Source organism: Benincasa hispida, chromosome 10 (genome assembly GCF_009727055.1).
Source record: "Benincasa hispida cultivar B227 chromosome 10, ASM972705v1, whole genome shotgun sequence".
Lineage (NCBI taxonomy): Eukaryota > Viridiplantae > Streptophyta > Magnoliopsida > Cucurbitales > Cucurbitaceae > Benincasa > Benincasa hispida.
Genome location: NC_052358.1, coordinates 47,052,663 through 47,196,841, shown reverse-complemented (window position 1 = coordinate 47,196,841; position 144,179 = coordinate 47,052,663). Strand labels below are relative to the sequence as shown.

The following is a 144,179-nucleotide window of genomic DNA, read 5'->3' as shown; positions in this document are numbered from 1 at the left end:
GAATAGCCTCTGAAAGTTTATTGGAAAATATACTTGATACGGGCATATTTTGATATTTATATATTGAGAGAGAGACTGGTCTAAGTTCTAATCGGAGAAGATCTAGGAAGATTTAAGAGACAAGGCCGAGAGGTGAGTCTCAGAGTAAATCCTTTCAATCCCCACCGTGAAGCTTTGTAGCAAGGTCACTCCTACCGGACGAGCAAGACTGAGAGGGAAGCTCTTCCTTCCATTCACTTCATTTTCCGGCAAGCAAATCCACTATCCAGATCTGTGTCAAGATGTTGGCACTTTTCCGTATTTGTTTCTATCTCTTATCATCAATTGTATTCATCTTCTTAATCTCTATCATTCCCATCATGTATCAGACGCTAAATATTAGTATTGAATGTCATGATCATTTTCATCTCCATCTTTCTGTCTATTTCCGTTCCTCCACTAATCGCTTTCTCCATGATGTTTTCTTAATCCCTTGGTAATTAGAATGAATTAAACAAGTAAATTAATATGTGTTAAAGAAATAAAAATGTTTAGCTAAAGCATGCTAGACGGCATCTTCACCTGTGAGAATAGAAGTGAAGATGTCATTCTACCTGTCGAGAGAAGGTTAGAAGAATGCGTTGACTAAAGCGAGAAGTACTTCCAGAGATGAAAGCAACCTTGCGTTCATTACGTTCATCCCTGTTTCACCATAGAGATGTGGGAACATGCCAATCACCGAGAGGTGTACGCCAAGGGAAAGCAAAACCGTAGTTATATCTTTAACGTAATTAATGAACTTGCGATGTTTATAGTAATTACCCTTTCTATTTCTGTCGCATTCATAAAGACTTGCCACCGCATAACACGACCCTTTGTATAATCTTCACAGTCAGTCTCAATCTCGGTATTATGTATCAGTACCTTGTATCTTGTATCATATTAACTTAGGTTTACTTTTATGCACTTTTATTTAGTCATCGCAACTTTACTTTACCGCATATTTTACTTTACTGCAATTTTAAATATCTGTATAAACCAATCTTTTATTAATTGAAAAACCCACGGTCGCATATATCACAAATGTAACACATTAACTACGCAATCCCTGTGTTTGACCTTGGATCACTTCGAGAAATTTGTGGTGAAATTATACTTGGTTTCAACGTAAGGAAACTTGTGACAACGCATAGCATACTACAAGCATTTCATTAATAACGCATACATCTAGAAGTAGTATCGCATATCATCATCAACACATTCATTCTTCTACGTTACAAGTTTATGGCGCCGTTGCTGGGGACATGGACTTGTTCATTCATTCACATTCATATTTGCCCACATGCTTAAAGATATAAATTTGCGTTACAAGTTTATGGCACCGTTGCCAGGGATTGGTAACGGTTATTGTTGAGTATGTTTGTAATATTTTGCAGGACAGATCTCTTTGTATTGGCTATTCGACGCGGAGAGTAGTCTGACAGTTTATGAGTACTGGGACTGAACCAGAATTTGAAGCTGACCCAGAGATTGAGCGTACATTTCGCGCTAGGGCACGCTAGAACCGAGCGAGGCGAAAGAAAGCAGCCAACATGACAGATAATAATAATGACAATGTGGCTCCCGCAAGAAATCAAGGGGCAGTACGGCCAGCACAAGATCCAGTTTTCCTTGCTGCTGGCCACAACATTCCCATGAGGAACTATGCGGCACTCAATTTGTACGATTTCTTGCCTGGGATTTCAAGGCCGATGGTCGAGGAGAACGCGAGATTCGAGATCAAGCCGGTCATGCTCCAAATGATCCAGAATGCAGTGCAATTTAAGGGTCTGCAAGGTGAAGACCCACATGCCCACCTGACCAGCTTTGTCAAGATACGGCAACTTCTTGGAATTACCCCTAAGGATATTAAAGTATATCTCTTCCCTTACACCTTGAGGGATGAAGCCAAGAGGTGGGCTCACTCACTGGAGCCAAATGAGATTACTTCATGGAATCAGGTGGTTCAACGGTTCATGAAAAAGTTCTTCCCTCTGGCAACGCAAGGCGACGGAAGGATGTGCTGAACTTTGAACAAATGGACAATGAGACCTTGAGCATTGCCTGGGTGCGATTTAGGAGACTAGTGAAGAACTGCCCGTATATCGGGATACCCAATTGCATCCTGATGGAGACATTCTATAATGGCCTAAACAGATCAACGCAGGCTATTGCTGACACCTCCGCAGCAGGAGGTTTTATGGATAAGACGTATACTGAGGCCAAGGTCATCCTTGACCGCATCTCGCAGAACATAAATGACTAGGTCGATGATGGATACGAAGGAAGAGGCTTTGCAGAAAGAAGAAATGAAACTGCCATTGTCCCTGCAGAGACAATGAACACACTGGCCGCTCAGATGGCCACAGTAACCTCAATCCTCCAATTGATGGCAATCAATCAAGAAGCCATCTCCCAACAAACAGCGCAACCCACTGCGTCAACTCAAGTGGTCGCAATTAGTTGCGTTAATTGTAGAGAGGCCCATGCGGCAGACATGTGCCCATCGAACGTCCAGCAAGTATGCGACATCCAGAATAACCCCTTCAGTAACACATATAATCCTGGTTGGAGGAACCATCCTAACTTCGGTTGGGGAGGGAATCAAAACCAAGGTGGGCCAAGCAACCATCAGGGTGGCAATTCAGGGAATCGGGGAAACCCTCCTCCTTTTCACCATAATTCTAATCACGGTCAAGAAAGGCAATCGCAAAACCAACAACCCTCAACTTCAAACACCTCTGGAAGATCATTGGATGCCCTACTCAAGCAGTACATGGATAAAAATGATGCAATGATGCAGACGCAGGCGTCTTCAATAAGAAATTTGGAGATTCAAGTGAGGCAGCTGGCTTCTGAACTTAGAAATAAAGACCCTAGAACGTTGCCCAGCAACTCTGAAGCCCCCGGATCTCATGAAAACGAGCAATTTCCCTGAAGATATTGGGTAGGCAAGCTGGACTTCCTGCAGAGATGTGGATTGCGCTAATCAGAGAACACTATTTTCCGGTTCATATCTCAAATCTATGTTTAAACGCTTTCTAAATTCCTGTCTTTATTGTTTTTGAACTTTGTCATTTATTGCGTCTTTAAATCTGCTTTTATGACTTTATGAATTTATTCTTCAATTAACTCTCTTGCATTTATTTCTATGCTTTCTTTAATTCTTTTAACTTTTCTGTATTTAATGCGTTATTCTTTAACTTGGTGAATGATTGTTGAATAAGAGGAAAATGACTACCGCAAGGCCTTTATGGCTTGCATTGATGAAATAATAATAATAATAATAATAATAATAATAATAATAATAATATAAAAATAAAAATAAAAACAAATAAAAATAATAATAAAACTGTGAACCCCGAATCCTAATTTCTCTACTTGAGTATGTTCCCTACTAAGACTAGTGTGGTGAGTAGGTTGATGTGGAAACTAGTGTGTAATGGTAGAGAAAAGAGTGGAGATTTGAAGAAAATAGGAAATTTGGAAGTTTAACTCTTGGGGAAATTTTGGAAAATTTGGCTAAGTATAGAATTTTGTGTGGGATGCGTTGGAAGGGACCAATGCGTTGGAAGGGTGTGTTGATGATGGCATGCGGCTGAAGAAGGAAAAATGGAGATGACGCGTTGGAAGGCAAAAGGGTAGACAAGGCATACGTTGGAAGGCAGCCCATGCGTCGAGCAGCCTCGGCCAGTGCCTTTGCCCAATGCGTCGAGCGTACAGCTACTGTCTCTTATACACATCTAGATGTGTATAAGAGACAGGGGTAGACAAGGCATACGTTGGAAGGCAGCCCATGCGTCGAGCAGCCTCGGCCAGTGCCTTTGCCCAATGCGTCGAGCGGCCAGCCATGCGTCGAGCAGCCTCGATCAGATGCCCTATCCATGCATCGAGCAACCTCGGCCAGACGCCCTACCAATGCATCGAGCTGCCACACACATGCGTTGAGCACCTTGCTGAGCGGCCATACCCGTGCGTCGAGGTGCCCTGCCATGCAACCAAGCGCGCAGCCCATGCGGCCAAGCGAGCGAGCGATGACCAGCCTATGTCGCACACCCATGCATCGAGCAACCAGCCTATGCAGCGCGCTCATGCGTCGAGTGGCCAGCCTATGCAGTACGCCTATGCGTTGGTGGCCAGCACCATGCGCCCATGCCAAGCAAGTCGTGCAATGCTACCTAGTGAGCCATGCGTTGAGGGTGGACGGTCACCCTATGCATTGGTGATGGTTAGCTCGTGGCGATGGCTAAGTTGTATTGTAATGATAATGAATTGGCTTGCTATGCGTTGGTGATGGCTATGCATTGAGTATGGACTATGCGTTGAACATCCAAGAGTTGGACGCATACAAAGGATGAGTTCATCAGGAGAACATCATAAAAAACATGTGTCTTCTTGGGAGGAAAGCCTTAAGCCATAAGAATGTGAGGTGGTGGCATCAAATTGGAGGCTCATGCGTTGGCAACATGGGATGAAGAAACTTAGCTTGCGTGGATCACAGAATTGCGTTGATGGGGTGAAAATGAGACACTTGGCCATGCAGCCAAGTAGGTGGTGTCAAATCTGGAGAAGGTTTGGATGCCTATAAATAGAGCCAAGAGACTTCATTTTTAGATCAAAATTCAAAAATACCATAAAAAGAGTGGTAAAGTTGAGAAAACCTTGCGTTGGAGCCAAAATCCATGTGTTGGTCATAGTATTTCAAAGAGGATGCATTGGACAGTGAAGTCTGGAAAGTAGCATATTTTGGACGAGGAGTTCTCCCAATTTACTCGCACGTTTGGAGTGATTCAAAAGCCACCTAAAATCTCTGAGAGTCTAGATTTCAAGATAAGGCTGTCGGAGGAAAAGCTCGAAGGGATCGGGCTGGAAACTGAGAAGAAGACAGAAAGGTCAGGCTATCGGATCAGTTTGGGCCAGTCTTGAAGATTCTATGATTCTGGCTAAACCACGAGGAGTTCCAAATTTTAGGGAAAGCTTCCTAAGACATTTTATAATATGTTTGTAGAAGGAAGTATTTCAAAATAAGGTCCAGAACTATGAGTAATCTAAGCTGTAAGTTGAATCTGGATTCTAGGGGTGAAAAAGGAGCCCGAGGAAGAAAAGGGAGCTACTAAAGTGAAAAGCTCCTAAGCAATCAAGGTGAGTGGCTAAAACATTTTGACCAATACATTTTCTTACAATGTTTGATTACAACGTGTTATAGAAAGCATGTTTTAAAGAAAATTATTCTCATGCCAGCTAGTTTTACAAAGTGATTTCCAAGCAAACCATGAGTTATGTTTTAAACGCATGCATGTATGAGAAATTGTTGAAAAGCGATTTATATGTGTTTAATATACTCAGCATGCATTAGTACCTTTAAAGCAATGTTTTTATATGTGTTATACTTTACATGCTTTAAAGAGAGAAAGTCATTTATGACTAGTTTTACTTAAAACGCGATACCTAAGGACATTTGAGAAGGTATCCGCCCAACTAGATACCGAACGACTTTGAGAAGATATCTATTGGTACTGAAAGATGTTTGAGAAGGTACCAAACCAACCAGATACTGAAGGACGTTTGAGAAGGTATCTGAATAGAAGTACCTAAGGTATGACGGTACTTAGTATGGCCACGTGCACGTAGGTAGAGTCAGAGATTAAGCAAAAGGGTTCTCTCTTGACAAGTAGTTGGTGTTGGGATTGTTTTTATCCATAGTAGGGTTATCCTCAACTGAGAAACAGTTTTACTGTTTTTGTTTAAAATAGCTTTATATGTTTCATGCTTGGAAAATGTTTATACTATAGTACAAGTACTATAGAAGCTTATATTTCAGTTAAACTCTTTATTGAGATTTTGCGTGAGAATCAATTATCTTTCTTAAGTCACTCACTGGGCGCAAGCGCACCCCGTTTTCAAATGTTTTCTTCCCCCCCCCCTACAGGTAGCAGTCAAATCCTCTGAAGATAGCTCTGCATCTGCTCTGCCACTAAAGGACAAAGAGATTTGTAAACCGTCTGTTTAGGTGGTTTCTGTTAATATTGTACACATGTTACTGTTGTTCATATAGAGACTAAAGTTTTTGAGTTTTGGGACTTGTAAATCTAGTGTTGTAATGACTCTAAATTTGTTATGTTTCTAAATTAATAAATTTTTGGCCTAAAGACATTCCGCTGTATATAAATTATATTTTGGTATCAGAGTTATTCTGCAAGAGTTATAACGCAATAAGTGTCAGCCAAAGGATTGATAACTGCTACAGTCACACCCTTCTTTAGGCTAAGAGGGTGGTCTAGGGCGAGGTGTGACAAAAATAATCAACATCCGATATGCATTGCATTAATGGGTGCATCTTGTATCGCAAGATACACTTTGCGTTCATCCAATTCAAATGCATTGCGTTGAGGGGTGTATTGCGCTCGTATGTGTTCTTTGCCCGTCCTTAGCAAAAATGCACAATGTTGAGGTAGTGTTGTGCTGGTAGAAATACCGTGCGCCTGATCCTACACAAATGCATTTAGTTAAAGGGTGTGTTGCGGGGATACATGTGTTGTTGCCCGTCCTCTGCAAAAATGCATTTGCGTTGATGAATTCATTGCGTAATTCCTTACCTTGCGCCCATTCGAATAAAACTCCAAAGAAAATTCTTTTTGCAAGCTGATAAGTCTAATCGCTTCAGCTTCCAAGGCCTGTCTCTTATACACATCTAGATGTGTATAAGAGACAGGTCTTAGGTTGTCTACTTGCTTCATTTTGCAAAAAAAAACCCTAAAATCGCCTTTGCATACCGAGCTTTCTTCTTTCTATAACCTTACCAATTTTCCAGTTTCTTTTCACTCAAGAATCAATGGCAGACCAAACTTCCCAGCCTTTCGCTTCACCTCCAACACCTTCATCAGCCCAAATTTCCATGCGAGAGACAGCATTTCTTGCTACCAGTCGCCGTCTCGCTGCCTAACCATACACCATTCCTCAAATTGTCGGAAGACCCCGATGAAACCCTCTAGCAGTCAGGCCAGTCGTATTCAAAATGGGGAAAAGTTCTGAGAGCACCCCACTCCCAACACCAGCAGTCTCCACTGAAAGTGAGAAGAAGAGGCAAGATGACAAGGAGGTGTTTGGGAGCATTCTGAGTAACCTAGAGAAAGAAGGAGGTTTACCCGAGGCTGGGGTTATGTACCAACCACTGCTTACGGAGGAGGTGATGGTGGAGGAGACAGAGAAAGTGGTGGAAGAGGAGACAAGGAGAAGCACTCTGGTCATAATGGATCCTAAGGAAACTACGCAAGTAGAATCCTATGAAGGACCCATCAGAGTCGCATTGGAGGAAGTCGCGGCAGAGAAGCAACTTGAAGAGGCTGAAGAGAAGAAGAAGAAGAAGAAGAAGAGCAAAGGAAAGAAGATTGGAAAAGGTGAGCCATCCCATCATCGCAAAGCAGAGAAGAAAATCAAAGAGAAGGAGGATGAAGAAGATGAAGAGGCCAAGTTAAAGAAGAAGCAAGAAAAAAGTGAGAGAAAAGAGCGCAGGCGTGAGGAAAGGCGCCTGAAGAAAGAAGAGGGTTATAAGCCTAGAAAAGGATGGAAAATCGACCTCCATAAGGGAGGACAAGGGTGAATCAGTGCAACTTAGACAAATAACGCAATCTGAAATAACGCAAACGGTTGCAACTGAAGAAGAAGAAGAAGGAGAAGATGTTACCTCCTTATGCGGCGTTGCAAGGAGAATGCGCCGCAAGGGTCACCAGTGGCCCGCCAATTTTGATTGACGCATTAGAAAAGGAGGAGAGGAAGAGAAAAAGGAAAAAATGGCGCGAGCACAACTCATCATCGCAGAGGTTAATCGAAAGAGAAGACTACAAGATGAGTAGGTGCGCCGCAATAATGAAATATCGAGAATCGAGGAGATAAAAAGGCTCGAAGAGGAACAACACCTTTTACTGGCCTTCGAGCAGTTTGAGAGAGAGTTTGAAACAGAAGAGAGGGAAGAGGAAGAAGAAGAAAAGAAAAAGAAGGCAGAAGAAGAGGAAAAGCAGAAAGAAGAGAAGGAGAAGAAGCACCAAGCAAACAGGCAACGCTTAAGAAAGAAGAAAGGAAAAACACTTGCAGAGCGAGAAAAGGAGGAACAACGCAAGGCGCGAGAAAAGAAACAAAGGCAACAATCTCGCCTTGCATTGGCCAAAGGAAAGGGCAAAGCAGTTGCAGAGAACAGCAAGCCCGCGTTGGCAAAGGTGCGTCCATCAAGAAAGAAAGAGAACGATGACTTGTTGATGGAGATGGGCTTTTTCCCTGTGCCAATGCCACTACCAGACCTGATCACGAGTGTGATCGTAGAGCATGAATAGGACACGTTTTGCTAGTGCCACATTTTCATTCCAAAGGTAGTGAGGGACTTCTACCACAGACGGCTATATGGCACCAAGGATGTGGTGACCATAAAAGGGCAAATGGTGTCTTTCAGCGCAAGGGACATCAATGAATTGTACCAGATGAAGGATAACTCGGATGCACTGGGCAACAAAATCATTGATGATCCCACTGAAGAGCACATGGAAAATGCACTGCGAGTATTAACGCAACCAAGCACTAAGTGGTCGGTTTCTTTAAAAGGCATCAAGACCCAAGCGTCCAAGACTCTGCTTCTTGAGGCACGGCTTTAGGTTTATTTGGTCAAACGGCGGCTGATCCCAACTTCCCATGACAAAAAAATTTCGAGGGATCAAGTCATGGCTGCATATTGCATTACGCGCGACATTCCGAGTTTGAAACAAAAGAGAGGGAAGAGGTATAAGAAGAGGAAAAGCAGAAAGAAGGGAAGGAGAAAAAGCGCCAAGCAAACAGGTAATGCTTAACAAAGAAGAAAGGAAAAGAACTTGTAGAATGGGAAAAGGAGAAACAACGCAAAGCGCGAGAAAAGAAACAAAGGCAGCAACCTCGCCTTGCGTTGGCAAAAAGAAAGGGCAAGGCAGTCGTAGAGAGCAGCAAGCCTGCGTTGGCAAAGGTGCGTCCATCAAGAAAGAAGGAGAACGATGACTTGTTGATGGAGATGGGCTTTTTCCCATACTAACGCCACTACCAGACCTGATCACGAGTGTGATCGTAGAGCATGGATGGGACACGTTTTACCAGTGCCCAGCCATTATCATTCCAAAGGTAGTGAGGGACTTCTACCACGAAGGCTATATGGCACCAAGGATGTGGTGACCATAAAAGGGCAAATGGTGTCTTTCAGCGCAAGGGACATCAATGAACTGTACCAGATGAAGGATAACCCGGATGCACCGGGCAACAAAATAATTGATGATCCCACTGAAGAGCAGATGGAAGATGCGCTGCGACTATTAACGCAACCGGGCACTAAGTGGTCGGTTTCTTTAAAAGGCATCAAGACCCTGGCGTCCAAGACTCTACTTCCTGAGGCACGGCTTTGGGTTTATTTGGTCAAATGGCGGTTGATCCCAACTTCCCATGACAAAACAATTTCGAGGGATCGAGTCATAGCCACATATTGCATTGCGTGCGACATTCCAATTGATGTGGGCCAGTTGATCGCAAGGAAAATTTGAGGTTTTATGGGGCACATAAGAGGGCAGTACTTCTTCCCATGGACAGTTTCAAGTTTATGCCTATCACTAGGTGTGGGCATAGATGAAGAGCCAATGGTAGAAGTTCAGAACCTAATAAATGTCAAGATTTTGAGGTTGCTCTTCAAAGATTCCCCACACTACCCTGAGCTCCCTTTGAAGAGGCTTAACATTGATTTAAATGCGCCGCAAGAGCCTAAGCCGAAGAAACAGTGTAGAGACGACAAGGGAAAGGGGAAAATCCAAGAAGAAACAACACAAGAACCAGAACCCTTGGACCCTTTACCCTTGATAATTCGCCCTCCAAGCCCTCCCGCACAACCCTCTTCCTCCCTTCCCGAGCACTTTACTAATCTTCTTCTTCCCCCAGATTCTCCAACCACATATCCAGCAGCCCCATCATCACCTTCAGCATCATCACCGCAACTTCCCCTTCCACCATCGCATGTTGATGACCTACACGATTTGGGTGAAGGCACTTCTGCCCAACCCTAAAACATCGATGGCGAGGCATCGTAGGCACAATCGACCATTGCTTCCTTAGCTGCTGAGTTAGCAGATATGCGATTCCTTCTTGCCCAACAACAATAACTCTTCTCCCAACAGCAAGAACTCTTTTCTCAACAACAAGCCTTCTTCGGCCTGAAAATTGATGCGATAATTGAGCGAGTCAACGATTTACAACGCAGTGCTACCATGACAAGGCAGGTGTTGATCAATATTCAGCGCAACATTCTTACGATGCACCTGCATCAAAGACAGCTAGCAGAGCGGAACCATGAGTACTTTAATTTTCTAACAGCATATCTTCATGGACCCGTGGTACCTCCGCACCTCAGGCAACATCTGATTTTCGAAGATGCTCCTCAAGTACCACATCCGAACCCTCCTTCAGAACCTCCTGCTCCTCAATAATTTTTACAATTTAATTTTTATTGTGGCCATTCTGTTATCATTCTTTCATTCATTGTTAGGTAAATTATTTGATTCTTTGTACAAGCAACAATTTTTGTATTGCGTTATTTGCAATTACTTGTATACTTAGTTAATTTTCAATACAATTAAGTAGCAATTCTCTCTATATGTCTGTGCCTCTTCTTTATCATCCTTTGTCAACTTTGCGATATTCTTAATCTTTCTTTTTATGTTATTCATTGCGTTGCCATGATGTATAATATGCATACATTTAGTAACATTTCCCACACTCTGTATTTTCTAACTAACACTTAGTTAATTCGTAGCTTAGTAGTACTTTACCTTTTATCCTTCAAAATTCTGCTCAAACCTTCTTTTTGAAATTTTGTCTAAGTGTTTGTCTATTCTGTCCAAACAATGCAATGAGAACCTTGCGCATCTCTAAATTTGGGGGTGGGGACGGTCTGAGCATATGAGATCAAGAGTATGAGGTCATTAAGAAAAATGCGTTCATTTTTCATCGTAAAAAAAACTTAATGGAGAAAACCCGAGCTGATGACATGGAAGAATTTTCTCATCAAAGTGGAGCAATTGAAATGTGCCACTCGGAGCAATGGAGAAGTGACACATTGTGGACTTTTGATTTTTTGATTGTTTTTAAACAGAAAATGAATTTAATATTATTTTATGTTTGTGTCTAACGGCTAGTTTTAGACACATGGTAGACATTTGCTTTTTGTATTATTATATTATTTTTTGTTTGTGTCTAACAGCTAGTTGAGTTTAAAATCTCTACCATTGATATTTCTTTTCTAAGATCCAATGACCCAAATTAAATGTAGTTTTCAATAATTTTCCTCTCTATTTAAACTCGTATTATTTTCTGAACCATGACAACAACTTTAATTATTTTCAATCCTCCATAACTCATTAACCCACCATTGTTGTTCTCTTTCCAAGCGTCAATTTTCTGCTTTTTATCATCTTCTTGAGAGAGATATTCTATGTTATGAAAATTGATTCATTGAGTGCTAAATTTTTAAATCCACTCTATTTATAGAGTTTGTCAAGTATGCTCTTCATTTTTTCAAACTATTGTAAGGATTGCTATTGATTCCGAAAAAAGAGTCGTTGTAACGGCTTGATCCTCAACCGTGGAAAGGACTGGATTTGTTCTTGCGCCCGAAAAAAGAATATTGTATGGTTCGACTCTAAGTCATGGAAAGAGTCAAGTTCTTAGTGCCATACCCAAGAGGAGCTTGAGAAGTTGATGTAGGCCGGTTGTGCCGGACCACTATAAAATTCTCGATGTCAATTTCTCTATCCCTTTTCTATTTAATTTTGCAATTAATTTGTTAATATTTTTAATTGCATAAAATTAATTGCTACATTTTGTTCTTGAATTTGTTTATGTAAAACTCTTAATTATTTTGGGTCGATATTATATGCTTGAAATTCTTGTTTGAATTAATTTGAAAACGAGCATTGACTTGGTAGTTATGCAAGGTGTGTAGTGGAAGTTATGTTGATAGCTGAAGAACTTTCAGATGAGCCAAGTAGGTGGAAGTTGCATAAAAAATATCAGCAAGATTTATTGACATGTGATGAAAAAGGAAAATCTTAGGAGGTAGTATTCTAGGTGGTCTACTTTTTATGATGATGTAGGTTATGGTTTTATGAGATGAGAATTATGATTATCGGTGAATATAATTGATGTTACAGAAGCTGTGGATTCTTTAAATACCTTGCCAAGGTGGAATTTGTTAGGGTCTTGGCAAAAAATTAGAAGTGCAGTTTGTTTCCCATTGGTTAAATTGAATAATGTGGATGGGCTTCAAGCCTATAAAAGGAAACTATGTATCTAGTTTCAAGTTATCTCAGATAGAAACACTTTAAGTTTGGTGTGCTAACTCTAATTAAATTCCTTTTGTATTCTTTAGTTTAAGAGTGAAAAAAAATGTGCGAGTAGTCAAAAGTTTTAAGAGAATGCTATTGTAATCGGAGTCGGGAGAAAGATAGTAGGGTCAAGTTTATCATTGCTGTAAACCTTTGCTACACAAATAATATTTATAAATCCTCGAACTAACTATTTATACTAACTAGTAGTACAAGGACCATAATAGCCCTCCTCGACGAATCCATATGGTGTTGGCATCCATTGCAACCTTAGGCATGCTTGTGTGGGATGTCCCTCGAGTAGGCAACTTCTGCACACCTCCACTTGTTGGGATCTTCTTTTCATCAAGTGGCAACCTAAGGAAGTCAACTTGGCAAGCTCGTGGCGAAGGCCACTTACCTCATCATCAAAATTTGTAACTTGGCTTTCGAACATCCAAGACTGATTCAAAAATCTTGTCATGCTTAACTAACACAAAAAGAAAAAAAAATTAAAGCAAAAGAAATTTTAACAAAAAAAACTAACTAAAAATAACTAATTGGCTTCCTCGGCAACGACGCCAATTTGTGGGGTCGAGTTTACTGTCGCTTGTAAACCCTCGCTACACAAATGATATTTATAAACCAGCGAACTAACTACTTATACTAACTAGTAGTGCAAGCGGCAAGTCTGGGGTCGAACCTCAGGGAAGCGCGGAAGATTAGTTCATCAAAGCTCGTTTTCAGTTAAGGAGATAAAATGGGGGGGGGGGGGTTGGTGTTGATTGATAAATGAAATTGCATAAAATAAAGTGCAAGAAAAATAAAGGTAGAAGTGATATTAATCGAGATATCTTAGCTTAGAGAAATGGATTCACCCAATATAATTTAGATCATTGAACCAATTTATGACTTTTCTTGTTTACGCCTAACCCATTTGATTGGAATCCCAACCAATGGTCCTAATTATCTAATTAATCAAAATGCACAGAAAATGAATATGCTCCATACAAATTGATAAATCGCATTAAGTTCGAGGGATTACGCTAAGATGAGTGTTTAACTTCCAACGTCTAATTAAACAATCAATATGGTTTTTCTCTAAGTTGCTAGGAGTAGTCCTTTTTGCCTAACTAACCTATTGCTTCCATTGGGATTAACCTATAATTATATGTCACATATTACAAGCTAATCACAAAGCATTAGAATTACACAACAAAATCATTGGGCGTCAATCAACAATTAAAATCATGCAATTCATAAATGTAAATTTGGATTAAAACCCATAGTCAAGTTTGTATACATCAATAAATCAAAATCTCACAAAATTACATCGAGTTCCTCCAAATCCCTAAGCTAAGAAACCAAAACCTTAACTTCCTATGGAGATGGAGAAGCTACAATTCGACATCTACCCGATAAATTACTAAAGAAACACCCAAAATACAAAGTGGAAGAGAGAAGAGAGGGGAAATTCAGCTGGAGGCCGAAGGTGGGTGAATGAATCTGACCTAAAGCAAAAAAATGTATATATCGGGTAGCATCACAGCATTTCAACGCTGCACAGATAAGCGTTGCAATGCTACAAGTAGCGTTGAACGCTATTCTGCCTTGCAGTGCACTTTCGTCTTCAATTCGTGGCATTGCAACACTACCTTGTTTTGCCCAAAATAGGTAGCTACTGCCTTATAGCGTTGCAACACTCCATCCAGGGGTGTTTTCGTCCGTTCACATCATTTTGAAGCCCGATTGCTCAAATTAGCTTCTAATTGCTCCAAATTAACCTCGAATAGCTTGTAACGACTGATTCTACCTCCAAGATGCTCAAACCCTACAAATTCATCAAATAAACACATGAAACATAGTAACAACCTAGAATTAAGAAGAGGAAAATAACACATTTTCGGTGCTATCAAACACCCCAACTTAATTCTTGATTGTCCTCGAGCAAGGTAGAATCCCACATTCACACAAAAAAAGATATTATGCTTGCTCAATCACATAGGTCGTTACTTTAGTCCCAACAGTCTATAAGGATGAGATTTTCAATAAAAAAAATGCAATTAAATTACAATCAATCAATGAAGCACATTTAAAAAAGATTCTAAACTTTTCATGCATGAGTGAGTCAAAAGCCCTATTAATTAAGCTCGCAAAACCCAAAATGGTTTTATAGGGCCCTTAATTCGTTTTCCCCCTACACTATCTCGAAGGTTCAAAAGCCAAGCTTTCTAGACTCAACTTTGTAATAATGCACTTAAGGAAACAAAAAATTTATTTTAGCACTTTTTTTCCCTTTTTTTTTATTTTTACTTTACACAAAAGAGGAAGCCTTATCTCGACAAAACATCTTTGTTTTGGCTTGCCCACACTGGTGTCATGTAGGTCATCCAACTACAAGCAATGTCTCCTAACAAGGTGTCGAAGCTTACTCATTCCTCGAGATACATTAGCTTAGGGGGAAACTACGGGTGTCATAGCCGCCCCAGGTAATTATAATCCAAGAAAGAGGAGTAATCCCCTTCAAAAATAACATACAAACTTGCTTTTACTTTACAACACACTCTACCTTTTACAAACTATTTTTTACATACTCTACACTTTGCTTTTACAATACAAAACAAGATTTTCGCAAAAACTTAGACATGCAATTCTAGGTTGGGCTTTCAGTCAATTAACACATATCACCTAGGTCTTTCGAGGTGACAACAAAAATATAAGCCCAATAATACAACTCTAAGCACGCAAGACCTAACTTCGTTGGACATGGAACTTAAAGATGCATGAGAGATAGGAAAATTTTTTAAAACGAGCTAAAAATCATGATCATGCTCTTTAAACAGAGTTTCATGCAAAAATTACAAAAATGGTGTGTCATCAACTACTCATCATAACAAACCAAGCAAAAGAGCAAGCAAGCAACTCAAGCACATAAACATCGTCCGAGCACAGCGCTCAAGGACCCCAACAGTTACACATACCCCACCTCAACTTAAAATGATACATTACCCCCAATGTATCCCCAATTTAAGCCCAATAAAATAAAATAGTCAAGGGAACAGAAAACCTCCCTTGATGATGTTTTCGCACACGGGATGGTGGTAAGAGGATTGCGTTAAGTTGATCTTCTTCTTCTTTAGGGCAAAGGGAAAGATCCTACAAAAGAGAAAAAAGAAATTAAACTAGAAAGCAGTAAAGGAAAGCAATAAAATTTTCACTTGGCTCCCTCCAAGAAGGGCAAATTTTTAAAGTCGATTGCTCGACGTGACCTGTCCCCTGTCAAGGTACAAAGAAATTCTCATATTTCTCTGGTCCTTTCTTAGATGAATCAACATAGCTCGGTAAGGCTATAAGGCTTCTCATCTTCTGAAGAGAACCAGACAGGTCCAATTTGGGTTTTTTGGAATATGGAAAAAAAGGTAAAAATAAAGACTCAAATGACTCAAATGACCCAAAAGAGTACAAATAAAAGACTCAACAGACTCATGAGGACTAGGGGAACAAAACTCGAATATATACAAAATACCAGGAGTCAGAATAGGGCGAGGTCTTTTGACCTCTAACTCTATCACTTGGATCTCATCAGATTTAGGCTCTAAATTCTCCTTAACCTCACAAACTGGCAAGCATGAAGTGACATCTTCATCATCATCATGGAAGTAGTAGCACTCCATAAGGAACTCGGCCTCCAAGGTACAGACAATGGACTGCTCTCATCTACTTAATTCAAAATTTTAGACGAGTTGGGAGATAGAAGACAATCCTCTGTTAAAACTCTTTTGGTGTAATCAACCGCTAGTAACTTGTTTGTTGATTTGATTTTACTATTATTTAAATCGGAAGAAAGTATTCTAGAAGAATTTGACATGCTGATAAAATTGAAAAAAAATCTAATTAGCAAATTGTAACTAAATCCAAAATCAAGTTTTAGCAAAAGTAATAATGTACCCATAACCATTATTTATTTGCAACGATACTGTAGTGAGTCAGAATATGAGCTACCGAGGGGAAGTCAGATACTCCTTCACTAAAGCAAACAATTTTGACCAAACACTATCTCTGGAATAACTCTTATTTCTATAGTCGTTTAGTTATCGTTTTCGGTCAAGATCTTTACTAACAATTTAGTAATTCTTGTAAGTGTGACCCGCCATTTTCAGATCTTATAGGACGGTATGAATTGGCCTTCGAAATAAAAGACAATATCCAAGACGGAACTATAAAACCCTATTCATTTTACTGAAGCCTGGGTTGTTCTGTATCCTATGTTACAACCCTCTGTGTGGTTAACCGTCTTTAAACGACTAGCAAAGGGCCACTTAAAGCTAACCAGTAGGCGCAACATAGGAATCTCACGGTTTAGACTAATGGAAGAGACCGTAGGATATATTGACACATATCCTTCACCCATTTACTATGAACTACTTCCTCCATTTACCTTGTTATTGACCCATACAAAACACTATTCCATATGGCGGCCACTTCCAGGGTGACACGAAGCGTCATATGAATCTCATAGTGTGAACTATGTAGAGACGTGGCAGTTGAAATTTATATATCGAATAATAGACTTATGTTTGAACAACTTCCCCTTATTCACCGTAATCTAGATTTAAGCGAAAAAAATACTTCTCGTATGGAGGTCACTTCCAGGGTGACACGAAGTACCGCTTAAATCCATACTGTGAACTCTTAGGGATGCGGGAGCTGAGAATAACATATCCTATATGTTATTAATCTCCCACTGAAATTTTCTAATAACTTTACATATATAAGTTATTAAACTGGCACTAAAGTGTTCAATTGGGTAGATTTATACTTAGGTTCTTTTTGGCTAATTAAAACAACCCTACGTCTATGTGGTTTATCTAAGTATAACTCTTATAATTGGATTTTAACCTACGATGTCTAGGTGATAAACAATTTTATTACCTCACATCACTCACATGTGCTTATAAAATCAGTTACCAACGCTCAATAATTCGGCCATAATCCCCAAGTAGGAGGTGTTCCATAAACCGTCAACTTAAGTACCCCTAGCCTTAGACAAGATTATATACCAATTGAGTTTGTAACCTGAGTTTTATAAGTTTTAACTATTAAAACACGTGGTCAACCTACGTGAGCATGCAGCTGTTGTTTATGGATTTTAAACGTTTAACCCAATTTTATAACAACTTATAAAACTTTAGACATGCTAAACATCCATAACATACATAAAGGCATTCAATATTTAATATAACACTTAAATTAAATACAAGAAACCTTAACATGCATACTATATATTATAATAGATTATAACATACTTTCAATGCATGTAACATGCTTCCTATGGTGGGATTTTAAATCTAAATGACATACTGTATACACATACAAGATTAATTAATTATAACATACATCAAATGCATAAATAATTAAACATAGACTGATATGGTTTTAGCTTTGGTATAAACAAGCAAACAAAAGCCTAACTATTACAAACAACTTCAAAATCGTCTTTGAATCGCTCGAATCGCTCCAAATCGAACCCAAGCATCTTGAACCAGACTGGATGAGTCTGAACTGGGCCAACAAATTCTGAACCAGACCAGCCAAAAACCCTTTGAGGCTGAACTGGATTGGACCTTGAGAAAATCGGTCGAACCGGCTGCTCTCGATCTAACCTCAAAGTCTTGCCAAGGAAAATCATGTAGCGCTAAAGGCAATCATCTAACACCATCGCCTTGTGTTGAGAAGACGTACATGATCGCTTATTGTTGTATGTCTATCGCATAGAGAAACCGCTTAGCTTTCGGGTAGAACTATACGATCGCTTAACACCATCGTCTAGCGCTTCATGTCATTGTTTAGTGTCTGCCGCAGCTAAACGATCGCTTAGCTCTATCGTATAGAACATCATCATGTCATTCAGCATTATAGCTAAATGATCGTTTAGTTACATCGCATAGAAACTTCAATGCATCGCTTAGCAATGCATCTACACGATCGCTCAGCACCGTATCTAAACGATCGCTCAGCGCTATTGCAAAGCACTTCATCACATCGCTTAGTGCGTGCCACAGCTACACGATCATGTAGTGCCATCGTATAGCAAATCCAACGTATCGTTTAGTTCCCACGCAAAAGCTAAACGATCGCGTAGTGTTATCGTATAGCATTTGAACACATCGTTTAGCTCCTATAGGTACACGATCGCTTAGCGTCCATCATCACAACGGCCAGCGTCCATTGCTATACGATCGTCTAGCTTTTCTTCACATCGTGTAACATCTGGAACTAGACAATCGCTTAGCAACTAAACCTCAACAACGATTTTGAGCAGAAGTTGAAAAACTGGAACAGTAGCTCGGCCTCCTCGCTTATTTCTTCAATTATATCTTAATCTCAACTCTAATGACTCTAGATAAATTACAAACTCTTTCTAACACATAAAAGCTCATCAAACAAGAGCCAATTACATATTTAAATGAGAAATTAAAGAGAATTAAATTACTTAATCTCAGAAAACCATATCAGTGCATCAGTTTCATATATCTTATATAAAACACCTACCAAACCAAAATTAAACCGAATTGAATGCTTATATGATGCTCTGATACTAATTGTACGAATGTATCAGCAACAACAGAAGCAACAAGGATCATTTAAGAACTCTAATTCATTAATTTTGGCAAAATATGAAACATGCTCTTGCAGAAAACAAGTGAGTTTCATGACATACCTTTGTAAAACCTCTTCAAAGCACGATTTCCAGCTGCAATCTTCTCCAAATCTTATTGCAGACCACCTCAAGATCTTCCCCACTATTCTAGATTGAGTTGTGGGACTCAAAACAAGCTTGAATCAATGGATGAAGGAGAATTTCTCATAGCAGCAATCTTGTTGAAGAACACTTTCTACAGCACGAATTTTCTCTAAAATTCTTTCTTGATTGCATCTCTCAAATTCACTTCAATCTCTTTAATATATTACAGATCATCATGCAAGGAAGAGAGTTTCATGAGTTGCAACTCATGCTTGGAGTTAATGAAGAAGAGAAAAGGAAAGTGTGTGAGCATGAAGAAGATGGATAATGGAAAAACATGTTTTTCCATTTTGTGCATTGCTTTTCCAATTTTCCAATTTTATATCAAAATCAAAAACTTGATTTTTTAAATCCATTTTTTATTTTTAAAACTGAAAATTTTAATTTTATAAAATTAATTTCATAAATTAATTTTTAAATAAAACTAATTAATTTAATATCAAATATAAAATTAATTTTTACACACATCCATCTTTATATTTTAAATCATATTTAAATATAAATTCCCCTATTCCATTTAATTCTCAAATTAAACATGTAATTATATCTCATATAATTTCTAATTCCCTTAATTCTAATTTGAACGTTTCAAATTAACTTATCACACTATTCTAGAGTTAGTCCATTACGAGCTAGTAGGGGGACCTCGTGGACCTATAGATCATAGGCTCCAACGATCCAAGATTAATTGGTTAAACTCATTAGACCAGATTAATCCCCATTCGTTAACTAATGGGTCACTCCACTAAAGCTCATAGTTGCACTCCCTTCACTGTAGATATATTATGTCCACATGATTTAACCATAATCAGCAAGTCAACCCTTCACAGGTTGTTCATAATAACGGTTGGGTCAAATATCTGTTTTACCCCCAGGTTACGTCTTATTCCTCAAGTTCCTACTGATCCTCTGATGAACAACTAGTTTGTGATCTAATCATTAAACCAAACTCTATTTAGCCACAAGATCCACCATCTGTTAACTGCCAGGCATTCCAGTAAAGACCAATAGTTGAACTCTTCTTACCACAGATATATTTTTGTGTCCATCGGATATAACCAATCATGAGTACGATGACCCTTCACAGATGCTCGTAAGTACAGTTGGGCCAATTTACATTTTTGCCCCTGTAGTTATATCTCACTTCTTAAGTACCACTGATTCCTCTAATGAACAATACAACATAGTTCAACTATGTGTTCACCTCTCGGGCCAAGAGAAGGTGTATGGCGCCACGTCGTTCAAGCCCTGGAATCAGCCCTTAAGGGAGGTATCTATCTATTTCCCCCTCCCTCGTGGAACGAGTGAATTACATCTTGTGTAGCTGAGTTCCAAGCTCCCACATCAGAGCAATCCCCAAAATGGTAGGTTTGAATAGGCGACCTGGCCACTCGCTCCCATACAAATCAAAGAACCGCCCTCAATGGCAGGAGTTCCCAACTCACTTAGGATTGAGGTCATGTTATCTATGGTCATCCTAATGAAGTGAAGTCTCTGTCATGAACGATGTTATATAACAAGACGTTAACACTTCGTGGTTAGGTCTTATACAAACTCTTTGTATAGGATGCCCCCACTCAAATGTCCCCTACACGAATGATCGGGATCAGACCATCTATGACAAGTCACAACACTTGTGACCATTCCACAAAGCAGGTCACATCCATAGCATTACCAGGATAAGGTTTCCCTCCTATATCCATATACTACAGACCATTTTGGTTATTACTCAAGACATGATCCACTTGTATGTCACCACATACATGCTTAAGTTACATACAGATAACCAGAGATTTTATGTTTATTGGTTTATGGTAAAACAAATAAAACAAACAACTGAGCAAAAACAAGATGTGAAATAAAATATCATATAGTATACAACACAAGCGTTCCTACAAACTGTTTACAAACTACAGGACACGATACTTTAGGGCATCAACCCCAACAATGACCTCGAAGTTGATTTCCTTGAATCAATACCCACCTCCTTCAAGCTTCAATTACTCCAAGCATGAGATAAATCTCATGCAACTATTCTCATTGCATGATAGTCTACAATATAGTGAAGAGATTGGAGTGATTTTGAGGCAATGCAACCATAGAATTTTAGTTAAAAAAATTCGTGTGAAAAAGGTGTTCTTAATTTGCTTTGCTGCTGTGAACATTCTCCAAGTTCCCGATTCCAGCTTATTTTGAGTCTCACAACTCAATCTAGAGCACCAAGAGGATAGTAGGGACGATCTTATAGTGGTCTGCATAAAGATTTGGAGAGATTTGCAGCTAGAAATCGAGATTTCAAAGTTATGTCATGAAACCCATTAATTTATGCAATAACATGTTTTCGTTTCTGCCAAAATTAATCAATTAAAGTGCTTATTAATCCTCGTCGCTTCCGCTGCATGCTAGTACGTTCCAACAATTGGTAACAGAGCATCATATAAGTATTCAATTCGGTTTAATTTGGTTTGGTGAGTGTTTTATATGACTAGTATGAAACTGTTGTACTCATATGGTTTCCTGAGTTTTGGCTTTTAATTTCTCTTTGATTTCTCATTTAAATTTGTAATTGGCTCTTGCTTGATGTGTTTATATGTGATCCCAAGAGTCTGTAATTTATTTGGAGTCATTAGAGTTGAAATTAATCTGTAAATTGAAGAAACAAGCGAAGAGGTCGAGTTGTAAATTCTAAACATTCAACCCTGTTCGTATCATCGTTGAGCTTCAGTAGCTAGACGATCGTTTAGCTTCATGCGTTAGACGATGTGAAGAAAAACTAAACGATTGTGTAGCTTCGGGCGTTAAGCATTGAAGTGTTATGCACTAGACGATTGTGTACCAACGGGAGCTAAACGGTTCATTGTATTGCTATACGATGGCATTATACAATCGTGTAGCTTCGCATGGGAGCTAAATGATGCATTGTATTACTATATGATGGCATTATAGAATTGTGTAGCTTCGCGTGGGAGCTAAACGATGTGTTGAAGAGCTATGTGATGATCGTTTACCTTCGAGCAATAGCTAAGCGATGCATTGAGATGCTATGTGATAGCACTACGCGTTCGTTTACCTATATGCGGAAGTTAAGCAATATGTCGAGAGTTATGCGATAGCACTACACGATCACTTATCTTTGTGCGCGAGCTAAACGATTAAGATGAGGCGTTAGACGATAGCGCTCAATGATCGTGTAGTATTTGTCTGCTAAACGATGGAGCTGCACGATAGTGTTGGACACTAAGAGATCGTGTAGCGTCCTCCGGCACTAGACGATGACACTATGCAATAGAAGGCAGAAACTACACGATCACGCAAATACTAAACGATTAGGCAAACACATGACGATGGTCGTCATTGCTAAACAGCCTTAGCAAGATTTTGAACATGGCGAGAGTAGCTAGTTCGACCAGTTCTCTTGAGGTATGGTCCGGTTCAACCTCAAATGGTTTTTGGTTAGTTCGGTTCAAACTCTGCTGGTCCGGTTCAGCCGATTCGGGTCCGGTTCAAGAGGTTTGGAGTGGTTCTAGTGGTTTTGAAGCTGTTTTTATAATAGTTAGGCTTTTGTTTGTTTATTTTTGCCAAAACTAAAACCATATCGTTCTGTGTTTAATTATTTATGCATTGGATGTATGTTATAATTAAATAAATCTTGTATGTGCATACAATATGCCATTTAGATTTAAAATCCCACCATAGGAAGCATGCTACATGCATTGAAAGTGTGTTATAAATTGTTATAATATATAGTAAGTATGTTAGGGTTTCTTGTATTTAATATAATGGTTATATTAAATATTGAATGCCTTTATGTATGTTGTGGATGTTTAGCATGTCTAAAGTTTTATAAGTTGTTATAAAATTGGGCTAGACATTTAAAATCCATAACAAAGAACAGATGCATGCTCACGTAGGTTAACCACTTGTTTTAATAGTTAAAATAGGTCGTTAAACTTGTAAAACTAGGGTTACAAACTCAACCGGTATATAATCCTGTCGAAGGCTGGGGGTATTTAAGTTGACGATCTATGGAACATCTCCTACCTGGGGATTATGGCCAAATTATTGAGCGTTCGTAATCGGTTTTATGAGCATACGTGAGCGATGTGAGGTAATAAAATGGTTTTTCACCTAGACATCGTAGGTTTAAATCTATTTATAAGTGTTATATTTGGATAAACCACATAGACTTAGGGTTGTTTTATTAGTCGAAAAAGAACCTAAGTATAAATTTTACCCAAAAAAGAATAGAACATTTCAGTGGTAATCCAATAACTTCTATATGATAGAGTTATTAGACAACTTCAGTGGGAGATTAATAACATATTTGATACGTTATTTTTAGCTTTCACGTCTCTAAGAGTTCACAGTCTGGATTTAAGTGGTACTTCCTGTCACCCGAGGAGTGACCTCCATACGGAACGTATTTTTTAGCTTAAATCTAGATTTTGGTGAATAAGGGGAAGTTGTTCGAATAGAAATCAAGTATACGATTTCAACTACCACGTCTCCACATAGTTTACACCGAAAGATTCATATGATGCTTCGTATCACCTTGGGTGTGACCTCCATACGGAAAGTGGATGTATGCGCCAATAACAAGGTAAATGGGGGAAGTAGTTCATAGTAAGTGGGTAAAGGAAATGTGTCAACATATCCTGCAATCTCTTCCATTAGTTAGGACCATGAGATTCCTATGTTGCCCCTGCTGGTTAGCTTTAAGCGACCCTTTGCTAGTCGTTTAAGGACGGCTATCCCCATGGAGGTTGTAACATAGGATTCGGAACAACTCAAGCTCCAGAGATGGATAAGATTTCTTATGTCCATTCCCAACCTTGACTCTCCACTATGGTAGCATAGTTGGGGCCGACCTCTGACATCTGAAAACAGAGGGTTACACTTATAGAATTATTAAGTGTTAATAATTTCTGACCAAAAGTGGTACCTAAATGACTATTGGAATATGAGTTATTCTGGAGATAGTATTTAGTCAAGAATGTCTTGATTTAGTATCGTTGAAAAAAAAATAATCTTGGGTACATTATTAAAATTGTTAAAACTTGATTGGATTTAAAAGCAATTCACTTATAGAATTTGTTTATAATTTCAGAATGACGAGTTCAATAATATAATTGTTGGCATCGGATAAACTCATCGAGGACAATTACGTGACTTGGAAATCAAATTTGAACACGATACTTGTGATAGAAGATGTACGATTTGTCTTAATATAGGATTGCCCTCCCATTCCTAGCTCTAACACAAACCGAACTGTTCAGGATGGATATGACAGATGGGTCAGGGCAAATGATAAATCTCGTGCTTATATCCTCGCCAGCCTATTTGATGTCTTGGTGAAGAAGCATGAGGATATGAGTACTGTTAAAGAGATTTGGAATTCTCTGCAAGGGATGTTTGGACAACCGTCCTTCACCCCTAAGGCATGATGCCATCAAGTATGTTTACAATAGCCACATGAGAGAGGGGACCAATGTTCGTGAACATGTCCTGGACATGATGGTCCACTTTAATGTGGTAGAAGTAAATGGTGTCGTCATGGACGAGAGAAGTCAAGTTGGTTTTAGTCTGGAATCTCTTCCGAAGAGTTTTCTTCAATTATATACGAATGCATTGATGAATAAAATTGAATACAGCTTGACTACTCTGTTGAATGAGCTATAGGCTTACCAGACTATGATGAGAACAAAGGTTCTTGAATCAGAAGTAAATGTTACCACTATTGAAAAGAGAGGCATGTCCTCAAGGCCTGATGTTGCCTTCTCTTCAAAGAATCAGAGGATTCCTGTGAAGAAGGGCAAAGGGAAAGGGAAGAAGAAACCTACTGGAAAGAAAGGCAAGGAAAACGCTGTAGATAAAGGAAAGTGTTTCCACTGTAACGAAGAAGGGCACGAGAAGAGAAACTACCCTCAGTATCTTGCCAAGAAGAGAGCAGAGAAAGGTAAACAGGCTAACTAGTTCCTTGGGACCGTTTGCTCAGCTCAACCAGTGGGAGAAGTTGTTGCTTTTATGATCCTGTAAAGAACAAATTGTATATATTTTTGTGATAAATGAAATGTTCGTTTTCAGAAATTATGTACGTTCTAGCAACTTCTGTTAAGAATAAAACTGTTAAAAGCCATTTGCAAATATTCAGATATTCAAATGGCTAGATCAAAGTATAAAAAGTTTAAAGATTTCTAGATCTGACTGTTAACAAAGTTGTTGAGACAAGTCATATGCGTCTTACTCAAAGAGTTGAGAATACTTCAAAGTAGTAGGAGGAAAGTGTGCTTCCATGCCATTATTGAGAATAAGATGCATTCCTCATATAGTTAAATTTAAAGCCTATTGTATACTGACATGTTTATAATGGTTCTCTCGGCTAAAGTGTTTGAGAATCACCTAGTAGGACTAGGAATACCAGATTAATAACCTAGGGCAAGTGGGAGAAATATCGGGTATGGGATACCAAATGGTAAACCATGGGTATGAGATGCCCTAGTTTATTGTATTTCTCTATAAAACTCAGAAACTCAACCTTATATATTAGATATATAAGTTACCATTGGAGTTTTAGTCCAAGTGGGAGTTTGTTGGGTTTTATGTCCTAAAATTCATGGTATATAAACAATAGAACTTATTTTGAAAATTCAATAAGGTGTTATTGAATAGATTTTTTGCTTAATAGAAATCCAATAAACTTGAAAGTCCCTTGACTATTAGATGAGTACTTGAACTTTATGTGGAGATATCAAGGTGGATCAGGTTCGAGTAAATAGTCAAAATGATCTATAGTATATGAATAAGGTTGGGTGTCTTATTCTGGTAACACTATTGGATGCGGCCTGCTCTTTAGTTGTTACAAAGAGTTGTGAAATGCTACAAACGAAGTGATCCTAATTCGTTCATGTTGAGACATGGGGAGTGGGGGTGTCCTTGTACAAAAAGGTTTGTGCAAGATTGGACCACAAAATTAGTCACTCTTACTTTATAAAGTTATTTACTGTTTAAGACTGACTATTTAAAAGCGATGACCTAGGTAACTTGACCTTAATCCTAAGCTAACTATGAGCTTCTGTTTATTTAGAATTATCCTTAGATTTGCATAGGTGAGGGATAGCTCAACAGCATCGGCTCAATAACCTCCTGTTTCAGGGGTAAGACAGGATAGATAGCTGGGAACATAGGGTGCAAGACGGAACTTACTCCTACCCGCTTTTATGGATAGTAGAGAGGTTGTTCCCTTAAGTGTTGATTCTGGGTCTTGAACAAGGGGTCCTGCCCTCTCATTGGCCCAAGAGGGACTTGGTTTTACTGATTGGATCACAAAACAATTGTTCATTAGGGGATCAGTGGGGACTTAAGGAACAAGAGGTAATTTCGGGGGTAAAACAAAGATTCGACCCAGCCGTTATTACGTACAACCTGTGAAGACCTTACTAATCATGGTTATATCGAGTGGACATAATATATCTACAGTGAGGGGAGTTCAACTATGGGCTTTAGTGGAGTGACCCATTAGTTAACGAATGGAGGTTAGTTCGGTCTAATGAGTTTCGCCGAATAATCTCGGATCGTTGGAGCCCATGATCTGTAGGTCCACGAGGTCCCCCTACTAGCTTGGAAATGGACTAGCTCTAAAGTAGCGTGGTAAGTTAATTTGAAACGTTCAAATTAGAATCAAACGGAATTAGAGAATATATATTTGAATATATGAAGATGGATTTGTGTAAAATTAATTTAATATTGGATATTAAATTAATTAGAATTATTTAAATTGTTTAAATAATTATTTATTAATTTTATTAGAAAATTAATTTGTAAAATTAATAAATTTTGATTTTTAAAATCAAAAGTAATTTAAAATTCAAAAATTTTGGATTTTTTGAAAATAGAAATAACAACAATCTGCAAACAATTATTTTGATTCAAATTCCATCTCAAGTAGCTTACTACAAACCCACCACCTTCAAGCTTCATTACTCCAGAGCATGAGCTGCATCTCATGCAGCTATTCTTATTGCATGAATAGTCTACAATTATAATGAAGAGATTAGAGTGATTTTGAGGCAATGCAAACCGATAGAAGTTTTAGTTAAAAAATTCGTGTCAAAAAGGTGTTCTTAATTTGGGGTTTCTTTGTGAACATTCTCTAACTTCCCCTTGATTTCAGTTTATTTATTGAGTCCCACAATCCAATCTAGAGCACCAAGAGAAATAGTAAGGAAAGATTTTTGTGGTAGTTTGCATAAAGATTTGGAGAGATTTGCAACTGGGAATAATCGAGAATTTCAAAGTTTTCAAATGTAGTCATGAAAACCATTAATTTCTGCAATAGCAATGTTTTCGTTATGCCAAAATTAATCAAATTTAGAATGCTTATCGATTCCTTGTTCCTTCCACTAGCGTACTTGTACGTTCCTACATAACCATGGTCAAAGGACTCCCCCCACTAAGAATGGTGAGGCTTGCTAGTCCCAAGGACCATAATACCCCTCATCCGCGAATCCATATGGTGCTGGCATCCACTGCAACCTCGGGCATGCTTGCGTGGGATGCCCCTCGAGTAGGCAACTTCTGCACACCTCTACTTGCTGTGATGTCCTTTTCACCAAGTGGCCAACCAAGGAAGTCAACTCGCCAAGCTCGTGGCGAAGGCCACTTACCTCGTCATCAAAATTTGTAACTTGGCTTTCGGACATCCAATATTGATTCAGAAATCCTGTCATGCTTAACTGACAAAAAAAGAAAACAAATTAAAGCAAAAGAAACTTTAACAAAAAACTAACTAAAAAGAACTAATTGGCTTCTGATAACGGGCAGAAATGCACGTTATCATAGTACTAAGTTCTTAAACAATGTTGGATTGCGTTGATGAAATATGTTAAATTGCGTCTATTAAGCATAAATTCTATAATATTGCGGTTGCATGCGTCCAACACATTAGAGCAGTTGATCTTTACATTTTTGTGCAAAATATGCGTTAACGCAATGCAGAGATTGCGATCATAGGAGTACATTGGTCGAGCGCAACTTCACCGCAAGACTTTGCGTTGATCGTGCTCGTAAACAATCGCCCAAGAAGAATCACCGCAACTTGGTCAGTGCAACATGGTGGGCGCATCCAAGTGAAAGGATAATTAAGAGCGATGGGACAGAAAGCTGATGACATTCAAATCCAAATTAAGTTGATAGTCGATAACGGTCACAAAGTACATTCAGCTTTATCAGTAACAATCATCCGGCGCGTCAATCAGAAATAAAAGTTGTCCCATCTGTACAACCGGGAGAGAGAAGTCGCCTTTCACCATTGATGCCCTATAAATACCAAGAGCAATCTTCAAAAAAGGGGTTGATTAGTTAACGAGTTCACAAGTGCTTCTGTTCATAGTTTTCTTTTTCATTTTACGGCGGAGCAACAGAAGAGTGGTGGTGCCGGAGATCGCCCAGGGCAGCTCGAGAGAGAACCTTGAGGCATAAGAGCAGAGAGCGGGGCCACTCTCGCGAGAGCGAGAATATCTTTAGAGCACGAGTAGAAACAGTGTAAACGCTTGGTAGCAAGAAATTGCTACCAGGCTTTTTGCTATACTTGCATTGTTATTTTGTACTTCATCTCATATATATTCAATGGAAGTTCTATTTCTACATCTGCTCGCTCTCTTAATACGCATGAGTAGCTAAACTAGTTGAATAGGTTGAGAAGAACTAAGCTAACATGACCTTGGATGCTACCGTAGCTTGAGGGGATGAGACGTTACTGGATTATGTCATGGGTAAATTTGATGTTAAGTGGTCAGATGTGGACTTCGTATACACGGCAAAAAACATTGATCAACATTGGATGTTGATAGCATTCGATCTAAATAGAGGCCGGTTGTTCATATTTGATTCACTACCGTCCATGACATCGAAGAAGAGGCTGGAGTCTTTCCTTGAATCATTGATTTACACCTTACCATCGCTTCTTCACTATTGTGACTTGAAATGTTGGAAGCCGGACATCAAAATGTCTCGTTGGAAGATATCCCGACCTACCTCTACGAATGCATAGCATGGATCGTTAGATTGTGGAATATTTGTTGTAAAATTCTTAGAACATTTAGTGACTGGTAGTGCCCCATCTTTAATAACTCAGGATAAGATGACTGACTATAGGATGCAATTGGCATGTCAATTGTGGACGAACACTCCATATTATTGACGTACATGTATACTATGGATATTATGTATATTATTGATGTAATTTTACTAATATGTTATTTAAATTGTTAGTGTAGAACTACCATGAATATAGAAGATTCATTCATGAATAGCCAACAAGTTAAATTAAACTTATAAAAGGGAGAGCGAGATAAACGAGACATCTGAAGGGATTCATGAATAGACAAACTTTAATAATCGAACTTATAAGAGAGACAAGGGATTATCAGTGATAGCGAGATTAGCGAGAGTGAGATTCACGAGAGCAAGACGTTTCCAGAATGGTTCACAAATAGCCAACAAGTTAAATTAAACTTATAAAAGGGAGAGCGAGATAAGCGAGACATCTGAAGGGATTCATGAATAGACAAACTTTAGTAATCAAACTTATAAGCAAGACATTTTAAAAGGGATTCCAAGTGATATCGAGATTGGCGAGAGTGAGATTCACGAGAGCAAGACGTTTCCAGAATGGCTTACGAATAGCCAACAAGTTAAGTTACACTTATAAAAGGGAGAGCGAGATAAGCGAGACATCTGAAGGGATTCATAAATAGACAAACTTTAGTAATCAAACTTATAAGCGAGACATTTTAAAAGATTACAAATGATAGTGAGATTGACAAGAGTGAGACGTTTCCAAAATGGTTCACGAATAGCCAACAAGTTAACTTACACTTATAAAAGGGAGAGTGAGATAAACGTAACATCTGAAGGGATTCATGAATAGACAAACTTTAGTAATCAAACTTATAAGCGAGACATTTTAAAAGGGATTAGAACTCTATATGATCGTTTACAGTCTCTACACGTTCGCTCAGTAACATTAGACGATCGCCCACAAACATCCCACGATCGCTTACTAACTACTACATGATCGCTTACCGGATTCTATACGATCGCCTACCAAATGCTACACAATCGCTTAACTCTACTACACGATCGCTTAGTAGAAGTAGACGATGAGCGGCACAGTACACGATTGCTTAACTCTCCTTCCTCACTTCTGATATTCAAACTTCACTGCCCTTTCTTCCGGTTTCTTCCCTCTTTTTAAACCTCAGCTTCTCCCAACAACATTGACAATATTCTTTTTTTTGATATTGCAACATAATTGGAGACCCATCAATAGCAAACAATTTAGGAAACTGATTCTTAATAAGATTTTGATTAACGTAATCGATCAGCACACCAACTAAACGAAAACTGAGTTCTTTATTAAACGATAAGCGTCAAGCAGAACTAAACGATCACTTACAGTTGTTACTCGATCGTTTATCAAATGCTAAACGATCGTTTATAAGTTCGACACGATTACTAAGAAATACTAGACGATCGCTTACAAAATACTCCGCAATCGCTTACAAACTCCTACAAGATCGCTTACCAACTACTACGATAATTAGCACACGATGACAGAGACTACACGATGGAACTGAAAGTTATTTCAGTTGCAGTTCTTAAACCTTCATAACAGACTCAACCGTCGACGCTCTTTCCAACCTTTTACTCTTCCTTCTTTGAGTAAGATGCTTATCATTAATTATACTTATAAAAGGGAGAGCGAGACGTTTCCAGAATGGTTCACGAATAGTCAACAATTTAATTACACTTATAAAAAGAAGAGCGAGATAGGCGAGACATCTGAAGAGATTCATGAATAGACAAACTCTAGTAATCAAACTTATAAGCGAGACATTTTAAAAGGGATTACAAGTGATAGAGAGATTAGCGATGGCAAGATTAGCGAGAGCGAGATTCGCGAGAGTGAGACGTTTCCAAAATGTTTCATGAATAGCCAACGATTTCATTAACATTTGAAGAGATTTGTGAATAGACAAGTGCAACATAGAAAATTACAGTTTTGAGGATTAAAGTGGCACATAGAATGTTATAGTTTTGAGGATTCGTGGATAGACAAATGGCACATAGACAATTACATAGACAAATGGCACATAGACAATTACAAATACAAGTGGCACATAAACAATTACAATCGACCGTCATTTGAATCATTTGGATTAGAATCAATAGGTCACCCGGACGTCAACGGTTCACTGTAGTTTTGCCAATTATGCCTGTAGTTCCCGCACCTACCACATTTTATTTCTCTGCGTTGTTCTCCTCTTGATGGTATTCTTTGTACTCTTCGTCGTCCGACCTGTACCACTATTCTAGAAGGTGCAATATGCTTTTCCACATGTCCCGGAGGTCTCTTCCATTCAGATATGTGACCAAGTGGATTTACAGGCTCTGCATCAGCAGTCATGAGCGAGTCAACACTATAGAATGGACTGCACAAACCATGGATGAGGATGTTTCGTTCTCGCGCAGTCACAATCGCATGCGAACATGGGATACCGAGTGAGTCAAATTCCTTGCATGTGCATTCCTTCGTATGAAGGTTCACAATACCGTCCAATCGATTGTCCCGCAGATGGATCCTATAACAATCAATCNCCGTCCAATCGATTGTCCCGCAGATGGATCCTATAACAATCAATCAGCTCAACTCGATATCGTTTGCCTTTGTCACACTCAGTTGCTAATCGATTTTCACAGTAGTCCCAGTGTGACGTCGATCGAGATGCTCAATAATTTATCCGTTCATAAAACCATGACTAGATGAGGCCTCGAACATGTTCCAACAAGCACATTATGGGCAGTTGTCGATATTCTTTGGTCAATGAATTGAAACACTTTGCACTATTGGACGTCATGTTATCATATCTTCGTTCTGTTTGATAAACACGTGCCTACCTTTCAAGACCAATATCCTCCAAATATTTCGATACTGCACCCTTTCGAAAAGTACGTAGTTGGTCCCAGTTTGCTTGGAACTCTGACATGCGAAATGCCCTGGTTGCATCCTTGAACATCCCAATAATCATGTTGTCCTTAAAGTTGGAAAGAATATTATTTTCTAGGTGGTAGGTGCACAATCCATGAAATGTTGGGGAAAAACTACACAAATGGCATTGCCAATAGATACCGCTCGATCGGGCACGAACACCAAGTTAGGGGGTTCTTCAATGGCACACTTCAAGTTCAACATAAACCACTTCCAAGCTCGATCAGTTTCATTGTCCACTATGGCATATGCTAGTGGGTAAACTTGGTTGTTGCCATCCATGGAGACGTCAACCAACATGGACCCTTTATATTTTCCTTTCAGATGCGATCCATCAACAATTATCACAGGCTAACAACTTGAAAAACCTCTAATACAAGGTCTTAATGCCATAAACATGTACTTCAAATGGACATCATTTTCAAATTCGATTTCAAACCTTGTACCTGGATTCTCCATCTTTAATGCTTCATCATATGCATGTAAAATAGCGTACGACTCTTCTGAAGTACCCCTGGCGAGAGCATAAGCGGTTTCCCTTGCACGCCACGCCTTATTGTAACTTATGTTTACGTCGTACTCTTTCCTCATATCCTTGACAATGTGACGAGGTTTATAAATACGTCTTATGCCTGTAAACTTGTCTTTGATTAGTTCATCAACTACCGCAATCGTTGCTTGCCTATGGTCATGATTTAAAATTTCAATAGAACATGTGTGCGATCTCATATACTTCGTGATCTTAAATATGTCACACCCTGGAATTTTAACTGCACGAAGGCTCCATTTACAATTATCCTCTATACATTTAACAGTAAACAAAGACTTAGTTGACTTCCTTACCTTATTTTCAAAATTATTGTTTATGCACAGAATAGACAATCTCATTTTTAAATCACTCTTATTCAACAAAATTTGACCAACTTCAACATCTGTCTCGGATGAAGAGGTGTCAGGTATAATCAATTCCCCTCTACGACATGAAGACATGGAATTCAATCCTGCTGATCTCTCAGTAATAGCCACTGTAGGTCTATGCACCTCTGAAGGACCACAGTCTATAGAATTTAATCCTACTGATCTTTCATTATCAACCACGAAAGGATCATGCTTTTCTGAAGGATCACAATCCATAAAATTCAAGCCTGCTGATCTCTCATTACCAAGCACAGGTCTGTTACATTGAGTTTCTCTTCCCAAGTCCACTGCACGAATGTTGTCATTGTCTATTGATAATGTTGATGGTTGAATGTTCATAGACAATGGAATATCACCATCTTCTCGATTAAGTTCATATGATGTCTCGTATTGTCTGTTTACACCTATACCATCATCACTCATATTCACATTTTCGTCATGATATGATTTTAGTGTTACATATAGCTGAACTCTAGAAAGATTGTCCCGAAAAAGAAGGAAGTAAACATCATCGTCATTCCGTATGTACTGTGGAGGGGATTCAAAGTCAAGCTTATATTTAACTCTCATAACAACATCAAACTCTGAGCAACTTTGCAACCCTGTAAATGTGAGCTTTAAGTTCTTCATACTTCAAGGTAATAGGCACAACGATTCCTGTTAGTTTGCCTCCAACATACAAATTTTGGTTCTCATCCCAATGACCTCCGTATCGAATTAGTATACACTTTTTTGTCAACCTACAAAGCAAAAGAATATTTTTTATTAAGCAGATAGTAATACACATGGATCTCTCTCGCTCTCGCGACTCTTGCTCCCAATTTCTCTCGCTCTCGCGCCTCTTGCTCTCAAACCTCTCGCTCTCACGCCTCTCGTTGTCGCTCAATATCGCTTTCTCCACCTTTCTCGTTGTCGCTCAATGTCGCTCTCTCCACCTTTCTCTCTGTCGCTCTTTCTCATACCCCCTTTTGTTATGCTATTTTACAATGTCTATTTACATACCTTTTTTGAGACCACGTTTCTACAAACACTAATGAAACCAAGTTCAAGAAAAGTCTGTTCCGTTCTGAAAACTCCATTTGGTTCCAAAAAACTTCGCTCTGGAAAACCTCATTCAATAAATTTTCATTTAACAAAATGACAGTTCAAATGAAGTTTATATTTTAAAGAATTCACCATTTTGCTATGTGTTAACGATTTTAAGTTGTACACAGATTTCGTGAAAATTGTCAAATCAATCGTACAATGACAAACAATCACATCACGATGGAAGATGAACAGATAGCGAGAGCGAGATTAGCGAAGTGAGAGTGAGACGGTTATCAGGGGTAATTCATGTAATCTCATACTGTGATGACGTAAGCAAAGGGTCAATTGACATTATTTTTTAAAAATGGGTCATTTGACATTTTGGACCCAAAAATTGGGTCATCCGTACAAATTTCCCATTGATAAATCGTATTAAGTTCAAGGGATTATGCTAAGATGAGTGTTTAACTTCCAACATCTAATTAAACAATCAATATGGTTGTTCTCTAGGTTACTAGAAACAGTCATTTTTGCCTAACTAATCTATTGCTTTCATTGGGATTAACCTATAATTATATGTCACATATTACAAGCTAATCACAAAACATTAGAATTACACAACAAAATCATTGGGCGTCAATCAACAATTAAAATCATGAAATTCATAAATGTAAATTCGGATTAAAACCTATAGACAAGTTTGTATACATCAATAAATCAAAATCTCACAAAATTACATCGAGTTCCTCCAAATCCCTAAGCTAAGAAATCAAAACATTACCTTCCCATGGAGATGGAAAAGCTATAATCCGACATCTACTCGATAAATTACTAAAGAAACACCCAAAATACAAAGTGGAAGAGAGAAGAGAGGGGAAATTCGGTTGGAGGCCGAATGTGGGTGAATGAATCTGACCTAAAGCAAAGAAACGTATATATAGGCCAGCGTCGCAGCGTTGCAACGCTACATAGATGAGCATTGTAGTGCTACAAGTAGCGTTGCAACGCTACTCTACTTTACCGCGCGTTTCTGCCTTCAATTCGTAGCGTTGCAATACTGGCCTGTTTTGCCCAAAATAGATAACTATTGCCTTATAGTGTTGCGCAACGCTCGTTTGAGCATTGCAACACTCCGTCCAATGGTATTTTCGTCCGTTCACATCCTTTTGAAGTCTGGTTGCTCAAATTAACTCCTAATTGCTCTAAATTAACCCCAAATAACTCGTAACAACTTATTCTACCTTCAAGATGCTCAATACCTACAAAATCATCAAATAAACACATGAAACATAGTAACAACCTAGAATTAGGAATAGAAAAATAGCACATTTTCAGTGCTATCAAAAGAAAATTATTCTATGCGAGTGTGTAGCAAATTTTCACATAGTAGATTTTTTGTGTCCATGGTTTTTTTTCTCCAGTTTGGAGTTTTTCCACGTAATACCTGAGTTCTCGGATTTTATTGTTGCGGTTGAAGTGGGAGGGTTTTTTTTCCCAAACCATTGTTCGTAATTCTAATGGTGAACATGTGATTTCAATGCAGAAATCTATAAAGTTCGTCAGTACTATTGAGCTCGTTTGGGTTGTTGCTCTCCTACATATAGTTATTACATTTGAGGAATCATAAATTTGTCTTTTGTGGGTTGAAATAGATTTGACGATTATCTGAAACTCAAATGAAAATCATAACTATTTCAACAATGAAGTCCAAGTCTTTGTTGATGACATTTGAGTCTTTCTTTAACAAGATATCGTTGTATGCTTCTCTTTTTCTCCACATAATTGTAATTTCATTGCTCGTATTTTGGCATGTAATGCATGGCGAACCAATGTCTCTAATGTTTGGCTTTGAGATCACCTCCATGAATTGATGTTGTTGTTTCTTGTTATTTTATATCTCTTTAGTTCCTTATTCTTCTTTGCATTACTAAAAAAAAAAAAAAAAAAAAAAATAAAGGTTATATCAATCATAACTTTAACTAGATAAGTGTAGGATGTTTGAGAAAAGGTAAGTGTAGGTTTGGTTTGTTTATTAGAATTTAATTTCAATTAAGTCTATCCAAATTCAGTCATTAAAATTAACTTAGTCCTTTGTATTTTATTTATATCAAAATTGTTTCAACACAACAATTATTTTCATGTGAAGAACGACACCGCGTGGATATATGTCCAAAATATATCGAGAAAATGTTGACATAGACCACCTAAAAAATCAACGATAAACTAACCTAATTTACTAATTTAAAATTTATTGAAAATATAAAAACTAAACTTAAACATTTGGCAGAAAATGAAAATAAATCCAAGTCAACATGCCAAAGCGATATTTTTAACCACAATTGAATCAACTTAAACTATAAAATTTTAATTTAGACTATTTGATACAATCGTATCATTTGATTTTATTTAAAACCAACACCAAATCATACATATAAATTGATTATTCTCTCACCAAAATGAGTATAGTTCAACTGACATAGTACATAGTACATGTACTGTCAACCTCGAATTTAGATATTCGATTCCCTCACCATCACTTATTGTAAATTAAAAGAATATATTGTTTTCTCACGCTTCTATCAAAGTATTATGAACTAAACACTTTGTCTACTAATTTGAGCAAACAAACTCCTCTTATTAGACGAGCTCAACCTGGAGATTGAGGATGTGGACGAGATCTGCATGTGAATGATATATTAGATATTTTTGTAGAACATAATATATTATATGTGCGTAAATCTTATGCATGAACTTTTAATGAACATCAGGTAAAAGAAACAGTGTTGTAGTTCATATTTTCAAATATGTATTTAGTAAATGACTAAAAACAATTAGAATATAATTAACATTTTTAAAATTTCGAATATAATTATATATTTTAAAATTTTAATATACTAAAAACATAAAAATATCGGTAAATATCAATTAATATCCTTGAACTTTTGGTGTTTATCAATTTATAGCCTAATATTAATTTAAACTTTGAACTTTGAGGGTTGTATCAATTTAAACCCAAACTAATTATCGTATCAATTTAAACCTTGAACTTTTATAAGTGTATCAATTAAACCCTAAATTTTCAAATTGTATCAACTTAAACCCTTGATTATGTTTTATTTGGATACATTTACGAATATTCATGGCTTAAATTGATATATTTATGAAAGTTAGAGTTTAAATTGATATAATTATTAGTTGTGGTTCAAATTGATATAAATATCAAAGTTTAGAGTTTAAGTTGATATAACCTCGATATTTAAGGTTTATTATACAATTTTTAATTTAGGATTTAAATTGATAAAATTTCCAAAATTTAGGGGTATACATTGATATTTGCCCTAGAAATATTATTGGGTTTGGAACATAAAGTCTACAGACAATTTTTAGAAAACATAATACAAATTGTCTATCAACTTTTAAATTTTTTATATAACAAAGGTTTGTCAAGGAAATCTAAACATAGAGATCCAGTGAGTGGAAGCGGATCGTTCCGTTCCAAATCTCATTGAGAAAGAACACTAACAATTACAGTCCAACGGAAACGATCATGTATATACTATAAATTACAATATCCTTCTTATAAATGAACAGATAAGGGACAAAGTATGCAAACCTTTGAAGAACCTTTCTTCACGTATCCCTCAATCGTTCAACAACTCGTTCAACAACACGAACACGAACGCAATGATTAGAACACGATCTTAACGAACCTCTGGATGAATCTCGATCACAATCGAGTTAAACTTAACCCTCGACCCTCGAACGGAACAAAAATATCATCACAAGAGTTACTTTGGTATTCTCGGTGTGAGAATCTAGGAGTTTTGGGCTCTGTATGATTTTGGATAGAGGAATGAAGGAGGTAGACGATCAAGTAAGTGAGAGATGGAAGAAGTCTATCGTATAGATCATATACTCGATCGTTTAGTAAAAAGAAGCCTATTGTATAGACTTACTACTCGATTGTGTAGCAACGAGTAAATGAGTAACTATCGTATAGTAAACTCGAAACTCGATCATGTAGTCTCTCTATGCTATCGCTTAGTAAAACACTTTTAATTGATAACATTTATGTGAAATCAATCCGAATGAACCATCAACCGATTTTGGAAAACCATTTTCCTTTTATCTCACAGTTACCATAAAACTTCCAAGAACCTCCCACTCAAATCAATTATTAAAGAAAAAGAATAATTAATTATCATATAATTAATATGTTATAAGTAAATATAATAACCAACTTATCATATTATATTTATAATCTATAGTTTTAATATTTCATCATATGAAACATATAAACCAAAATTCTTTTTCTATTTTATGGTATTTAATATAAATCATATTTATATTAATTCCTCCAATTAATGTATCTAATACATCAAATCAATTATATCACACATAATTGAATTTCCTCTTGTTAATTTGAACATTTCAAACTAACCCAAAATATGATTCTCAACTAGAACCTATCGAGCTACTAAATGGACCTTATGGACCTGTAACTTGAAGCTCCAACGGTATGTGAATAACTGATTAAACTTTTTAATCACGAGATCCACCATCCGTTAACTGTTGGTCACTCCACCAAAGACTGATAACTGCACTCTTTGCACTATAGATATATTTCTGTATCCATATGACCAATCAATGGTACTATGACCATTCACAAATCGCTCGTAAATACAGTTGGGTCAATTTACCGTTTTGCCACTTTAATTACATTTAACTCCTTAAGTACCACTGATTCCTTTAATGAACAATAAGTCATAGTCTTACTATGACTAAGTCCTCTCGGGCCAAGAGAGGGTGTGACCACTATGTTCAAGACCCGAAATCAGCCCTTAAGGGAGCAATTTATCTACTTATCCCTGCTTCGGGGAAGGAATGAATTCCGTCTTGTGTAGCTGAGTTCCCAGCTCCCCAATCAGACGAATCCCCAAAATGGTAGGCTTATTGAATTGACAATCTGACCACTCTCATCCATACAAATCAAAGGATTGTCCTCGGAGTTCCCAACTCACTCAGGATTAAGGTCATGTTATCTATGGTCATTTTAGTGAAATGTAAGTCAATTATCAACGACGTTATATAAAGAGACTAATCATTTCGTGGTCCGGTCTTATACAAACTCTTTGTATAGGTTACCTCGCTCGCATTTCTCTACATGAATGGAGAGGATCAGACCATTTGTAGTACTTTACAACACTTGTAACATCTATAAAGCGGACCGTATCTGTAGTGTTACTAGGATAAAGTATCCCTATTTTATTCTTATAATACAGACTATTTAGGTCATTATTTAAGGCATGATCCACTTGTATATCTCCACATATATACTTAAGTTACATAAAATAACATCGGATCTTAGTTTATTAGATTGAGTAAATGCTTATAAAACAATACTTATTTTATTAATAACAATATGTTCACAAAGTGTTTACAAACTACGAGACTACCAGGAGAATTAAGACACCAATCCCAACCATTTGTACTCAGAGGTGTTTTCAAACATAAGAAATAGTAAAATATCATAATCTATTTGTGGATAGACGGCGATAAATTAATATTTATATCTATCTTTAAATATTTTTTAGCAATTTCATTTAAAAAAGTTTTCCTTCTGCACCAGAAAATTAACATATTTTGAAAAAACCTAAGCCCACACATTTTCAATGCACTGCAATAGGTAGCGGGAAAGCAAATGCACTAAAAATTCATCTTCTGAAGCGCTCTATGGCAATTGCTGAAGCCCTCTGAAACTCAAGAGGCGCGAAAGAAGAAGAGATAATCACAGACATTTTCTGTTTTTCCTTGTTAGGGTTCAGTTCCCAAGCTCTTACCTTGGACTTTTCTCGTTTCTCGCTTCTGGCATGGCTACCTCCACTTCTGTCGATTCGTCTCTTTGGTGGGATCCTTTCCGTCCACTTCTTACTGAGCTCGAAAATGTATCCCTCTCTTCTGCGGAACTTCCCCCGAAACTGGTAAAATTCCCCCCTTCCATATCTTGCACACTAGTGTTTCAGTGCACGTGTAACTGTGGCAGTGTCTTTTCAGATGAAAAAGATGGACGACAACCATGCTTGGTTCGTGGATACCGTTTCACTCTTTAAGAAACCGAACGAGAAATCAAGGGTGGCTTTAGATTCTCAGGAAGTCAAAATAGGATCCCACACGCTATCTATACAACCTGAACTTAAAACTAAAGCTCTTAAATTGAGCTCTTATCTGGTATGCCTGCACGCTTTGTATGCTTTAGTTGTTATATTCGAAAAGTTGAATGTTTTCCATTTTAGTGTTTATGTAACAATACTATATTTGTTAAGCTACTAATTCATTTTCTTTTGTTACTCCGCTTGTAAGCACGACAATATGAGAATTCTCTTACTATTATTTAGACAATATACGAATTTCCATTTGAAAGTAGATGAAATTGTTCACAAGGAAATGAAATAGTGAAAGGATACTCCTATCAGTGCTTTAAAAAGCTCTCAGGGGTGCGCTACTAGACGCACATTAGACATGCACCTTTTGTGCTTTGGGCCTTGGGGCTTTATTTAAAGAAAAACCAGTAATAATTAGGGTTTCCTTCTTTATGAACTAAAAATATCAAATTTACTAAGCCTATATACAAAATTCCTCGTGTTTAGGGTGATATTTTTTTCCTTCGTATTTCGATGTCAACTATGTTTTCTCTTTTTTATGTAGTACTTTTATATATGGTGCGCCTCACAAAAGAAATCGACATCTTTTTTGGTGTATTGTGCTCAAGCACCAGAAGACTATTGTGCTTTATTGTGCCTTGTGCTTTAACAATATTGACTCATATAGGGAGTGAGAAAGAACAAAGTAAAGCAAAGGAAAAGGGAAAATAAAGAAAGCACAGAGGAAATATCACCCCAATGAAAACAAGAAACACAAAAGACTAATAAGAAAAGAACACGAGAGTTTATAATTGTTTGACAAAATTGGGTTTTCACTTTTCATTTATGAGGTATAGTATGAATGAAAAGGGCGAGCTTCCAAAATATTTATTGGACATGTTACTTTCTTTTCTCTTTGTTAAAAATATAATATTACCATTTTATTTATTGACGATTTATGTTCATCTGCTGGTTTCAGTGTTTGGATGAGGTCCAATCATACATTCTGGCTGCAAGAACCATTGCGCATGACAATGTAGCTGAAAACTCCTCATTTCAAGAACTTTTTCACATGGTCAGTAGCTTATTCTAATGATTTTTATATGTATCCTTAGTTGACACCTTTTGAGAGAGGTATTACATTTTGTTCTATGGTGAAGATTCAATATTTGATCATATGTTAAGTCGACGACGATAGGAAGTAGCAGGATGAACAATCTGGCGGTAAAGATATATTTTTGAAGTTATATGCTTAAGTACTTTTTGATTAATATTCTATGAGGTTAAATCACTAGAGCTCGTATGGTTTTTTATACAACAGAGGTAATGAACCACCATAGGTTTACCTAATGGTGATTGAGATAGGCAACAAAATATGGTTGAGAGCAAACGAGTTCGAAGAGTGGCATCTAGCCACCGAAGATTTAAAATTTTTCAATCTTTCTTGGCAACCGAATGTAGTAGGGACAATAGTTGTTCTTTGAGATCAATTGAGTTGTCAAGTGTGTGCAAGTTTGCTTAGACACTCCTGATATTAGAAAAAGCAATTTGTCAGAATGTCTCATTCACCAAAGAAGAAATTTCTTCGATTAGCAGTTACTGAGCTGGGGACCAATAAACCTCCCCCGACCTAATGGAGTTCTTAAAGAGGCTTGGAACATTCTAAACGATGATATTCTAGGAGCATTCCTACAAGCTTGATCTCATGTATGCAATAGATTATTTATTTATTGTTTGAACAAGGGTCACATTTTTTATTGAGAAATGAAAAAGACTCTAGTAGTCTCAAAAAGTTTGGAAAGAGAGCGTCATGAGGAAGCTTTGACTTGAGCAGTCTCAAAGCGATCTAACCAATGAAGTGATTAGTGACTTGTCTTGAAAAATGTGTTGATTCCTTTCAAACCATATTTCTAAAAGAATGACTTTGACAACATTAATCTACAATTGATGTGAACGTGCTTTGCAGGACGGACCAACTAAAAGTCGAGTCACGTTCTTCTTAAAATCACTACATAAAACCCAATGAAGGTTAAACAATGCAAATAGCTTTCTCCACAATTCTTTAGAGAAAATACAATCAAAGAAGGTACGCTGACAATCTTCATCATCCTTCATGCGGAGAAGGCAAATTGAGGGCAACAACGAGTGATTTGGCAGTTTCCTTTGGAGAGTCTTTGAACAATTAAGAGACCCGGAAATCATCTTCCAAATAATGATGTTCTCTCTCCTTGGGCAGCTTGATTTCCATAAAGATTTGTACAATTTGTTATCTATTGGAGAAGATGAAGCCAAAACAAAGACATAACAGAGAACACACCTGAAACTTCCAAGTACCATCTTCTGGAATCATTCCTTTCAACTACTCTTTTACCATCTAAAACTGTCAAAAGATTTTGAAAATCTAGCATATTTTCATCTTTTAAAAGTCTTCTAAAATTGATATCCCATTAGAGTGTAGCCGAATCCCAATGATCTGAAATCGATCCATTGGAGAACAAAGTAATTCTGAGTAATCTTGGGAACAACGTAGCCAAGGAAGAAGAATCCAACCAATTATCATGCCAGAAAGAAATTGTAGTACCTCGGCCGAGAATAAAGAAGCCAAATTTTCAACTTGTAACCAAGCTCGAGAGATATTTATCCAAGGACTTCTGAGGCTTCTTCCCACTTTTCCGGAAGTACGCCAATCATAAGAGCCACTCCCATGAATATTCTTCACTACTTTGCACCAAAGAGCTTCCTCTTCATGAATTAATCTCTATCCCCATTTTGCCAATAAAGCCATAAGTTTGTTGCTGTTTTAAGATCAAATCCCACTTGACTAGATGATTAATCTTATTATCGTTGGTCCCTTCCCAAAAGAAGTTCCTCATTATGTTTTGGCTAGGTTATTAACGTTGGTCCCTTCCCAAAAGAAGTTCCATCGTACTACCGTTGGTCCCTTCCCAAAAGAAGTTCCTCATCGTTGTGAATTTCCTCCCTTGGCTGCAAAATATTGTTTTGACTTCTCTGATATATTTATTTTGACTTGCATGGAGATTTTTATTTCTTTACGGGTATTGGTTTTGGTTCTTCGACAACTTTTTTCAATGGGTTATTTTTTTTCTAAGTTGTAGAGGGTTTCTCTTCTTCTTCTTTTTTTTTAATAAAAAAAATTTGATTTGAGGTGTCATGTGTAGAAGTTGCTTGAACTTTGGGAATTTGATTGCATCATTCTTTTTGGTTTTAGGTAGCTTTCTGTTTGTGTTGCTGTTAGACCTCCAATTATTCACACATATAGGAGGGGTAAAAAGGGAAAACCATTGAAAATTACTGATGTGGAAGGAGAAGATTCGGGTAGTGGGAAATAAATGGAAAGGATGATTTTGGGACCACCATCCAGTTATTTTGGGGAGGAAGGAGGGACCACCGGGCTGTTATATAAGAAAGGCAGGGGAGAGGCTTTTAGGCAAGGAATGTTTTAGCTGAGGGAGAGGAAACCAACCCTCTCGAATTGGCTGGAAAGTCAGGGCAGTGTCTCTTAGTTACTGTTTCTTTTCTATTTCTGTTATTTGTTCTTTCCAAGCTGTTTTTCTGTAATATTTTCCAAGAAAGTTTATTGTTAAAAATAAAAAATAGAGAAGAGAATAACAATAAAGTTACGTGGAAACTCTAGTATAAGGAGAAAAACCACGATATAAAGACTTTTTCTTATTCTTTTTAATCTGATATACTGAATACACAGGGACACACTGTATAAATAGATAGTAGAAAACCCTAGGGGTCTACACAATTACATAAATGTCTCTAGGTTAATAATTCTATTTTCAACACCCCCTCAAGTTGGAACATAAATATCGACAAGGCCCAACTTGCTTACACAATAATCAAAGCTTTGTCTCAGTAACCCTTTTGTAAGTACATCAACAACTTGTTGATTTGAAGGAATATAAGGGATGCATATGTTTCCACTGTCCAACCTCTCCTTAATGAAATGTCTGTCTATCTCTACGTGTTTAGTTCTGTCGTGTTGAACTGGGTTATTTGCAATACTGATGGCAGCTTTATTATCACAAAACAATTTCATTGGAAGCTTATTATCTTGATGGAGATCTGATAATACTTTCTTCAACCAAATTTCTTCACAAATCCCTAGACTCATGGCCCGATACTCAGCCTCAACACTACTTTTAGCAACAACTCATTGTTTCTTACTTCTCCAGGTGACTAGATTACCCCAGACAAACGTACAATACCCAGACGTCGATTTTCTATCAACAGACTCTGCCCAGTCAGAACCAGTGTAGGCTTCAACAGGTCGTTTATCGGTTTTTCTGAACATTAGGCCTTTACCAGGAGTTCCTTTCAAATATCGAAAGATACGTTCAACTGCTGTCATATGATCCTCACAAGGAGCTTGCATAAACTAACTCACAGCACTTACTGCATAAGAAATATCAGGTCTTGTGTGAGACAAGTATATCAACTTCCCGACTAACCGCTGATACATTTCTTTATTAACAGGAACTCTATCATTCTTATCACTGAGCTTCGCATTGTACTCTACTGGTGTGTCAACAGGTTTACACCCAGTCATACTTGTTTCTTTTAGCAAGTCCAGAGTATATTTTCGTTGAGAGATTGATATACCTTCTTTTGAGCGAGCCACTTCCATTCCTAGAAAGTATCTTAGCTTTCCGAGGTATTTAATTTCAAACTCTCGGGCCATCTTTGTTTTGAGCCTCATAATCTTTGCATCATCATCCCCAGATAAAACAATGTCATCTACGTAGACAATAAGAACAACTATCTTCCCTGATGTCGATCTTTTTATAAAAAGAGTGTGATCAGAATGCCCCTGAACATACCCCTGTGCTTTCACAAAAGTTGTGAACCTGTCAAACCAGGCCCTTGGAGACTATTTTAATCTATATAGTGACTTCCTCAATCTACACACCTTGTTTTTGAATTGACTCTCGAACCCAGGAGGGGGACTCATATAGACTTATTCCTCAAGTTCCCCATTCAAAAAATCATTTTTAACATCAAGTTGGTGTAGAGGCCAATCTTTATTCATAGCGACTGACAAGAGCACTCGGATAGTGTTAAGTTTAGCCACAGGTGAAAAAGTTTTAGAATAATCTATTCCATAGGTTTGAGTAAAGCCTCTTGCAACGAGTCTAGCCTTGTATCGGTCAATCGTCTCATCTGACTTGTATTTTATTGTAAACACCCATTTACATCTAACTGTTTTGTGCCCTTCAGGTAAAGCCACCTGTTCCCAAGTTCTATTCTTTTCGAGAGCTCTTATTTCTTACATAACACCAGACCGCCATTCTGGTTTTGTCATTGCAACACTTATGTCATTTGGAACCACCTCAGTATCCAAACTAGTAGTGAATACTTTGAACTCGGATGCCAGATTACTATACGTCATGTAACTATGCATAGGGTATTTAGTACATGAACGAGTGCCTTTCCTTAGAGCTATAGGAAGATCAAGCGATGCATCACGTTCTTTCACCTCTCTAGGCTCCTCACCATGATCGACTATCTGTGTATCAGAAACTTCAGTAGTATCCTCCACTTCATCATTAGCAAGAATCATTTCATTCTTTGCAGTTTCCCCTTCTGTCACTCTTTCAGTATTATTGCTTCCTTCTCCCTTGTCTTGCCTGCCTTCATCAGTCTCCATACATATATCAACATCATTAATTTCATGAATATACGTACCTGGACTTGATGGCAGGTTTGACTCCTGCACTAGAGCCGGCAGTTCTGGTTCGACAGGTGACACTGCTTCCTTCCTGAGATTTTTCCTATAGTAAGTTTTCCAAGGGACTTGGTTGGTAGTAAGGACCAGACTATCATGCTCAGAACTAGGGTTAGACAAGGTTTGAATGGAAGCTGACTTTAAAGGAATATCATAAGATGACCAGTTAGTCTCTTCATTTATGTTCTCCCCCTGAAGATGACTAACAGGGAAAAACGACTGATCCTCGAGAAAGGTGACATCCATGGAAACATAGTACTTACGAGATGACGGGTGATAGCACTTATATCCACATTGATGGAGTGGATATCCAACAAAGACACACTTCTAAGCACGAGGAGTAAATTTTGTGCGGTTTGGACCATGGGAGTGAACAAAAGCAACACAACCAAAAACCCGAAGAGGAAACACAAGACATATCGAGCTTATTTGGAAAGGACTCTTTAAACAATTCTAAAGGAGTATGAAGATTAAGAATACGAGAGGGCATCCGATTAATGAGGTGGGCAGCAGTGAGAACTGCATCTCTCCATAGGTATGATGGAAGAGTGGTAGATAACATAAGGGACCGGGCTACTTCAACCAGATGCCGATTTTTACGCTCAACTACTCCATTTTGTTGCGGAGTGTAAGCACACGAGTTCTGGTGGACAATACCCTTAAAAACAAGAAAATCCCTGAAGGAGGCATTGACAAATTCTCGCCCATTATCACTTAATAAAATCTCAATCTTTGTTTTAAACTGAGTTTCGATAGTTGTATAAAATTGTTGGAAAACAGAGGACACTTCAGATTTGTTAGTAAGGAGGAAAACCCAGGTAAGGCGGGTGTGATCATCTATAAATGTGACAAACCACTGTTTTCCAGTGAAAGTAGTAACTGGTGAGGGACCCCATACATCATTGTGAACAAGGGAAAACGGACTCGAGGGTTTGTAAGGCTGAGATCGGAAAGAAACACGATGTTGCTTGGCACGAATACACACATCATAATTTAAAGAAGTATTAACATTGCGAAACAAATGTGGAAATAAACACTTCATATATTGAAAATTCGGATGTCCTAAACGGAAATGCCACAACATAACATCATGTTCAGAAACAGAGAAATTTAAAGACATAAACCCAGTTTGATGATCATTTCTAGAGGAAGCTTCGTCAGAAAGGAAGTATAGTCCCCTATCGTGCGGGGCAGTGCCAATCGTCATCCCCGATTTCAGATCCTGAAACAAAATGGAATCAGGTGAGAAAATTGCCTTACACTTCAAATCTCTTGTTATTTTACTGACAGATAACAAATTATACGATATTTTAGGTACATGTAAGGTATTGCGCAGAATTAAACCGTTAAACGAAGAGATATTGCCTTTCCCCGCAACAGGGGCAAAAGACCCGTCTGCAATGCGAATACGCTCATTACCAACACTTGGGATATATGACATAAACAATTCTGAAGAACTCGTAAGATGATCTGTGGCCCCTGAGTCCATAATCCATGGCTTTTTACCATTTATACTAATCAGGCCAAAAGAAGGGAAATTACTTGACTGTGCAATTGCACTCACCCCAACCGTACTCAAATTGTGCTTACTGTCAACGAAAGATTGCTTCTGAGTCTGTTCATCTACTGAGTCATTTACTAGGGCATGACTAGTATTAGATTTGTCATGAGACTGTCGTCGCCTGCTGTTTAGAGACTTCCTGTGCAATTTCCAACACTGGTCCTTTGTATGCCAAAGCTTCTTACAATGTTCACGAACAGGTGGGGTTTTTTTATCACCATCAGCACTGGATGACTTTGCGACGAAAGCAGCTGCATCAGTAGTAGGAATGGGATTATTCATGGCGCACGACCGATCCTCTTCCAGCCATATTTCAGAGCAGACTTCTCTGAGTGAAGGAGTCGGGCGCTGGCCCAATATCCGACTACGGACACCATCAAATTTAGGGTTTAATCCAGCCAAGAACATGTAAACACGGTCTGTCTCCTCAATCTTCAAGTATTGGGCCCCATCTTATGGACAGTTCCAGACAATCTCTCGACACAGGTCCATCTCTTGCCACAGCATTGATAGTTTGTTAAAATAAGAAGTAACATCCATGGACCTTTGTTTGCATTCAGTTTGTGGAGCGTATATAGCCGAGAGACATTCTGTCTTTTTTGAGTATAGATCTTGCGTTGCCTCCCAGATATCCTTGGCGGTTGCAGCATATAGTAGTGGTCTTCCTATTTGGGGTTCAATACTATTCACCAAAACAGAACATAACAGCGAGTCTTCTCCTTTCCAGATTCGTTCTTGTGGATCACCTGGAGCTGGCTTTGGAATTTCCCCTGTCAAGTACCCAAACTTGTGACGCCCTTCCAAGGCCATTTGGATTGATTGGGACTAGGAGAAATAATTCTGGCCATTTAATTTTTCCCTTACAATAAATCCTGCAGAATTACCCATCAAACCAGATAAGTAGGAAACATTTGGCAAAACAGGGAATGAGTTTACCGGATTCTCTGAATAAACTGGTTGAACTGGATGGGGATTTGCACCGAACATTGTATCCAAATCTGAAATCTGTTGTTGCAGGTAAGCCAATCATTGTCTCACATTGTCTGGGTAATGGGTTGAACTACAAGCGGCAGGGAACGGGGCCGCCACTGACGGTTGGAAGGATGCCGTCGGCTGGAAGGAGGTCGCCGGTCGGCTGGGCTGTTCGACATAGCCGGCTCGTTACTGGAGCGGAAGTCTACGAAGATTTGGAGTGGAAGTCGACGGGTTCTGTCTGTCCTTCGAAGATCTGCCCGGGTTCAGCACGGAATGACCCGAATCCGACTAGATCGGTGCCAATTCTGCCCAGATCGGAGCGCCTCTCCTGTTCTTCACGATTCGTCTGTTCTTCGCGGCCAAACCCGATCGCGACTGGACGGTTCGTCTGTTCTTCGCGGCCGAACCCGATCGCGACCGGACCTCCTTTGCGGGTTCGGCTGGTTTCTGTGTGGAGAAGTCTGATTGGCGCAGTCTGGTGCGGTGGCTCCCACTGACGGCGACTCTCCGATGACTGCAACTGGACGGCAGAAAGTAACTCCGGTAGGGCTACTTGAAAACACTCCTTTACAGCTGCTCGAATAGCCGTTTTCATGTCAAAACTTGAAGATCCATCAGCAGAAAAAGATTGGGGTTGATTCTCTTCCATAATGGCTAGGGTTTCGTCACCTAGCTCTGATACCATGTTAAAAATAAAAAATAGAGAAGAGAATAACAACAAGGTTACGTGGAAACCCTAGTACAGGGAGAAAAACCACAATATAAAGACTTTTTCTTATTCTTTTTAACCTGATACACTGAATACACAGGGACACACTGTATAAATAGACAGTAGAAAACCCTATGGGTCTACACAATTACATAAACGCCCCTAGATTAATAACCCTATTTTCAACATTTATAAATAAAATAATCACAGAGTATACTCTGTTTTCTAGGAAGGTTGCCATTGTTGGGTATTAGTTTTCAGGGTTGGATACCTAACAGTTGCATCAGATTGTTTTCTGGTGGGTTTTAAATGCTTTTAATGATTGGTTGGTGGTCGGTTCTTGGTTTTATTATGGAGTTTTGAAGAAGCTATTGGTTTTCAGTGTTTGATGGAGGTCTTATTCATAGTTACTTCATTCTTTTGCAAGCGCTCTAAGTATTTCAGTTGATTTTGGAAATGTTTTTGGCTCTTTATTTGTTTATTTTTCTTGGGTAATCTTTTTATGGTTGTGTTTGTTATTTGTATTTTTTCTTTCGTTTTCACTCCCTTTGGGAGTTTGCATTCCTTGAACATTTATTCCTTTTCATTATATTAATGAAACAGTTGTTTCGTGTTCATAAAAAACCGAGGCCTCAGATTAATGTCAGGTATGTGTTTGATCAGATTTTCTAAGTTATTGTCCTTGTCTTATTTGGTTTTCTTATTTTAATGAAGGTTCTACTTGAATATTACATTGAACGGCAGTGCTTGCTGAAATGTACAAGGCGCATACTCTTGCATGCTTGTAAGTTCATTTTGATGAGTGATTACTATCTCTGATTTTGATTTGTTTGCTCATTTCTCCTCTCTTAACTGGTTTTTGCATACACGAGTTTTCTTATTTAGGACCACTTTTTTCTATAGATGTTAATTTTTACTTAATTCCTAATTGATTTTATTGATGCTCACAATGTAGTGTTTATTGGAAATGGTTCCAAAAAAGGTGATGCTTGTGACAAGGCACTAAGACTGATCACTGATGGATTAGAAAACAAACTTATATCGGTTTTGCAGAGTCTTATGTCCTCCTCTCACCCTGAGCAGATGGTATGGTTAGAATGGTTATTGCAATCTACTTTTCTTCTTTACCGTTGCTTTACAGTTGTAAAATTTGGAGCTGGATGACACATATATTCTGATTGGGCCACTTCAATGAGTTAATTTCTTTGCTGGCACCGTTTTTTTTTTTTAAAACCATGTGATGAACTAAACTCCAGTAATCCTCTAGGATGTTTTTTCTTGGTGGCACACCATAGAAAAATGTTATTTAATTCTCAAAAGAATATAGTATTATGAATAAGAAGATATTTCTTTTTGAAATGGAAACAAGCCTCTTCATTGAAATAATGAAATGAGACTATTGCTCAAAGTATAATAAGAGAGACAAAGAGTGAAAGAAACCTAAGGATCGGGAGATGCATTCGGGAATCTCAACTAGGTTGACACTCCCTTAGCATCCTCATCATATCCGTAAATAATGTAACAAAAGTATTTCGAAGAACAAAAGAAGCATAAACACAATAATTAAACTAGAACAATACATCATGATAGAAGAACTTAAGCTGGAAAAATAAAGGCACGCCAATATAAACATGTCTTGAATGGAGAAGTCTTCAAAAAGCTTGGATAAAGTGCACCAAAATGAAGCAGTTAACTGAGTTACTTCAAAATGATCCATCCACCCAAGTTGCTTGGCTTGAAACACCCTCTGATTTCTTTCCCACCAAAATTCAGCAATCAACGCCTTAACCGCAGTAGCCCAAATGAACCAAGGGCCTACTTTCAAAGCTGGATAAAAGAAGTTAAAGGTTTTGTAAGAGGTATTTTAGAATTTGAAACATTAGGCTATTGGGAGGTATTGGAGTGCTATTCACAACTTTTTTGGGCTCTCTCTCTTACTATCAACTTAATTTGGTTTTGAGGTCTTTTGTCTCTTAATCTTTCCTCCAATTTGGCTCTAGGATTCCTCTTCCCTAAGGCCTTTGTTTTTTTTTTTTTTTTTTTTTTTTTTTTTTTTTTTTTTTTTTTTTTTTTTTTTTTTTTAAGGGAAACATAAAAAGCCTTTATTATTCATAAAAAAGATAGTACTGGAGTTGTGTACTTGAAGCATAAAGGCAAAAAACTAAGAACTAAGGATCAGGAGGCACACCCGGACACCTCAACTAGGTTGACACCCTCTTAGCGCCCTCATCATATCCAAACCAACAACCTCAAAGAACAAAGATAAAAGGAAACCTTACAAAGCAACAATAGAGAAACTAAGTACAAACAACAAACAAGACTTCTTTGACAGCAATTACAATACAAAGGAAACCAAAAACAAAAAGCCAGGAGACAAGACTACCCTATGCTGAAAAAACAGTCCACCAACTTTGATACTATCTGTCCATATGAATGAAGGCCTGCCAATTTAAACTTATATCTTGTAAGGAGTAGGCTTCAAATGCTTTAGAGAGGGAGTACCATAGTGAAGCATTAAGCTTTGCAGCCTCAAACCGAGCAAACCAAGGGGTTTCCTTATCTTGAAACACTCTTTAATTTCTTTCAAACTAAAGCTCAACAAGCGAAGCTTTTACAACATTAGACCACAACAAATTTGAAGTTTTCTGGAAGAAAGGCCTAGTAAGGATCTGCTGAACATTGTTTCAGAAAGCATTATCAAAGACCCAACAAATGGTGAAGCATTCAAAAAGAGCTCTCCAGCAATTAATGGCATATGCACAGTCAAAGAAAATATATCGGAGATCTTCCCCTTCTGATTTGCATAAAGCACACCAATTGGAAGAAAAAAAATGGGAAGGCAACTTCTGTTGTAAAACTGAGGAGCAATTAAGAGCTCCAAAAAGCATGATCCACACTGTAACACTATAATGTTTACTCTCTGAGGGCTGTTGGACTTCCGTAGAGCTTTTTGAAGGCAAGTTGTGAGTGGTGAAGCCAAAGAAAGGTGTTTGACCAGTGATTTTACTGAGAAGGAGCCATTAGCTTCTAGGAACCACGTGCGAATATCTTGGCAGTTTTTTAATTCTTTCTTGGACACCAGGAGTAGCAAATTTTGGAACTCTTGAGATCTCTTCTTCCTTTAATAGCCTTCTAAAGTTGATGGACCACGAAGAAGTTTGAGTATCCCAATTATTTGAAACTGAACCATTTGGGTTGCTGGCTATTCCAAACAAGGACGGGAAGCTATTTTTAAGAGGAATAATATCTAGCCAGGGGTCATGCCAAAACGATATTCTACTGCCATTTCCTAACTTAAAAGCTGCCAAAACTTCCACTTTCAGCCACAATCTTGAGATACTAATCCAAGGGCTACGAAGGCTACACTTTACCTTTCCAGAAATGTGCCAATAAAAAAAACTGCTTCCATGGATACTATTAACAACTTGTCTCCAAAAAGAAGTGCTTTCATGCATAAAACGCCAGCCCCACTTAGCTAAAAATGCCAAGTTTCTAGCCTTCAAGCCTCCTAACCCAAGTCCACCATCTTCTTGCTTTCTAGAGACAAGCTCCCATTTCATCAAGTGATTTATCTTACCACCTCTGTGGCCCTCCCAAAAGAAGCTCCTTATGATTCTTTCTAAAGCTGAAACCACCTAGTTGAGATGTCCTGGTGCACCTACTGATCCCTTTGGTTTCCTTGTATTTTGAGCATTAGTCTCATTTCATTTTCTTAATGAATAAAGAGACTTGTTTCCTTTTCAAAAAAAAAAAAAAAAAAAAAAACCACCTTTTCTGGCATAAAAAAGGAAGACATATAGTAAGTTGGTAAATTAGAGAGGACTAATTTGCAAAGAGTTGCTTTTCCTCCTCTTGATAGATTATATCTTCTCCATTTGTCCAATTTGTTCCTTAATTTATCAATTACGGGCTGCCAAAACTCCATTTTTTTTTGGGTATCCACCCCAGGGGAGGCCAAGGTATAAGAAAGGAAGGTGCACTAATTGGCAATTCAGCCTCGATGTAACTGTCCTCAACTTGTTTTCTTCTATGTTAATTCCACAAAGGGCAGATTTTTCCCAATTAATCTTCTATCCGGAACACCATTCAAAAAGTGCAAGAGTTTTTCGAAGATTATCTAGCATGTCATCATCATATTTGTAAAATAACAAAGTGTCATATGCGAATTGAAGGATGGAGATCTGATGTTTATCTTTTCCTACCACGAAGCCTTCATAGAAACCTCTTTCTTGGATCCTGTCAACCAAAATGCTTAAGACATCACTAACTAAAAGGAATAGGAAAAGAGAGAGGGGTCCCCTTGCCTAATCCCTCTTGTAGCCTTTACTCTTCCTCTTGGTCTTCCATTAATGAAAATGGAGAATTTTGGATTAGAAATACAACCCATAATCCAAAAAATCCATCTGGGGTGAAAGTTTATTCCATGAAGAACTTTTTCGAGAAACTCCCAATCTACTCTATCGAAGGCTTTTTCTAAATCAAGTTTTAGGATCCAACTTTTTTTCTTCTTGGCTCTATACTCCTCCACCGCCTCATTTGCTATTAGAATCGGGTGAAGAATTTGCCTATCTTCAACGAATGCATTTTGTGTTGGGCCTATTAAGCTTGGCATGATCTTTTTAAGCCTTTTCACAAGGACTTTGGCTATTATCTTATAGACAAGGGTGGATAAATTGATGGGTCTGAAGTCTTTCACTAAGACTCCTTCCTCCTTCTTTTGGATTAAGCAAATAAAGTTTTCTATGACACGAGTTAAGCTTCCCATTATGATAAAACTCCTAAAAAATGTCCTTAAGGCTGTCCTTTAGTAAATTCCACAATTTAAAGATGAATTCTATGGTAAAGCCATCCGGTCCTGATGCTTTGTTCCTTCCCAATGCCTTGATTGCATTTTTAATTTCTGAAGGGCTAAAACTGGTCACCAACTGACCATTTTGCTCAGTAGAAACTCTTGGCCATGCTAGATTCAGACGAATTGAACGAGAACCCAAATATTTTGAGTATAGATTGGAATAAAACCCCAAAATAATTACATCTATTTCTCTGAAGGACTTAGTTGGAACTCCTTGTTCATTGATTAATTTAGCAATTGAGCTTTTTCTCTTTTTGGCTGCAAGGAATCGGTGAAAGAAGGCTGTATTCTCATCTACCAATTGTAGCCACTTCAACTTGTATTTTTGCATGAGATCTCTTTCCTCTGTTCGATAAAGGGACATCAAATCAGCCTTCAAAGAGATTCTTACATCTTCTTCCACTGAGAAAACCTCATAGCTTTCTTCTTGCAAATCTCTTCTTTTTATTTCTTCCAACAGTGAGTCTTCCTTAATTTTCTGCCTTTTCTCATGATCTGCTAACCATCTTTTTAGGGACTGTTTAAAGCTTCTTAGTCTGGCTGAGAAAATAAACCCGGCTCACCCTTGCTGTTCCACTAATATGTCTTTGATTTGCTAGCATATTCGTATAGTTTAGTGGTGAAGACATCTCTATAATTTATTTTTTTTGAAAAAGGAAATATTTTCATTTGATTTGTTTTTTTTTTTGGGTAAGAAACAATTTCATTGATGAGTGAAATTATGAAATTTGGGGGAAGAGAATGTAAGACCCTTAGTTGGGGAAATATTAAGATTATTAGTATGTTTATTAGTATATATTTTTTTAATAGGAAACAAGACCTTTCATTGCTAAAATGAAGAGTCTAATGCTCAAAGTATATGAAACAAGTCCTTTTATTAGTAAGGGCATATTTTAAATAGTTAGTTAAGAGTTTGTTAAGATTTTTAGTTATGAATAAAGGGAGTAGGTTAGGCGTAAGGTGTAAAAATTTTAGTAGGAATTTCCGTTGTAGGAATTCGGGAATATAGCCCTCTCGAAAGTTATGATATTGTAGTTTCTTCATCGATATTGCAATATATGTTTTCTGTCCTTTATTGTTCTTGTTAGGTGATGACCTAATACATTGGTATCAAGCTCGTTTGTTTTGGGAGGAGGGAAGAAAAATGGTTCAGAAAACATTAGAAGAGAGGATGATGGTATCAATAGAGGCAAGGTTAAGATCAAAGAAATGTTGTAGCATTGAAACGAAGTATTGAGCAATTGTCAGCAGAAATTATTAAGTATTGACGGGTAGGAAGAACTTCCAATGGTGAGATCACAAGCACATTCTCATTTATGAAAAGGTTTTCACATACATTGAACAACATTGAGGAAAGAGGGAGAGGGAGTGTTGCAAAAATTTCTGATGAAGGTAAGTCACGACAAAAAAAGGAAGAAATGGCAACAGTAAGGGAATTATAGGAAACATGAAATTATTAGTTTGAAGAAATAGTGAGAGGGATCAAATTGGACCAACAAGGAAGGACAATTGTGTCTCGAAGAGTTTAAAGCTTTGCAAGGGAGGAAACAACAAATGTAGACTATTATGAGGTTGGAGGAAAGGCAGGGATGATGTGAAGAAAGGAAATGGTTATGGAAAAAAAAGGAAAAACTAGGGGCCAAGAGAGAGTGACGAGAAATCGTCAAGCATCTGAAACAGAAGCAAGATGCGAGGAATTGAAGAAGTAACAACTGGAAGAAGAATAATATCGATAAGAAGGCGAGTTGATTGATGGACAAGGAAACGTTGGAGAGAGAACTATCTGATGGTCAAATGGTTTGAAAATCAAGATGTTGGATGGAAGAAACGACAAACGTTGTTATGATATTGCCATGGTGAGTCGATGCAAATGTTGTAAAGGGAAGGTGATACAGAGATTGAAGAGGGTCAGCTAGGATCGTTATGAACGACAAGTTTTGAAGTGGCCAAAGAAGAAGTTCAAGAGAAGACGGTGAGGCCAGAGTTGACTAGGTAACTCCGGTAGTGGGTCCATTACGGAAGAAAGGAAAGATTAGGAGGTCGATGATGGGATGAAGAACCCTAATTCCATCAAAGGACTACTGCTTGTGGTGTAACAAGGTGAGAGTAAAACTCAATTCTAAATAATGCTTCAAAGATGTATTAATTGTGAGGAGAGTTTAGTTTAAATTCTAAACTCTTGTGAGGAGAGTTTAGTTTAAATTCTAAACTCTTTAACAACCTAAAACTATTTTGGTTACCAACAGTAACTTTTGTCCAGTAAAGATTACAACATTAAGAAATTAAAGAACCAACTAGTTAAGTTTAAAAACATAAAAAACATTTAAAACATTAAAGAACCAGCATTTATCAAAAGCCTATGGAGTTCGGAAGATGTAGGGTGGTCCTCTGTGGAAGCCAAAGGAAGATCAGGAGGATTGCTCACAATGTGGGATGAAAGCAATATTTCAGTATTTGACACAATCAAAGCTGAATTCTCCTTAACAGTCAAGTGTCAGACAATAAACAAGAAACAATGCCAGATTACGAATGTATATGGCCCCACAGACTATAGAGAAAGGAGAAGATTGTGGGCAGAATTATCTTCCCTTACTGAAGAGCTTGCAGAACCTTGGTGTATTGGTGGAGATTTTAACAACATTCAAAGAAGTTGTGAAAGGTTCCCAATAGGAAGAGCAACAAGAGACATGCTTCAATAATTTCATTAGAATAAACAACCTATTGGGAATTCCTCTCTCTAACGGCCGTTTCACTTGGTCTAGAGAAGGAGAAGCTGTCTCGAAATCACTCATTGATAGATTTCTAGTATCAAACAATTGGGAAGAAGCTTTTGAAAACGAGGGTTGTCAGGCAAGCAAAAACCATGTCAGACCATTTTCCCCTCCTCTTAGAAGCAGAAGCTTTTGATTGGATCCTTCCCCCTTTCGCTTTTGCAACAGCTGGTTGAATATCAAGGAGTGTTGTAGATTGATTGAAAGATCCTTGAGCATGGAGGAACAACATCACTGGACAGGTTTTGTACTATCCTTGAAACTGAGAAAGACTAAAACAGCCTTAAAAAAATGACTTATTAACCATGATAAAGAGATGAAGAAGAAGGAGGAAAGTTTTATTAAAGAAATTCAGAGAAGGGATCAATTGACAGATAAAGAGGATCCTCATACTAGGGAAGAAGATGTAAGAATAGCATTGAAAGTAGATTTAATGGCCTTATATCAGCAGGAAGAAAGAAACCTCATTAAAAAAAGTAAATTAAATTGGCTAAAGATGGGTGATGAAAACACTTCCTTCTTTCATAGATTTCTAGCTGCAAGAAAGAGGAAAAATTTGATAGCATAACTGATTAATGACCAAGGTTTACCAACCAGATCGTACCGTGACATTGAAGATCTCATTCTGGGGTTTTGCTCCCCTCTTTACTCAAAATGTGAAGGATCTCGAGCAGTACCACTTAATATTGACTGATCTAGAGTATCAAGAAACCAAAATGAGCAGCTTGTAGCAAGATTCACTACCCTAACAATCAGAAAGGTAGTGAAAGGGTTGGGAAAAAACAAGGCACCAGGCCCAAATGGTTTTACACCAGAATTCATCCTCAAATTTTGGAATCAACTAAAGGATAACTTCACAAAACCGTTTGATGAATTTTACAGCAATGGGAAGCTCAACTCTTGTGTTAAGAAGAACTTCATTTGCTTAATTTAAAAAAAAAGGTAGATGTGGTGAAAATAAAAGATTTCAGGCCGATCAGTCTCACAACCCTTACGTATAAAATAATTGCAAAAGTATTAGCTGAAAGACTCAAAGGGATCATGCCAAGTATAATAGCTCCTACTCAAAGTGCTTTCATTGAGGGGAGACAGATCCTTGACCCCATTCTCATAGCCAAAGAAGCCGAAGAAGATTATAGATCCAAAAAGAAGAAAGGTTGGATCCTTAAGTTGGACTTAGAAAAAGCTTTTGATAGAGTGGATTGGACCTTCCTAGAAAAGGTGCTTTATGGAAAGTTTTTTGATCCAAAATGGATCGCATGGGTAATGGGCTGCATTGCCAACCCAAAATTCTCCATCTTCATTAATGGCTGGCCACGAGGAAGAATCAATGCAACAAGAGGTATTAGGCAAGGAGACCCCCTTTCTCCTTTCTTATTCTTCAATTTGCGGATGACACTCTAATTTTTTGCAAGTATGAAGATGCCATGCTAGATACTCTTCGAACTACCCTTGATCTTTTTGAGTGGTGTTCAGACCAAAAAATTAATTGGGAAAAATCAGCACTTTGTGGCATAAACGTAGATTTAGACAAGTTGGTTGCAGTGGCTGCTAAATTCAATTGTAAAGCTGAGCCACTCCCTTTCATTTACCTCAGACTTCTTTTGGGTGGATACCCAAAAAAGGTGGAGTTCTGGCAGCCAGTTATTGATAAATTTCAAGGCAAACTAAACAAACGGAGAAGATACAACCTATCTCGAGGAGAAAGGGCGACCCTTTGTAAGTCGGTACTCTCAAATCTTCCTACTTACTATATGTCCTCCTTCTTGGTGCCAGGGAAGGTGTTATCCAGATTAGAAATTTTTTTGAGAAACTTTTTTTGGGAAGGACATAAAGAGGGGAAAATAAACCACTTAACCAAGTGGGAGCAGGTGTCTAAAGTCCAAGAGGAAGGAGGTTTGGGGCTGGGTGGTTTAAAAGAAAAAAATTTGGCTCTCTTAGCAAAATGGGGATGGAGATTTATGAATGAGAACTCCTCTCTATGGTGTAAAGTGGTCAAAAGTATACGTGGCAGCAGCTTGTTTGGTTGGCACACTTCAGGTAGGGCAGGTTGTAGTCTTAGAAGCCCTTGGATCAACATATCAAGGTCGTGGCTGAAAGTGGAAAAATTAGCAGCCTTCAAAATAGGTAACGACTGCAGAATAGCTTTCTGTTGGATGCTTGGATGAAAAATACTCCATTCAATCTTAGATTCCCTAGTTTGTTCTGAATAGCTCTTTAACCAAATGGCTCAGTGTCGGATCATTGGGATAAAAACATTTTCTCTTGGTGCATTTCATTTAGAAGACTACTGAAATAGGAAGAAATTTCAGATTTTCAAGTTTTGTTAAGCTTAGTTGCAATAGTAGAAGTGAAGGATTGCTTCGACAATCGCTCATGGTCATTGGAGTCCAATGGCCTTTTCACGATTAAATCACTAGTCACTCACCTTCACAAAGCCCCTCCAATCGATCAATCTTTAAGACAAGCACTTCGGAAGTCTAAAAGCTCGAGGCGAATAAATATAGTCTTATGGATAATGATATTTGGAACTCTAAACTGTCCAAGTGTGCTGCAAAAGAAGCTGTCCTCCGATTATCTTTCTCCTAATAGATGTGCTTTGTGTAAAAGGAATTGGGAAGACCTTCAACACCTTCTTTTTGATTGCGTTTATGCTCAAAATTGCTGGTTCTCACTATTCAAGGCTTTCAACTTAAGCTGGCTTTTGGGGAAGCATTCAGAGATAATGTCCAGCAGTTGCTAGTAGGTCCAAACCTTAAAAAAAACAACAAATTTTGTGGGTCAATGTTGATAAGGCAGTGCTAGCAGATTTGTGGTTTGAACGGAACCAAAGAGTTCCAAGATAAGGAAACTCCTTGGTTCACAAGATTTGAAGCAGCCAAGCTTAATGCCTCTTTGTGGAGTTCTCTCACTAGCACCTTTGCAGCTTACCCATGCCAAGAAATCAGTTTGAATTGGCATGCCTTCCTTTCTCTGGAACTTTGAAGCTATCTTCCCAAAGGAATTTTGGCTAGCCGTGTTTTATTATTATTCTTAGGCTGTCTTGCTTTTAATTTGTTCCCTAATTACTGAAAGTTTATCTTTGTACTGTTATGAAACCTTTTATTTAATCTTATATTTTGTCTTCGGAAATGATGAGGGTTCTAGGGGGGTGTCAACCTAGTTGAGATGTCCTGGTGCACCTCTTGATCCATTTCGTATCCTTGTATTCTGAGCATTAGTCTCACTTCATTTTCTTAATGAATAAAGAGACTCGTTTCCTAAAAAAAAAAAAAAAAGTTAAAAAACATTAAGATTCAATGGTTACACTTAACTAAAGGACAAAATATAAGGATTACTACTTCAAAATACATCAAATTCCCTCCGTGCAAATGAAATACAACTCGTCCTTGAGTTTAAGCTGAAAGAGATAGTTGGTCTGGTGGGAAGTATTCTGTCAAGTCGGCTACATTGAAAATAGGGCTAATGTGTAAATCCTTCGGTAGTTCAATTTTATAGGCATTATCTCCATATTTCTTTAGTACTTGAAAGGGACTTAGCTTCCTTGGTTAAAGCTTGTTGTAAGTGCCTACGGGTAATTGATTTTTGCAGAGGTGGATCATTACTAAGTCTCCTTTGAATTCCGTGAATCTTCTATGCTTCTCCGCTTCTGTCTTGTACTTGTTGTTCATCTTCTCTAAATGTTTTTTCACTTCTTCGTGTAATTTAGCTATTCGGCCATAGATTCCGCTTCTAAGCTAAGATCAATAGAGGAAGGTAAATTAGTAATGTTAATCTAGGAAGTTTTGTGTATACTATTTTAAATGGTGAATTTCCTGTAGATCTATTCTTCATATGGTTGTAAGCGAACTCCGTTTGAGTTAAGACAAGGTCCCATTGCTCGGGTTTGTCTCCTCCAATGTAACGAATAAGATTTCGAAGGATCCGGTTAGTGGCTTCTATTTGCCCATTGGTTTGGGGATGACTTGTTGTGCTAAATTTCAGGTTTACTATATTAAATTCAATTCAATTTTGAGGATCGATTTCGAGGTTCTTCGATTTATTTGAGTTAGTCGTATTGATTTTTTTCTCTCTGATACTCACATTTTCTATCTTCTTTGTTCGATTTGTCTTCAACTAATTCTTCTTTGCAATGATTTCCTTTTCTATTTGTTTCTTGCACAGTTTTACAGCTCCTTTAGATGGATTCTTGATTTTCTTGCATTATTTCTTTCTTAAGCACTTGCCATTGTTCTGAAAGTTGCTCCACGTTTTGAGTCATCTTTCCCAAGAAACGTTGGATTTTCTTTACTTCTTCATTTCTTCCAATACTTCAGGCTTGATGTGCAAATTGGGTGTTCTTAAATAGGCTTCCACATCATAATTGTTATAGGACCAATTCTTGAATTATCTCGAACATGTCTCAATCTTTCTTGGTCGTTCTCCATAACAAAAATAATAATTTCTGTCCCAAAATGTATTAGGTCTTCTATAAATTCCACTCATGAATGATTCTTCAAATTCCTTCTCGACCTTGAATCTAATAGGTCTCTTTAGTTAGGTATGTGTTGTTCGGTAATGAAGCTCCCTCTTGTGATTGATGTTGCCAAGAGTTTCTCAGACTTCCAGCGACGGCAGCGACAATCAACGTTGACCCAAACGGTTGCTCTGGTACCAAATTGATGTAGCCTAAATGATTGAGAAAAATCTCCAAGAAACCAAACAAAGTCTCTTTTATTAATGAGAAGATATCTAATACAAGGGGGGACATTCTATTTATAGAGAATTATAAGAATCATAAAAGGATAACTTAAAGAGGTTAAAACTAATTTGGTAATTAAAATGTAATTAATCAAGGATGAACCAAGATTAACTTAAATTTACCGAATTATCCCAATCCTGTTCCATCATAAATCAATCTTCATTTTATAGTCTTGCTGTCTATCCTATCGTTCTTGGTCATATTGCCTCTGAAAATTTCATCTTCTCGGTTGAATTGGTCTATAAACTTCACTTACGGATGATGTAGACTCAGTTTCTTGAGCTTCCTGATTAACTTCTTGAAATCTTGGAGCTACCCGACTTCTTGTTGAAGATTTGGATTCACTCTCAGTTTCCTGCCTTTACTGCCTGCCATTTACTTCTTGTACATGCCTTCTCCATCCTCCATCTCTTCTGTTGCCATTTCGACGTGGAGGAAGGGTAGGCAACACCTCTTCCATTTATCTCGACAGCCTATCAATTGCTTGATTCATTTCTGCCAAGCCGATCTTCATGTCCCCTAGCAATTCCTCTACAACCAAAAATCGGGCAGTGGATGATTTGGGAGTGAGAGGTTCGACTTGCATGGGTTGGATGACATTGTCCTGTTTTTTGTTGATGAGTGCTGCGCTTTTACCAGCCAAGGACATCCCACAATCGTAGGTCTCTGATACCAATTTTGGTGTAACAAGGTGAGAGTAAAACTCAGTTCTAAAAAATGCTTCAAAGATGTATTATTTGTGAGGAGAGTTTAGTTTAAATACTAAACTCTTTAATGTATTATTTGTGAGGAGAGTTTAGTTTAAATACTAAACTCTTTAACAACCCAAAACTAATTTGGTGACCAACGGTAACTTTTGTCCAATAAAGATTACAATATCAAAAACTTAAAGAACCAGCTAGTTAAGTTAAAAAACATCAAGATTCAGCTGTTACACTTAACTAAGGGATAAAATATAAGAATGGCTACTTCGAAATACATCAGATTGTGTGGGAGAGGAATGGAACTGTGGGCCTCTCGATGAGCCAAAGTCAAATATGAGTAAGGTCCCGTCCTCTTACTATTAGATATGGAAAATTGTGGACTACACAATCACATTGGGCTTCTATATTTTAATGGGGAGAAAAAATTCAACCTAATTCACGGGAATCAAAATATTTCGGAGAAGGAAATGACCATGGGCTTGTAGAGGTTTCTGTTTGTAAACAGATTGGAGGGGCCCATTACATTGATAAGTCAGAAAAGATGGTAATACTCGAATATGGGGTGTCATTTTGTTTTAAACCCAAAACCTGACTTGCCATGACAATATCATAAACATGTGGAGAAACTAGCCTTAGCCGTAATACAATGTGCTCTCCACACATGTTGCCGGTTGTCGTCATTGTTGAAGCATTCGTCGTTGACGATTGCCACTAGGCAAACACAAGAAAGAAAACAGAAGGGGAGAGAAGATGATGAGCAAGAGGGCTGGTGTTGGAAAATCGGTGGGCAACGATGGAAGTTCCACAAGGGAAGTGGAGAGAAGGTCGAGCAAGAATGGGCAAAAGGGAAAAAAGTTAATAGAAAAGTAGGGTTGCAGGCAAAAGAAGATTTGGCGATTGAACTACTTACTAGCAACCGGTGGTGATGGAAAGTTGTTTGTGTACTTTGGTCGAGCATTTCTAAAGGCAAGCATCGTGATTCTTTATTTTATATTGGTGTTTGATCTTTGGCAAGCTATGATAATGACGGTAGAGATGTGTGTCGGAATGGAATGCTAGATGACCGGATGGATGTTGTTAGACTGTGGACACCGAAGAAGACGCAACCAAGGCTGAAGGTGACCATACTGAAGGAGTTGCTACAGAACAAATGCAGAGGAAGATGGTGTTGGTGATGGATGGAGACGAAGGCTTAGAGAAAGTGCTATTTTCCTTTTCTGCGAAGTGGTGGGAACACAAGTCCCACATGATGTGTTAGGAGGTGTGGTCAACAAGTTATAGAAGCATATTGGGTTGAGTTATGGCAGCTTAGTGGGCTTATTGAAGAAGGCTCGATGAAAATTTTGTTTGTCGATAGAGATTCCTTCTTTTGTACCTAGAGCTTGGTAGAAAGCTTAATTATTCTTTTCTGTTTTTTATATTCCATTGTAGAAAATGTCCTGGCATACAAGAAGATTGGGTTGATTCAAAAGTTTAGTTTTAATGGATTGAGTTCTATTGTTGTGGACGTTTTCAGAGATTTTCTTTGGCTTCTTCTGTCGGTGTTAACCATGTTTGGCAGTTGTGGTGTTGTTGATTGACGTTTGAGGTGAGTTAGTGATTTCTAGCTTGATTTTGTCCCACTTGTTGCTTTGAGGGTGATTAAAGTCATTGTTTTGGTTTAGCTTTTGATTTGAAGTCTGTGAAGGATTCGGATAGCATATGTTTTGGTTTCTTTAGCTTCTGCAAAGGCTTGGGTCGTTGGGATTCGTTTGCAATTCCTCATTTGTTGGGGGTTTATGCTGGACACACATCTTTTCAATCTCAAGGCTTTACGAGTGATTGATTTGTACCGGTTTATCTTCTAAAAAGTTCAGGTTTGATTCAACTTGCCTTAAGGCTTCATCCTAATGCTTTCTTCCCAAATCTTTCTTTGGTCTCTCTTTAGAGTATTTTTAGGATATATGTGTTATTTACAACCTTACTTGAACAAGATTTATTGGTTGTACAATTGTGTCCTTGAGTTCTAAATGTGTAAGACAATCGGTTGCCTCTTAAGATATATGTTTTCCCTTATTTTTTTTAATAGAAATCTAGCTTGCATTTGAATATAAAAGGGGCTTACACAAATTGTAACTATAACCCCAAAAAAAGGAGGCAAAGCAACAATTAAGGACCTAACAAGATAAAAAAGTTCTCCAAATTTGGTTTGAGCGGAAAAGTAAACTTATGATCTCAAAACTTTGCTCTTCAGATGGTACTTCACTTGTACCTTTTACGAAATCTGAAGCTGAAATTTTGGGTTTCTTTGTATAGCTATACCAAAAGCTTCCGGTCAAAGCTCTCCTTTCTGAGTTATGGTGAGAATGGAATCGAATATTATTTTAAGATAAGTTTCGTGCATGGCCAAACTGCATCGATTTGGCTAGTCTCCAGGCTTCTTCTTCATGGTCTCTTTTTAAATGTTATTTTGACTTGTTATAGAATTTGTGTCTAAATTGGAATGCTTTTATCTTTCCTTTTGTAATTTGTGTTCTTTTGTAATGTTTTGTACTTTTTTGAGCTCCATCTCTTTTCATTATATCGATGACAAGTTTTGTTTCCTGTTTCAAAAAAACAAAAGAATAGATACATTAAACTTAGCAAGAGCTCATGCCTTTTCCCATGACCAGAACCTGTCAACGTCTTGTGAGATCATTTGACAGGCATGGACACTTACAAATGTTTTAAGAAAAGTTGCATGTTACTTTGAGATCAGAGCCTATAATCTATTTCTTGTTTCTGCTGAAATGGTTGCTTTGAATGTCATTTAGATGTTTACTTCTGCCCCCACAATATTTGGCCGCTTGAGTGAGAAAAATGATAAAGGCTATTTTCCCCATTTGTCTATGCTTGTATGTTTTAACTTGATAATATATATTAACCATGGGAAATGCTGTGTAGGATGTTGACCTTTTCACATTTTGGGCTGAAGAGACCTTGACAGAAGATAATCTAATTTTGGACATTCTTTTTATTGCATATTATGAGTCATTTGTTAGATGTAATGCTGATCGATGGAGAACATTGTGTCTGCTTTATAAGGTACATTGTTTTTCTTCTATTATTGTGTCCTTTTCTTTTGTAGTTTTAAAAGTATTCTACGATTCTGTTAATGATGCAAGTGGTCCAGGGAATCATATCTGGATCTTATAACATGGAAATGCTTGCAATATCAAGTTCGGCAATACATTCTTCTTGTCAAGTTAAAGTTCGATTATTATTTATCCTTATGGAAACATTGGACCTAGAGAGTCTTCTCCAGATGGTTCATGATCAAACTTTCAGGTTATAATCTTGTTTATTAAAGCTTATATATTTTGAATTTATAGGTGGGCAATTATATAAGGATGTCTTACCTTTTATGAACCATATAGTTTCTATCACCGTTGGAATGTTAAAAGTGTTAAAAGTATAATGATTTGTGAAAAGTGTAAAACTGATAGAATATTTTATTGGACTTTTTTGTCTAGAACTTTTGATTTGTCTTAATTTCCTAAATAGGGGCCAACACTTGTGGATATGTTATTCTATTTTTATATATGTGGGTGTATGAGTTTTAAGGCTACCTAGTAGGCACTTCTTGCGACGTGTCCTTGAATACTTAACACCTTTAGTATTCACAGACGTTGCTCGGCCTGAACATTCAATCGTTCAACCATAAAGCTTACCAAATTTCGAGGGCTCACGTTTTAAAATTTTATATAATTAATTGATCTTTTTCCTACCTTTCACTGAGGCTTATGCTTCTCATGCCTTAGAGGCGTAAGTCAATTTGTTGGCTTTGGGTTTGAATTTTTGTTTTAAACATTGCTCTGTTTTTTATGTTTTTACCTTGGCTAAAAGTTAAGTTTCTGTTTAGTTTAGTTATTGTTAGTTACTATTAGTTTTTCTTCTTCCCTTTATTATTATTTTTTTTTTTGGAAATTGTTATTTACTATTAGTTAAGGAACAAAGGCTGGTTTGTAGCCTTTAAATAGGGGTTCCTAGGTTGTAGGAGCCATTAGTTCTAGGAATAAAAACAAGATTTCTCCAAGATTGTGTCCAAGAAAATTAGTTTACACTACTTGGTTGTTTGAAATTACCTCTACCTTGCTGTTGTTGAGGTAAGGCTGCACGTTCTTGACCACGAGCTGGATTGATGTTCAGTTCTTGATTGCATCTTGAACGTGGGCCGTGGTGGAAATTTTATCGATCTCTTGAGTGAGGTGTTCTACAGCTTGTTGAATGCCTGAAACCGTGGCCATAATTCCGACCATATTGGTTTAAACTTCTTGCAAACTTCCATTTAATTCACCAAGAGAGGTTTTACATGTGACAGCTGCTGATTTAAGGTTTGGGGAGATGGGGATGATGCTTCTGCATCTTGGGTAGGGGGTCTAGATTCTTGATGGTATTCTTGCCAATCATCAAGCCCTTTCACAAAGGTGCTTTGATACCAATTGATGTATTGATTCTTGGAGAGTTGTTGAAGAAGAAGTATTTTATTAATGAGATAACAAAAGGGATGGGCAACCATATATATAGGCTGCCTCAACTGTATACAAGGCTGGAAAGTAATAACCAGCAGGTAAATAACCTAAGACAGAAGCTAAGCTAGAGAAGACTGAAAATAAAGAAACTTAAAACAAATTAAACTGTTGGGAATCCCGATAAGCCCTTGCATCACAAAAAGCTTAAGTTAAAGGGTGAAGGTAAATTTAATATTATAACACTTCCACTCACTTTTGGTCTTGGAATTTGTAGACAATTGTTAAACCCCCAATTATTCACACCTATAAGAGAAAGGGTAGAAGGGGAATTACACCAAAGATTATAAGTGATGCGGTAAATAACCATGGGGCTAGAGATTGGAGAGGCACGAAGCTCAACCAGCCTAACCCGCCACACACAAAAGCCACTCCGGATGATCCAACTTATTTGAAGGTAGCCCCCTTCTCTTTCAGTAGATGCATGCAACAATATTGGCCTACTAGGTGATCGAAATTGCTCAGGTCAGTGAGGACTCACATCCACATAGAAAGCTTACCCTCTTCCACACATTATCGGTGGATGCTACAGCTGATTACCAATCATGGACGAGCCTCCTCTACGAATGCAAAGAACTTTGACCTTACCTTTAAATAATGTGTTCTCTTATTCACCAGGAGACGGAAACGAAATCTTCCCAATCCGGTCAGAAGAAACATGTCAAATTGACAACCTCAGGGTACAAGTGTGGGGGGCGAGCGACAGAGGAAAAGAGGGCACTGACAAAAAAAAAATCTTGGATCTGTCGATTACATTATGGACGAAGTCTTACTCATGGGACCTGGTCGAATTTAGAAGTCAAAGACCTCCCTAACAATTAAAAACGTAGTTTTGTAGCTAAGTCCCTATACGTACATGAATTAGGCTCTTGCTCGGGGTTGGGCAAGATTCTCGGTCCCTAACCATAGCCGTGACAACCAATGTTGTTGAGGTGCAGCCAGGCGCTTGCTTAGGCGAGAGGCGAGGCGATGGGAGGCCATACCGCCTTGCAAGTACCTGGGGCGAGCACCTTCAATGGGGCCCTCTTCTTTTGTGCCTTTTTGTCGCCTTGAACATATGTTCAAGGCGACATAGGCACTTGCCTTTTTTTCTTTTAATGATTCTTCAAGTTTTTTAGTTTTCTGCCCAAACTTTCTTCTTTAATATCAAGAATCAAGATTTAAACAAGAAGTCAAGAAACACCAAAGAAAAGAAGAAGAAATGAAGAGAAAGAATAGCACAAATAGTAGAAAAAAGTTGAAGAAGTCATCCTTTTTGTTTAGCCATCCATCGGTTGCTTTTCAAAAATGAATAAAAGGAAGAAGGAATATTAATTTTGGTCTACGATTGATCTGATCCAATGGATCGGACACCCTAGGATGCTGGACGGTAGGTATGTGCTTTATAACGCTCCAAAGACCAATGTTGAATCTTGCCAATCCACTTTAAACCCACTACGGCTTTTGAAAACCTTACTAATAATAAGAAAATGGAACCAGGATTGGTTGGATCTGCTGCTTCAACTCGATCAAATGCAATTGTTGGTCTTGACATCCAATCGTCAAAATCAATAAAAAGGCCATCGTGGACCTGAAGCTAGCAACTCCCCTAGGCCCATAGTAGTACATTTTCTTCTTGGGTTTCGGGGGTTCATTGATTAGTAAACCTTTGATAAAAAAGGTCTGATTGAACTGTACCAAAGACCTTTGAAATGTCTCCGAAATGAGCCAACCACATCCTCCACGGAAGATCATCGAAAAGAGTGAAGTCAGGCATGATCAGTCCACGTCACAACCCATTCTTAGACGGTTCCTGCTAGCATCGATCCATGGCTTTGGAGTTTCCTTAGGTAGCCACCGACCTATAGTTATCCTTAAAACCAGAGCCAATCATCTTGCCGTTACTTAAATAAATAGGATAAGTTTTATCAAGAGTCATTTGGTCCTCCTAAAAAGATCTAGGTTTTGCCATATTTTATCATCTCGCATACCAATTGGCAACTGCTCTTTTTTGTATCATCCCACCCAGACCTATACCAATTTGTTATGTACGGATGATGAAATTCCATTGACATAGACCTCATTTCCTTGTTCATCAAATCATGAAAGAGCACAGTCATGATGACGATCATGAAGGATATGATCTTGGGTCTCTGTACAAGTATAAAGAAATTATCATGATATGGTTGGTGGTTCCCGACTCAAGATGAAAGGGAAAATGCATGAGGCGGATTTAGCACAAAGGCAAGGGATCGGAAGGGCTAATAAAAGTAAATATAAATGGCTGGAGATGGCGATCTCCGTGGGAGAGAATCCAGAGTCTTGGGTTTAATAGGGTAGAGCATTATTTCGAATACATGAATTAAGCAATGCAGAGAAAGTGAAAGTGGCAGTGGTGAGCTTCGCTCCAGATGAAGTCGATTGGTTTAGATAGAGTCATAATTGGAAGGCGTTCCATACTTGGGAAGAGTTGAAGGAATGGTTGTTTGAACATTATCAGCCTACCGGCAAAGGAAGTCTCGGAGCGAGATTATTACAAATCAAACAATACGGAAGCTATGTCGATTATGTGAAGAAGTTTGTGATCTATTCGGTGCCGTTATCGAAAATGGCGGAGAGTGTACTCACGGATGCATTTTTGAACAGACTTAAGTTGTCTTTACAAGCCGAGGTCATCAGTCGGCACCCTGTGGGCTTGGATGAATGTATGAAAAAGGCCTAACTCGTCAATGACCGTAACTTAGCTCTTAAGTTGGCCTGAATGAATTAGAAATTATTGGGTCGAGCAAGTGTGAAGCCCAAGTTGGAAATAAAACGAATTATGTATTTGCAAAAGGGAACTCAAAAAGGCACCGAGAGTGGTGCGACATGTCAGGTTTCGATTCCAGTCAAGGGAAATTCCATGAAGAAGGATATGTCGGTGAAGCGTCTGTCCGATAGCGAATATAGGGAATAGTTGGAGAAGGGACTGTGTTTTCATTGCAACGAAAAATATTCGCATGACCATTGCTGCAAGGTAAGAGAGAATCGGGAACTGATGTTGTTCATTGCGAATGAGGATGAAAAGAACGAAGAGACGGACGATGTAGAAACAGAAGAAGTCCTAGTGTTAAAATCAATTGAGGTAATAGAGGACGCGGAAATTTCTCTTCAATCTAAGATGAGGTTTTCAAAGCGGGGTACAATGAAATTGAGGGGAACAATAGAGGAAAAGGAGGTTGTTGTGTTGATCAATTGTGAGGCAACTCACAATTTTATCCATCAGAAATTGATTGATGAGCTGAAACTACCATTAATTGACAAAGTGAAGTATGGGGTAGTAATCGGCAATGGAGAGGCAACGAAGTTTGCAAGTTTGCGGTAGTCAAATTACAGGAATTGGTTGTAAGAGCCATTTTCTCCCGATCGATTTGGGACAGATGGATGTAGTGCTGGTTATGCAATGGCTATTCACCACAGGATTTATGGGAGTTCACTGGCCTTTGTTGACAATGTGTTTCATTGAGGGAGAAAGAGTAGTTACGTTGAAAGGAGACCTGTCGTTGACTAGATTTGAAATTTCTCCGAAGGCTTTAGCTAAAGTGTGGGAAGAAGATGATCAGGGATGCCTGATTGAATTCTAGAATGTGGATATAGCGCATAATCGAGACTTGCTTCTTGATGAGCAAAGTAAGGAGGAAAAAGTGCTACCGGTCATGATTCAAACACTGCTAAGCAAGAATGAGGATATTTTCGAAATCCCAACCGAACGTCCTCCAAAATGCAAGATTGACCATCAAATTACAACGCAAGGATGGTAGTTGCTAGTCAATGTAAGACCATATAAATACGGACATCATCAGACAGAGGAAATTGAGAGGCTCATGGGGGAGATGTTGCAAGCTAGAATAATCAAACCTAGTCGAAGCCCGTATTTGACCCCTGTTTTGTTGGGTAAAAAAAAGATGGGGTTGGAGATTTTGTGTTGACTATAGAAAGCTGAACCAAATTACAGTGGCGGATAAGTTCCGATTCCGGTCATCGAAGAATTGTTAGATGAGCTCCACGGATCGGCGATATACTCGAAATTGGTTTTACGATTAGGTTATCATCAGATTCGAATGAAAGAGGGGGATGTTGAAAAGATGGCTTTCTAGACCTATGAAGGACATTATGAGTTTTTGGTGATGTCCTCCAGTTTGACCAATGCTCCAACCACTTCCCAATGATTGATGAATCCGATATTTCGGCCGTTCTTACGAAGGTTTATATTGGTATTTTTCGACGACATTCTTATCTGTAGTCCTGATATTACTACTCATGAGATGCATTTGGCTATGGTTTTTAACACTTTACAGGATTATAAGTTGTACACGAACAAGAAGAAGTGCTCGTTTTGTCAAACTCGAATCCAATATTTAGGTCATTGGGTCTCGCAGGAAAGGGGTGGAAGCCGATGAAGTAAAAGTGAAAGCAATTCACTAGCCTCAACCAAAGAATGTGATAGAACATAGAGGGTTCCTTGGCCTTATCGGGTATTATAGAAGGTTGTGCAAGGTATGGGTAGATTGCAACACCATTAACTCAGGTACTCTAGAAAAAATGCTTTCAATTGGAATGAGCAGGCTAAACAAGCGAAGAACTTAAACAAGCCATGATGACGATCCTTGTTTTAGCTCTACTTGATTTTTCACTCCCTTTTGTGATTGAAACGGATGCATCTGGTTTTGGATTAGAGGCTGTCCTAACTAAGAATTCTAAACCGATTGCATATTTTTGTAAGAAATTATCTCCTTGAGCTCAAGAAAAATTGATCTATAAGAGAAAATTGTTGGCTGTTGTCTAAGTAGTGTAAAAATGGTGACATTACCTATTAGGCAAAATAAGTTCACGGTTATTTCAGATTAAGAGGGCTTGAAATTTTTGAGCGAATAGAGGGAGGTACAACCCCAATTTCAGAGATGGTTGACGAAGCTGATAGGATACGACTTTGAGATTTTATACCAACTCGGACTTCAAAATGGAGTAGCTGATGCTTTATCCCAGTTACCTCTAATAGTAGAAATATTTATGTTTACCACGCCAGCACTGTCGGATGTGGAGTTAGTGCTTAAGAAAGTAAGCGAAGATGAAGAATTACAGAAAATCATTGCCTTGTCGAAAGTGAACCAAGAGGGAAAACCAAAGTACCAATAGAAGCATGGAAGATTTTTATACAAAGGACAGTTAGTACTTTCGAAAACATCTTCCTTAATCCCTTCACTTTTTCATACTTCCCATGATTCGGTTTTAGGGGGACATTCAGGCTTCCTTCATACTTAGAAAAGGATGTCAAGAGAACTATTTTGGCAAGGGATGAAATCTAATGTGAAGAGACATGTAGAGCAATGTGAGATTTATCAACGCAATAAAACAGAATCACAGAAACCTGCAGGGCTGCTTCAACCTCTGGCAATTCAGGAGCAGATTTGGGATGACCTGACCATGGACTTTGTAGAAGGGCTGTCAAAATCTGAAGGTTATGATTCAATCATGGTGGTAGTGGATAGATTGAGCAAATATGCTCATTTTATTCGTCCGTGACATCCTTTTTCAGCTAAACAAGTAACAGAATTGTTTATCCAAGAAGTTATACGAAATCATGGGGTTCCAAAATCGATTGTGACGGGCTGGGATAAAATCTTTCTCAGCCATTTTTTGAAGGAGTTATTCTCAATGATGAGAACAATGTTAAAAAAAGCACATCATTTCACCCTCAAATTGATGGCCAAATGGAGAGGGTAAATTGTTGTCTTGAAACCTACTTGAGGTGTTTTTGCAACGAGCAGCCTTCTAAATGAAGTATGTGGATACCTTGGGCCAAGATTTCGTACAATACACATGCCATATGTCGATTAAGACAACACCTTATCAAGCAGTTTTTGGTAGAAACCCTCTGTCTTTAGTATCGTATGGGGTAAAGAAAACAACGAATGATTTAGTGGAACAACAATTGATGGTCAGGGATGCTGCCTTGAATGCTTTAAAAGAACATTTGGTGATTGCTCAAAATCGTATGAAGAAAGAAGCTGATTTAAGCCAGAGGGACTTACAATTTGAGGTGGGGGGTGGGGTATTTTTTAAACTCTGTCTGTACGAACAGAGGTCTATAGCTAGAAAAGGTTGTCAAAAGCTAGCTCCTAAATACTACGGTCCATATAAAATTAGGGAGTGAATCGGGGAAGTAGCATATAAGTTGGACCTTCCTCCTGAAGCAATTATACACAGCGTATTCCACATTTCACAGCTGAAGAAGGAATTGGAATAGTCGGCTCAAGTTCAACAACATCCACCAGCATTGTCAGAGGAGTTTGAATTACCGGTGGTGCTTTATATCATTTTAAGGGTGCGTTGGAATGGGGAGTTAGCTACAAATGAGTGGTTGGTGAAATGGAAGGGCTTGTCGGAGAGTGAGGCTACATGGGTGTTGGTTTATTTGATGAATGAACAGTTTCCCCAATTCCACATTGAGGATAAGGTAAAATTTGAGGCGAGCGGTATTGTCACATCCCTAATTATTCACACCTATAAGTGAAAGGGTAGAAGGGGAATTACACCAAAGATTATAAGTGATGGGGGAAATAGCCGTGAGGCTAGAAATTGATGGGGGGGGTGGGTGGGGAAGGGAGAAGAGGGAGTGTATAAAACGGAATGGATGGGAATCAGTGAAGGGTGTGGACTTTTTGGGTAAAGGCTAAAGTAGCTTTTGAGGAGAGAATCACCAACTCTCTCGAATGTGCTGGTCTTGTTTGCGTTTCTTTACTTATCATTTCCTTTTGATCAATCTGTCACTTAGCACATAGTTCTTTTTAACATTGTAATAGCAGCGTTGTAGGGATTTACTGAGTTTAGGGAAGTAGATACCTAACAACCCAATAAGTGGAAATTAATATTAACTAGAGAGTAAATGCGGCATTATAGGGGTTCAACAGAAGATCTCTTGCTTTTGTGGAGAAGGGTCGTTCCTTATGGCTTGTGGGGGTGTGTGCGATTATTCGGGTGTTGTGGGATGAGAGGAATAGAGGGGTGTTTAGGGGTTTGGAGAGGGATCCTTTGGAGATGATGTAATTGGACTGGGATAATTTGGTAAATTCAAGTTAATCTTAGTTAATCCTTGATTAATTATATTTTTAGTTACCAAATCATCCCAATCCTATTACATCATATTCTATCTCAATCATATTACATCAGGAGATTTGGCCCCTCATTCATTTTCATTTCTCTTTGTGAGTTTCAATTTTGAAGATCTTTTGTAACTATTCTATAGGCACTATTTTGCATAGTTGGAGTTCTTTTCTTTAGATGATGTTTCCTTTTTTTATGGGTTTGGTTTTTTTATATGCCTGTGTATTCTTTCATTTTTTTTTTTTTTGAATGAAATTTGTTTTCATCAAAAAGAAAAACACATACGATCTCTTGCTCTGATATCATGTTAAATCACCAATTGACCCAAAAGCTTAAACTAATGTATGAAGGTAAAGTTAATATTATAACACTCAGATTGCTGTGAAAGGAAAGGGGGTTTGTAAGGGGGTTAATCTAAAGGTGGGCAACTTAACAATTCTAGAGAATTTCCTTTCGCTTCCACTAAGAGGGGTAAAAGTCATGGTCAGAATGCAATGTCACTTTCCATTGGGAATTATTGAGGTCAATTGGCGAGCTTTGTCTTTGAAAGTTCGAACTAGAGATGAGTTCTTGGAGTTAAAGCGTGATCTAGTTTGAACCTTGTAGGAATTCAGCCAAGTCTTTTAGTGGCCGAATGAGCTACCATTTAAATGGGAGATTGATCATCGAATTCATATTAATAGAGGGGTGCCTTTGGTAAATGTATGATCCTATTATTATGCTCACGCATAGAAAACATAAATCAAGAAATTGGTGGATGAAATGATGGAAGCAGGATTATATGTCCCAACTCGAGTCCTTGTTCGGTTCCTATCCGTTGGTTAAGAAGAAGAATGGAGGGTGGCAGTTTTGTGTTGATTATAGGGCCTTGAAATGTAACAATTCTTGACAAGTTTCGTATCCCTCTCAATGGTCCCCACACCTAACATTCTCATTTCACTCCATCACTCCCATGTAACTAACTACTTGCTTCCTTGTCATGGCCTTTTAACCCCTCTTCTAAGTTTCCCTGGTTTTCCATGATTGATTGTTTCAGATAGAGATAAGATTATCTTGAGTCATTTCTAGAATGAACTCATTCGATTGGCGGGTGCTAAACTAAAGAAGAGTTCAACTTGTCATCCACAGACGAATGGGCAGATGAAAGTGGTGAACAAATGTGTAGAAACTTATTTGAATTTTGAGATGCTTTTGTTGTGAAAAGCCAAAAAAGTGGCTCATGTGGTTGCATTGGGCCAAGTATTGGTACAATACGATGTATCAACTTTCGATTGGAGTAACTCCATTTCAAGCAGTGATTGCCAACCTTCCTTTGTTTTCATTTGGAGAGTATAAGACGATAATGCTAGTTTGGATGATAGGGATGTAGCTTTTAGGGGATTTGAAGGAACACTTGCTGGTTGCTAAAGAACGAATTGAGAAATTTGCTGATAAGAAATGGAAAAAAAGGAATTTGAAGGAGATTGGGTGTTTTTGTAGCTTTGCTCGTACTGTCAAGTTTCTCTTATTAAATGGAGAGACGAGATGTTGACGCCTAATTACTTTGGGCTGTACCAGATTGTAGAACGAAATGGGCCTATGGTCAAGTGAGGCGACCATTCACCCGGTATTTCACATCTCCTGACTGAAGCGGGCCTTGGGTAGTCTTCAGGAAGCTCAGGATGGGCCACTAGTCTTATTAGATAAATTTGAATGGATAGCTGATCACAAGGAGGTGTTTGGATACCGATCAAATTCAACACAAATGCTTGTTAGTTAGGCAGGATCACCCGAAGATGAGGCAACTTGGGGATGTGATGTAGCCTAAAGAGATAAAAGGAGAGCTTTCTCTAAGAATCAAATCAAAGTCTTTATCATGAATAAAAAATTATGATTACATGAAGACAATTCTTCTCTTTATAGAGAATTGTAATTTAAACTAATCCTAATCCTAATTCATCAAACAAATTAATAATAATCCTAATAAACCAAGGGAACTAATCATAATCCTAATCAATACATTCTCCATTACTATGTTCTCATACGTAGGAATACCCCTGTTAGCCGATTTTTGTAGCAAATTCTATTTGTTTTTCGTCGCTTTGGGTTGTGGGGCTAAGAAAACTAATCATAATCCTAATCAATCAAGGATTTAACCAAGTTTTTTTAATTTACTCTAATCCTACCACATCAAGATGGATGACTTTAAGTGTTAGTTTCCATCATTCAACCTTGATGACAAGGTTAATCTTGATTTGGAGGGTAATGTTGGGCCTCTTCCCCAATTGTATTCAATATAAGAGGAGGGGTAAAAGGGTCATGTCAAGGAAACAAGTAGTTAGTTACGTGGGAGTGAGGCAGTGGAATAAGAATGTTAGGTGTGGGGACCATTGGAAGGGATCAATCTATGGTAGCCTTCTATTTAGGATTTAATATCCTACGAGTTTCTTTAACACCTAAATATTGTAGGGTCAGGTAGGTTGTCTTGTGAGATTATCGAGGTGTTTGTTAGTTGGCATGGACACTCATGGATATCAGGGAAAAAAAAGAGTAGGGTTGTTCTCTCTTTCATATTTTTCATTTTTGGTTGAGTCTAGTATTTCTCGAGAGTGGGAGTAAGGGAATTGAACTGCCTTAGGGCAAACTATTTTCATATCAGGACACGGTGAGGAAGTATCCTTTCAAGTGCATCATTGGAAATTTCTATTAATGGCTTTACTTGTTTGGCAAAAGGGCTGCAAATCGGAGATTTCTGCCCATGTGTCGTTGTTACCGTTTCCACCATAAGAGGCTTCTGACACTTTAGGTTGATTTTTGATTGTGTTATTCATTGCTTTGTTTGTTCTATATTGTTTTATCTTGAATTTGTGGGCATATTTCTTTGTTACTGTATTGCCTTTTGTTTTTGTTCCTATTGGAAACTTGTGACCTTGAACATTTTCCTACCTTTCCATATATCAATGCAAAATGGAAAGTTGTTTCTTTTTTCTTTTTTCTTTTTTTTTTTTTTAAAAAAAAACTCTTTACCAATTGAGAAGAATTAGAGGCACTGACTTGTGGCAATTGGTTATTTGATTGTTTTGTGTAGCTGTTTATCCTTTTTTTTTTTTTTGTCATTGCTCGCTCTCCTGTTTTTATTTTTTATTTTTTTAATTTTTTGATTTATTCTTTTCTTTGACAAGAAACTCAACTTTTCATGGAATTATTCAAGTCTCGCTCTCCATCTTATCTTCCATTTTTCATGAAGTACTTTTCCATTCCTCAGGCATGGTGCTTCAGTTTTTACGTCGTCCGATTTTCAAGAGATGGATGCAATAGTCTCTAGTTTGAATGCTTTTGAAATAAAAGAAGCGGGTCCATTGTTACTAACATGGGCAGTTTTTTTGTGCCTAATATCCTCACTTCCCGGAAAAGAGGAACACAATGTACTGCTGGTATGTGGGTCCGTAAAAAGTGCTGGGTTGTTTTAGAGTTTATTGGATACTTCATACTACTTCAATTTTAACATATTATCCATCCCCAGGAGATTGATCATGTTGGCTATGTTCGTCAGGCTTTTGATTCTGCAGCATTCAATTATTTTCTTGATATACTTCACAGTGATTTACTGAAGGAATCAGAAGTATGCTACCCTTACTCAATAATCTTCTTATTGTTATCCAGTTAATGAACGAATTTGCCAGCTTCTTTGCCCTCGTTTGCTTTGTGCATGATTATGACTCATTTTAGTTTATATTTTGTCGTGTAAGGTTGGTTAATCTGTGTGTTGTTTAATACTTTGCTTTATATGTATTCATTTTTTTTGTAGGGACTTATTGTTGGCTATCGAAGTGTCTTGAGAACCTTTATTTCTGCATTTATTGCTTCTTATGAAATTAATCTTCAGGTACATGTTTTGTTTTTAATATGATGCTTGCATAGAAAGGTTGATGTTTTGTTATTAAAATTAAACTTTTATTTTTTAATCTAAAAAAAAAGAAAAAAAAAAAACTAGTACACTAGTCTATGCTAGTGGTAGGAAACAAAAAAAACCTAGTACACAAATCTACAGAAAACCTAGCATACAAACACAAAGGACAGAAAATCCTAGTACACAAATGTAAATTACAAAATTCTAGGCCCAACATACTTGACATTAATCCTGCATTCCTACTACATCGAAAAGAACCTTAAAAGCTGAAATAGAGAAAGGAAAGGTTGCTTGAGAACAAGTAGCAAGTAGAAAGGTTTCGAAGTCTATGCTGGTAGAAGGTTATTGGTGTAGATTCAAAATCTTGGAGAAAATCTTGAAGTAGAGTATTATTGATTAGAGAGAAATGTAGACAATGATCCCTTTAAATAGATCCAAAGGGAAAGGGTTGTTTCACACCTAACTACCTAACTAATTCTAATCCTAAAACCCCTTTAAATAGACTCAAAGGGGAAGGGTGTTTTCACACCTACACTAAAAAGAAAACAAGTTAAAATTGCAAATTAATATAAATGGAAATTACAAAATATTCCCAAAATGCTCCTACATTAATTCGACCCCCTGAGAATTAAACTCATCCTCGAGTTTATGATGAAAGTTGAAACTCATCAGGAGCATGGTAGGGAAAAATATCAGCAACGTTGAATGTGTTGCTAATGTTCATAGATGTAGATAGATTTATCCGGAAGGCATTTTCTCCAATTTTTTTTTAGTATTGTGAATGGGCCGAATTTTCTGTTGGTTAATTTGGAAGAACTTCCAGCTGGTAGTCTTGATTTTTTGATGTACTCCTTGACTAGATCTCCCGGTTGAAAAGTTTGTTTCCTTCGATGAACATCAACTTTGTCCTTATATCTTGTATTGGCAGCTGTTAGGTTTTTCACAATTTCTTCATGTATCCTTTGAATTCTTTCCACCATGTAATCTGCCTCTAGGTTGCTGTCAACAGAAGAAGGTAAATTAGTGAGGTCAAAAGTTTATCTAGGATGATGACTATAAACAATTTCAAAGGGATACTTCCATGTTGATCTATTTTGCCTATTGTTGTATGCAAATTCTGCATGTGGATGTGCAAGATCCCATTTTTTGGGTGGTTCTCCACAGATGCATCGAAGTAGACTTCCCAATGTTCTGTTTTTCACCTCAGTTTGACCATCTATTTGCGGATGGCTTGTTGAGCTGAACTTTAACTTCTTCCAAAGACTTTTCCAATAAAAAGAAAAAACCTCATGAATTTAACATTTCTGCTAGATACTATTGATTTGGGAATTCCATGTAAACGTACGATTTCTTTGAAAAAAAATTTGAGCAATATTTAAAGCATAGGAGGTTTTCTTGCGAGGGATAAAATGAGCCATCTTGCTAAATCTATCAACAATAATGAAAATAGAATCAAACCCTCTTTGTGTGCGTGGAAGACCGAGGATAAAGTCTATAGAGAGATCCTCCCAAATGTTTTGGGGAATTGGAAGTGGGGTATAGAATCCAGTATTTTGAGATTGGCCTTTTGTTGTTTGGCATACAAAGCATCGTTTTACAAAATTATTTACATCTTTTCTGAGTTATGGCCAAAAGAATTTTTCAGACAACATTATATAGGTCTTATCTCGACCGAAATGACCAACTAATCCACTAGAATGAGCTTCATGTATGATGGCTTCTCTTAGGACCCTTGAGGTATACATAACAAATTACCTTTAAAGAGATAATTGTCAAACAAATGATAATCATTAGGGGCAGAATGTGTATCACACTGCTGCCAAATTATATGAAAGTCAGGGTCTAGTTTATAGCAAGTGGGTAGGTGATCAAAAGCTGTGATGGTGCCCTGGAGAAGAGTTAGTAGAGATGACTTTCTACTTAAAGCATCAGCTACTTTATTGGTGCTATTTGAGGTATGTTTTATTACAAAATCAAATATTTGGATAAATGTTATCCATCTAGCATGCATCCTACTAATATTTTTTTGTGAGTGAAGAAACCTGAGGGAATAATGATTGGTTAGTAGAATGAATTCTTTACCTATAAGGTAGTGTTCCCAATATTGTAAGGCTTTTATTAAGGCGTATAATTCCTGTTCATAAGTGGTCCATTTTTGTCGAGGTTCACTTAGCATTGCTCCTATTCCAACACCACTAGCATCAACAACTTTGAAAGGCTTCCAAAAGTTTGGTAAAGCTAAAACATGGGGGTGGTTAACTTTATTTTAATTATGTTAAAGCTATCCTATGTTTCTTGATTCCAAGTAAACTTCCCCTTTCTTAGACAATCCGTTAATGGAGTTGCTAATGTGCTATAATCTTCTACGAATTTTCTATAAAATGAAGCTAACCCTAGAAATGATTGTACCTCCTTGACTGTGGATGGTATTGGGAGGATCGACTTAAATTCTTTTAGAGCTAATAAGAAAACCAAGGAAAGAAATTTTGTTAGTTAAGAAAGCACATTTCTTCCGATTAATGACTGATTGATGAGTGTCAAGATATAGAAGACATCCTGTAAGTGTGATAAGTGTTCCTCTGAGCTCTTGCTATAAATTAAGATGTCGTCAAAGTAAATAACGACAAACTTATTTAAGAATGGTAGGAATATTTGATTCATGAGTCTCATGAACGTGCTAGGTGCATTTGATAACCCAAATGGCATAACCAACCATTCAAAGAGGCCTTCGTTGGTTTTGTATGTAGTTTTCCATTCATCCCCTGTCCTAATTCGAATTTGGTGATAGCCACTATGGAGATCTATTTTGGAAAAGATTTGAGCACTTGCTAATTGGTCTAGGAGATCACCTATTCTAGGGATGAGAAATCTGTATTTGATAGTGATTTTATTTATAGCTCGACTATCAATACATGGGCGCCAATTACTATCCTTTTTTGGGGCTAATAGAGCAGGGACAGCATAGAGGCATAGCTTAGGTTGGATATGCTGTTTTTTGAGGTCTTCGATAATTTCATGAAGTGCTTGTACTCGGATGGGCTCATTTTGTAATGGGGAAGATGTGGAAGTGAGACTCCGGATATAAAATCAATGTAGTGTTGAATGTCCCTTAATGGAGGTAAGTTGAAGGTTCCAGATGTTATTCATGGTGGAATATTTCATCAAACACTTGTTACAAGCAGAATTGTCACTCATAATTCTTGCCAAATTCTCTATTTTGGTTGCAAAATGTGGTTTGTAGATGAAATCAATTTCATCTCATTCTCCTTTGGTTAATGTTTAGCTTGGTGGTTTTGTCTAGGAATTGAACTGTTATTGTTGAATTCTTGTGTTTATGCACCTAAGTCTTACTTTTTTGCCCTTAAGAAGTTACATCTTTTTCCTAGTGGTTGCAAGCTTTGAAGCCACAATTTAGAATTGATGAAAAGAGAAAACAAGAAACAAACACACAGTTTACGTAGAAAACCCTAGAATAGGGAAAAAAACCACTATTGAGATTTATATTTTATTATTGGTTTGATACATAAAGTACAAGGGAACAGACCAAATAAATAGACAATGGGAAGCCCTAGGTACACAAGAAATTACAAAAATGCCCCTAGTTGATAGGCTATTTTCGAGAAGAACTCGTGATTTGATCCTTGCACTTATGGCCTTATTGAGCCATTAGTATCAAAAGAATACAAAAAACCATAATCAGAGGTACCACTTATGTACTTGATGATTCATTTGGCACTCAGCAGATGATTAGCTTTTGGTTTTGCTTGATATCTTGTACACACTCCCACGACAAAGGCTATATCTGATAGCTGTAAGATACAAAAGACTTTTCTGTACAGACTTTCATTCACATCAACACCGTCAGAATCTCTGGGGCTTGTTTCTATCCATACAAGGCTTTTTGGAGTTTATAAACATGATCTAGACACATAGGATCCACAAATCCCTTGGGTTGCTCGACGTAGACCCTTTTAGTTAAGTACCCATTTAGGAAGGCACATTTGACATCCATCTGATAGAGTTTGAATTTCAGAAGACATGCAATACTCAAAAGAAGTCTAATAGCTTCCAGTCGAGCCATTGGTGCAAAAGTCTCATCAAAGTCAATACCCTCTACTTGAGAGTATCCTTGAGCAAACAATCTAATTTTGTTTTTTGTAACCACACCTTTCGCATCAGACTTGTTCTTGAAAATCCATTTGGTACCAATAACATTGGCAGGCTCAGGGCAAGGAACCAGAGTCCATCGAGACTTTCAACTTGCATGGGTCCCATAAGATCAACGTGTATTAGTTTAGGTACACGACTTGTAACAATTACAAGATCCGGTCTGTGAGACACCCTTATTTGCTTGCCTACTTGGACACTCTCCAATTCTTCCTCGACCACTAACATTTGGAATACCGATCACAACCTTTTTGTTAACAACCTATCGAATAGCCTTGATGCTTACATGACCCAACTGTTTATGCCATAAAGTAGTTTCATCATGCTTAGAAACAAAACATTGATGCTGAGAATCAGTAGGTGTCCATAAATAACAATTGTCAGAAGATCTCTTACCAGTCATGACAAAAAATTTAGCATTATCCATGACAACACACCCTTCTTTTGTAAAATTCACGTTCAGCCCTTGATCACATAACTGGTTAATACTAATCAAGTTTGCAGTCAGGCCTTCTACTAGCATTACATTCTCAAGCACTGACAAACCAGGATAGTTAGTGTTCTCTTTCTAATGATTTTCCCTGTTGCTCCATTACCAAATGTAACTTGTCCTGATCCTACTTTCCGAATATCAGTAACATAGTTTCTTTCTCCTGTCATATGTCGAGAAAAACCACTATTGAAGAATCGATCCTGTTTGGTTGAAGTTCTAAGGGATGTAAGTACAACATTACAGAGATTTTGATTGTTTTTTACTTTAAATTTGCTTCATTATAGGAGAATGAGATCTTCTACTATTGAAGTAACCAAATGACTGTGAGTTATGTTCAAAACTCCGGTAGCCATACAACTCGTAGTAGTAGGGTCTAATATAGCCTCTTTTTCCACATAAGTGATAGATCCACTACTCTTTGCTCGAATGATTCTTGCTTTGAAAGTGACTAGAAGTAGGACATTCTGGTTGAGCATTTTTTTCATGTTTCTTGCTCTCTAACAAACACAATTTTCTGTTTCCCTTTATCTGAACTTTGATGTCTATTGTGAGACCTGGAACCAGTAAAGCCAATACCACGAACATCTCTGGAAGACTTGCCTTCAGACAAGATTTGTTCTAAACAAATAGTTCTAAAATTTAACATTCTAATAGATTTGCTGATGGACTTTTTGTCTAATTTGACTTTATCGAGTTCACGTTTCAAATTTGACATAACTTCCATAAGGTGAGCATTATCAACAATAAGAGGCTCAATTCTTGCTTTCTGAACATTGAGAGCCTTAGCATACTCACACTTCTGCTTGTAAATTTCATGATAGGACATTGCAATAGATGAGTCATGGGAATCCTCATCAATCCTTATTGTAACAAATTCATCGATAGGCATTTTCTCCTTTGAACTATTTATGAAATGCAACTGACAAAGGCCTTGACATCTTCTTCTAGATCACTACAGTCATCAGACTCCTCGTCAGACAAGGACAAAACATAACTCTTGTTTTGCCTCTTCAGAAATGTCGGACATTCTGACTAATAGTACCTAACTCTTGTTTGGTCACTATTAGTCTTGTTTTGCCTTTACAGTCATCAGTCTTCACATTCACGACATCCAAACTGTTTATCTTTGTTCATACCATTACCATTTAGTTTGTCAGAATCATTCTTTGATCTTTGAGTTTGTTGTACATTTAATCCAGAGCTGTTCCCCGATTTGGCCATCCTTGGGGTGGAAACTAGATTTCCTCTCAAACTTCTTGGCATGCGAAAAAACTGTTTTGACAGTAAGGAGATTGGATCAGCAAGATTTTCTTCGGTCTTCTCTATTGATTCAGATGAGTGCTTTTCAATTGAGGATTGCAAAGTCATTCCCTTGTTCCTCTTCTTAGGTTTGTCACCAAGTGACATTTCAAAGGTAAGTAGAGATCCAAATAAATCATCAACCTTCATTACGGTGATATCCTGGGCTTCTTCTATTGCAGTGACTTTCATATCAAACTTCTTAGGTAACGATCTGAGAATTTTCCTGACAAGTTTGTCTTCAGAGATCTTTTCTCCCTTGGTAAATGATTCGTTTGCAATGTCAAGTAATCTGACATTGAATTCAGCAGTAGTTTCTTCTTCTTGCGATTTTTAGAGCTTCAAACTTTGTGGCCAACATGTGCAATCTAGATATGTTAACTTTGGATGTTCCTTCGTGAGCAACAAGAAGAATATCCCAGGCTTCTTTAGCAGAGACACACGTATTGATCATCAAAAGATATTTTTATCAACACCATGAATATGACATCTATGGCTTGTGAGTTTCTAAGAGAGGCTTCGTCCTCTTGAGGATGGGGTCCAACCAACAATAATGGACTTCCAGGACTTGTTGTCTAAGGATTTTAAAAAGGTTGATATCCTTGCTTTCCAGTATGCATGGTTTGTTTCGTCCAATACAGGAGGACGTGTAGTAGATCCTCCTTCCTTTAATCCTTTCATTTGAGAGGGCGGATCACAACACTGGAGATAATGGTGACCCGCTCTGATACTAATTGAAAATAAAAAAAGGAGTTGACTACTGCAAGATAACTATGTTAGCTACAATGTTATAACATTCTACACAACTATTACAAAAAATAATCAAGAGACAGATGAACACAAGAGATTGGTAACCCAGTTCGTTTAAACCATCTACGTGTGGGAGGTAGTGTACCTAGGAAAGATAACTTCACTAAGACCAATGATAAGCAGTTACAACGTAGTACTTATTTGTAATGATAACACAATTACAGTGACTCACGAACAACTTTATCACCCAACCGTGCATCTAGGCTTCCCTTAGGTTTAAGATTTCCTCTCACGGAAACTTAAGTTCCCTTTAAATAGTAGTATCAGTGAAGAATGTCTTAGGCTCCCCCTAAGATCGAGACTCCCTCTCTGTAAGACTTGAGCTCCCCTCAAGTCGTGAGACTCCTTCTCACTTGAATTGTATCTTTCCTTCTAGGAGCAAAGTTTCCTGTGCTGGAATGACACAAGCTCCTCTTAAGCTCTGAGAATCCCTTCTCAGATGAATCACGATACACAGAAAGTAAACAGATTGGAGTATGTCTCCAAGTGATGCAACTCTCTCCTTACATGATTGATACACTTTCAATGTTGCTCTCGTATAGATAGAATGACCAACTCGAACCAGAGATCTGAGCAACCCTAACTTCCATAACAGTCACATACTGGAAAGGAAAAGAATTGGCAAATAATGATGTAGAAAGAAAAACCCGATAAGGAAAGTATTTTGCAGAATTTGCATTTTCGTAGAACATCCCTTTGATAGAAAACCACAAATGCAGAGATAACTCAAGTAACATTTGTGATACTTAAAGAAATATTGCCAATCACATAATATCTAACACAAATGAACACTTAAACTCGAACAAGCCCGAAACAAAAAAAAAATGAAAAACTTGCAAAGGTCGAATTTAAAACTAATGAAGACCCACTAAGCATGATTGCTGAAAAATCAAGGCTATAGGAGGATAAAACAGCTGCTGCAGCAAACCAAATGTTGATAAGGGAAGAAATCCGAACTTTGAGCTTGATAGAACAAGAAACTGCTGCTGAGGAGTCTAAATACAACTTTGATGTCGAGCAAAAGAAATCCCATGACATGAAATCCCAAGCCAAGAAACTGCTGCTGAAGAAGGGCTTTTGTAATTTTTGACGAGTGTTGAGAGCTTGAGATTCATATCTCTGTCATTGAAATTTTAGGGCTATTAGCCACCGAATTAAATGCTGAAGATAAATCTACTCCATTAAAACTTGGGGAAAATGAAGGCTGAATTAACTGGTTCTTGTCCAGCGGGATAAAATTATTTTCCAATAAAACTTTAGAGTTTCCTTCTATCTCGGGAAGAGACAACTTTTGAAGAAAGTCTTTGGGAAAGTCCAAATTCCTCTTTGCCATGGAAAATTCTTTGATTTCTTTCCCACCACAAATTTGATAATATAGCTTCAACCCATTAACCCAAAGCAACCTAGCTTTGGAATTTATTAATTAGGGGCCAATAAGATGTTGAAAGGTGTTGCTTCTTTGGCTCTTACGTAAAGATAGATCTTTGAGGACAAGTCAGTTATTGTTAGATGATATGATATTAAATTTGCCTTCAACTATTAGGGGTCAACCAATGATTTAAGATGGTATCAAAGCAATTGGTCTTGGAGGTCCTCTGTTCAAATCCTTGCAACTTTATTTTCTCTCCAATTAAAATTTATTTCTACTTGTGTTGGGTCTTCGTCATATTTCATGGCCACAAGTGAGGGGGAGTATTAGCTGTTATGACACTAAATTTTCCTTTACTCATCAACTTAAGCTTTTGGATCAATCGTTAATTTAAGCGTTATAGAGAATTTCTTTTGGGCTAATATATAGTACATCGGTGTTGGTGTGCAAACCACAAGAACCTCCTCCTTCTTCTTCTTCCTTTTTTTTTGATGGGTTTCTCTTATCTCGGCCCTTAGGTTGCCCTTTTTTTGATCAATACAAGTTCTTGTTTCTTGTAAAATTAAATTGTAATAGACTTTGTTGAGTAAGGTTAAGAGTCCAATCTCTAAATGCTATATTACATCAATACACTTTTTTTTTTTAAAAAAAAAATCCGGCTTTATCTGTATTGCAGATGGAGGACACCACCTTCTGCTCAATTTTGGATATACTTTGCAATATATACCGTGGGGAGGTTTGGATGTATAATGATCAACGATTGTGATCATTCTGTAGTTTTTGCTTCTTGTTCTCGTTACATCATTTGCTGATTATTTTCTGTCTGTATTTTTTTGCTCATAAAAATTGCAGGAAGCACTTTGCATTCAGTTCTGGGACAGAGAGAGTTTCACTGATGGTCCTATTCGATGTCTACTTTATGACCTAGAAGGTGAATTCCCTTTCAGGCTTGTGGAATTTGTTCGTTTTTTATCATCTCTATGTGAAGGAGCTTGGCCAGCAAAATGCGTGTAAGCAGTGTCTCTATTCTCCAGTTCTTATTCGCCTTGACATTGGTGGAAAACACTGTACCTTTGAAATTTGTAATTCTGAATCTTTGGGTGCAATATCATGTTGAATTTTTGCATTCTCTTCTGAGTTGGAAAAATTGAAGTCAGGCATGTTGAATATGAAATTCTTAATTCCTTTCACGATGAAAAGTTTTTTTATTATTATTTATTAATTGGTTCACCCTGATTAGAACATCTTTGAGGAAAAATATGTCTTTCAGTTTCAGAGGAGGGCCCAAAAGCCTGGTGGGGGAGGAGGTTAGATAAATAAACTAGAAGAAGGTTATAGTCGTCAAATCGGCATTACTGGGTTTAGGGTTGGGGAGAATTTTTTATGCAATAATATCATACACCTGCAGAGGACTTACCTTCTCCATCACTTCTCCTTAACGAAGCTTTCTTATAATACCTTGATAAAGAGCTACCAAATCTCCCATCCTCAACCAAAGTGCTGGTCAATATTAAGGTAGCTTTATTATTAAATTTGAAAAGTGAAATACACAGAAGAATCTAATGAAGGCCGACAAAGTTTAGAAATGTTCCTCTTTGTTGTTGGTGCTTTAAAACGTTTGTTAAATGATATGATATTAAATTTGCCTTCACCTATATGTTTAAGCTTTTGGGTTAGGGTGATTTTAGATGGTCTGGGAAGTCATATGTTCAAACCCTTGCAATGTTATTTTCTCCCCATTTAATATTGATTTCCACCTGTTGCGTCTTCTCCATATTTTAAACCCTCCAAGTGAGGGGGAATGTTAGATGATACGATATTAAATTTTCCTTCACCCACAAGCTTAAGCTTTTGGATTAATTGGTGATTTAAGAACATTTAATATTTTTTTTTAGATGAGAAATATTTTATTGAATGAATGAAAGCAAATAAGAAACACTAAAATGCTTAAAAGGGTGTCTAGTTTACACCAATTGAAAGCTGTAGACAACCAAATCTATGAAACTATGAAAAACTGAAAAAGAAAGACAGTTATTGCACTTGCTCCATAAAGTCCAAAAGAAAACTCATACTATAGCCAATTAGACCATTTTCTTTGTACCAAGAAAAGGATGTCCCACCAGAAGAGATGCAAGGATTATCAAAAATATTATTTGGACGAGCGAACTACCAAAGGCTTCCAAAACGATATGCTAGATGCAAGAAGCAAAAGAGCAGTGAAAAAAAGATGGGCAAATGATTTAAAATGGCTTTGACACATCAGGATGGAGATGTAGACATATATGGCATACACTGTTGAAGATGATTGGCAGTATTAATTGCACCAAGAGTAAGCTCCCATAATTTTTTTTTAAAAATTTTCTTAGGGAAATGGTCCATCGAAATGGCAGAATATAAGTCTTTCACAAGAGGTTTAACCTTATGCACCAAATCATGCATAAGAGATTTCACCAAAAACATAGAACAAGGTCCAATAGTACTTGGCACAACAAGCTGTCTCCACAAAGCATCCTGTTCGTGCAGAAATTGCTAAATCCATTTGGCCAAAAGAGGCCAATGTTTGAATTACAAAGAAACAAGATATGCTCCAAAAATTAAAACGAAAAGCGAGGGATCAACATGGGCACACAGATATCTCAACTAGGTTGACACACCCATAGCACCTTCACCATATCCCAATAATGAGACGTTCTAATACTCAAATTACAACGGAAACAACAAATGGAAATGGAAACGATAGAGTTTCGACCACAAAAGTTGCCAACACCAGGACTACCCATCAATTTTGGCGTCGAGTAGTTTCCCAATTGACATTATGCATGCTATCATCACCACCAGTGCCCTCTCAAAAGAAATCACGAATCAATTTCTCCGATCTCTTAATAATTTTTGTAGGAGAATAGAAGAGAGATTCTATTGCAGGGCCAGAAAGATTAATCCCAAAAAGCTCACTCATCGAGAAATTAATAGATAAAACAGGGTCTTCTAAAAAAATGAATAACCTCAAAAAGATGTTGTAAAGTAGTACGGTCAACAGTAGAATAGAGCAAAGTATCGTTAGCAAACTGTAAATGGCTCGAGGATAAAAGACGAGTAACCAATAGAGTGAGACTCAATAAGACCCTTTGATAAGCTACGGTCCATAAGATGGCTTAGGCAATCAGCAACCAAGATAAATAAAAAAGGAGTGAGACAATCTCCCTGTCTAATGCCTCAAAAAGGAAAAATCTTACCTTGAGACTCACCATTAATAATAATTGAGAAATTTGTATAGAGATACAACCATGCATCCGCAATCTCCAAGTGGATCCAGAACCCTTGGCCTGAAAAACAACATCCAGAAATCCAGTCAAAGCTTTTTCAATGTCCAGCTTAAGAACCACTCATTTCCCATTTTGAGATCAATCATCAATCAATTCATTAGCCATAGAGAGAGGCATCTAGAATCTGCCTATTTTCAATGAAAGCAAGTTGATTAGGAGCAATGGTGTATGGAAGGATCATCTTTAGACAAATGGACAAAACATGGGCAATTATCTTATAAGCACATGGGATCAGGCTAATAGGACGGTAGTCGGAGATTGACTTGGAATCAATTTTCTTTGGGATTAGACAAATATTAGTCTCATTCAAGAAAGCATTGATAATCCCAACATCTGAAAAATCATGGATCATATTCATAATGTCTGCTTCAAAGTAGGCCAGAAAACTTAAATAAAATCTGCAGCAAAACCATAAGGACCAGGAGATTTACACGCAGCTAAAGAGGAAGCAACCTTGAAAACCTCCTTAGACAACGGTTGTCAAGATCTGCTGCATGGTCGCTACTAATGGGGCTCCAATTGATATTAGTCGGGAGGAACCGAGGACAACATTTCAGAAATCACAAAATTTAGTTTCAATAGTACCTCTCGTCAAAAGGCTTTTACCATCCCGAGAAAGGATTTCAGTGATGAAAAAAAAAAAACGATGAAAAAATTGAGTGTTTTCATCCCCCTCGAGGAGCCCTTTAAGCTTACATCGTTCCCTCCAATAAATGTGTTCTTGTGCTGTCAAACATTCAATTTGTTCTTTAAGCGAACAATGAGAAGAAAGTTTGATGTAGATTATGAATCTTGGAGAATTCTTGAAGGAAAAGTACTATTTATTTAGTTTTTTTTCCATACATGATGGGGATTATTCCTATTTATAAATTTTTAATACAAGTGGGTTAAAAAGGGTATTAACCTAGACTATTACCTAATTAACCCCATTCTTCTTACATCAGACTTAGGTCTTGTAATTGAGAGGTTTTTTGGAGATGTCAAAATCAAAAAGAAAAAAATCATTAATAGAGTTGAGGAGATTGATTTGAAGGAAATGGAGGGTCGTCTGGATCCTGCTTTGAAAGAGGAGAGAGATTCTCTGAGAGAGGAGTATGCTGATATGATTAGGAAGGAGAATATTAGTTGGAGCCAAAAGATGAAAGGGAATTAGGTTAGGGATTATAATTCTGCATTTTTCCATAGGGTGGCTAGTGGGAGGAGGAATAAGAATTGTGTAGATTCTTTGGTTAAGGGCAATGGGAAGTGAACAAGTTGTGACAAGGATATTGAGGAGGTGGTTCTATCGGTGTTCTCTGACCTCTATAGTCCTGTTGTCATTCCAAAATTGTTTATTCAAAGGATTGATTGGTTTCCTATTTTGCAGAAGGAGAGAGAGGAGCTGGTGGTTCCGTTCTCTTTAGATGAAATTAGGAAAGCAATTCTTGGGAGTGATGGGAATAAATCCCTGGGTCCAGATAGTTTCTCCATGGCTTTTTTCCAAGATAATTGGAATCTTTTAAAGGGGGGAGTTGGAAAATGCTTTTAAAGAATTCTTTGAAAGAGGTATTTTGAACGTTCCATTTTGGAAACTTTTATGTGCCTTATTTCCTAAAAGGAGCGTGTAGAGAGAGTTAAGGATTTCGGACATATTAGTCTTATCACCGGTGTTTATAAGATCTTTCCTAAGGTCTTGCTAAGGTCTTTGCTAATTTTTAGATGATATAATTAAATTCGTGTCCACCCATAAGCTTAAGCTTTTCGGTTTATTGGTGAGTTAAGATGGGATCAAAGCAGATGGTCTAGGGAGGTCTAGTGTTCAAGCTCTTGCAATGTTATTTCCTCCCCATTTAAAATTGATTTCCACTTGTTTGGCATTCTTCATATTTCAAGCCCACAGGTGAGAGGAAGTGTTAGATGATATTATTAAATTCGCCTCTACCCGTTAGCTTAAGCTTCTGGGTTAGTTGGTGATCTAAGACTAATCTTTTGAGGTATAAGGAACTTTTGTACTTGGGAGACAGACTCTTGATCAGGCCCTTAATGCCTTTGGAAAATTAGAATCTTTGGAAAATTTAGAAATAGATAAAAGATTATAGGCTAATTTTGGAACATGTAAGACCGATTGGAGAGAAATATTTTCAGTCAATTTAATAGTTCATTTTCCTGCAACAGAATAAAAACTACCGTTGGCAATTCTAATTTTCTCATTGCAATATAATGGAGAGTACAAATTAAAAGAAGACGAAGAACTAGTCATGTGATTTGAAGCTCCGGAATCAATAATCCATAGAGATGAGTTACTACACGAGAATGTCTTGGGACCTATGTGAGTCAAAGAAACACATGAATTACTAGATGAAAAATTGATAGTTGACAATTATAGGATTTGATGAATTTGCTCTTGTAACATGGTAAAAGATTTAGCAAATAGTAGAAATCCACCCAAAAAAGGAAGAGTTTTTATACCAAATCCAAGAGAAGCAACCCAAACCAAATGAACCAGATTTTAAATAAACCAGTACACCAAGCTAGGCCAAATGCTAAACCAAGCCAGACCAATTGTTGGAAGAGGAACAGGTTGGTGCACTGGGCGGCATCCGGCACGACTTCAAATCTGGCGGCTAGGCACTAGCGGCAGCGCGAGTTCTGGCAATAGTGGCTGGCACCGACTGTTTGAAGAAGAAAAACTAGGTGTTGCGTGAAGGCGACGACCGCTTGAAGAAAACCACGAACGAGCGCAAAGGTCTGCAATTTATTATTATTTTTTTAATTAAGATTGTCGATGGCCGACGGTTGAGGCGAGCGTCAGTCGGAACCCACGAACAAGCACGACTGCTAGCTAGCCGGTGTCTCTGATACCATGTAGAAATTGGAGGAATAGAACTATTAATCTCCTTTTTCTCTTATTTAATATGTGCAGATTAGGTTTTTTTGTATAGAAGAAAGACCTTTTACAAATATGGAAAGAATAAAAACAATAAAGGAAAAAATATTCATATACAAATATAGAAATTCCAACACTCCATATAAGATATTAACCTGAAGTGGAGTGCTTTCATCCACTCGGACAGCTAGGAGATTGAAGCCACTAGTATCTGTTTCTTCGATCTTTTGCTTTACTTTATTTTGTGTTTTTGGTGAAGTTGTAGGGGCTGAATATTGGATTTGTAGTTTCGGAGAGTTTTTTGTTCTATTATTGTATTGATCTCTTCCAAGAGCTCTTGTAAGTTCTATTTTCCCATGTAATTGTTTGAGTCAAGGTTGGCTGGGATGCTCCTTGAGCTTAGTGGATTTGCACTAGTTTCTTTTTGAATATGATGAAGGCACTAAGGGGATGTCAACCTAGTTGAGATGCCTTGGTGCGCCTACTAATCCTCAGCTATTCTTACATATAACATTGTAAATTGAGTATTAATCTCATTTTATTTTCTTAATGAAAAGGCTGGTTTCTTGTTAAAAAAAAGAAAAAAAAAAGAAAAATCTTATCTTTGGAAGTTTCTTTGTCAACACATCAATAATTTGCTCTGAATCGCTCCCGCGTCAATTTTTTCCTTTGTAAAACGTTTATCAACCTCAATATGTTTTAACTTATCATGAAGAGGTTGTGAAAATGTTTTGTAAGTGTATATTTTGTCGACTCCCATTCATAATTTTAGAACTCAAGGACACAGTTATACAACATATAGAACAGATCTTGTTCAAGTAAGGTCATGACTCCTATTCATAACTATTGTTATAATTCTATAGTTAGGATTTTCCATTCTTGTAAATATTTTGTGATATTTTCCTTTTCTATGCTTTGTACACTTGTATATATTCATATCTTTGATGAATGAGTAGAGTATTCTGATTCTTTCTCAAACCTAAGAGTTTTACAACTATCAAACAGATCTAAGTTTTGCCAAATCCTTGTCTGCTTGTAAAAATATTTTGTAGTTGTTCAATTCAAAGCACAATTTCGAGGTAAGATCAAACTCTCTGATACCACTGAGTGAGACGTGTAAGAGACAAATTCCAAAGAAGTTCAAAAGCGATTTTTATTAATGATGGCAGGCCCTTTAAATAGGTAAAGGGGTTGTAACAGAACTTTGGCCAGCTGGAATAACTAACTAAAAATATGACAACTTAATTAGACAAACAAGAATTAAAGGACCTAGTCCACTAAGGCAAAACTGAAATTAAAATGATTAAGGAACATTTGAATGAACCCAAGAACTAACAAGAATGGTCATGATTCTCAAGAATAGATGTCCTAGATAAGCGTGTTTGACAATCAGAGCTCTGATAAGCGGTATAACTGTCCGATGAAGGGCGAAGTTGCGAGCAAACAGGTCACGTGGTCAGACATGTCTAAAATGGCTTGTCAACGTACGACGATGCGATGGAGATATGTTGTTGCAGCTAGGGTAGGTTTTATGTTTTCTGCTCGGATACCTTCTAAAAATAATATTTTAATGAATAATAGCTATTTTTCTTACCTTACATAATTACAAGAGTCTTACTTAAAATAAAATAGACCTAAAAAAGAAAGGGAAAAAATCTTTTCATAATAATCACATTCTAATTATTGAAAATATAATAACACACATTAAGGGATAAATCAGCAGAGTTTTATGTGGATTTTTAAGGAGAATCAGGTTCTTCTTTTGATTATTTTGCTGGTATGTTGTGTGAAATTTGAAACCAAGAGATACAGGAGGAGTTTTAGAGGAGTGGAAATCTCTTTGGGAGATTTGAACCGTTCAGGTGTTTGTGATCATTACCCAGTTTTGGTCTTATCCTGTGTCTGTTATTGTTAACAGCTTCAGCTATTCGTTGTAATGCTTTTGACTTTGTTTTACTTTTTTCTTTTTGGCCTGATTTTTTATTGCCTGCTAGTATCCACCTTACATTTCATTTCCTTTATGAGTGTATGGTTTCTTTATATCTGCTAGTACTATATTTATTTATGTTCTATTATCTCGTCACCTCTCCTTTGTTATTTTAGATTTAGTCTTACTCAATTGCCTTGCAGTTGTTACCATCTTATGTTTTGATTACTTTTAATAGGTTTGACTTTCTAGATAAGTCTGTGGGCATATCATCCTTGTTTGAGATCAATAGCAGTACCTCGGTGGATAGTATCCCAGAGATTGTGGAAACTCAACAGCCATTACTTGTTCCTGGAATGGAAGGGCTGTTGATTCCCTGTAAAACCCGTGGACATGTTTTGAAAGTGGTCGGTGGAAATACTGTTCTTGTACGTTGGGAGGTAAATGAATGAATTAATATTATTCTTCTATTTGAACTGGTTACTGCTTTGGTGCTTTTGGTCTTTATTGCCAACAAAAATTTCACAGCTGTAGTAATATTAAAATGGCTATTTCAATATTCTTAGAGTAAATAATCAAAAAGACTTTAGAGTGGGGGGAGTCAGTTTTGGGTGTATTCCCTTAAATACAATTCGGTTAAAAAGTTTTCAAATAATGATTGAAGCCATAGGAATATTTGGACCTGGCTTTATACCTCCTTATCATGAGGCTAGAGTGACATGCTTGAAAAAGGAAGTAAAACATACAAAAAATTTAATGAGTTACCATGAGGTTGAATGGAAAAGAAATGGTTACTCTTTGATGTCTGATGGGTGGACTAATAGAAGAGATAGAACCCTGATAAATTTTTAGTGCATTATGCTGTTGTGACATTGTTTTTGTAATAGATTGATGCATCTTCAAACTAGAGAAAAAGTATTTGAACTCTTGGATAGCATGGTGGAAAAGATAGGAGGAGAGAATATTGTCCATGTTGTGACTGATAATGTTTCAAACTATGTCCTAGCTGGCAAATATTTGGAAGTAAAACAACCACATTTATATTGGATACCATATTTAGATTTGATATTAGAGGACATTGGGAAGATAGATCAGATCAAAAGATGTCTTAAAAGGGTTGTAGCATTAAGTGGTTTTATTTATAATCACTTGTGCATACTTAACATGATGAGAGAGTTCACCAATCAACATGAATTGGTGAGACCGGTGGTTATACGTTTTGCAACATCGTTTTTTATCTTAGCAAGTATCCACAGGAATAAAGCGAACTAGAGAAAGATGTTTATTTCTGAGAAATGGACGACTTCCAAATGGGCAAAAGATCAAAACAAGCAGCCGACATCGTTTTGATGCCATCCTTTTGGAACTCAGTGGTCTACACTTTAAAGGCATCTGGACCCTTAGACTTGTCGATGATGATAAACCTACAATAGGATATATCTATGAGGCCATGGATAGGGTAAAAGTGTCCATTAAGAGTGGGTTTAATGATAAAGAGATGAAGTACAAGCCAATTTGAGAGATCATTGATAGAAGATGAGATTGTCAACTTCATCAACCATTACATGTTTTTGGATATTATTTGAATCCATCACTTTTCTATGAACACAAGGATAGAATTACTCAAGATGTTGAAGTCATGAGTGGTCTACTTAAAGTTGTGCAAAGATTCATACCATCTACTAGTGATCAAAATCAATGCACAGTGGAATCGGAGTTATATTCCGAATCTAAAGGCATGTTTAGCATTGACTTAGCAATCAATACGGGGAAGGTAAGGACATTCCCTACTACATTAATAGTGTATATTAGCAATATTTCAAAAAGTGGTCAGGGCGTAAGCCTTGAGTCACGTCTTGAAGTGTGGCGGCAGTATGATGCCTTAAGGCTTATGCCTTGAAGGTATCTAAAGAGGCAGAGGCGTAAGCCTTTGTGTGAATGCCTTTGAGGTGTTAATGCGTATACCTTGTTTATAATGTTGGTGGGCCATGGACCCACGTGGTGGATCATGCTGAAGCAAATTAACTTGGAGTGGTGCCAGCGATCTGCATGTCTTCTAATTCAATTTGGTTGTGGGCCACCACTGTGGGGCCAACAGTACATATAAAATTCATTGAAAATTAGAAGTTGAATCAGTTGAATAAAGTCAGAAGGCTCTGTGTTATTTTATAAAGTTGATTATAAGTGGCTGCCTGCAATCTGCATTAGCCATGGAAAAAAGTTGCAAGTGAAACTGTAAAATTTTTTAGCAGCACAGCAAGTGGTAAGCTTTATTATTGTTTTTCCTTTCTTTGCTCTTTGTTTTTCTTTTTCTTTTTCTTTTTCTTTTTAATTTTTTTTTCATAGTGTATTTACCATTCTTTTCTACTTCAATTTTTTTTCATTTTATTTTTTTTATCAAATTTCTATTATTGTATCTTTTTTTTCATTTGTTTCTCTTTTTTTTTTTTTTTTTCTCTTTTCTTTTCTTTTCTTTATAGTTATTTGTTCAATTTCCTTGCTTTCTTTTTCTATTTTCTCCAATGATATTGGATGAAGAGGAATGAGTATATATTCAAAGTGACAATGAAAATGAAGATGAAACTATTTGATATGATGATGACTTTGTGGAAGATTCTAGTAGTAACGGTGATAATGATGTTGGGGATGAGCTTTAGATTTTCAGTAACAAAATATTGGTGGAATATTGAGACTTTTTTTTTTTTTTTTTTTTTTTTTTTTTTTTTTGGTATCTTATGTACTTGTTAAAAATATATGAGGTTTTATGTTTTATGATTTAAATATGTTTTCTTAATTTAAAATGAGACATATGCCCCATATCGCCTTGAGGCTTAGGCCTCTACCCGCCTCGCCTCTCTATGAGAAAACGCCTCAAGGATGCCTTTAGCCTTTTGAAATATTGTATATAAGTATGCTATTTCTAAATCATGTCAAATGTGTGAACAACATCATGGTGGGTTCTTTATGGTGGTTATACTCCAATTTTGCAAAAGTTAGCCATGAGAGTCCTTAATCTGATGTGCAGCGCTTTTGAGTGTGAGCGCAATTGGAGTGTTTTCGAACATGTAAGTGATTATTTTGTTTTCGACATTCTTAATTTAAGATTTAAAATAAACTTCTAACTCCATATTGGTTAATAATTTGTAGATTCATATGAAAAAGAGAAACAAGTTAGAGCAGAAATGCTTAAATGATCTCATTTATATAAAGTATAATCAAACACTTAGTGCGTTTTGATTTAAAGGATCAACTTGCTCCAATCTCCTTAGATCATATAGACGAGAATAATGAATGGCTGGTCGGAACATTGGATGAAGAAAATCATGAAGATGAAGTTGACAATGAGCTAGTTTTTGATGACGACGATCTCACATGGGGAGATGTAGCTCGTGCTAGTGGCGTTAGAGAACCCATCACGTACACTAGATCGAAAGGAAAGTCAACTGCCTCTGCCTCCACTTCTAGAGTTCAAAAGCAAACACCAACTATACAAGTGGTTAGTGATGAAAATGAGGACAACGATGAAGAGGAAATAGACATTGAGAACAATATCCAAGGAAGAGCAATGGATGGAACCATATATTTAGATGGGAAGGATGTTGAGTTTGACATTTGATCATGTTTTAAACTTTTACTTTAGAGTTTTGATTTTTATTGATTAGATTACTATTATTGATCTTTGAGGTTTTGACATTTGTATATAAACTTATGTTCTACTTCTACATATATTATTTATTTATTTATTCGTTGTGCCTTGCTTCGTTGGGGCGTTGCCTTTTTGTTGCCTCTCCCCTTGAGGTGATCAAAGGACTTGTCGCCTTGAGGGGTGCCTTGTGCTTTGAAAACACTTGGCTTGACGTCTTCTTGGTGCCCTATCCGAAATTTGTTATAACTCCCATCTTCTTCGGATAATTAACAGTGATGTTGAGGCGACCCCAGGCGTGCACCTCAGGTGAGAGGCGATGCAACTTGGGATCTTCTCGCCTCTGTGCAAGTCAAGGCGAGCACCTTCAATCATGTGCTCGCCTACTTGCGCCTTTTACCATTAACAAAGGCGTTCGCCTGGATTGTAAATGAGCCAAAATGTGATTTCTTTTTCTAAATCAAAATTATTTTCATAAAGTGAAAAGAAACAGAAATGAGATCGAAAGGATTCACTAACCTCTCATGGAGCCCAAAGGGCAAAGAACTTGTCAAACCAGTTTCTAAGAACTAAGAACTAAGATTTAAGGAAGAAGGGTAGATGGGATGCCACATGCATGCATGATAGAAGTTGACTTGGAAACAAAAGAAAGAAAAGGAAATTTGGAAAGGTGCATGACTAAGTTTGAAGACTGAAGTGAATACACAGAAACCGAAAGAAAGAAAAGGAAAACTTGAAAGGTTGGATTACAGATTGCGAAGGGACATAAAGTTTCAAAATGGGAATTTAGAAGGTCAAACGTAAATAAATTTTAACCAATTACTTCAATAGAAATGGGTGGGTGCGAGTGGTGTTTTAATCTTGTTACAGTTCCACAAAATAATTTATTGTCTTTGAGAAAAGGTGGGAACACTCCACGAAGAAGGAAGCCTTGGAGAAGGAAATTCAATTAATACTCTGACTTATTTTTAATACTTATTTAGCTATTCTAATGTTTTATTCATGTTAATACTTAATAGCAATAATTGATTATTTTTTGTGTTAAGTTCTTGGTCATATATTCCATTTTATATATTTTAAGACTTGACATTTGAATGTTTTAACTTTATATATATATATATACACACACTCATTGTGCCTCACTTCACTCAGGCCTCAGGCCTCGCCTTTTTGATGCCTCTCTTCTTGAGGCGATCAAAGGGCTTGTCGCCTTGATTTGCACCTTGTGCTTTGAAAACACTATATAATTTAGAATTTTGATCCATAAGTCCTAGCATTTGGGTTTCGGGTTGGTGCTGAAAAAGGATATTTTGAGGTCTTCTTTCTTGAGGAATCACCGAATCTTGGTTGTTGAGATTTAAAGAAAAATTGGTTTTAAATCTTGGTTTTTAGATGTAAAAGTCAGTGGTTGTTGAGTATCGGTGAAGAAAGAGAAAGGAAACATATGGGAGGTTTTAAACTTTTTGAGTATGAGTGAGTAGGTGATCAGTGCATTTTGATGATGGAAAAGTCAGTGGGTGAGTGCTAAAAACCCTTAGATTTGAAGGATGGATCGGACCTTAATTGGTGGACAAACTATTGTTTTTTTAATTAAAAAAGTTTAGTAGTCGCATGTCCTAGAATGTCCTTCACATGTTCCAACTTGTTGGAAAATAGGAAAATAATAATAAAATATTAAGACACTATTTTGTGTGTTGATGTCCGACACCAACACTTGGTCATTTTAGGAATGTCGGTGCTTTATAGGTTTGAAGTAACGGAAGTCTTGAATGAGATATTTTATTTTATCCCAAATATATTGCTTCAAGAAAAAAAATTAATATTTACATCTTTCTATTCAAATTTATCAAATTCTGTTATCATTTTCATATTGCTTTTTTTATTTTTTGAAATACATAATTGTTTTGCAGTATAAACTACCAGGGATGCTCATGTTGCTCATGCGTTTGGCCCAAGGAATGTATTTGAATAACAATGAACAAGTTGTTATACTTGACTTGTTGAGTCGAATGGTTTCCTTTAATACGGTATTCTTTTTTACTCTTTTTATGTTGCTTGGTTATTGTAAACTTTTTCAACTCTTACTATCATTCATTGGATCTTAACGTTTCTGTATTTTATTCTTGGAGTCTCCTCTGCAGACTGTTTTTTTCCATTCATGTGAAGTGATGCATATTGCCATCTGTATAAGTAGGCTGTATTTTTGGAATATGATCGTTTAAGGGCCTCATGTTTAAGGGCCTCATGTTTAAGGGCCCTTTATCTTGGTGCTCTTTCAAGGTCTTTTGATGAGTTTTCTTGAGAAGATACATGTCTCAATTGGAATGCTTTTATTGTTGTTTTGTTGTTACATTTTCTTTTTTATTCACTCCCTTGTGGAGTTTGTATCTTTGTCCAGTAGTCTCTTTTTATTTCTTCAATATAAAGTTCATATCTTGTTAGAAAAAGAAATAAAGAGAAAAGATAGTTTGTTGCACATCAAGGATCTTTGACTTTAGACATAGTAACAAGTTATATGGGCTATGTATTTCTTGAGAACTTTAGCATATGCATCTGCGATCTTCCTGGAAGCATTAGCTTCCTAGCAAAGAATCACTTCCTTTTGAAGTCTTCCGAATTCTAAATCTATTTCTTTGGGTTGAGAATTTTAGTCCTTCATTTTGTAATTATATATCGCCAATGGAATAAATAATGTCTCTTTAAACAAACTTTCATCGAAATAAAGGACAGAATATGAAAAGAAAGTGAAGAGGCATACTAAAAGGCTGACCACTAAAAAGAGCCCAGAACTAACTAAACAAAAAAGCATCCCATTCAAAATAATAAGACCTTGCAGATGATTAAAAAAACGTCTTGAAACTGACACCCATGTGAATATGCAGTTGCTTCTTGAGATTTTTTTGCATGGTTATTTTATTGTTTTATTAACAGTTACAACGTCTTGTATAGGCTGTCTGTTTTGCTTTGATGGGTGGTACACACATTTCTAATCCTCAAGTTGCAGACAGAGCTTGTCCGACAGAAAAGAATTTGTGGTGATTTTAAATTCTTTTTATTCTGTTAAAAAGTTCCATTACTTATTTGTTATCAATCCGTTAAATTTAGTATTGTTCACCAGGTTGGTTGAGATTATTTGTGTTCTCGTGAGAAACTTATCTCCTAATTCAAGTAATGCTGCTGCGATGTCCATGGGTCTAAATATTTTGTCAAAGATGTTGAAATGGTAATCTTAGAGTTCTTAAAGTTGTTTTTCACTTCACAGTATTGTAATTTTCTTTTCAGGAATTACTCCTTTCATCTTTTTCTAATACATTTTGGTTCTACTTCTAGTTTCCCTGCTACGGTCACTCCCCTGGCACTCCAGGCAAATATTTTCAATGTTGCTGGCCACGATGCACTGAGGTGAAGCTTCCTTTGTGTCTTCTTTATTTTCCCTGAATATATTTATTGTTGTGTTGCTAAGTTGCACATTTTCAGCAACTTGAAAGTTGAAACTGCAGCCTGAATTTTTCAACAACAGAAAGCGATTATTTGTTTTCGTTTAAGCTTAATAATACAAAATGCATAAAAAGCATTTTCAAGTTATATTTTACCCTGAATATTTTAAATTGTTGTATCCCTTTGTTAGCAAGCTCTGTTAAGAATTTTTAATAGAAAATAAAAGATTGGGGTAAAAGTAAATATTTTAAATTGTTGAGGGAAGAAACAATGCTTGATGCTTGCGAAATGTTCTATTACTTGAGTTCCTCAGCATGCCATAGATAAATTAGTTATTTTTGTCGTGGTTTATTTATTTTTAATTAGAGACAGAGGAATGCCAATTTTCTTTTGGCCGCACCTGTATATTATGCTTTTGTATGGGTTGATATTTTGATATTTTAAGGTTTGATGTCCTGTCCACAATCTGTGTATCCTTTTTATGAGGAAGAGGAGGATTCGGTTGTTTCTTAATTTATTTTTAATAAAAAATGTGATTGTTGTACATTCATGCTCGTTAATTAACTTCAATAACTTTATTCTATTCGCAAATGGTAATTTTTCTTCTTTCTTTTCTTTTTTCAGTGAGTCATGGCTTCAATTTGGAAAGCTCGCAAAGATGTTGCTTATTGATTTTGAGCACAATGATACTGACTCCCCGCTCTGCATATCACGTATGTTCGGCTCTAGTTTGTAATAATTTTTGGCCGATATGATTTATTTCATTTTGGCCCTTCACTTTCTTGGCTTTTGATAAAAATACTGAAAAATTCGCACCATTTATACACGAGTTTAATATGTATCTATACATAGAAGCCCTAATTTATGAATAGTAAAATTACAGTAAAGGAGAAATTGCTAGTTCAATGAATTCATTGCAAGCACCATTTGTTCAAAGTAAAAACTGCTCGTAAACAGAACTTTGCTACATCAATTTGGTGAGTTGTTTTGCAATGAAAACATTTCAAGTTAGAGAAAAAAAATTACATTTTTGGTGATAGGTGGTTACAGAAGTATAAAAAAAATACTTTATGATAGATAGTTTGTTAGAGTATTAATATAATATTAAATTTATTGCCACCCATAAACTTAAGCTTTTGGGTTAATTGGTGATTTAACATGGTATCAAAGCTCATGAAGCCCAAATGGGCATTCAGTTCCTAAAAAAAATAATTGGGATCCGATCCAAAAATGGTGACACCATCTTGAGGGGGATGTTGAGAATCCTACATCGGAAAAATCAAGAGACCTCACAATCTCTATAAGGTAGATCATAGTTGGGCTACTCCTCTCATTGCCAATTGGTTTTGACATGGAACCCCATGTTATCTCATACTGTCCTCACTATGTCAAATCTCCATAATCTCGTCTCACGAAAATTTATAGTAGACTTGATATGGAACCGTGGTAGTTTTTAAAATCTTTTGATTTGATAGTCTTTGGTTTCAATATGTTTTATTTAAGATATCATAGATTTCTATGCCTACAATCATTTACTCAGAGCTTTATTTAATTTCCTACTTTGAAACTATCATCCTACCATCTCAGATGTCTTTTTCCTCTGAATCAACTTTCCATCTATTATATTTCTTTTTCTACCTAAAAGAATAAGATCATTTATTGTATGGTATTGTGGCAATGATAACATAAACAATTTGTCAGAGATCCACTTCCACGTTTCACTGACAACTCAAATTAAATTTACCATAACCCATCAACTTAAGTTTTTGGGTTAATCAATGATATAACATGGTATGAGAGCAGGAGGTCCTACGTTCAAACTTTTTAATGTCATTTCCTTTTCAGTTGATATTGATTTCCGCTCATTGAATCTTCTACAAAATTTGAAACCCACAAATTAAGTGAGTGTTTAAGTGTTGATATAATTAAATTTATCATATTAGCTTCAACTTTTGGGTCGTGATGATTTACCAGTTTTAATGCTCGACAACCTTGTGTTGTTGATGTCCTTGCTTGCTTCAATGTACAGTGCATGCTAACATGGTCTTATTCCTGTGAACTGTCAAACTTTTCAGTACTGGACTTTACCATGCCGCTAATGGAGACTGGATTAGAAAATGATGCTATCCTAGCTCTTATTGCTTTCTGTCTTCAGTATATTCTAGTTAATCATGAGTACTGGAAGTACAAGGTTAAGCATACTCGTTGGATTGTAACTTTGAAGGTATGTTCTCATTTATAGTTGATGTTTTCTTGGCCTTTGTTCTTTTTTCAAAGTCTAACAGTGTGGGCTATACAATTCCTACCTTCAGTTGAGCATATCAATTTCGTTGTTTATTCTAGTAAAATTTGAAGTTTGCAGATATTACATTTTCTTTTTCTTCGTCTTTCACATTGAGTTACATATTTTAAATTGATTGCTGTTGGTATCTTTTGTGCCTGGCATTATCTCTCTAGACATTTTTTCTCAAAGTTATTTCTATAGAATTGAGCTGGCCGTATTTTGTGCTTATATCAAGAAAGAGCCATATCTTGTAATATCAAGTATCTATGTTAGGCTGTTAGCTTGCGGTTTGAGTGTCCTCTCCCAACTTCAAAGAGTTTATTTTTCTTGTTTACAAAATAGAAAGAGGAAAAAAGAAAAATATATGTTTCTTAGAGAGAGAGAGAATGTAATTGTAACTTACCTGTCTTGCATTTGTTATAATTGTCTAGGGAAAGGCTTGGCTCAAATATCTGTTCCATTTCTGTTTATTCTGGACCGTTATCCATTCTGTTGCAGGTGCTTGAGGTGACGAGGAGATGCATTCTTTTAAGCTCAGGTGCTGGAAAACTGGGCCCACTTGTCCAGAATATGCTTCTTTCTGATTCTTCCATCCATAACACTCTTTTTCGAGTGGTTTGTACGACTAGACAAGCTCTCGAGGTCTGTCTAGCAAATGTAGTTTGTGTATATTTTAAGCTTATTGATTTTCTGACATGGAGTTATATTGATCAGAAACTATATATCAGCCGTCTTTCTGACCCACGGGAGATTGAGGGTTTAGAGCATGCCATCTGTTCTGTCCTGGATATTATTTTCATCATGCTTTCTGCATTTTCAAAGGTATTTCATGATTGCATCACTTTTTTGTTTTCTTAAATGTAATTATTTCAAGGAATCTTCGTTACTTTAACCAAGTTTCGGGTTAATATAACTGGTTCCATCTTATTAGTTTTATGCATTGTTAATTGAATATATCAAGGTTTTTAAGGGTCTTTTCAAGTGAGTCTTTTCAAGGTAAAGCCGTTGAGGATTTCACGTTTCAAATATTAAGGGATCTCATAATGTACTCAAACTACATTTGTGTACACTATGAGATGAAACCTTATGTTAACTAATATGGTATCAAAGCCTATAAAACTCAAATGGGCATTCGGCCCAATAATAATAAATGAATCTTTTATTAAAACGAAAATACTCTTTTCATTGAAGTGGTGAAAATAGACTAATGCTCAAATTATGAGAAATGAAATAAAAGTCTAACTATAAAACAAGCCAGACCAATAAAAATAAAGAGAAAATACATCACAAAGAAAGCATTAAGCAGGAAAAATAAATGCATTCCAATTTAAGCATAGATCTTGAATGGAAAAATCTGCAAAAGACTCAGAAAAAGTGCACCAGGAAGAAGCGTTAATCCAAGCAACTTCAAAACGATCCATCCGAGGACACAATTTATTGTGGACGACCCTTTGGTTTCTTTCAAACCAAATTTCAGCAAGTAGAGCTTTAACTGCATTAGACCAAATCAACTGAGGTAGCTTCAAGGTTGGACCTACAGAAATCTGCATTTCATCATCTCAAAAATCTTTACCACACACCCATTTAATGTTGAAAAAAGAGAACAAACGCCACCTGCAATGTTTACCATAACAACAATCAAAGAAAAGGTGTTGCAAATCTTCGCTTTCAGCCATACAAAGAGAAAAAATAGAGGGAGATGAGCAATGAGAGAGGAGTTACCGTTGCATTATCGAAGAACAATTCAAATATCCAAAAATCATTAACCAAACAAGGATATTAACATGTCTTGGGCTCTCTAACTTCCATAGAGCTTTGAACATCAGGTTATCCAAAGGATTAGTAGTCAAGTGATTTGTGAGGGCTTTAACCAAGAAAACCCCCTAGGCTTTTAAAGACCAAAACAAAATTGCAGTCTGATCCAATGAATGTTTTAAAAAGTCATAGTCAGTATAGGCCTCAATGCATTTCCTATCGGTTTTTCTAAACATTAGACCTTTGTTAAGAGTGCTTTTCAAATATCTCAAAATTTGATTCACAGCTTCCATATGTTCTTCATAAGGTGCCTGCAAAAACTGACTGACTATGCTGACAACATAGGAAATGTTTGGTCTAGTATGTGATAAGTAAATTAACTTTCCCACTAGACGCTGATACCTCTCTTTAACAACAGGAACTTTGTTAACAAAATCTCTCAGTTTGGCATTGAATTCTATAGAAGTGTCAGCAGGTCTACATCTAGTCACGTCTATTTCCTTTAAAAGGTCAAGAGTGTATTTCTGTTGTGAGACAGAGATCCCTTCCTTGATCTGGCCACTTCCATTCCAAGGAAATACTAGTCAATGTCGCTTTGGATAGCAGTGGTAGCGTTCTCGACGGTGGCAGCTGTTGTAGGAGATTATCTTGCACAATTGGTTTTCGTCAACAGCTAGGGTTTCGTCACCATGCTTTGATACCATGTTAAAAGATAGAAATAGAAGACACAAGGTTTACGTGGAAAATCCTAAAATATGGAGGAAAAACCCCGATAGAGAGTCATTTTTATTATTTTTTAACATAATATGAAAGATACATGAGGGTTCTTATTTATAGGTCCCTTAGTTTCAACAGTATGATTGGAATATGCACAAACAATAAATAGGCCATCGAGGTGTTTTAAGATATTTTATGCCTGTCTCTTATACACATCTAGATGTGTATAAGAGACAGATTTATAGGTCCCTTAGTTTCAACAGTATGATTGGAATATGCACAAACAATAAATAGGCCCTGTCTCTTATACACATCTAGATGTGTATAAGAGACAGCTATTATTCATAAACGTGACATCGGGAATTTTAGCAACATGAGGGTTCTTATTTATAGGTCCCTTAGTTTCAACAGTATGATTGGAATATGCACAAACAATAAATAGGCCATCGAGGTGTTTTAAGATATTTTATGCCATTTTTTTTAAACTATAGGTTAGGGTTTATTATACATGCATGTTAGTTGGTTTAAAACATTTGTATTAATAAAGGTGACTTCGGGAATTTTGGCAACATTGTGTCCAAAATGTTCTATTATTAGGGTTTTCCATTATTGTAAATATCTAGTTATATTTTCCTTTTCTATGCTTTGTACACATTTATATATATCCATATCTTTGGTGAATGAATAGAGCGTTCTAAATCTCTCTCAAACCTAAGAGTTTTACATGGTATCAGAGCCCTCTAAACAAACTTAGGGTTTTATGAACCTTAGAGTTTGAGAATTTAGAATTTGTTTGTGTTACGTCTAGGGTTTTGTGGAAGGGTAAGTTTACACTTTTGCTCACAGCTGTTGTCTTTGGTTCGTTCGCCTCTGCTGTCGGGAAAAAAAGGTAGTTTATCGACACTGCCAAGTTCGTCGAGAAGCCCAGCCGCCAATCTACAGAACCCCAAAGTCTGGATTCCATCTGGCCAGCGCGTGAGACTCACGTGCCACTTTTCCCTTCTGTTTTCGATCCACGTGCCAACGCGTGTAGGCGCGTGCGCCAATTGTTTCAGTTCGTCTTCTAGGGGTTTCCTCGGTTTTGTTGACTCTTCTTGGTGGTGTGTTTGTTTGGGCTATATACTCACTGTTTGTTATGACATCTCTTCGGTAAATTAAGGTTTTATTCTCTTCTGTTCGATGTTTATTTTTTGAAGTAATGGCTGATAAGAAGCTAGTTGTCATGTCTGAGATGGTTCCTATGGTGTCAAAAGTAACTGAACACAAGTTGAATGGATCCAACTACTATTCATGGAGATCAAATGTTCTCCACTTTATTAGAAGCATGGAGATGGATGATCATATCACAGAAGAGGCGCCGATTGATGCAAATAAAAAGATTTGGCGGCAGGACGATTCAAGAATGCTTCTACAAATAAAAAATTCTATTGACCGTGAAATCGTTGAACTAGTAAATCATTGCGAATCAGTCAAAGAACTATTTGAATATTTGGATTTCCTTTATTCTGAGACAGAGAATATTAATAGAGTGTTTAATGTTTGTAAGACTCTATATCAACACGATCAAGGAGAAAAATCTCTTACAAGTTACTTTATGGAGGTTAAAAATACATGTGCAGAATTCAATGCCTTGATGCCAATCAGCACGGATCCAAAAGTTCTAATGGCTCAACGTGAAAAGTTGTTTATCATGAATTTTTTAGTAGGTCTTGCACCTAAATATGAGATGGCCAAAGATCAAGTGTTGTCAAGCTCAAATATCTCATCATTGGAAGAAGCTTATACTCGAATACTTTGTACAGAGAAGACACAAGCAGTTATGTCATCTGATTCTAGTAGTGCTTTGATTGGGCACACAAATGATTATAGAGGTAATAAGGGGGTTGAATCAAATAGCTCCAAAGATCATCCCAATAACCAAAGATCAAATCCAGGAGGTGCTATTTGAATCAATTTCTTTGTCATCAGTTTTAAATTTACCACATTTCTTGTTTAATTTGATTTCGGTCAGTAAACTCACTCGTGATCTTCATTGTTGTCTTCTTTTTTCCTGGTTATTGCTTATTTCAGGATCTTACGACGAAACAGACTATTGGTAAAAGGCGTGAATTTGGAGGTCTTTACATCTTTGAACCAAAAACACCCACAGCCATCACAGGCTTTAACGTGTAGTCTTCCTTTGAAGAGCATTGTCGTTTGGGTCATCCGTCTATCTTTGTGTTGAAGAGTCTTCGTCCACTACTTCAACATTTGTCTTCTTTAGATTGTGAGTCATGTCAGTTTGCTAAATTTCATCGTTTGAGTTTGTATCCTCAAGTCAATAAACGAGCTAGTGCTCCTTTTGAATTAATCTATCCTGATGTTTGGGTTCCATGTTCTATTGAGTCCAAAGGAGGGTATAGGTATTTTGTTACATTTGTCGATGACTATTCTCGTGTTACGCGGTTATATTTAATGAAAAATCGTTCTGAGTTACTTTCTCATTTGCGTAACTTCCATGCTGAAATTCGAACTCAGTTTAGTGGTGCTTTTAAAATCCTACAGAGTGATAATGCTAAGGAATATTTCTCTCATGCACTCAAGTCTTATTTAGATTCTCATGGCATTCTTCATCAATCTTCTTGTGTCGATACTCCATCTCAAAATGGGGTTGCGAAACGAAAGAATCGTCATTTCCTTGAGATAGCCAAAGCTTTGATGTTTCTGATGCATGTTCCAAAATTCTTTTGGGCTGATGTTGTTTCCACAACTTGTTTCTTAATAAATTGCATGCCCTCTTCCATTCTTAAGGGTGAGATACCTTTTCGTACTTTATGCCTCAAGCAACATTTGTTTCCCATTCCACCCAAAATATTTGGTTGTACCTGCTTTGTTTGGGATGTTCGACCTCAACATACCAAGTTGGATCCAAAGACCTTAAAATGTATTTTCCTTGGTTATTCCTGTGTTCGAAATGGGTATTGGTGTTATTGTCCTAGTCTAAATAAATATGTCGTCTCTCCTGATGTTTTTTTAACATTCCTCATTTTTCATCACCGTCTTTCTCTTCGAATAAGAGTCAGGGGGAGCATACAGAATTAGAGGATGATTTCCTTGTCTACACAGTTATTTATCCTTTTGATCCTCTTCCTAATTCATCTCTACCTATGGCTACCTCTACTTTTCCACCCATCGTTAAGGTCTATACTCAATGACAACCTCCTTAGTTCCATGCCCTGTACCAAAGACTTCTTCGTCTCCTTCGATTCCATGCCCTATACCAGAGTCTTCTTCGTTATCGGATCCAGAAACGAGTGATGATCTTTCTATTGCTCTTCGTAAAGGTAAACATACATGTGCTCATCCTATTTCCTCTTTTGTTTCATATAACCATTTTTCGTCCTCCGCATGTTCATTCATTGCATCCATAGAGTCTGTATCCATCCCTAAAACTGTTCATGAAGTTTTGTCTCATCCTGGTTTGTGTGCCGCAATGGTGGAGGACATGACTGCCTTAGATGATAATTGTATTTAGGATTTTGTTTCTTTCATTAGCTATCGGTTGCAAATGGGTGTTTGCAGTTAAAGTCAATCCTGATGGTTCTGTTGCTCGGTTAAAAGTGTGCCTTGTAGTGAAAAGTCACGTACAAACTTATGGCGTTGACTATATGCTGATACTTTTTCTTCTGTAGCAAAAAGGGCATTTGTGAGGCTTTTTATTTCATTAGCTTCAATCAATCATTGGCCTTTACATTAGTTTGATATTAAAAATGCATTTCTTCATGGTGATCTTCAAGAAGAGGTGTAGATGTAGTAACCACCAGGGTTTGTTGCTCAGGGGGAGAATGGAACGGTGTGTCGCCTTTGTTAATCTTTGTATGGATTAAAGAAAAGTCCACGAGCTTGGTTTGGTAAATTTAGTTAAGTGATTGAAAGCTTTGGAATGCGGAAGAGCACGTCAGATCATTCGATTTTTTTTAAGAGATCTGATGATATTGTTATTCTCGTGTTCGGAAACATTGTTAGGATTTCCCATTATTGTAAATATCTTGTTATATTTTCCTTTTCTATGTTTGTACACTTGTATATATTCATATCTTTAGTGAATGAATAGAGTATTCTGATTCTCTCTCAAACCTAAGAGTTTTACGATATGTATTATATATTTTTTTCAAAAGTGTTTTTGTACATAATTTGTTTGGTTTGGTTAATACTGAAATTATTCCTATTAAATGTCAAATTACTATAAGACTATTAAATACTATGAACTAATAAGTTCAAAATTTTCTTTAAAATCCTTTCATAGGTCGATTTTTTTTTTTTTGTTCCTGTTTTTTTAAATATATGATCATTTGAGTTGGGGTTATAGTTAGTTGTCGGAGATTATCAACGGAATTGGCCACTGAAGATAGTCATGCAAAGATTGTGGTTGTCAAAGTTGATCGCCAGATGTGGTATTTTTCAAAGGTGGTTGTTGGAGTTGGTCACTAGAGCATGTCACTGGAGTGAGGCGGTGGTATTTGCTGGAGTTGGTAGCCAATAGGTGGAGTCATTGGAAACATTAGAGAAAGGAAGAAATGGGTTGAGTTGAGGTGAGTTGGTAATAATCAACTCAACGACTAAGTGGGTGGGCCAAACATTGAGTTGGTGAACCAAACACCCCTATGAAAATTGGTAAATTGGTAATTAAAATCAATGAAGGAAGATAACATGTAAGACATATTCTAGATAAATGATTCTTCAGCCTTTTGATGGTGCTTAACTCATGGAAAGCACATTCTATTACCAGTACTATTTTTCAAGTTCCTTCTGCTTATTTGAAATGCAGTTGAGCTGGGTGGGTAGATCAATCAAGAAACCTATTATTATTTTTCATTATATTCTATAAGTTTTGGATAGGCAATTTAATATCATAAATATATTGTGCTTGATCAATTAAAAACTGGTTTGATTGGGGGTAAGACTGACATATGTTCATTTCAGGATTCGTCAGCTGCACCTGCCGTATTTCATCAAGCATTGATATCATTGAAAACTAAACCCATTCCTATAGCAGCAGCGGTCATTTCTTTGTTTTCTTATTTTCGAAATGTGGTATGGATCCATTGATCAATTTGAATCAACTTGTTTGAAAATTTATAATGTCTTTATTGAAATCCGAATATCAGTCTTAATTGGAGAACTTTCATTTATCCTTCTTAGAATTTCATCTTCATCTATTATTGTATTATCTAACTGTTTCCTAGTTTTTATTGTTTTTTATTTCATTTGTCCTCTCCCTAGTGGAGCTTGTATCTTTTAAGAACTAACTTCTTTTTATTTCATCAATGGAAAAGTTTAGTTTCTCTTAAAAAAAAAAAAAGTGCCAGATCAGTGGAGTGTCGTGGGAGAGTTTATTGCCAAATCATCCATCCATTAGTTAAATAATAGTCAAATGAACTTACAGACCATTTATAAGTAGTTTTGAAATCTCAATGACCAAAAGTTAGTTTGCTAAAAAATTTATTATTGCAAGTATGTAAGCAGTCCTTTAATATGCTTATGGTCTAGATTTTCCATTACATCTCTTTCGTTATTGAAATGTACGAGTCTGACTCGGAATTTTTTTATTACTTTATAATATTTTTATCATTGTTTATTATCTGTACCAAAGATTTATGGGTTGTGATATTTCTGCAGAGAGTACAAGTCGGTGCAGCAAGGGTACTATCTATGTTATTGTTAATAACAGACGACTTGCAACCCCATTTGTCTAGTGCGTGCTTTAGTCTTGATGATGAGCAAGTATAGTACTCTTTCTTGAGCTAGTTTCACTTGATTTCTGTTTATAGGACTAACTATTTTTCGATTGACATGTTTCTTTGTTCTCATGGTTTTAGATAGCAGATTTGAGGCAATCAATTGAGTGCATACTTCTAAAAAAGTCTGTGTGGGACGAAGATCTCTTTGTTGCTGTAGTTAACATGTTGACTTCGGCAGCACTTTATCAGGTTGGTTATTGAATCTACTTATTTCATGGTTATAAACATTGGGGATAACACGTGAATACATTCTTAAGTATATGTGCACTTATTATTAGTACCCAGGAGGTCAATAATCTACTAGTTTTTACTTCAATTTAAACTTCTTGTTGGGTTTTCTTGATATTTTTGTAATATAAGGTGTGTTGTATGTGTATATTTATCATTTATGTTTGTAAGATTGTAGATTGGGTCGTCGGACAAATTCTTTAAACTCCATTAGCCTGTTTAGTTGTAATGATCTCAAAATCTAGTCGCTTTATAGCAATAGCCGTTTCGTGGTTGGCTCTGTAATTCCCAAACTTTCATCCACAAATTTATGGTTTGACCCTAGGCTTATCGAGTTGATTTGGATGGCCAAAATCCCCAAGAAAAAAAATTTATGTGGATCCTCGGTCAAAAGAATTATAAGTACATGGTGTAGAATCCGAAGAATGCCCTTATGTTGTTTATCTCTCAGCTCGTTTACACATCTGCTCCTTTGCTGATGCTTGTTGGCCTTTTCATTTGAAGACTTTTGGCCTAAGATGCTGCAATCCTCCGATATAAATCCTTGGTGGCCTAGCTAAAGTGACTTGGTCCAACACTGTCTTTGCTATCCATTGGAGGATTTGATTCGAGAGGAATCAGAAAGTTTTGGGAGGAATTGTGTTAAGTCAGAGGAGTGCTGGGACATCATCAAATATTTTGGCCTCCACGTGGTGCTCTTGGAGCTAGCTCTGGAATCATATAATGAAAGTAAATTAACAGTAGACAATGATCATTTTTGGCCTAATTCCCTGCGGACACGGCAACACTACACATGTATAAGCCCGATTTCCTCAAACATTCTGCCATGGCACTCGTAAATTTAAGATGCCTCCCTCTTGATTTGTTTTAAATTAAAACATTATATAATATTTTTAGGATTTTAAGGTTCTCTCTAATATTCCTCCGAAATTTCCATACTTGAAAGAGTATAGGTAAGAAACCTGAAAATGTAAAACTTTGCCCTTCCCAAATTTACATTTCCGGCAAGTTGATGTGGTTGAATTGTAAAGTTTTGTTTGTAATTAGTGTTGGTTAGAAGGCTTCCAGCAAGTTGGTGCGCATAAATTCTAATTGGAACATTTTAGACCATTTTATATTGTTGTTACCAAATACCTAGGTGGCATTATTCTGATTTGTTATTTGTTTTCTTCATGCGTCCTCTCTACAGCCTTCTTTCCTTGTCACTTTATTAGCTAGCAAGGAAAATTTGAATGCCCAACTAAATTTCAATGGTGGTGGGACTCATCAAACTAAAGATTCTTTGCCGGCTTCATCAGGATTGGAGAAATCAAGTATGATTGATGCGCTTTTACAATATCTAAAGGAAGCCAATAAGCATGCAAAAAGGTTCATTCCCTAAAAGAATCCCTCCCGATTATCAAAAGCTTAATCCTTTTATTTTACATTTTAAATTGGGGGTCTTGTGTCTATTTTGTTGGGTGCTAGATTCCTTGTGTTATTTATTGCTATTGTCTTAACTTAAATTTGTTTGCCATTTTTGATCTTCAGCAACCTCCGGATACAGCTGAATGTACTCAATTTTTTCAAGGCACTTTGGCAGACAGCTGGCCCATTTATAATGATTTTGGATAGGATGAAAACTTCAGAGAAGGTTTTGGAACAATTGACAGACGGTGTTTCACACTTCGTTTCTGGAGAAGCTTGTGCCGCCAAAAATATTGCTGGGATGCAGGATCTAAACTCTGCTTACAAATATTTGTTACTCTCATCCATGGTGGAAATAATGTCGTATGACATTTTTCTGCAAAAAAAGATGCTACATGGTGAGTCGATTGTAGAACAAGCTGGACCAAAGGACAAAGCTGCGATTGCTGTGAGCAATGAAAATTCGAGATTACCCTCTAGTCTCTCTGATGTCAAGAATATATTATCAGCTGCATGTGATGGCTTCCTTTTAGGCAATCTGACCAAGCTGCTTGCTTCTTGTGAATTTGATAATGAAACATATCACCGGGCAAAGGTGGTTTTCATTCAGTTTATTGTTTCTTTCTTACATCTTTATGCTTTTTGAAAAAACATCGGTAATTTCTAATTACCCTTCTGTACACTAAGTTTTGGTTTCTGTTTTTTTGTTTTATTTTATGTTTTTTTAGGGGAAAAAAAATTATTTATTTTATGTTACTTGCTGGACTTTGTCTTACATATAACCTTTTCACCCAATGTTGCTTTGATAGAGCTTATGTTCAAAGCTACCTTGACAAGTTGATATGTTTTTCTCAGAGCTGTTTGCTGCATCTGTCTATTGAGCTTAACAAGTCGTGTACTTGATGATAGGTTGCTTCCAGTTTATTCATTGTACATGCGATGTCAAAATTAGCAACTGGTGATGGGGGGAGCTTGTCAGTTTCAATGCTCGGGAAGATCCATGAGCTGTTGAAAAAGGTTCAATAGTTGTTCTTTGTCCTTCGTCAAATCAATGCCTGCCAAGTGCTTCATATCAGTCTAATTGCAGTGATTTCTTTTGCAGCTTATCAATTTGCCTGCTTTTGCAGAATTATCAGCACAATATTTGCAGCGAGGTTACAGGTAGAATATTGTTTTTTTTTTTCCTTTTTATTTATTTATTTAGGGGCCTTTTTAAATATAAAAAATATTTAAAAATATTTACACTTTAGCAAAAAGTTCCTAAAGTATAAAGCACTTTTAGACTTTTAGAACTTTTTGTTATAAAATGTAAATATTTTTTTAGATTTTTCTATTTATAAGAAATTTCCATTTATTTATTTATTTTAATTGACCTTCTAAATAATAGTCCACTTCTAAACAACTAATGTTTCTTTTATCATTGATCTCTTTTTATATTTTGAACTGGAGCCCTTTTTTGTAATTGTCTTTTGTTACCTTTTGGGAGGCAGAGAGATCGAACGAGGAGGTTTGGTAGGGGGCTTGATTTAGTGCCTCCTTGTGCGCATCGGTCGACAGACTTTTTTTATACTTGTGATCTTGGTTTGATTGTTTGATTTTTTGCTACCTGTTAATCGCATATTGCATGCCAATTCAAAACAGTATTCCTTTTCTTGTCTTTTGGGTGGGAGACAACAAACTACTAAGATGTGTTTCATTTCAAAACCAATTCACAACGAGAGTACCCTATGTATATTATAAATATTGTGAGTTATCCTTATCTCTTCAGCGTGGGATTCTCAACATGACCCCTCAAGATGGTGTCTCTTTGGGTTTGTTGTTGGTCGATTCTTTTCTTCGATCAATTACCCGTTTGAATTTTTTTCTTTTTTTTTCCTAAAGGATACATAACTTTTCATTGAATTAATGGAAAGAGACTAATGTTTCAAATACAAGGAAACAAAATATTTAGAGTAGATCATGAGACAAACATAATATCAAAAACATCATTCTAAGATTTACATAAGATGAGCTAAGCAGAGAAAATGAACGCCCCCCAATGCAAACAAATATCTTGGATGAAAATTTTCCCAAAGAACTTGGAAAGAGAGCACCAGGTAGAGGCATTGATCCTTGCAATTTCAAATCGATTTGACGACTAAAAGGATTTATCGTGGAACTCCCTTTGGTTTCTTTCAAACCATAATGCAGCAAGCAATGCTTTGATAGCATTGACCCGTAATAATTGGAATTGAGGCTTCAAAGGACTGGTTAATACTTGAAGAACCTTTTCTGTAAAGGAGGCTCCAAAAACCCAATGAAGATGAAAAATAGCCTAAAGCTTCTTCTAGCAAGCAAGAGAATAGCAACAATCAAAAAAGGAACATGTTGAAGATCTTCACTGGGCTGGCATGCAAGCCCATCATGGCTCAAAGGGTAGGTCGCATGGGGTATGGGGGTGGCTTATGACGAAATGGGGGTGGCTTATGACGAAAAAGGGACCGTGGTGGTTGGATGCCCAAGTATATGAGGTCAAGTCAATCCTAAACAGCCTTTAGTGATTCAGTATGACCAAATAAACTTAATTTAATACTTAAACACTCACATTTTGCTCCTTAAGTCCATTTTCCTCACCAAATTATTTCTATCATCACAATTTGAAATGAAAGATTTAGGTGAGGTTGACGTGATACTTGGTGTTAAGATTAGAAAAACTAAAACTGGTTTCTCTCTATGTCAATCACACTATATTGAAAAATTTCTAAAGAGATTTGATCTAATTGTAAAGGTGCAGGACACTTTAACATTACCAGAGATCGATCACGAGGCTTTGATACCATGTGATGTAGTCTCTTTACTATTAGCTGAGGGTCTTTTTGTATTTTGATCACTGTTTTATATAATTGACTGTGGTTGGAGTTTTATTTTTTACTTTTTGTAAAATCAAGATTTGTTTCTTGATTTGTTATTTTTAGTTGGCCTACAGCTTGTAAATTGGCCGTTAGTTTCAGTTGGCTTGTAGCTTGTATAAATAGTCTTGAAAAGTTAGGGGAAAAAGAAAAAAAGACCAGAGTTACGTTGAAAACCCTTGACCAGGGAGAAAAAATCACGATAAGAATTTTTATTTTTAATTCAGATACACAGTACACAATACAGGAACAGGTATAAATAACCAAACAATGAGAAACCCTAGACTGATCAAAGACAAAAACGCCCTTAGGGCTAAAATATAATTTCAACACTCCCTCTCAAGTTGGAGCGTAGATGTCAATGAGACCCAACTTGCTAACACAGGTGTCAAAAGTCTGTCTGGGTAACCCTTTGGTGAGAACATCCGCAACTTGTTGGCTGGACGGAACATAAGGAATGCAAATGCTACCGTTATCCAGTTTTTCTTTGATGAAGTGTTGGTCAATCTCAACGTGTTTGGTTCTGTCATGTTGAACCGGATTGTGTGCAATATTAATGGCTGCCTTATTATCGCAGTAAAGTCTCATCGGGTCATGACTTTCTTGATGTAGATCTACCAAAACCTTCTTCAACCAAATCTCTTCGCATATATCCAAGCTCATAGTCCTATATTCGGCTTCGGCACTGCTTCTAGCCACGACGCCTTGCTTCTTACTTCTCCAGGTAACTAAGTTTCCCCACACAAAGGTACAGTATCCTAAGGTAGATTTCCTATCTGTAACAGAATCGACCCAGTCAGAATCTGTGTAGGCCTCTATACACCTTTTATCATGCTTTTTGAAAACCAAGCCCTTTCCAGGAGAAGACTTCAGATACCTCGGAATCCGTGTGACTGCCTCCATGTGTCTTTCACACGGAGCCTGCATGAACTCACTGACCAAGCTAACTGCATATGATATATCAGGTCTGGTATGTGATAGATATATCAGTTTCCCCACAAGCCGTTGATATCTTTCTTTGTTTACAGGAACATCATCTGCTAACTCTATCAGATTGAGATTGGCTTCTACAGGTGTATATGTAGGTTTACACCCTATCATTCCAGTTTCTTTCAACAAATCGACTGTGTATTTCCTCTGAGACACTGAGATCCCTTCTACTGATCTTGCTACCTCCATTCCTAGAAAATATCGCAAGGTACCGAGATCTTTTATCTCAAACTCATCTACCATTCGTCATTTCAACCTGTCAATTTCTGTTGAATCATCTCCTAATAGTATAAGATCATCAACATAGACAATCAATACTGCTATTTTTCCTGGTGCTGACTTCTTAGTGAACAAGGTGTGATCTGAATGCCCTTGAACAAACCCTTGAGATTTAACAAAGGTGGTGAATCGATCGAACCAAGCTCTAGTGGACTGCTTCAGTCCATACAAGGATTTTTTTAATTTGCACACCTGATTGCCAAACTGGGCTTCAAACTCTGAAGGTGGGTTCATATAAACCTCTTCTTCCAGTTCACCATTCAGGAACGCATTTTTCACATCCAACTGATGGAGAGGCCAGTCTTGATTAACAGCCACAGAAAGGAGGACACGAATAGTGTTAAGTTTTGCCACAGGTGAGAAGGTTTCTAAGTAATCCACTCCATACGTCTGAGTGAATCCTTTTGCAACCAATCTGGCCTTATATCTGTCGAGAGTTCCATCTGACTTGTATTTGACAGTAAACACCCACTTGCACCCTACGGTTTTGTGCCCTCTCGGAAGACTAACCAAATTCCATGTTTTGTTAGTCTCAAGGGCCCGCATCTCCTCCATAATTGCACCTCGCCATTCGAGAATTTTCAGAGCCTTGTGCACATTGCCCGGAATTATCACATTATCCAGGTTGGTGGTGAAAGCTCTAAATCTCGTAGACAGGTTACTATAAAACAAGAAGCTTATCATAGAGTGTTTGGTACACGACCTAGTACCTTTTCGCAGAGCTATCGGCAAATCCAAGGTAGCATCAACCTCAATCTCATTGGTCTTGTCAATCTGTTGATCTGTACCCAACTGTTGTTCATTTTCAATCCCCTGAGCACCACTGGGCGCTTCATTATTGCCATCATCCCTGACTTCACTGTCATCATCTTTGACTTCACCTGAGTCCCCTATATCACCTTTAACATACTCATTGTCATTATGACTAGGGGTACCTTGAACCTGAGCTGGTTCCGGTTCTGACTCTTGAACACCTTTCGGCGGAGCAATAGGGGAAACAATTTCGGGAACCATTTCCTTTCGGAGATGCTTCCTATAGTAGGTTATCCAAGGCACTTGTTTTGTAGGAAGGATAGGTTCATTTGTTTCTGTTTCAGGGATAGGTTCGGGAAACAAATCTAAGGGAACAGAGTAGGTGGAAGTGTTAGCCTCTTCACTCGAAGCTCCCCCTGAACAGGACAACGGGAAAGAATGGCTTGTCTCTAGAAATGTGACATCCATGGTGACAAAATATTTCGAGAGGAAGGCTGAAAGCACTTGTAGCCCCGTTGATAGAGCGGATAACCAACAAAGACGCATTTTTGGGCCCTAGGAGCAAATTTACTTTGGTGAGGATCATGATTATGGCCGAACACGGTGCACCAAAAACTCTAAGAGGAACATCAGGGAAAAGGTGAGTGACGAGATGGATTCTTTAAAAATGTTCTAAGGGGTTTGGGAATTTAGAGCACACGAGAGGACATCCAATTTATGAGATGAGCTGCAGTAAGAACAGCATCCCCCCATCAGATACGAGGGTTAATGGATGCAGGTATCATGAGGGATCGGGCTACTTCAATGAGGTGGCGATTTTTCCGTTCGGCCACCCCATTCTGCTGAGGTGTATAGGCACAGGAATTTTAGTGGACAATTCCTTTCGAGTTCAAGAACTCACGAAGGGTCTGATTAACAAATTCACGCCCATTGTCACTTCGAAGAATGACGATTTTGGTATTGAACTAGGTTTCGATGGTAGTGTAAAACTGTTGAAAGACCGTCGTCACTTCAGACTTGTCTGTAAGAAGAAACACCCATGTAAGACGAGTGTGATCATCGATGAAGGTAACGAACCACCGTTTACCTGATACCGTTGTGACATTCGAAGGGCCCCAAATGTCACTATGTATCAGGTGGAAGGGTCGGGAAGGTTTGTAGGGTTGTGAGGTAAAAGACGCCCTAGGCTGCTTAGCACGGATACAAACGTCACATGACAAAGATGACACATTCACATTACGAAATAAATGGGAAAATAGAAATTTCATATAATCAAAATTTGGATGTCCAAGACGAAAATGCCATAATAAGGAATCTGTTTCAGAAATAGTAAGAGAAGACAGTAAACAAGTGCTAGATAAACTCCTAAACGAAGCATTGTCGGAAAGAAAATAGAGCCCCCTATTGTGCCGGGCAGTGCCAATCATCTTCCCCGAGCTCAAGTCCTGAAACAAAACATTATCTGGTGAGAATACAACTTTGCAGTTCAAATCTCTGGTTAACTTACTGATTGATAGCAAATTATATGATATTTTTGGCACATGTAAGACATTATGCAAAATCAGTCCTTGAAGTGGGGATTAGTGGCCCTTTCCTGCAACGAGGGCAAATGACCCATCTGCAATTCTTATTCTCTCATTTCCAGCACTTGGATAATAGGAGAGGAATTGGTCAGATGATCCAGTTAGACGGTCCGTTGCTCCAGAATCAAGGATCCAGGATTCATCTCCCTCAGCAAAAAAACTAAAGGAATGGGGAGTACCTGACTGTGCAATATTGCCGATTCCGACCGTACTTGGATCCACCTGGCTCATCCCTGGAGGGGCACCATCAACTGCTTCACTAACGAAGGCGCGACCGGACTTAGATTTGTCGTTCGGAGGACACCGCTTGCTATTTGGAGGTCGGCCATGTAATTTCCAGCATTGATATTTCGTATGTCATGGTTTCTTGCAATGCTCACAAATTTGAAAGTTCTTTCCATTCTGTTTGTCATTTTCTGAACCAATGACTTGACTCCAAACGCAGCAGAGTCCAGGGTATTAGGCGTTGTACCATTCATTGCGCTGGTTCGATCTTCTTCCAATCTAATCTCTGAGCAAACTTCCATCAGGGACGGCATTGGTCTTTGTCCCAAAATTCGGCTCCAAACACCATCAAACTTCAAGTTTAAGCCAGCCAGAAAATCATAAACACGGTCAGCCTCCTCAATCTTCGAATACTAAACCCCGTCAACTGGGAAATTTCAAACTATTTCCCGACATAGATCCATCTCCTGCCACAATAGTGATAATTTATTGAAATAGGATGTTACGTCGAGTGTCCCTTGCTTGCACTCATGCACCTGTTTTCTCAAGATATAAAGACGTGAAGCATTTTGCCTCTTCGAGTAAAGTTTCTGAACAGCTTTCCAGATATCCCGAGCAGAAGCTGAGTAAAGAAGAGGCTTACCGATCTGAGGCTCCATACTATTTATTAAAATTGAGCGAAGGAGAGAATCCTCTCCCTTCCATATCCATTCCTGAGGATCCCTGGGGTTTGGTCTAGGTATTTCTCCTATTAAATACCCGAACTTGTGCCGCCCCTCGAGAACCATCCTCATAGATTGTGACCAAGAAAAATAATTCTGTCCATTAAGTTTTTCGCCAATGGAAATTCCTGCAGAATTGCCTATAGACCCAGACATAATGTTTGTGAAAGGTGAAGTAGGGTAAGTAGTTACCGGAGTTTCTGAACATAACGGAACCCCTGGGTATGTATCTGGTAGAAAATCTGTTGAAGGATTGGCCGAAGATCTAACAGTTGCTCAAAGTGCAAAAATTTGGTGTTGAAGGTTTGCCAGTTGCTGTTGAACACTAACAGTCCCACCATGAATCGTTGTAGGTTGTTTCTGCCCATAAACCCCTGAAGATATCATTTCTGTCGGTGTGGGAAAACCAANTGAGTAGACAGAACTAGGTAACGTCAGAAGGGAGAACGACTGACCTGAAACACTTCCGCCGACGGGATCTGGAGCGGAATCGGCGGCTGTAAAACCCGGTGGCTGGAAACCATAGGAAGTCGACGGCAGACGAAAAATAGTGGGAGACAAGAAGTTGCTGTAAAGGGTTCGGCTGGATCGGGTTTGGTTGGACTGGGTCAAATGATGTTGTGGGTTCTGGTAGACCGATATATCGGGCACATTCAGAGGGCTTGGAAAACTCGATGATGAAGGAAGACTCGAAGATGGAAGATTCGATGGATAGACAGAACTAGGTAACGCTGGAAGGGAGAACAACTGACCTGAAACACTTCCACCGGCGGGATCTGGAGCGGAATCAGCGGCTGTAAAACCCGGCGACTGGAAAACATAGGAAGTCGACGGCGGATGCTCGTATCTGGGCTGGGCTGACGCCGGATGGTCGAGTCTCGACGGCAGCGGTGGCAATGTGGTTGAAGTCATTGTCGGTAGTGGCGGGGGTCCTCCAACGGCAACGACGGCAGTAACTGTTGTATCGATTAGGGCTGGTTGAATCTGAATCGGTCCAAATAATGACCGTAGGTATTGATCGACGGTAGCCCTAATTTTAGCGCTGTTAGAGTTTTCTCTTGGAGTTCCATCCCCTACTAGAGTCGATGACTGAATCTCTTCTATTCCAACGACGCTTTCATCACCATGCTCTAATACCATCTTAAAAAGTTAGGAAAAAAAGAAAAAAACACCAGAGTTACATGGAAAACCCTAGACCAGGGAGTAAAAACCACGACAAGAATTTTTATTTTTAATTCAGATATACAGTACCAATACAGGAACAGGTATAAATAACCAAACAATGAGAAACCCTAGACTGATAAAAGACAAAAATGCCCTTAGGGCTAAAATATAATTTCAACAAATAGCAACCCTTTTAACAATAAAAGGGTTAGCTAAAATCTGAAATAATAATTAATTCATCAATCAACTTTTATTTCATATGGTAAGTGTTGAAATATTGATGTAATAATTTACCTTCACTCATAAACTTAAGCTTTTGGGTCAATTGGTGACTTAGCATGGTATCAGAGCGGGAGGTTCTGTGTTCATATTCCTACAATGTTATTTTCTCCTCAATTAATATTAGTTTCCACTTGTTGGGTCTTCTACGAATTTCCAAGTCCACAAGTACGAGGAGTGTTAAAATGTTGATTTAATATTAAATTTACTGTCACCGATAAGCTTAAGCTTTTAGGTCATTCGATGATTTAGTGGTAAGTTTAATCTTTTATCAACGCTACCATAAATACCTCTAGCTTTTCCTTTTAACGAAGAAAGGTCGTAAGAAGAGGTCAATTGCCCCAACAGTAGAGGGAAGAGCTTTATGGTATCTTGACATTACCCAAAATGAGGCGCCTGTGTGGTATCTTCACATATATTTCATACAATGCCTATTGTGTTTTGTTTTCGTTTCCTTGTTTCTCTGTTTTGTATTATTATTGTTATCATTATTATTTATTTTATTTATTTCGTTTTCATTCCTTTCATTTATAATTTCTTTACTGTCTTTTGCAGTGGAGGTGATGAATTGAACAGTTTGATATTGAGCGATCTTTATTATCATCTACAGGGAGAGCTTGAAGGCCGTAGTATTAGCTCTGGAGCTTTCAGAGAGCTTTCTCTTTATCTTATTGATTCTGAAATTTTCCATTCTCACCAACATAACTATGAGGATGACATTTTTGTGAACATCAAAGATGCATACTTGTTTGACCTCGTGCATATACAGACAGATTTGGGATTAGATCTATGGGATTATTCAGAATGGAAAGAATCTAAGGCGATTGCAGCAAGAATGCTCAGTTGCATGGAGGATGTAAACTCAATGATGCTGGTCACCAGATCAAAGCTTACTGCTTTGAAAGCATTGATAACCACCTTAACTTTGATGGCCGATGATGTAAGTTTGGAGCATTAGGACAAATTTTTGTCACTAATAGAAACTTGGAGGAAAATAATAAGAATAAAAAAAAAATTAAACTAGAGTTCTCATCAAACGCAGAACATTTTTTTTATTCCTTTTTTTTTTTCTTTTTGCTATATACTAATTCTTAAATGCATAATTTTGTTTTCGAAATTTGGTTATATCAATCTAATGATTATTTGTGCACCTGACGTCCAAAAATAGGATTGCAATCTTGCAATTTGACTCCCTTTCAATTGATCATATAACGTTTTATTCAATCCTCGAGACTTTAATTTTGAGGAAAAAAAACATTTCTACTCACTTTCCTTTTGGTTTAATTCAAAGAAGTCTAAAGAACTTTTGCTTGATCATTCGCTAATTTCTATGTTACATCTACATATTTTCAGACATTGGAGAAGGAGACTACACTCAGAAAAAACATCATCGATCATCTTGTTAGATATTGCATTGCAGACATATCGCATTATCTCGACATGACCATTGAATCATTAGCATTCGGTTTGGGTGCCTCCAATTGTGTCCTTTGTTTTCTTACTGCCCAATTGGAATTGATAATTCTCCTTATCAGGTCTGCAGATAAAACTGTGCCTCTGTCTGTTTGTGCACTTATTTTAAAGACCTCAGGCTCCGGTCTTAAACAATTAAGTTGCATCCAACCAGCTGCTGGAGCTCAGAAGACAATTAATCTCTTACTGAAGTTGGTTCTTTCTTCTGTGGAATGTCATGATCTTAATTCATTTTCAGATCGAGAAACTAATCCTGAATATGTCAAAGACTTCGCTGAATTTTCTAATGTTTTGTTGGGACTTCTACCTATATTATGTAGCTTTATCATAAATGCTGAGCACTGCACCCTGGCTTTGACTACTCTAGACTTGATAATAAGAAAATTTTTATCCTCTGAGACATGGCTTCCCGTCCTACAGAAGCATCTTCAGCTGCAACATCTTTTTCTGAAGCTTCAAGAGGAAAAAAATTTGTCTTCTGTCCCTATATTGATGAAATTCTTCTTGACCCTTGCTCGTGTACGGGGAGGTACTAATATGCTCATAACATCTGGGCTCTTGTCATATCTTCAGTTGTTGTTTACTCAATTTTCGGATGACAGTACTTGCTCGCAATTCAACTATAACAAAAATTACTTAATCTCTGGTGATAGAGCTCAGAATCACCAAGTGATTTGGAAACTTGGATTAGCTGTTATCACTGCTGTAGTGCAATCTTTGGGAGATGGTTCTTACCTAGATGTTCTTGATAATGTGATGAACTACTTTTTCTCGGAGAAAGTTTATCTGATCTCGTACCATCTCAATACACCAGACTTCTCCCCTGATGAGCACGACAAGAAAAGGTCAAGGACTCAAAGAACTAAAACTTCTCTCGGTGGTCTCAGGGAGACAGAGCAAACTCTCATGCTGATGTGCGTCCTAGCAAGGCATAGAAACTCTTGGGCTAAGGCAACCAAAGAAATTGATTCCCAGCTCCGTGAGAAATGCATACATATGTTGGCTTTTGTTAGTCGAGTGACTCATCGCCATGGAGAATCTCCTGTCAGGGTCGCTCCTTTCACATGTCCTCCAAACCTCAAAGAGGAGTTTGATCAATGCAAGAAACCATCGTTTATCCATAGCAAAAGTGGATGGTTTGCTCTTTCGCCTCTCGCTTGCGGATCAAAACCTGAGTTCACTGCTCCCTCAATGTCTTTGATAGTTGGGGATCAAACCACCGAAAATTCAGATCCAGTTTATCCAACATACTTTTCTGATAGTCTAGCCATGCATATCTATACAATTACATTTCTTCTTTTGAAGTTTTTATGCCTACAAGCTGAGGGGGCTGCTCGAAAGGCTGAAGATGCAGGTTATGTTGACCTCACACATTTTCCAGAGCTTCCAGTGCCTGAAATTTTACACGGGTTGCAGGTATTGCTGTAATGGCTTCAGAGGCCTATTAATATACTTCAACATTGTGTTTTTCGTGATCTGCATTTGAGTTTTTTGTGTTTATACTTTGTTAGCCACTTGGTAAACGTTAGTGGTTGTCCAGATCCGGAAGTTGTATGATAAAAATTAGAAAATAACTGTTTGACCCTGTTTATAATACAGGATCAAGCAATGGCTATCATTTGTGAGCTCTGTGACTCCAACGAATCAAAGCATATTGTCGATGTCGATGTCCAGAATTTCTGCTGTTTGCTATTGCAAATTATGGAGATGACACTATACCTGGAACACTGTGTTGTGCAGATTTGTGGCATAAGACCTGTATTAGGGCGAGTGGAAGACCTCTCAAGGGAAGTCAAATTATTATTGAAAGGTATGATCTATTATCCCATAATGCAAGTGATCTTAATGCTATTTACTTTGCTAGCGCTTCTCTGTTGACACCCATTAAATGTAGGTGTTGAGGGTCATGCATTCTTGAAACAGTCGGTGAAATCCTTGAAGCAAATATTGTCGTTTGTCTATCCTGGCTTGGTGCAGAGTGAGAAGTCGTGAGGACTGGGCTTTGCAGGTGAATGTTTGTGAAGCATGTAGAGATTTGGAATTTTCGTCATAAGATGCTTGATTCTCTTACGTCTCTTTTTCAAAAGAGATTGGAGATATTGTAATTACTTTTTGTATATATACGGCTTTTCCTGCATAGCCATCCAGTTATTTAGCTAAAATAGTACTAGTAAATTATTATGAAAATGTAAGTTGCGAGCTTATATGGGATTAGAAGAAAACAATGATATGGAATTGTATAATTTCGGTCTACAGACCAAAGGGATAAATGTACAATTTTTTACCAAATTAGAAGTGAATTACTAGGGTTTCATTTGGTAACTATTTTACTTTTTGTTTTTGTTTTTGAAAATTAAGCTTATGGATATTACTTTCATCTCCAAATTTCTTTCTTTATTATCTACTTTTCACTAATGGTTTAAAAAACCAAGTCAAATTTTGAGAACTAAAAAAAGTTGTTTTCAAAAAGTTGTTTTTGTTTTTTAAATTTGACTAAGAATTCAACTATTGTACTTAAGAAAGATGCAATTATTTTAAGAAATGTTAATGAAATAGGCTTAATTTTTAAAAACAAAAATAAAAAAAATAAAATGATTACCAAATGGGATTTAGATAAATGTGATTTTCATTATCATTTTCTTACCTTTATAGCATAGTACAACTTGATTTCCGGATTAGCATAAGTTTATTAGCAAAGGTTCACTAAAATAAGGAACAATGAGATAAATGGAACTCAGTTTGGCTACAAATAACCATCCCTGTTCTACTTGTTTTTTCTTAATTTCCTTTTTTATCTCTCTTAAAAGAAACAATTTTTTTTTTTTTTTTTTTTTTTACATTTCAAAAATTGAACTTTTGAAATTATGAGTACAAAGATGACAAATTATGAAAGTTCATAGGTGAAAGAAAGTATTTTTTATAAGTTTAACTTTTGAAAATTGAAATACAAAAATCAAATGGTTATCAAATTTTAGGGTCTGTTTTATTACCCTTAGCTTAGGTCTTATAGTTATTTAGTTTTTTAAAATTAAACCTATTTTTTCTCAAATTCTTAAAATATTTATATTTTTCTTAAGTAAAATACTTGAATTTTTAATTAAATTTAAAAATAAAAACAATTTTTAAAGATTTTTTTTGTTTCCTCAACCTGGTTTGATTTTTTAAAAAATATTTGGTAAAAAGCACATAGCAAAGCAGACATTTAGAGTTGAACAAGGGGTTTATGGGCTTAATTTTCTAAAATCAAAATCTAGAAATTTAAACGGTTAACATTTATTTATTTCTGTGATATTTGTAGATATGCATCAATTATTCTGATATAATTATCCCAATTTAAATGACGTTTATGGGTGGAGTGACGTACAATTTATTACATAAATATTATAAATTCAAACATTAGATCTTATCGATTTTCCTATTGATAAAATTCATTTTACAAAGTCTACTCTAAATTTTTTTTCCACATTGTCTACTACTCAACTTTTGAATTGATAAGAAGTGGACTAACCTTCTAAATAATACTGAGTTTTTGACAAAATATTAGAAGTGAAATTTGTTCTACATCCGTTAAATTGAAGAATGGGGATGGACTCCAAACTTATAAAAGGAGTTCATGTCTTTAGTTTTCAATTTTTTCAGTTTGAAACACTTTAAGCTTAAGTGTGCTAACTTTAGTTAAATTCTCTTGATGTAGTCTCTAGTTTTTAGAGTAGGAAGATAGTGTGGATAGTCAAAAGCTTTGAGAGAGTGTTATTGTAGTTGGGATCGGGAGAGAATTTTTCTATGTGATTGTAACAATTTTTCACATGGTGGATTTCATTTCGGTGGGTTGTGGTCTTTCTTCGAATTGAGAGTTTTCCACGTAAATTCTTGCATTTCCTATCTTATCGGTGTTATGGGTGATTTTGGACTTAAAAGGTGTAACTGACATTTAGAAACAACAAAGTTAAGGAGACGTACAATACGGGCCAAACATGGAAACTAAAGACCGAAATGGGCCTAGGAGAAGAGGTTGGCTTAGGCCTGGGCCAGCTAGTGACCTTGAGCTAAGGTCTTAACCAAGGGCAATCCTTGCTAAACACTTAATAGGGCATGTTTTACGCATGTCCCCGACCCAAAGTAACATTTTAGGCCCAAGATATGGCATAAGAGAGACGTTCGGCCTCGACCGACCCTAGCCAAATGCAAAATTGGGCACATCCCTTGATCTGGTAGATTATCTAATTATCTTAAGACGACTCAAAAACCTTAGAGAACACCCAAGGTCAAATTTCTCTGTAAATATATCATTATAATTTCATATGAGATAACTTGAGTCCTACTCTCAAACTCTGTATCTTCCACATTCTTTCACTCTCTAACTTAAGCATCAGAGTGTGTATGACACCACACTGGTGTGTAGATTTTATCTTTTGTAGGCAACATTCTTCTCCCTTTCAAACAAATTCACTATTGGTGTCATGTAAAGGTCAGACATATTCACCCCATGTTCAAATTTTGGCATTAACAGTTGGCGTCGTTTGTGGGGAAGAAAGTGTTCTACCAATAATCTGCATGCCTTATCAAAGCATGAGTAAGAGGGATGAGAACAAACTTGGACGAAGATAAACCAAGGCCGAGGCGATCAATTATGAGGTCGAGGGGACCAAGTAGATGTTGGCTTTTTGGCCCTTTATCTCAAATTAATTAATTAATAGTTTTGATGATAACAAACATGTACTTATTCACTAACAATTTGAATATGTTTAAGTGTCTATTGTATAGAGCTTGGAACAATGGTTCCAACGCAATTTGAATCACTCAAATTGGAGTCAAACCAAGAAAATATAGCTGAAACAAACTTAACGAAAAAATCTCAAGTTGATGATGTAGTGGAATATTTCTCATCAAATTGGATCAATTGAAAGGTATCACTTCGAGCAATGGATGAGTGACGCTTTGATTTTTGGATTGGTTTTTTAAAAAATAAATTTAATGTTGTTTTATGTTTATTTCTAATGGCTAGTTTTTAGACACATAGTGAACATTTGTTTTTTGTTGAATTTTAAAAGATATATATTATTATATTATTTTTTTTCTTGTGTATAACAACTAATTTAAAAAAAAATAAAAAGAAAAAGAAAATTCCCCACCATTGAATTTCATTTCAAGATCTAATATCCCAAATTAAATGTGATTTTCACCAACTTCCCTCTCTTTTTAAACACTTCATCTTCCCCAAATTTTCAACAACAATTTTACATCTTTTTACAATCCTCCATAATTCATTAAGTTTACATTGTTACTCTTTCCAAGCTTCATTTTGTTTTATTCTTGAGAGAGATATACTATATTGTGAGTATTGATTTTCTGAGTGCTTTAAACTTATAAATCCACTCTGTTGAGAGAATTATAAATGTGCTATTTAATATTTCCATACTTTATTAAGGTTTGCTCTTGATCATAGAAAAAGAGTTGTTGTAACTCTTTGATCCTCAACCATGAAAAGGATCGAGTTCGTTCTTGCTTCTGAAAAAAGAACATTGTAGCAACTCGACTCTAAACTGTGGAAAGAGTCAATGACTTCTAGTGAAGTACCCAAGAGGAGATTGAGAAGTGGATGTAGGCTGGTTGTGCCGAACCACTACAAAATTACTAGTGTCAAATTCTCTATCCCTCTCTTATTTAATTTTGTCATTAATTTGTTAATAGATTTCATTGCATATAATTAATTGCTTCAATTTGTTCTTATACTTGTTTATGCTAATTTATTGATTTTTTTAAGTAAATGTATTTGTATAAAAATTCTTGTTTAAATTAGTAATTGACAAAAGTGTATTAATTTGTTTAATTAGGCCCACTTTAGAAAAAATTCTCATTAAGTTTAATAAACCCTATTCACCTCCCTAAGGTTGCCATATCGATCCTATAGTAGAAACGAAAAGCAAAGGCCGATACGAACAATATTGAGGTCGAGGAGACTAAGTTAAAACGAAGAAACAAGGTTGATGCGACCAATATTGAGGCCGAGAAGACCAAGTAGAAGCCAAGAGCAAAGGTCGAGGCGACCAAGTAGAAGTAAAGAGCAAAGGTTGAGGTGACCAATGCTGAGGTTGAAGAGACTAAGTTAAAACGAAGACATGATGTCGATGCCAAGGAGATCAAGTAGAAACGAAGAGCCAAGTCCGAGGCGACCAATATTGAGGCTAAGGAGAACAAGTTAGAGTAAAGAGTAGAGGTTGAGGTTGAGGCTACCAAGGTCGAGGAAAATGAGTCCGAGTTGAAGCAAATAACCAAGATCGAGGCTTAAGGGGTTGATCGAGGCCAACCCTAAGTGCATCAAGGTAAAATATTTTCACTATCCATATGGGTTTAAGTACACCTTGTGCACTGTGGAAAGTAGGCGAGGCCAACCCTAAGGACATAAGGGTCAGAGATCTCTACCAGCCTTATCTTAATGTCTAGAAGGTTGTGTGAACCCTAAGTATTCAAGGCTGAGATCAAGGTTCAACCTTACTGATGGAAAGATAAGTTGCTCAAGATCTAGAGATAGTCCAAGGTTGAGGCCAAGGATTACCAGAAACCAAAGATCATTTAGAATCTTGAAAGATGAGGAGACAGTCGAAGACAAACATGTGAAACTTGATTAAAGAAACACTGTTTGAGGATAAACCTGAAGGATCTCTTATACAAGAGTACCGATGAGCGGAAGCGAATCTTTCCAATTTCATTGTGATAGAATTCCCACACATACATTCTAACATACAGATATGCATTAAAAGACTAATTACTGGCATGCTTTAAAAGATAAAATACAAGAGACTGAGAGACTTACCAGTTGAAGACTTTCTTCACAAGAACTCGGTCTCACCGTGAATGAAACTCCTCTCACTCTTTCTCATCCAGCAAGCAATCGCCCAGCAACACCACGGTCGTCTATACGAACAGTAGCGCACAAACAACAAGCAACCAGGGACGACACCACCACTTGAAGCCCTCAGTATTCTCGAAGTGAAAATCAAAAGGGTGGACTTTGATGGAATTGGTAGAGGGGAGGAGGAAAAGTGATCGTGTACTACTAACAAGCAAGTATAAGAAGGAGATGACTATCGTATAGTCGGGTGCTTGATCGTCTAGGTCGGGGTATACGATTGTGTAGTAATTGCTAAGTGATCGTCTATCTAAAGGTAAACGATCGTTTAGTTACGGTCGACGCATTGAACGATCGTCTAGTAAAGGTAAACGATTGTTTAGATAATCGCGGGCGATCATTTAGTAAACGCGAGTGTGCGACCGTTTAGTTAGGTGGGCGCTATCGTATAGGCTCTCAACATTAAGCGATACAAGGTTTTCAGACCGTGAGCAATCTAACATATCTTATGCAAAATGAAAACAATTTTCATTTTATTCTTCAGTTATTAAAACTGAAACGAACTTCCCATTATCGCACGAAATCAGAGAAAACTTCAGCCAATTATCTCATAACCACCTAATTAATAAAATAATGAATATAATCATATTATATTCTTAACCTATAGTTTGATATCATATATCAACTATAATGTTTTCTCCTCTACTTGATATAAATCATATTTATATCCAATTTCCTCCAAAATAATGTATCACATACATTTAGTTGTCAATTTGAACATTTCAAACTAACTCAAAAACTGATTCTCAACCTTTATCCAAGCTACCAATGGGACCTTATGGACCTATGGCTCGAAGCTCCAACGATACATGAATAGCTGACTAAACTCTTTAGCCACGAGATCCACCATCTATTAACTGTCAGGCATTCCACTAAAGACCGACAACTAAACTCTTCTTACCACAGATATATTTCTGTATCTATCGGATATAACCAATCATGAGTACGATAACTCTTCACAGATACTCATAAGTACAGTTGGGCCAATTTACCATTTTGCCCTTGTAGTTACATCTCACTCCTTAAGTACCACTGATCCCTCTAATGAACAATACAACATAGTCTAACTATGTGTGAACACCTCTAGAGCCATGAAAAGGTGTGTGGCGCCACATCGTTCAAGCCTTGGAATCAGCCTTAAGGGAGCCATCTATCTACTTACCCCTGCTTCGGGGAAGGAGTGAGTTTCATCTTGTGTAGTTGAGTTCCCAACTCCCAAATCAGACGAATCCTCAAAGTGGTAGGTTTGAGTCGACGGTCTGGCCACTCGCACCCATGCAAATCAAAGGATCGCCCTTAATGGCAGAAGTTCCCAACTCACTCATGATTTAGGTCATTTTACCTATGGTCATCCTAGTGAAGTAAAGTCTTTGTCATGAATGGTGTTATATAACGAGACGTTAACACTTCGTGGTCAGGTCTTATACAAACTTTTATATAGGACACCCCCGCTCGCATGTCTCCTACACAAATGATCAAGATCAGACCATCTGTGACAAGTCACAACACTTGTATCTATTCCACAAAGCAGGCCACATCCGTAGCGTTACCAAGATGAGGTTTCCCTCCTATATCCATATACTATAGACCAATTTGGTTATCACTTAAGACATGGTCCACTTTTATGTCACCACATACATGCTTAAGTTACATAAAGACAACTAGGGATTTTAGTTTATTGGTTTGTGGTAAAGCAAATAAAACATTTAGATGAGCAAAATCAAGAAGTGAAGTAAATATCATATATTATACATCACAAGCGTTCGTACAAATTGTTTACAAACTACAGGACACGAGACTTTAGGGCATCAACCTCAACAAAACCTACCAAGACCGAGGTCGAGCCAACCAACTAACTCTCAAACCAGCCTTATCTTAAGGCTCTTTTTTTTTTTTATGGGGGCTATACAGAGGATATGTTTCCCTATCAAACAAAAAGCAAAATTGTAGGGGATCTACTTTCCTATTAAATAAAAAGAAAAGATCTCCAGAGCAAATTCGAAGAATCAATTTATAAGATCTCTATAGAAATTTTAAATAAAAGACAAAAGGCAAGTTAGCTGAAGAACTTCCAACAAAACTTAATTATTTACAAAGAGGAATATTGCTTATGAGACCCAAATAATTTTTTGTGTGGAATAATTATTTGGTGAAAAATGGGGGTTGACCATCCATAGTTGATACCAAGGTTAACTAAATAGAGGTCACAACATCAATCAGAAATCGATTATCATCTTTTTAGTGAAAGTATCAAGCTCAAAAGATGGTCATTTGTTGGCCACCTCACCTCCCAGAAATCGATTTTTATCTTTCTTGAAAAGGTGCTTATAATCTTAAAGAAATCAATTTTCATCTTTCTTACAAGATTATACTTCCTCACCTCCCAGAAATCGATTTTCATCTTTCTCGAGAAGGTGCTTATAATTTTAAAGAAATCGAAGGTGCTCATAATCTTAAAGAAATTGACTTTCATCTTTCTTACAAGATTGCCACTTCTTTGAATGGATTGAATCCGTAGCGAAAGCGTTTTGTTATAACGCCTTCATATTGCAATCTGATTTTTACATAAACATAATCATTAAATTAAAATAGAATATACATGTAAATTAACATGCTTTAGGGGAAAGATTAGAACGATTCTTACCTTTGTAGATTCCCAAGTGCCATGAACAATCCTCTCCTAGTTCTAATGAACGGATCTCCAACGAACTTGATAACACACAATTTTAACAATCTCGAATACTACCACGAGAGTAACCTTGTTATTCTCTGGGATTCCATTAGAGGGATAGGTGGTATCCAACTATTGGGGAGATAGAAGAGAAAAGGGTTTTGGAGAATATAGAGGGTTTTTTTATGGCTTAGGAAAAAAATTCTGCACAGTAACACTATGGTATTGTGTATTGTATTGTGTGTATCGTGTGCGTTCCTAAAAGGCCATAGGGAGGTCTTTATATAGAGAAAGAGTCAAGCCCTTTTCTTATTATTTTCCTATTCTATAATTAATTAAATAACACTTATTTAATTAATTAGCCCAATTAAATAACATTTATTTAATTTTAATTTGCACAATAAGTAAATAACTATTTATACATTAAACCCCTTTTGATGTATATATTTAATTATCATAAACATCACATGTATATGTGCAAAACCTCTATATTAATTAATTTTTTGTGAATCTAATTAACTTGAATTAATTAATTTGAAACTTATTCAAATATTACTTTCTAATTTAAATATAGATCATATCCATAATTAATTATATATTAATCACATTAATATATAGTTTCCTCAAATTAATTTGAACAATTCAAATTATCCCTTTGAAGTATCCTGTAGTGAGCTAACGAGGGGACCTGGTGAACCTGTACATTAGAAGCTCCAACGATATGAGATTAATTGGCTAAATTCATTAGCCAAATTAATCAATATTTCTTAACTGTGGGTACACTCCATTAAATACCCACAACTGCACTCTTCTCATTATAGATATATTTCTGTGCCCACAGATATAGATCAATACCAGCAAGTTAGTCCTTCATGAGTGTTCGTAACTCCAACTTGGTCAAATTATCGTTTTACCCTTAGGTTACCTCTAACTTCTTAAGTACTAGTGCTCCTCTAATGAACAACCTGTTTATGGTCCAACCAATAAATAGAAACCCTTCTCAAACCAATGAAAGGGTAGGGCTCTTTGTTCAAGTCCTTGAGACACCACTTAAGGAAACACTAATCTACTTACCCTTAAGGTGAAAAGAAGTGAGTTCTATCTTGTATTATTATGTTTCCAGCTCCCCATTCGGTCTTGTCCCCAAAATGGTAGGCATATTGGGTCGGCGTACTGGTCACCTTCACCCATGAAAATCAAAGGACAATCCCTCGTGAACAGGAGTTCATAATATACTCAGGATTAAGTCTAAGTCGCCTAGGTCATCCTGTTGAAATAGAAACCTGACTAGTCAATGGTGTTACATTTAATGGTTACTATTTTGTGGTCTAGTCTTATGCAAACTCATTGCATGGGATACCCTCACTGGCGTGTCACCTATAGGAATGCATTGGATCATTACGTTTGTATCAAATACAAAGTGAGTCGTATCCATAGTGTTACTAGGATAAAGTACCCAGCTTTATCCCTATGCTATAGACCTTTTAGGCTGTATCTTGAACATTGATCCTTGAATGTCTCCACATAGTTCAAGATTCATAAGACAGCTTTGGATGTTAGTTTATTGGATTTAGGGTTATTAAGATAAAATAGACAACAATACAAACATTAACATTTATTGATTTAACATCTACAACTCTTTATTGATGACGGTCAATTAATAACATTTACTATCTACGATTTTAGGGCATAAAGCCCAACATTCCTCACCTTTCATAAATCAATTTCTTTCTTTCTTGAGATGGTGTAAAAATCTTAAAGAAATCGATTTTCATCTTCTTGACAAGATTGTCACCTCATCTTTAAGAAATCGATTTTCATCTTTCTTGAGACAATGCACAAATCTTGCACAAATCTAAAGAAATGGATTTTTATTTTTCTGACAAAATTGTCTCCTTACCTCTCAGAAATCAATTTCCATCTTCCTCGAGACGATGCATATGTAATAAACAATGTAAATATGAAAACAATTTGGATCTTAAGCACTATAAATTTTATTAATTTTAAAGATAAAACATGCATACAAATAACTTTGAAATTAGGGTTTGAGTTACAACCTTTGTAGCTCCAAATTGATGACCAATTCCGCTTCAATCTTCTCATGAACCGGCTGTTAAACCACCATGAAGGTCTTCTTGATTCTCTAACCTTAGAACGGGATGGTGGAATCCAATGAGTGGCTAAATTAGGGATGAATTTAGAATAGAAATTCAGGACTTAAATTTTGAAACTTTTTTAGAATCTCTAAGTTCCCAAGAAGAATTTGTTTTTGAACTAACTTAAAAATCACAAAAATGGCCAAGAAAATTAATCTTTGTAAAAGCATCCTATTTTTAGAGCAATTACATGCAATTCATGGAAAATTGAGTTAACCAAATTTTGACACTTCAAAATGCACTCAATTTAGTGGAATAAGTGGCATTTTATGGAATCAACACTTTGCCAAATTAATTATTCACTAATTCACTAAAAGTTCGATTTTTCCACTAAAAGTCATTCTTGGATCTTTCTACTAAGTGAAGTCAACATTTTGATTTTTAATTATTTTGAAGTCAACACTTGATTTTAAGTCAAATTTTAATTAAATACAATTTTAGTTCAAACTTACTTCAAAATTGAATTTGGAATTTTCCACTTAGTGAAATCAACTTTTGACCTTTGACCTTCAAAGCTTGGTGAAGTCAACATTTGACTTTGACCAACTTTGACTAATTCCATTTAATTTAAAATAAATTCAAATAATTAATTTTAAATGAAATTAATATTAAGTAATTCATTAAATAATTTAATTATTTTAATTTAATATTCAATTATTAAATCCAACACTAATCTCGATGAATCCTTATTGATAGTTTTGATATTTAAATCTTATTTAAATATCTTCAATTCTCTCTTTATGATTCAATTCCCAATTGGATGATACGCCATTAAATATAACGCACATATTTAATACTTATTTTCTAGATCGAATACGAACACCTCAAACTCACTTATCGATCTGTTCTAAGGTTTAGTCTGATATGAGCTAGTAGGGGGATCTAATGGACATATAGATCATAAGCTCCAATGATCCAAGATTAATTGGCTAAACTATTGTAATCGAATTAACCAATATTTGTAACTATCGAGACACTTCATTAAAGCCCAGTAGCTATACTCTATTCATTGTAGATATATTTCTGTCCACTTGATTTAACTATGATCAGTAAGTCGATCCTTCACAGGTTGTTCGTATTTATAGTTGGGTCAAAATTATCATTTTACTCCTGTACATCTTGCTCCTTAAGTCTCTACTGATCCACTAATGAACAATTGGTTTATAGTTCTACCAATAAATCGAGTCCTTTTTAGTCATAGAGAGGACGAGGCCTCTTTTTCAAGACTAGGAGTCAATACTTAATGGAACAACCTATCTGCTAACCTTGAAATCGGGTAGGAGTGAATTCTGTCTTGTAAGATTATGTTCCCAACTATCTACCTGATCTTACCCCTAAAATGAAAGGCTCATTAAGTGGCGATGTTGAGCCACTCTCACCCATGTAGATCAAAGGACAATCTCGAATAAACAGGAGTTCATAGTTAGCTCAGGATTAAGATTGAGTTGCCTTAGGTCATTAAAATGAAACATAAAGTTTTAACAGTTAATGACGTTATAAAGAAAAGTGACTATTTCATAATCCGATCTCATACAAACATCTTTTGCATAGGATGCCCCCATTCGCATGTCTCTACATGAACAATTTAGAATTACATTGTCTTAAATACAAAGTGTACTGAATCCATAGTGTTTCTAGGATAAGGTACTCAGCTCTATCCTTATACTTATAGACTATTTTGGCTATATACTCAAACTTGATCCACTTTTATGTCTCCACTTAAAGTTTAAGTATTCATGCTATAGTCAGGGGTTCGTTAGTTTATTGGATTTAGGCTTTAATAAGTGCAATTTACATATTCAATAACAAATTTACTAAATATATCTCAATAACATCTTTATTGCAAAATAGAATATGTTTAATGTTTACAAACTGCGAGTTTTAGGATATACAACCCAACAAACCCCACTTGGACTAAAACTCCAGTGGGTTTACATATATACAATGCTGAGTATGAGAGAATAAAATATAAATACAATAAACTAGGGCATCAGATACCCATGAATTCTTCCACTTATCCCAGATTTATGAGTCTCGTAGTCTTAATCCGATTAGGTGACCCTCAAATACTTTAGTCATGAGGGCCTTCATAAACGAATCAACTAGATTTTCTTTTGAGGCGATCTACGTAACTATCACGTCTCTTCGGTGAACGATCTTCCTAATGAGATGGTACTTTCGCTCGATGTACTTTCCATGCTTTTGGCTTCTCGGTTCTGTCGAATTTGCAATTACTTCGTTGTTATCACAATAGAGTGCGATAGGCAGATGCATATTTGGAACTACTTCCAAATCAGTTAAGAATTTCCTCAGCCATATCGCTTCTTTCACTGCTTCATATGCAACTACATACTCTACCTCCATGGTGGAGTCAGCAATAGAACTTTGTTTTAGTGCGAAGAGTGCAGCTCTCATCTTTAGTAGAGTGACCGGCAGTTAACGGATGTTAAGTAATTTAATTAAAGAATTTAACTAATTATCTGAGTACCATTGGAGCTTCAATCTACAGGTCCATAAAGTCCTCTCTGTAGCTCAACAGGGATTTAATTTAGAATTATTTTTGGATTAATTTGAAGTGTTCAAATTAATTGAGGGAATTAATTATATATGATATAATTAAATTAATTATATATGAGATATAATTAATATAATGTATTTGATACATTATAATATAAGTTAATATGAGAGGAATTTGAATATGATTCAAATACTAATTATATGAATGAGATTCATGTAATTAAATTTAATATAAATATGATTTATATTAAATGCCATAAATAAGTTGAGAGGAGTTAAATATTTGAATATGATTTGAATATTAATTATATGAATGAGATTCATATAAGTGAATTTAATATAAATCATTAATATAAATGTGATTTATATTAAATGTCGCGTATTGTTGAGAGAAAATACATCTATAAGCTATATTGTATTTGATACAATATGTGACTATAGATTATGTGTTATATGGGATATAACATATAGTTTATATACATATAATAAATTTGTTATTATATGTATATTATTATTTATTTTATTTTATTAAATTAATATTAATAAATTAAAGGGAGGAAGTTACAACTCCCTCCCTCTAATTTCTCTAAGTCATATACGTGGGTTGTGTGAGAGAAGTAGTAGATGAGATTTTCTTCTTCTTCCTGAAAACACTAAGAGAAAGAGTTCTCTATGGGAAAAACTTACAGAGAAGAAAAGTTCTTCTCCTCCCTCTCCTCCTCTCCATCTCATTCCCTCTTCCAAGAATTCAAGCAAAACCCACAACTCTTGCTTGAATCCTTTGTCCTAAGAGAATACATAGGGTTCTCAAGTGGTGGTGTCCCATTTGGAGAAGGAGATCTGATCGTGATTTGTTCGAAGGATTCTTGAAGAAAGTGTTCTTCAAAGGTAAGGGTTTCTGAAACTTTTAGTTTTCCTTTAGTTTTGCATGATATAATTTATGTAAATGCATATTTTATTTTTGTTTTACTGTAAAACTTATATTCAATAAAAAATAGAAATTGGGATGATCTTGTTTCCGCTCACAGTTCTCTCCAGTTAGAGATTTCTTCGGTTCGTAATAACGGTTGGGTCAAATGTTGTTTTACCCCCAGAATTACATCTTAATCCTCAAGTACCACTAATTATTTAATGAATAATTATTTTATAATCCAATCACTAAATTGAGTCCCTCTCGGGCCAATGAGAGGGTGGGGCCCTTTATTCAAACCTGAAATCAGTACTTAAGAGAACAAGCTTTCTACTATCCCTAAAAGCAGGTAGGATTGAATACCGTCTTGCACCTTATGTCCCCAACTATCTACTCGGTCTTAACCCTGAAATGGGAGGCTTATTGAGCTGGCACTGTTGAGCTAATCCTCACCTATGCAAATCTAAAGATAATCTCGAATAAACAGGAGTTCATAGTTAGCTCAGGACTAAAGTCGAGTTACCTAGGTCATCGATTTGAAATAGTTAGTCTTAAATAGTAAACAGCGTTATAAAGTAAGAGTGACTTATTTCTTGGTCCTCATCTTATACAAACTCTTTGCATAGGACACCCCCACTCGCATGTCTCCACATGAATGATTCTGGATCACATTGTTTGTATTAAATATAAAATAGGTTGCATCTGATAATGTTATTATAATAAGGTATCCAACCTTATTCGTATACTATAGACTATTTTAGCTATTTACTCGAACTTGATCCATGTTATGTCTCCACTTAAAGTCCAAATACTCATGTAATAGCTATGGATCTTAGATTATTGGATTTAGTCTTTACAAGTGCAATTTACATATTAAATAACAGTTTTACTAAATAAACGTCAATAACATCTTTATTGCAAATAGAATATGATATACTATTACAAACTGCGAGTTTTAGGACATACAACCCAACACTGTAGTAGATAGATAAGGTTGGGTACCTTATCCTTGTGACACTATGAATACAACATGCTTTGTAGATGTTACAATTGTTGTAAAGTCTACAAATGATATGATCCTGATCGTTCATGTGGAGACATGCGAGCGGGGGTATTTTATATAAAGAGTTTGTATAAGACCAAACTACGAAATGAATAGACTCTCTATATAACACTGTTACTAGAAGAGACTTGCATTTAATAGGATGACCATGGGAGATTTGACCTTAATTTTGAGTGAGTTGTGAACTCCTGTTTATAATGGCAGCCCTTTGATCTGTATGGCTAAAAGTGACCATGATAGCCGACTCATTAATTTGACCATTTTGGAGATTTATCTGATCAAGGGGTTGGAAACATAGCTACACATGGAATTCACTCCTTCCTATTCCTTGGGAAAGTAGATAAAATGTTCCCTTAATAGTTGGTTTCAAGTCTTGAACAATGAGGCCTCAACCTCTCATTGGCCTGAGAGGTGTTAGTTTATAATTGGACTATAAACTGTTTGTTCATTAGAGGAATCAGTGGTACTTAAGGAGTTAGATGTAACTACAGGGGTAAAATGGTATTTTGACCCAGCTGTAGTTATGAGAATTTGTGAAAAGTCATCGCTCTGGTTGATTGATTATGTCCATGGACACAGAAATAAATCTACAGTGCGAAGAGTGCAAGTATTGGTCTTCATTGGAGCGTCCGATAGTTAATGAATATTGATTAATTGGATTAAAAGTGTTTAATCAATTAATCTCATATCATTGGAGCTTATAACTTATAGGTCCATAAAATCCCCTTGATAGTTCACTAAAGGAAATACAAGAGGAATGATTTGAATTGTTTAAATCAATTGATGGAATAGCATATTAATGAGATTAATATGATATGGTTAATTAGAGATTTGATCCATAATTTAGAGAGAAATATTTGAACATGATTCAAATAATGAATTTTTTTTTATGAATCAGATTCATAAAGAATTAGTTTATTTAACTAATTAGCTATATACATTAAATTAGATTTAATACATATAGTTATTTATTAGGTTTAATAGTTAATCAAATAAATGTTATTTGATTAATTGAGCCCTAAGGGCAAATATGGGAATACTTGGAGAAGGGAAAAACTCTTATCCATATAAATTGTTTCTTTTGCCCAAAATTAAAAGGAAGGATTTCATTTTGAAAACCTAGCCTCCAAATTCTTCTAAAATTCTCTCAACACTCTCTCCTCTCCACTATTCCTCCTCCAAGGGTTAGAGACCACTCTTTTACCCTTGGATTCCAAGAGAATATCAAGGTCTCTCTTGCGATGGTGTTCATTGTTCGTTGGAGATACGTTGCAGAGAAAAAGCTTGGGATTTTAGTAAAGACAAGGGGATCTACAAAGGTCCAAAAATGTTCTTCTTAGGGTTTCTTCTTATTAAAAGGCATGTTGAATGTACAAACATGATTTATCCTCTGTTTTTGTTTTATTCTTTTCTGATTTCGTTTCATATAAATCAAAAAACTAAAATGTAAGACGCTCATATGCTTCCGCTCAGGACTTAATCCCTACAATTGGTATCAGACCAATTTTCTTGCATTTTCAATTTTTTGTTTGGTTTTGAAACAAAATCTAGCTTAGAGGTGGGTTTGATGTTTTGCATTTGGAATGTCTGAGTGTCAGTTTGTAATATTGGATGTTTACGATTTTTGGAACATAGATTTTGCATTTTATTTTGATTAAAATGTAATAGTCTAGTGTTTTTGGGTATTTAATTTCTTACTTAGAGTCTGTTAGTCCATGTCAATCGAAAAAGCAATAGTTGTTAAGGAGATCAGGGATAAAGGGAGGCTTTCAAAGATGTTCGAAGCTGAAAATCACAAAATCTAGGGTATTCTGCCTTGCAGCATTGCAACGTTGCAACGTTGCAACACTGGGAAGGCGAGTCGGCATGCAACGTTCATAGCATCGTGATGTTGACCCCACAACGTTGCAACACTCCGGGGATCAGACGACTTGTGCGACACGTGTGAGGAGCTTCTGAAATTGAGTCTTTTGCCCTAATTTACTTATGTAAATTATTTTTATTCAATTAATTAAATTAGTATAAATGTTATATTAATTTAATTAATTAATTTCTTTCTAGGGTGCTAAAATTTGGTCTAATTAATTCCTGTTTAATTTAATTATGCATGAGATTATGATTTAAATTAGTATCGAATGGTGCATAACGTATGCCATTTAGATTAAAATCCTACCTTAGGATAAATATGTTCATGCATCATATCTAAATATAAATGTTATATTTTTTTTATGCATGATTTGAAGGAACTCATGTACAAGAGTTCCATGAGCGGAAGCGGATCATCCAAATCCCATTTCGATTGAAAACAAACATTTACAGTAAAACATACAGATTATGCATCTTAATAAAAATTATAGCATGCTTTTAAACTAGAAAAAAGGGTTCAAGTGATTATACCTTTGAAGAACTCTTCTTCATGTAAATCCTTCGAACTGTCACGAACTCTTCGAACATTCACAAACCTTTCGAACGGCAAGAAAACTTGAACCAAAGAGAGAAGACAGTACCACTTGGTATCCTTCGTATTCTCAGTATGAGAACCCAGAAGTGGTGGGCTTTGACTATTTTGGTTAGAAGGGAGTTTGAGAGTTTGGAGGAGGAAGACGATTAAAGAGAAAAGCATTATCGTATAGTGAAGCTTGTCAATTTTTATTTTGGAAAATAAAATCATATTTTTATTTATTCTATTTTTGCCATAAAAACCAATTATCTCCCACTAAGGAGGTTAGAGAGAAAAAGAGATTAATTATCCAAATAATTAATTATATAAATAAATATAATAACCAACTTATCATATTATAAATCTATAGTTTTAACATTGCATCATATACAAGATAAACTATAGTTCTTTTTCACTATTTTATGGAATTTAATATAAATCATATTTATATTAAATTTAACAACTATGAATCTCATTCATAGAAAATATATTTGAATCACATTCAAATATTTATTCTGCCAACTAAACTATAATGTATCAAATATATTATGTCAATTATATCATATATAATTAAATTTCCTCTTGTTAATTTGAACAATTCAAATTAACCCAAAGACTAATTCTTAACTAAATCCTTTTGAGATACCAAGGATACCTTATGGACCTGTAGCTTGAAGCTCCAATGGTACGTGAATAATTAATTAAACTCTTTAATTACATTATCCACCATCCGTTAACCGTCGAGCACTCCACTAAAGACCGACAGCTGCACTCTTCACACTATAGATATATTTTTGTGTCCATTGGATATAACCAATCAATAGTACGATGATTCTTCACAAATTACTCATAAGTACAGTTGGGCCAAATTACCGTTTTTGCCTCGACAGTTACATCCAACTCCTTAAGTACCACTGATCCCTCTAATGAACAATAGATCATAGTTCCACTATGACTAAACCCCTCTCGAGCCAAGAGAGTGTGTGGCGCCACATTGTTCAAGACCCAGAATCAGCCCTTAAAGGAGTAATTTATCTACTTACCCCTGCTTCGGGGAAGAAGTGAATTCCATCTTGTGTAGCTAAGTTCTCAGCTCCCCAATCAGACGAATCCCCAAAATGGTAGGCTTGTTGAGTCGGCTATCTGGCCATTTTCACCCATACGAACCAAAGGATCGCTCTCATACGCAAGAGTCATAACTCACTTAGGATTAAGGTCATGTTACTTATGGTCATCCTAGTGAAATGAAAGTCTCTATTATGAACGACGTTATATAATGAGACTAAGCATTTCGTGGATCGGTCTTATACAAACTCTTTTGTATAGAATATCCCCGCTTACATGTCTAATACATGAATGATTAGGATCAAATCCTTTGTAGTACTTTACAATATTTGTAACATCTACAAAGCGGGTCATACTCGTAGTGTCACCAGGATAAGGTACCTAGCCTTATCCATATACTACAGACCATTTAGGTTATCTCTTAAACATGATCACCTGTATGTCTCCACATACATGTTTAAGTTACAAAGATAACTTTGGATGTTAGTTTATTGGTTTGTGGTCAATGCAACTAAAATATCACATATTTCGTAGACAAAGTAAATAAAATACCAAATATTATAAATCACTTACAAGTTTGTTCATATAAGGTTTACAAACTATAGGACCCTACGAGATTTAGGACATCAACCCCTACATGATTAAGTT

The 144,179-nt window shown here is 36.9% G+C and overlaps 2 protein-coding genes across 3 annotated transcripts; both read left to right on the top strand.

Moving 5' to 3' along the window:
* Positions 1–7,033: 7,033 nt before the first annotated feature.
* LOC120089120 (translation initiation factor IF-2-like) lies at positions 7,034–7,618 on the top strand. Its single transcript, XM_039046540.1, has one exon. The coding sequence runs from the start codon at positions 7,034–7,036 to the stop codon at positions 7,616–7,618; it is 585 nt and encodes a 194-aa protein (XP_038902468.1).
* Positions 7,619–39,823: 32,205 nt separating this feature from the next.
* LOC120089385 lies at positions 39,824–126,124 on the top strand. 2 transcript variants are annotated; one of them, XM_039046836.1, is made up of 32 exons: positions 39,824–40,155; positions 40,229–40,402; positions 41,294–41,389; positions 50,026–50,095; positions 50,267–50,397; positions 65,302–65,442; positions 65,531–65,685; positions 77,293–77,461; positions 77,551–77,649; positions 77,836–77,913; positions 86,752–86,811; positions 86,928–87,085; positions 94,430–94,631; positions 99,745–99,861; positions 100,784–100,869; positions 100,953–101,057; positions 101,165–101,236; positions 101,897–101,985; positions 103,348–103,496; positions 104,055–104,198; positions 104,271–104,378; positions 110,991–111,101; positions 111,687–111,791; positions 111,887–111,997; positions 113,226–113,404; positions 113,567–114,038; positions 114,353–114,460; positions 114,546–114,604; positions 122,882–123,266; positions 123,680–125,215; positions 125,399–125,609; positions 125,694–126,124. In XM_039046836.1, exons 1-32 carry the CDS (start codon positions 40,045–40,047, stop codon positions 125,789–125,791), a joined length of 5,889 nt encoding a protein of 1,962 aa, XP_038902764.1. In that variant the 5' UTR covers positions 39,824–40,044; the 3' UTR covers positions 125,792–126,124. The 2 variants fall into 2 exon arrangements, with proteins under 2 accessions (XP_038902764.1, XP_038902765.1); XM_039046837.1 differs by lacking the exons at positions 39,824–40,155; positions 40,229–40,402 and adding an exon at positions 49,915–49,958 and having other exon boundaries at positions 41,347–41,389.
* Positions 126,125–144,179: the final 18,055 nt, after the last annotated feature.

Bases quoted from the DNA above. Each gene is read 5' to 3' on its own strand.
- LOC120089120 (XM_039046540.1), top strand. From the start codon at position 7,034: ATGGGGAAAAGTTCTGAGAGCACCCCACTCCCAACACCAGCAGTCTCC.
- LOC120089385 (XM_039046836.1), top strand. From the start codon at position 40,045: ATGGCTACCTCCACTTCTGTCGATTCGTCTCTTTGGTGGGATCCTTTC. The intron at 40,156-40,228 runs GTAAAATTCCCC...GTGTCTTTTCAG, and splicing joins CGGAACTTCCCCCGAAACTG to ATGAAAAAGATGGACGACAA. The intron at 101,058-101,164 runs GTAATCTTAGAG...TTCTACTTCTAG, and splicing joins TTGTCAAAGATGTTGAAATG to TTTCCCTGCTACGGTCACTC.